The 124,934-nt window shown below is 39.0% G+C and overlaps 2 protein-coding genes across 2 annotated transcripts; one reads left to right on the top strand and one right to left on the bottom strand.

The window, feature by feature from the left end:
• Positions 1-6,930: 6,930 nt before the first annotated feature.
• Moxd2 (monooxygenase, DBH-like 2) lies at positions 6,931-15,426 on the top strand. Its single transcript, NM_001109229.1, has 13 exons — positions 6,931-7,218; positions 8,338-8,484; positions 8,963-9,124; positions 9,367-9,450; positions 10,297-10,464; positions 10,654-10,756; positions 10,929-11,095; positions 11,916-12,007; positions 12,253-12,349; positions 12,488-12,547; positions 13,893-14,023; positions 14,792-14,909; positions 15,184-15,426. The coding sequence occupies exons 1-13, from the start codon at positions 6,931-6,933 to the stop codon at positions 15,424-15,426; spliced, it is 1,860 nt and encodes a 619-aa protein (NP_001102699.1).
• Positions 15,427-24,336: 8,910 nt separating this feature from the next.
• Mgam2 (maltase-glucoamylase 2) lies at positions 24,337-116,093 on the bottom strand. The gene is made up of 47 exons (XM_039109052.1): positions 115,976-116,093; positions 110,256-110,332; positions 101,548-101,671; positions 101,330-101,439; positions 100,866-101,020; positions 99,921-100,092; positions 98,807-98,906; positions 96,725-96,837; positions 93,994-94,119; positions 91,916-92,047; positions 91,723-91,821; positions 88,846-88,959; positions 87,959-88,037; positions 85,469-85,586; positions 79,970-80,141; positions 79,330-79,446; positions 75,818-75,972; positions 75,599-75,683; positions 74,675-74,731; positions 73,492-73,616; positions 72,622-72,710; positions 71,845-71,894; positions 70,625-70,792; positions 69,435-69,590; positions 68,711-68,944; positions 67,690-67,844; positions 66,525-66,693; positions 65,608-65,704; positions 65,079-65,191; positions 64,334-64,459; positions 62,739-62,867; positions 60,982-61,089; positions 59,549-59,611; positions 58,731-58,865; positions 56,912-56,996; positions 56,381-56,519; positions 47,381-47,514; positions 47,102-47,136; positions 46,884-47,000; positions 46,158-46,306; positions 45,978-46,062; positions 45,212-45,268; positions 44,692-44,816; positions 43,420-43,508; positions 40,441-40,490; positions 28,664-28,837; positions 24,337-27,381 (listed from the first exon to the last, which is right to left on the bottom strand). The coding sequence occupies exons 1-47, from the start codon at positions 116,091-116,093 to the stop codon at positions 24,337-24,339; spliced, it is 8,424 nt and encodes a 2,807-aa protein (XP_038964980.1).
• Positions 116,094-124,934: the final 8,841 nt, after the last annotated feature.

The following is a 124,934-nucleotide window of genomic DNA, read 5'->3' as shown; positions in this document are numbered from 1 at the left end:
TTTGCACTCTTCTACATGCCGACCTCCAGTTGAACCAGCACCAATTGTTGAAAATGCTGTCTTTTTTTTCACTGAATGGTTTTAGCTTCTTTGTCAAAGATCAAGTGACCATAGGTATGTCGGTTCATTTCTGGGTCTTCAATTCTATTCCATTGATCTACCTGCCTGTTTCTACCATGCAGTTTTTATCACGATTGCTGTGTAATACAGCTTGAGGTCAGGGATGGTGATTTTCCCCAGAAAGTCTTTTATTGTTAAGAATAGTTTTGGCTATCCTGGGTATTTTGTTATTCCAAATGAATTTGCAAATTGCTCTTTTTAACTCTATTAAGAATTGAGTTGGAATTTTGATGGGGTTTGCATTGAATCTGTAGATTGCTTTCGGCAGGATATCCATTTTTACTACATTTATCCTGCCAATCCAAGAACATGGGAGATCTTTCCTGAGGTCTTTTTTGATTTCTTTCCTCAGAGACCTGAAGTTCTTGTCATACAGATCTTTCACTTGCTTGGTTAAAGTCACACCGAAGTATTTTATATTATTTGTGACTATTGTGAAGGGTGTCATTACCATAATTTCTTTCAGTATGTTTATCCTTTGAGTAGAGGAAAGCTACTGATATGTTTGAGTTAATTTTATATACAGCCACTTTGCTGAAGGTGTTTATGAGGTTTGGAGTGCTCTAGGTTTTGGGTCACTTAAGTATACTATCATATCATCTGCAAATGGTGATATGTTGATTTCTTCCTTCCAACTTATATCCCTTTGCCCTCGTTTTGTTGTCTAATTGCTCTGGCTGGGACTTCAAGTACAATATTGAATACATAGCAATGGAGTGGGCCACCTTGTCTAGTCCCTGATTTTAGTGGGATTCCTTCAAGTTTCTCTCCATTTAATTTGATGTTGGCTATTGGTTTGCTGTATATTGGTTATTAATATGTTTAGGTATGAGCCTTGAATACCTGATCTTTCCCAATTTTTATCATGAAGGGGTGTTGAATTTTGTCAAATGTTTTCTTAGCACCCAATGAGATGATCATGTATTGGGCTTTTTCCTTTGAGTTTGTTTATATAATAGATTACATTGATGGATTTCCATATATTCCCTGCATCCCTGGGATGCAGCCTACTTGATCATGGTGAATGATCCTTTTGATGTGTTTTTGGGTTCAGTTTTACTGAGTTTTTTGCATGGATATTCATGAGGGAAATTGGTCCGAAGTTTTCTTTCTTTGTTGGGTCTTTGTGTGGTTTAGGTATAAGTGTAATTGTGGCTTCATAGAAGGAATTGGGTATTGTTCATTCTGTTTTTGTTTTGTGGAATAATTTGGTATTTGAAGGTCTGATAGAATTCTGTACTAAACTCTTCTGGTCCTGGGCCTTTTTTTATTTTTATTTTTATTTTTTGGTTGGGAGAGTTTTAATGATGGTTTCTATTTCTTTAGTGGGTATGAGACTGTTTAGATGGTTTATCTGGTCCTGATTTAACTTCAGTACCTGATATCTGTCTAAAAAACTTATCCATTTCATCTGGATGTTCCAATTTTATTGAGTATAGGCTTTTGTAGTAGGATCTGATAGTGTTTTGAATTTCCTCAGTTTCTATTGTTATGTCTCCCTTTTCATTTCTGATTTTACTAATTTGGATACTGTCTATGTGCCCTCTGCTTAGTCTGGCTAAGGATTTATTTATCTTGTTGAGTTTCTCAAGGAACCAGCTCCTGGTTTTCTTGATTCTTTGCATAGTCCTTTCTGTTTCTACTTGGTTGATTTCAGCTCTGCGTTTGATGATTTCCTGCAATCTATTCTTCTTGGGTGTATTTGCTTCTTTATGATCTACAGCTTTCAGATGTGCTGTCAAGCTGCAAGTGTATGCTCTCTCCAGTTTCTTTTTGGAAGCACTCAAAGCTATTAGGTTTCCTCTTAGCACAGCTTTCACTGTGTCCCATAAGTTTGGGTAGTGCCTTCATTTTCATTAAATTCTAAAAAGTCTTTAATTTCTTTCTTTATTTCTTCTTTGACCAAGTTATCATTGAGTAGAGCATTGTTCAACTTACATGCGTATGTGGGCTTTCTGTCATTTTTGCTGTTATTGAAGATAAGCCTTAGTCTGTGGTGATCTGATAGGATGTATGGGATTATTTCAATCTCCTTGTATCTGTTGAGGCTTGCTTTGTGACTGATTATATGATCAGTTTTGGAGAAGCTACCATAAGGTGCTGAGAAGGTATATTCTTTTGTTTTAGGATAAAATGTTCTACAGTTATCTGTTAAATCCATTTGGTTCATAACTTCTGATAGTTTCACTGTGTCTCCATTTAGTTTCACTTTCTGTTATCTGTCCATTGATGATAGTAGAGTGATGAAGTCTCCCACTGTTATTGTGTATGGTGTAATATATGCTTTGAGCTTTAGTGAAGTTTCTTTTATGAATGTGGGTACTCTTGCATTTGGAGCATAGATGTTTATAATTGAGAGTTCATCTTGGTAGATTTTTCCTTTGATGAGTATGATGTGTCCTTCCTTATCTTTTCTTTTATAACTTTTGGTTGAAATTTGATTTTATTCAGTATTAAAATGGCTACTACAGCTTGTTTCTTGGGACCATTTGCTTGAAAATTTGTTTTCATCCTTTTACTCTGAGGCAGTGTCTGTCTTTGTCACCGAGTTGTATTTTCTTTAGGCAGCAAAATACTGGGTCCTCTTTCCATATCCATTCTGTTAGTCTATGTCTTTTTATTGGGGAATTGAGTCCATTGTTGTAAAGAGATATTAAGGAATAGTGATTATCTTTTTCTGTTATTTTTGTTGTTAAAGGTGGGATTATGTTTATGTGGCTATTTTCTTTGGATTCGTTGAAAGAAAATTAATTTCTTCCTTTTTTGAGGGTCTATTCCCCACCCCACGTGTTGGAGTTTTCCAACTATTTTCTTTTGTAAGACTGGATTTGTAGAAAGATATTGTGTGAATTTGGTTTTGTCCTGGAATATCTTTGTTTCTCCATCTATGTTAATAGAGAGTTTTGTTGGATAGTAGCCTAGGCTGGCATTTGTGTTCTTTTAGGGTTTTTATGACATCTGTCCGGTATCTTCTCACTTTCATAGTCTCTGTTGAGAAGGCTGGTATAATTTTGATTATTCTCCCTTTATATATTACTTGACCTTTTCCCTTTCTGCTTTTAATATTCTTTCTTTGTTTTGTGCACTTAGTGGTTTGACTATTATGTGATAGGAGAATTTCTTTTCTGATCCAATCTACTTGGAGTTCTATAGGCTCCTTGTATGTTCATGGGCATCTCTTTCTTTAGGTTAGGAAAGTTTTCTTCTATAATTTTGTTGAAGATATTTACTGGCCCTTTAATTTGGGGATCTTAGCTCTCTTCTATACCTATAATTTTATGGTTGGTCTTCTCATTGTGTCCTGGATTTCTGGGCTGTTTTGGGTTAGGAGCTTTTCGCATTTTGCATTTTCTTTGATGATTGTGTCAATGTTTTCTATGGTGTCTTCTGCCCCTGAGATTCTCTCTCTTATCTCTTGTATTCTTCTGGTGATTTTTGTATCTATGTCTTATGATCTCTTTTGTAAGTTTTATATCTCTAGGGTTGTCTCCGTTTGCAATTTCTTTATTGTTTCTATTTCCATTTTTAGATTCTGGATGGTTTTGTTCAATTCCTGATGTTAGTTGATCTTACTGTCTCCAACTGGAATTTGTCCCTCCTGTGGGCCTGTGAGCCTGTGATCTTAGGAGTGAGAGCAAGTACTCCTTGAAGACCAGTCCTCTCTGGGCAGGTTTCGGGTCTGGAGGGCTGTGGGACAACCTTATCTCTGGGCACAAATGTGTCTACTTTTTTATTATTGATTCCTTTGTTGTGTTTTCCTGTAACTCTTTAAATGATTTTTGTGTTTCCTCTTAAAAGGCTTCTACTTCTTTAGCTGTGTTCTCCTATATTTCTTTAAGTGAGTTATTTATACCCTTCTTAAAGTCCTCTATCATCATCATTAAATGTGATTTTAAATCCAAATCTTGCTTTTTCAGTGTGTTTCCAGTGTTATTTGCTTTGGTGAGAGAACTGGGCTCTTATGATGCCAAGTAGTCTTGGTCTCTGTTGCTTAGGTTCTTGTGCTTGCCTGCCTCTCACCATAAGGTTGTGTCTGGTGTTAGCTTGTCTTGCTGTTTCTGACAGTGGCTTGACCCTCCTGTAAGCCTGTGTGATAGCATTCCTGTAGACCTGTGTTGGGGTAACCAGTGCTTGCTGTGGTGGGAGACCTGGATTCTGATGATGCCAAGTATTCCTGTTTTCTGTTGCTTAGGTTATTGTGCTTTCCTCTGGTCATCTGGTTATCTCTGATGTTAGTTGATCTTACTGTCTCCGACTGGAATTTGTCCCTCCTGTGGGCCTGTGAGCCTGTGATCTTAGGAGTGAGAGCAAGTACTCCTTGAAGACCAGTCCTCTCTGGGCAGGTTTCGGGTCTGGAGGGCTGTGGGACAACCTTATCTCTGGGCACAAATGTGTCTACTTTTTTATTATTGATTTAGTTGTTTTAATTGGCTTATTGAGTACAAGTGACTTGGGCTACTGGCTTTTGTTAGGTCTCAGTCCTGAGACAAATGGCTAGCTGAGTTGCTTATTTAACATATCAAAGTGGACCTGGATGCCAGGTTCACCCAGCATTCCTTAGTCCCTACCTATTATAAGGCATGACCAGCATACTCACCCTCTACCCTTAACTTCTCCAACTCAGGGGCCGGGCTGCCTTTTCTCAGCTACCCTCCCCTATAAATCCAGCCATTTTGCTATGCTGTCCTTTTATCTACTTTTACCCTCCTGGCCGCTCCTGTCCCCTCTTTTTAGGGTCAAGTTCAAAACTTTTCCAGATGTCTCTGACTATGGTCTCCCTTATATGTACAATAAAAATCTTCTGCATATTTTGGGAATAGTCATGTCCTTCTTTTAATTGCTTTTTTCATTCAGCTACGACCCCCCCCAAGTTTGATAACACTTTCACCCTTCATTTTTTTTATGGTATTTATTTTTGAAAAGAACAAGTTCTTCCAGCCTCTATAAATCTCTTTAAAAAGCAAAATAAACTCTTTGAGCTTTAAGAGCCAGGAAGAAGAGGGTAGAGCAGAGATTCCCTGTGTCTGAAGTCAGTGGCTCCTAGCTCCTCCTTCAGAGCTCCTTTCCTAAGGACAGCACTCTGGCCAGCCAAGCAGACTCCAGGATAAGGGAACCTGGGCCCTTCTCAGTTTACTCAGCTGTCTGTCCTAGCTTCAGCTGACCCCTCTTCAGCCTAATCCTCTAAGAGATTGGGATCAGAATGTCTCTCACACTCTTGTTATCTCCCTTGCTAACCTTCCTGCCACCCAAGGTCACTCCAGGGATCTGCCTGTCCCCCTCTTATCTTGACCAGCTTGCAGTGCTGAGCCAGGTTAAGCCTCTTGTTTCTAGATCAGATGGCTAGCTAGCTCCTCAGCGTTGGAGGTCATGGCTACCTCCTTGGAACATTTCTCCACCCCCACCTGAAACTGCATCTTAATCACTACTCAAGTCCACACCACAGTAGCCAACAACTTTAGCAGCTTTTTGAGTTCAGTAAGCAATTCAGGTGAGGTCTTAAGGGTATGCGTCTTCTCTGTTGTCTAGAGAACTTCAGGACATGCAGTGGGGATCCAGTGAAAAAAAAGATTTATCTCCTCAAGTCAGGAGACAGGAGACATTAAATCTTGTATGGCACAGATTTCTTCCTCCCTGAGAATTAATCAGCAAATGACACTGATTCCTTCCACTATAATACACGATCGTGGCAAAGCACTCAGAGGACTGCTGTCCTAGGAGTGTCAGCGGCTTGAGGAAGTAATACAAAGTACGTAGATGAGACAGGCTTCCTCACAGTCTGCCATTCAACTCCATCACTGACAGACAGGGTACGCGACCATACCCTATTGATGCTACTCCTTCCTGCCCCACTTATCTAAAAATTAAATGAGCTGGAATTGTCATGCAATTAAACAAAGTTGTTTCATTATGACCTATTGTTCAAATATTATTTTTGGGGCTTTAATTGTTTACATAATACCAAGGCACTTGAAAGTACAAAACCTTGGCTAAACCTGTAGGGGGAGAATAATTGAACTCTGATTTCTTTGAAAAGTCACTCATTTTTGCAGTACAGAAGCACAAACTGTCCCACAGGCAAATTTACATGTTTCTCATTTTCCCCCCTTTCTTCTTCCCCTCACTTCTTACTCCTCTGTATGAATTGCTAAAAATCGATACTGCCCAGACTTGTCCAACTTTGTAGAAGTCTTTCAACTCTAAGTGTTCTTCCTATGATTAGAAACACAGGTTTCTGCAGGAGACTGAAATTATAGTCTTTCCTTTAACACCTCTCTCTCTCTCTCTCTCTCTCTCTCTCTCTCTCTCTCTCTCTCTCTCCCTCTCTTTCTCTCCTCCACTGTACCAGGAAGTTAAAAGGATATACTTCTGTTCCATGGCCTCCATTCTACACATCGACACAATGGTGAAAGACCACAAAACTGGGGTGGGGAAGGGTGTATAGGTTATTACAGAAGTAGGGTAGATATGGAGGAGCAGAGAGGTGGAGGAAAACTGAGAACCTCCCTGACTCTACAGGTTTCCATCAGGCATGACCCTATCATAAAGTTGTTATGGAAAACTGTATAACTCTTTCCAATTTCACATTAGGTCCCTGAATTCAAATAAGACAATCCTACTCTGTGTCCTCCCTGTACACTTCTGGCTCAAGTTATGTAAGTGGCACCACTCTGTACACAGCGGATAATCAGATCAGAAGAATACCAACCTGTTCCTCCCCCATGGCACTGTGCCAGGCACAAGTATAGATGCATATAAGTCCGGAGCTCTTGAGTGTCGTCTTTAAGAAGGCTGTTCCAGGCCCCATGAGCCATGGGCTATTTTCTCTTCTTCAGGCTTTTCTTACTTTGGGTCCTGGCAGCCTTTTCCCAAGGCAAGCGCCTTAGCCCTACATCTCCCCTTCGTTATTCCAGATTCCTAGATCCTTCCCATGCTGTTTTCCTGCGCTGGGACTTTGATTATGAGACTGAGATAATCACATTTGAACTGCAAGTCCAAACAACTGGCTGGGTTGGCCTGGGCATCACAGATCGCTACACGTTTGTGGGAAGTGATCTGGTAGTTGGAGGTGTCCTACCCAATGGCAATGTCTACTTTTCGGTAAGTCTAGGAATAAGCAACTTGTGTTGAGTTGAAGATGGCTTCATGTCCATAGTCTCCAACCTCTAACCCACAGAAGAGCTCCTTCCCTGGGTTGAGGATGGCTTTGTGTCTAGAAAAGAACTTTTCTGCAAACACAGCCAAGCACTGAACTCTAGTTGACTGCAGATTTCTCCCTACAATGATACTATAGCACTTCAGTCTGTGTCTTCTAGGCCACTTGTCTGCAGACTTTAAAGAGAGAAGATTTTATACTGTAAGAGTCTAATACAACTTACTTTCTAGGATCACAGTAAATGCAGGTCACCAAAAAATTTTCATTATTAGAACAGTCTTTCTCTCTCTCCAGTGCCCTTACAGTCACTCGGGTGGACCCCAGCATGAAATTGTCTAATAACATAATGATAGCAAAAGAAGCAAAAATGTTAAGCACTTTTGTTTTAAGTTCTTGTCATTTTAAACCCCATAGCATCACTGAGAGGGATTACTATAATCCATTGGTTCTCAACCTTTCTAATGCTATGACCCTTTGACATACTTCCCTATGTTGTAGAGACACCCAAACATAGAATTATTTTTGTTGCTATTTCTAACTGTAATTTTGTTATTGTTATAATTGTAATGCAAATATCTAAAATTCAGGATATCTGATATGTGATCGCTATGAAAGTGTCCTTTGATATCCCAAAGGGGTCACAACCCACAGGTTGAGAACCACTGCTATAATCTGCCTTTTACAAATGCAATATTAGTTCATTTTTCTCCCTAGATTCACATATTCAAAACTCACAATCACAGCTCTGAACTGTACTTATATAGTGTTATACTCATCACAGTACACAAAAATGTATAATCAAAGCATCACGAGAATATACAGATAATTCAGATAATAAGTTTTTCTAAAGATTTCAATGATTATTAGAATTTATGAATCTAACATTTGAAGTGAAAATAGTAAAGCCAGGTGGTAAAATCTCCAACAGACATGTCTTTCTTAGGAACATATCTATTTGTGCAATGTAGGTAGGTGGCTTCTGTGATTTTAGCATATACTTGCTGTCCCAAAGCTTAATTGTTTGGGATCCTGGTTCTTTCTTCTTAATTATCACTGGACCCCAGGATCAGCACCTTCTGGATGAAGACACTCTAGAACAGGATGGGAGTCAAGATGCTGAACTCCTAAAGCTCACAGAAGATTCTGTCTCGACCACTATGCGCTTTTCCCGGCCCTTCAGATCCTGTGATCCACATGATCATGACATTACGGTAAGATGTGAAAAAGGGGAAAAATTAGCCACAATCAGCATTTCCTAGAAAGATATAGTCACCAGAGAAATGCATCCAGTTATAATTCATAGGACTTTTATCCTTAGGTCTTCTTGGGTACTGTCTAGTTATATCACCTCTTAATATCTGCAATGATTTCTTGGAATGGTCTCACCCAATGACTAAGTGCCCCATTGTATTCTTCCGCTATTAAAGGACTCTGACCAATTCCACTGAATATCACTGTTTGGAGTTTGAGTTTGGTTCAACCTTCTTATTCTGCAGGTGTAGAGAGAAAGAATGGGAAAGAGTTAAGCACAACAAATGAGTTCAGCTCAGAGGTAGAACTAAAGCCACATTAATCTTGTCTCATTATTCTTATTCTACTGTGTAGATGAGTGTCACACATAAGAAACTGAATATAGATAAATCCAAAGTGCTGTTGAAGTTAGGCCTTCAATGTTTGTGGTACCCATAGAGTGATACCATGAGGGTCCTGGCTGCCTATGGCCTGGATGACATACCAAAGATGAATCGGGAGCGTACTTTTGTCAAGTCCATCTTCTTGCTTCAAATACTACAATATGATGATGAAGATGCCCCTGAAGACACTGTCATCTATGACTTGAAGATCAGTAATGTAAGACTCCACCATACCATATTATCTGCCTCTACCTTCCTCCATCTCCCCAGTCATCCTAAACCCTTCATCTTGCACCCAATATTGCACATTCCTTAGACTAAAATTACTATGAGTCCCATTGACCCTGTGAGAAATCCCAATCTAGCCCTAAGATGAACTCTGCTCCATAACTTGTCTATGTCCCTGCTTTTGGGGGACCCTCATTCCCACTCCACTCAGTATTTTGCATCTTTCCCCAGTTCCTCATTCCAGAGGAGGATACCACATATGCCTGCACCTTTCTCCCGCTCCCTATTGTCAGCAAAAAGCATCACATCTACAAGGTATGTGAACCAAAAGACAAAGTCCATCAAAGTAGAAAGGGCACTGTAGTGAAGCAATGGGAATGTTGGAGTCTAAAGATTGAAAAGGTTGCTGTGAGGAAATAACAGAGAAGGAATGTTGGGTAGGGCCAGGTAGAGTTTTATAGGATTGGAAGCCACATAATTTCCTGGGGACAGAACTATAACTACCAAAAGTATTTTATTCAAATGGACGATATTCTGACAGAAGATAGTAATTAGTATATTTTTGAAAATAGCAATTTCAAATCCTATCGTGATCCCAGAATTATTTTCTTTTAGCAACAGAGCTATTAAAAACAAGAAAGGGATGTGGCCATGCACTGTCAACCCATAAGAAAATCAAGTCAGAGTGAAATCAAAATCAGTCTTCTAGTTTTTTAACTGTTTTTAATTTAGGCCAAATACAAGAATATAATTTTACAAGTTCCAAGGTATTGGGGGCATTTAAAAAAATAGATTTCAAAGGAATGTGGATACATATATGCACTAAAAAATAGATTTCAAAGGAATGTGGATACATATATGCACACTGTGAACTGACTGAGGTCACTAAAAACAGAATCATCAGAAGGTCCCTGGTGACTGAGCACTGTGAGCTGTGTGCCCAAGAAATGGATTTAAAGAGGTGGGGGTTGAAATGTATTTAAGAGATAGTCTAGTAGAGTTTAGACAAGGTGATAGGTTCCAGGGAGAGAAACAGATGAGGACAAACCCGGAGTAGAGAATGGCATAGCTTTGGGAAGCAGGAAGGACTGAATAATAAGAATATGATGCATATTATGAATAAGAATCTTAACTATCATATACCCTCCTTTCTCTGTCCAGTTTGAACCTATATTGGTGGAACGCAATGAGACAATGGTGCATCATGTTCTCGTGTATGCATGCGGCAATTCTAGTGTACTCCCCACAGGCATCGGTGAATGTTACGGAGCAGACCCTGCCTTCTCCCTCTGCTCCCATGTCATCGCAGGCTGGGCTGTTGGGGGCCTTGTAAGTCCTGAGATGGAGGCATTTTGTGACAAAGGGGTGCATGCTGTTAGGCAATGGGCTAATGGAAGACCTGGGGGCATAGAAGTTCTGAAAGAAAGGTTAGAAAACTAGGGCATATCCAGAGCTTGGATCCAAGCATCTCGTCTCTAGCCTTTCGCACATCACTGCCGTGTTTTCCAATCACCACAGAGCTACCAGTTTCCAGATGATGTAGGCATCTCTATTGGAACCCCCTTTGACCCTCAATGGATCCGACTGGAAATTCACTACAGCAATTTTCAGAACCTTCCTGGTGAGTATCCAAAAGACTTGTGAGAAGGCAGCTGGTGGAAACAACTGGTTCCTCTGAATGTGGGAGACATGTAGCATGGATGCTGGAGTCTGTTTGTCATCACCCATTCCAGCTTTCCTGAACATTTTGACCCACTCCCACACTCTGAGGAGAGTATTTCTTTCTACTCTAGGTATCCGTGATACCTCAGGGATGCGGCTGTACTACACCTCGCACCTTCGCAAATATGACATGGGAGTCCTCCAGCTGGGCATCTCAGTTTTCCCTATTCACTTTATACCCCCGGGTGCTGAGGCTTTCTTGTCCTATGGGCTATGCAAGACAGACAAGTTTGAAGAGGTGAAACTGAGATGCATGTAGTCTCTGAGATTTCTTGTTCTCCATCAGAGTTCTGGTCTAATTTCGAAAGTCACAAGCCTGAGCCACAGATTTGAAAAATAGCTAAAGCCTGGTGCTCAGAAAAGTGGCAAGCACACATTCTGCAACAGAGAAAATGTGTCAGGGCTTTAGGGGCAAAGAACTTGGGTGAAAAGTGGGACAAGATGGTTCAGTGGAAATAGTGTGAGTGGTAACATCCACGTGGGAAAGTAAGGGTAGAAGGGCTAGAGATGTCGTCTTCTTGGTATGCTTTGACACAACCAATGCAATCGTGACTTCATAGCAGCTGTGGCTGCCTGCAGCAAGCCAACCCAAGACTGGTACCATCAACTCTCCGTCATGGGTCAAGAAGGGGCCTTTCCATGCTAAAGTACTGGCTATTGATGGGTTGTGGGAGAAAGGTAACCATTGTGCTTTCACCAATGATTCCAGAAGGATCCATCAGATAGTTCCAAACTCATGGTCAACAGAGGTGACCCAGTTTAAACTCAGTGGGCACCACACGACAAATCAAAACAAAATAATAGCAAAGTTGTGACTATGGGAAGGAGGCTAATGTGGGAAAAGGTGGGTAATAAGCTTAGCAGAGAGATTAGAGGGAGTGGGATAGTTTTCAGAATATACTTCATGCATGAAATTGTCAAAGAACAAACTCAATGGAATCGAAGCACAAAAAATTAGAACAACTCCTAATCAGACCAAGAAAAAGATGCTATCAAGCATCAACAGAGGAAAAATAAAGATGATTTCTTGACCAATCCAATATGACTTGCTGTTACAGATGAATGGGGCTCCAGTAGCTGACATATATGTATCAGCCTGCCTGCTCCATACCCACTTAGCTGGGCGGTCACTGCAAGCTCTGCAATACAGGTAATTAAAAGCTTGAACCTTTCCTTTCTGTGTATGGTGACAGCTGCTGCTTCTGCCTGATGTTATCCCTGGTTAAGAATAAAAAGAAGCTAAACTGGAGTGAGTGGAATAGACTATGAAAGAAGAATCCTTTATGTTTATTTCATTTGCTTTCCCTGAAAGAGGCCACTTACAGCATCTTTATTGGTCTGGCCTTCTCTGCTTAATCTTTTCATTTCTGTCTTTCTGCTCTTCTCTCCCTCTAGAAATGGAACCCAACTCCAAATAGTATGTAAAGATTTCTCCTATGATTTCAACCTGCAAGAATCTCGGGACCTACCTCATCCTGTAGTGATTAAGCCGGTAGGAACTTGAGGAGGGATAATGGCTGGAGCATGGGAGAGAGCAAGGAAACTAGCTCACTGTTAGCCCAGACGATTCTTAAGACTGTAGCAGTGCCTCTTTGACTTACTCTCTGCTCTCATGCTTCACTGTGAATAGGGGGATGAGCTGCTGATAGAATGCCATTATCAGACGCTGGATCGTGACTTCATGACTTTTGTAAGTGTCTTTGTCCACAGTAGTAGCAATGACTTTAGCCCTTGAAGAAAGCTGCATCCCAGAAAACTGTCTAATAAGTCTGATTGTTCCAGCTCTCTTCTGTATTTTCCTCTCTTCTGTGAGGCTTTTCATCCATCTAAGATAGAGATTCTGTATACTCCCCATTGGTGACCCACTAAGACCATAAGAGGATGTGTTATGGCATCTCTATCTCTTGTCTTCATCTTCTCAGCACAATTAATGAACTTGGAGTCATAACTACCCTGGGTTAGAATGCCAGCATAATCATTTAACAGCTTTATTACCTAGACAAAGTATTCAAAATCTTGGTTTCATTCTAAATTCATAAGGAAAAATAATAATACTATCTCATAAGATGATGGAAATAATTGGTTACAACATGTAGGACAATGGGAACATTACTTCCCTTAGAGTAGATGCTCACATAGAGCAAGCTATTGTTACCATGATTACAAAGAAGCCAACAACTCTATATAGGGACCAATTCAGTGCTTCAGAAAGGATAATGCATGTTCAAGGAAGGAAACACAGCCATACACGTTATTGTAAAATCAAGGTAGAAGACATCAGAATGGAGAAACAGGAATTACTGTTTAGTGTTACTTCATGAATCATAAGACAACACATGTATCATGTGAATCACTATGGTTCTAGACACATCGTCATGCTGAGTTCTGGTGAAGGACAGAAATGACAAAGCCATACATCAGCAAGGAAGGATTAAGGAATAAGGGAAGACATAGGAAATAATGGGATTAGGTTAAGAGATTTGTGGCTAGGAAGAGTTCTCAAAGCAGAGAAGATATTGTCCTACCTACAACTCTTAGACAGCAGGGTCTAACTTTCAAATTGTATTTGCCAGGTCAATAATGGAGGGGAATAGATAGACAGGGGCTTTTGTATGCAATCAAATAATTTGTCTCAGAATAAATTATCATACACACACACACACACACACACACACACACACTATATGTAAATGTACTAGCACATCTGTAGGGAGAAGAGAATGTAATAAAGCCAAGGGTCTGGCTGACACTGGCAAAGTAGTGAGTCTAACCCACACTAGAGGGTAGCACTGGAAATGTCAAAGATAAGAAAGATATGTACAATACACTAAAGACTAATTCTTTAGAAATACTATTAATAATTGTTCAATGGCTGGAAATAAGAAAGGAAGCCATCTGGTAAGGTGCGGTGAGCTAGACCCTATGGGAAGATAAAGAACTCTCTGGAAGAGTGACAACTTTCACAGTTTGTTGGTTGCCTTTTCCCTCTCTGCACACGTTTGTATACCTGTCTCTCCTTCTCTCACCTTCTCCAGGGAGGTGCCAGCACCATTAATGAGATGTGCCTCATCTTCTTCTTCTACTATCCCAGAATTAACATCTCCAGTTGCATGGGATACCCTGATATCATCTATGTGACCAATGAGCTGGGGGAAGAAGCATCAGAGTGAGTCAGTCTAGAAGCAAAAGCCTACAATTGCATGGGAAGGAATCTTGTCAGTAGGTGGCCTAATCACACTTTGCCATTCAACCTTGCTCCATTCAGTGTTGATTCAAAAAACTCTGAAAACAAGTTTGGCAAGAAAGTTTGCATATCTGTAAAGGCATTCAGAGATGCAGATGAAAACAGACCCTTGAAAGTCAGATCACATGTACATAAATTCCTATCTTTCAGGCTTCGCTCAAAAATGTGTTTACATTCATGTAACAACCTTTAAGTAAGTGTCCACTCTTGTGTGACTAATAAGAGGCTAGAAACATCTTTCTTAACAGTCACATATACAATTTTAGGGCAATTGCAGATTTCTTTCTTTCTATTTTCCTTTCTTTCTTTTAAGACAGAATTTCTCACTCTGGCTGTCCTGGAACTCACTCTGTAGATCAGGTTGACCTCAAACTCAGAGATCCATAGGCCTCTGCCTCCCGAGTGCTGGGATTAAAGGTGTGCAACACCACAGCTAATTGCAAATTTACAGAAGCTAATCCAACCACCTCTCAGACCTTATGACATCTATGTCCTTAAAGAGTATCTTTTTTTGATGTCTTAAGTTCTCTCTGATATGTTTTTCCTTATCAAATTCACTAAGAATTTCCATTTACTTAAACAACATCCCATGTAGCTTATGCTAGTGTGGAAGCTAGTGTGGTGTTTGTCGGCATGTTTTGTCTAAGCTGTAAGTCAACACTGTCTCTGCCTTGACCCTATTATCCACAGGAATCCCATGGAAAACCTCATGGTCCTGAATAATGTTGAGTGGACTCCAGAGAACATTAAGACAGCTGAGAAAGCCTGCAAGGAGTCCCAGCAGACAGTATTGATCAAGACGATTGATGTGCGTATCACAGGAGAAGCCACCCTACAAAGTTGAGGGATGGTACTGGGCAAGGCAAAGACAGACAAAGGATAATGGCAGCAGAGATGGGAAGTGTGAATTGGGAGAGGGAGTCACAGGAAGTGCAAAGGCAAGCTGTCACTCTCCTACTCTATAAACGTTGTTGCAGCCTTCCAGGTAGCTTATAAGGTTAGGGTGGCACAGTAATGTTTCAAGGAAGAGAAAGATGGTAGGAATATTTCTGAAACTACTCATTTTTTCTTATCTCCTTCAGGAAGAAGTAGAAAATACAACAGGTTGGATTCCCGATATTATACCAACTCCTCGAGGAGCATGCTTAGAGTCTTCTGGAGGCAAAGTGGAACCTCAGGACAAGACCCCTGCAGGCTTCAGGGCTGTACCAATGGCCCTCTCTGGCTCCAATACTGCTACTCTGAGGCACCTGCCCATGATTACTGTCTTGTTCCTGCAGGGTTGCCTCTCATGGCTCCTTGCAATGCTACAGACTGGAGTATGATTCTGTCTCCTCATAATACCTACTCCTTTATCATGAGCTATGCACACAGCTCCCTGACTTGACCCCTCTAAGTGTCCTTTGTAACATTTTCCATAAACGAAATCATGATACAGTAGGCTCTAGGATTTTGTCCACAATTCACTGTTCAAATCATTCTTAAGGTTTCAGGACTATTGATAAGATCCCATGTTTTATGAGAAATTCTTCCCCCCCAGTCTGAGTGTTAGATGGTGGATTCACTCTCGAAGAATTCCTGCTTTCTTTCAAACTGATGCTATGATTAGGATGAGACTTGAGGATGAAGATTGAGGCTTCTCATTTCTAATGGCAGTTTGTGTCCAGTCTTTTCAGAGGCAATGTGAGTAGGCTATATAGATAAATTAGAGAGAAAAGAGTAATTTTTGGTAAAAGAGGAGACTCTGTGCACATAGAAATAAAATTTCTAAGTATCACATTAAATAGAATTCAACTTGCTTCCTTTGGCATTCTCTTTCATTTGAGTCATTGGTCCAGGAAAAGCAACTTGGAAGCCTCTTGAATTGCCAGGTGAAAGCATCCAGAGGGTTTGGTGGCCCCAAATACAACATGCAACATGTCATCCTTGTCCTCTACCCTTGAGTCCCTTCTGTTGGATTGTCTTTGTTTATCCTACCCCAAGTTATATTGGCTTGTGTGAGTCTCTCACAATGAAGACTGTATCTGGAAACACAAGGTGAATTGAGCTCTGAGAATAAGTAAAAATCAAACTAGAGAAAAGTAAATTCTTATCCCTGCAGCACAGAGCTTGTCTAAGAATTCTATGGGGGAAAGAATAGAGACTACGAACAAACATTTTGTGGAGTATCAGTTGTTATTAAAAGCCCAGGATATTTACTATTTTCTGGCAGCCATGTCTATTAATTCTCAGCTAGATTTAACGTCACTTTGCCAATCTATGAATTGTCTTACTCATTATGTCTTCTAGAAGGCACCCCTACTTTGGGTGTACCAAGGTGTTTGACAGGATCTTAATCCCCTGATGATTAAGAATATGATTTCAGAAAACTCTATATCACAGCTTCAGAGACTGTGATCTAATGTCATAGCCCTGCTTCCTGATGGAGTGGTCCCTCTTCTAACAGTGGCGAGGTGTGCTGAGGACATGAGAAGTAATGAGCTCACCACTTCCTTGGATATGACAATAATTAAGGCTATTCATCCTCAGAAGCACAACACATTCAATTCCTGAACTGGTCAGCACCACTTCCAAGCCTCATAATATATAAACAGAGGTTTTGACCCTTTAATCAAAGAGGATTTTCCAAGTTCATGTCTCTTTAGGATGGCTTCCTAGACAACGTATATTACCCAACAATGTAGTAGGCAATCTCTTCAGAAAAGATTGAATTAGATGCTGATGATCTGGGAAATACGTTATAAGGAAACTTTTATGGTTCAGAAATTTTAAACCATGCGACCCTTAAAATTTATTTTTACTCTAGTATATTTTACCTAGGTATACTGAAAAGTCTTGGATTTGTGATTCAAGGAGGAGGAAATTGAGGCAGATTGACCTTTTTGAAAGATTATTAGAAGAATTAGTAATATTGTAAAATGGTAACAGCATAGAAAGGGTTGAGGCAAGCTCCTTCTTATATGTTTCTGAGGAGGGAGTTTATATCTCACAGTTCATGAACTTACTGCATACAGTCAGGCTATCTCTGATTCTAGGGGGCTGGGGGTGGTGGAAGGGTGATTCTGCATTTCCAGCAATGGTATAAGGGAATCTTGCTAACTTGTGTTTTAGAGGTTATAAGGGAAATAGGGGGAAATAGTACATTTATTTAAGGTAACTAGTTATGGATTTGGGGGTGTGCCATCAATAGTCTGGTGTCTTGAGTCTGGTAGCCTGGGCATGAAACTTCTTTGCATAAATTAGAGTTAAGATATCAGCTAGGATCCCAGACTTGAGGTGAGGGCACAGAGACTGCCAAAATCCTTGGGAATCAGTGGCCAGCAAGTCTACCTAATAGATGAGCTCCAGTTTTACTGAGTTCTTGTCTTAAAAATAAGATGGACTGTGACTAAGGAAGACTTAGTCCTTCCTTATTGACTGCTACCGTCCATACATGTGTAAGTATCCATACATGTACACAAGCATGTATATATTATATATATATACATATCATATACACGAAAGCAAATATTCAAACCCATAATTCACCCCTAAGTTTGTATTCCCAAAAATGCAGTATATTGGGGTTCTCTTCAGAAAAAGTACAAATAAGGGGATCCATGACATACTCTATAGAAATAATTATGAGTTCTGTTTTGGTTGGAATGATGAAACAAGAACAATGTATTCCCTAACATAAGAACTCAGCTTTGTTCAAATGGCTATAACTTGTGGGACAATTCCAAGAAACAAGTGTAACTGATGAACCTGTGTTCTTCATGTGGAGTACCATTGAATGATCCAAAACATAGTATTTCTATTGCGCCAGGTCAGAAAGTCAGGAAGATATTCACAGAAGGGGAAGAGATGTTCAAGTAAAGTAAATCAAAGATGCTGTGTTTGCTGTTGGTATAATTGACCAGTACAAGAGGTTGGGGACATATGGTGTAGATCTAAGGAACTGCCTTTCAAATTCTTTGGTTTTAGGATCTCTTTATATTCAAAACCTGTAGAAAGAATATCTTGTGTCTAAATGAATGTGGTACCTGTCATTAATACATTTGATGGCCTATGTCTTAGGCAGGAAGTATGAAATGGAACATCTGGGAGGCAGAAAAAATTCTGGGAGAGTGTCAGAGACAGGAGATTCACCCAGAAAGATGTGACTAGATAGAAGCATCATACCTGAGCACAGGTAACCAGTCATGTAACCGAATACAGATTAGAATAAATGGGTTGTTGTAAGTTATGATCTGGTCAGAGAAGAGCCTAGCTTTATGGAAAGGTATTTATTTATAAATGTGTTTTGAGTCTGGATCTTAATTCTGGGAGCATAGTGCTGGGATGAAGAAACAGCCCTAAGTTCAACAAATGGTGAACCAACACGATGTGAGAACTTACTTAGAACCCATGTTTGGATTATAAGACCCAGGTAATAAGCAGAGAAAAGTCAGGCTAGCAGCACAATAGGTATAATCTCAATAGATAGATAGATAGATAGATAGATAGATAGATAGATAGATAGATAGATAGATAGACAGACAGACAGACAGATAGATAGATATAGAGAGCAGAACAAAGTCAAAGCTTCCCAGAACAGCACTAGACCAGCAGCTGAGAAGGAGATTTTCTAGCCAAGGAGCAGGAACCTACAGAGATAGTATGGAAGGTGGCTTTTTTTTTAACAAAGTCTGTACTGAATTTAAAAGCAGAACACAGACACGAAGTTGGGGCTTCTCCCAAGGGCAGAGCACAGTGGTGGCAAATGGTAAGAAACAAACTGTGTGTAGCTCAGTTACACATAGGCTGAATACAGCCGGGTCCAGAGGTGGGTGGCAAAGCCCATGGAGACTTCCTGGAAACCGCAACCATAAGGAAAGTCACTTCGGGTTCTCTTAAGCTTGGCATGTCAGATCAGCCCAGTCCTGTCCTTGCATGGAGTAAAGAAATAGGCCCCTAGGTTAGCTGCTGTGGCCTAAGTCAGACTATTCCTGTAAAGAAAGGTACAGGGTCTGCTCCATCCCCTGTGCCTGCATTACTTGTAGACAGGATAAATTTTGGGTTTAAAGTTTTGGTTTTTTTTTGTTTTGCATGTTTTAAATTTTAATATTTGTTAGCTCTGATTTTAAGTAAGTTAAAATGTATATATAGTATTTAACAAGCAAAAGAATATATTAAGGAATTATTTAGAAAAAAAGGAAAAACATTTTAAGACTACGAGGAAGACTTAATATAACTGCATGAATGAATACAAAATGATTCTTGCAGTTCTATTTTTGAAAATTTCACTAGTCCTGAGAAGTACCCTATTACATGAATCACTTTCAACTCACAAAATAGAAAGTTTTGTAAGTGGGTTGGTGTCTCTATCACTCCACTGGGGTTCCTGTCTCAATACAGGAGATGATCTCTTCAGGTTCCAGTCCCCAATGTAATGAGTCACAGTTAATGTCACCCCATTGATTCTTGGGTACCTCCCTTATCCCAGGACCATGCCTCATCCTCATGCCCCCCACCTCTTCACCTCTGTCAGTTGCAGATTTCCATTCATTTTCATGGCCATCTAGCCATCTTCCTCATATCTGATCCTCAACACCCATTCCCTTTCTCATACCCCCTCTCAAGTTTCCACCTTCCATCTGCCTCTTATGACTAATTTATTCTTCCTTCTAAATGAGCTTCTTTGTTTGGGCCTTCCTTCTTGTTAAGGTTCTTTGAGTCTGTAGGGTGTAGCCTGCTACTTGTGTTTTATAAGTGAGTACATACCCATGCATGTCCTTTTGGGTCTGGGTTTCCTCACTCAGGATGATATTCTTGAGTTCCATCCATTTACCCATAAAATTCATGATGTCTTTGTTTTTAATAGCTGAGTAGTACTCCATTGTATAGATGTACCACATTTTCTTTATCCATTCTTCAGTTGAGGGACATCTAGTTATTTCCAGTTTCTGTCTATTAGGAATAAAGCTGCTTGAGACCTATCCCATAGGCAGTCACCAATCCCTAACTCTATCAATGATACTTTGTTATGCTTACAACCTCTGAGAGGGTCCACCCATCAACTAATCCAGGGAGATATAGACACCCATAGGCAAACAGTAGATGGAGCTTGAATATTCTTTTTTTTTAATTGACTTGAGTATTTCTTATATACATTTCGAGTGTTAGTCCCTTTCCCGGTTTCCGGGCAAACATACCCCTAATCCCTCCCCCTCCCCTTCTTAATGGGTGTTCCCCTCCCCATCCTCCCCCCACTGCCACCCTCCCCCCAACAATCTAGTTCACTGGGGGTTCAGTCTTAGCAGGACCCAGGGCTTCCCCTTCCACTGGTGCACTTACTAGGATATTCATTGCTACCTATGGGGTCAGAGTCCAGGGTCAGTCCATGTATAGTCTTTAGGTAGTGGCTTAGTCCCTGGAAGCTCTGGTTGCTTGGCATTGTTGTACATATGGGGTCTCGAGCCCCTTCAGAGCTTGAATATTCTTATGAAGGATTGTGGGCCCAAAAGGGGATAGGAACTCCACAGTAAGACTAACAGAGTCAACTAATCTGGACCTTTGGGGCTCTCAGAATCTGAATCACCAACCAAAGAACATACATGGGTTGGACCTAGACCTCCCCGCTCATATCTAGCTTAGTCTTTACATAAGACCTGAACAATTGGAACAGGGGCTATCCCAAAAGCTACTGCCTATGCAAGAGATATGTTCTACTAGCTGGGCTGCCTTGTTTGACCTCAGTAGGAGAGGAAGCGCCAAGTTTCTCAAAGACTTGAAGTGCCAGGCTTGGGGGGATACCCAAAGGGCCCCCTACCCACTTAGAGGAGAAGGGGAGAGGATGGGAGAAAGGATTGTGTGAGGGGGTGACCAAGGGGGCAGTGAGCAGGATGTAAATTGAATAGGTAAAAAAGTAAAATTAAAAGAAAGGAAGGAAGGAAGGAAGGAAGGAAGGAAGGAAGGAAGGAAGGAAGGAAGGAAGGAAGGAAGGAAGGAAGGAAAGCCAGGTGCTGCACAATATCTGAGCAAAAACATAACAGACACAGGAGACAGATAGACAGATCTCTCTGAATTCTAGACCAGCCTGGTCTATGTAATAAAGTCAGAGCAAGACACTCTGCTGATAGATACCGCCACTTATAAATTACAATCTTTGTTGTTGTTGTTGTTGTTGTTGTTGTTGGTTTTTAATATTATTATTACTTTTATTTGTTTTACAGTCCAGTCATTACCCAGTCCTGGTCTGCCCTTCCACAGTTCTACCTCCCATTCCTCCTCCCCCTGTCTCTAAGAGGATATCCCCACCCCTCCCCTCCCCCGCCACCCACTTCCCCACCCCCCATCTCCCAACTCCCTTCCACCCCATTCTCCCACCCCACCCTATCAGGCTACCCTATTCCTTGTGGCCTCAAGAATCTCAAAGGTTAGGTGCTTTTCTCACTGAAGCCAGACCAGGCAGCCCTCTGCTGTACATGTGTTGGGAGGGGGTGGGGTTGTACCAGCTATTGTATGCTGCCTGGTTGGTGGCTCAGTGTGTGAGAGATCTCAGGACTCTAGGTTAGTAGAGACAGCTGGTCTTCCTACTCTAAAATTCAAAATGACACTTCCTTTCCTTAAAGGTACTATGTTGGTTTTTAATAATAAGTAGGAATGTCCTTACTAATTAAAAAAAATATACAACAAGATTACATTTATATAAAGAGAAAGGAATGTAGGTATATTTATCCACACAAGGTACGTTTATAATTTCAAATTGAAAGATAATGCTTTTTCTTTTGGCAAAAAGCATTTTTCCCTAGGAAAGGTCTATTCTCCTAATCAATGTAAGGGCCCAAAGTTGGGGTTGTGCTGAGGTTGTTTGCTTTTATCTTTCTAGGAGAGGAAAAGCATCCAACTAAGGAATCCAGAGACCATTGCACAAGAGAAACATCTAAAGAAAAATAATGGATCATTAAAAAGAGATATTCCAAAAAAAGGAGTAAACCAGGACTGTGTAAAAAAAAATACCGTTAAGCTTATTAACTGTATTGCAATTAACTATCAGCTTCGCAATGAAGAATACAAATGCCTTTTGGAATGTCAGTTGTGTTGGAAGGTATTTGGATGGGGCAAACACGTGAGGAAGTATTTTCCTGAAGTGGACACAGGTGAAAGACTAAAGCAAACATGTGAAAGGACATGTGATGAGGGAGTCTTTGCTAACAGCACACATGCATTAGTTTGCCTTACATTGCAAAGTTGACCTGCATTTGGGTTATTTCAAGTTATGATCTACTCACAGAAGAGCCTATCTATGTAGCCAAGGTATTTGTAAATATTTGGAGTCTGACTCTTATTTCTAAGAGCATGGGACTGGGAGAAAGAACTAGTCCTAACTTCAACAAAAACCAGATAACACACCATGTTGCTTATGTGAGTGAGACCTGTTAACTATTACCTGTTAATAACTGCATACAAAACTTAAATTGAGTCACTTACAAAATATTTTAAATTTATTTTTGTTAATTGAAAATAACAATGTATCTACTACATTTTAACATAAATACCATCTTTGTGAAAAATAAGCATATTTTGAGGCAAAAACAGAGTAAGAAGAATGGTATTGTTTTACCTTTTGTAAGACTTTTTAACGACTTGCACCTTTTTTGCAGCTGTTTCTGTATTAATCTATTGCAATGTCATACAGAAAAGTCTCTGCCACTAATGTACCAGTAAGAGAAGAAGAGTAAAAGAGACAAATAATAACTTGGTATTATGGAAACACAGTTGATGCTATTGACTTTACAGAAAATCTGGGACACCCCACAGGTTTCAAACTACATTTTTGGAATACTTTTCTGGGGCTAAACCTTCAACAGTGCCCAACTGACTATATTTGGCAATATCCATGAGTTTATTGACAAGGATAGAGATTTAGCTAAGGAAGGAGTAGGTCAAAGATGAGAGGTAAATTTGAATATGAAAGATCAGGGCCATTCAGGGACCTCTGACACTCTACAGGAGAGACTTCACACATGAATAATAATAATTAAATACAGTAAAAGGCTAGGTGACCATGATTTTAAATTCCAGCACAACATAAACTGCTTCCTGGGGTTAAACCTTTACAGTCTCACCTCTGTTTAACTAAGTTCTAGTTTGTAGGCACATCAGAGTCCATAGTATGGGCCTAAAATTAGCTTGTAAGGTTGGTTTCAAAATTCTAGAGCAGTTTTGGATCAATAAATATAGATTGAGTATTCCTAATCTGAAAATATAACACATTTTGCATACCAATACAATCAATCAATACGTTTGTAGTATTAGTGGCACCATTGACTATAAGAGTAGGTAAATAATTGGTTGTAGCATTCTGTGTAACCAAGTAAGTTTCTGCAATTGTGAAAGCTATATCTGACATTATTATGCCATCTGGATTCACAAGGTATATATGTGCTGTTGCCTATGGCACTGCTGGATTTATTTCCAACAGTAATGTTTCCAACATGTCCTGCATTGTATATAGTATTGATGGTGAGAATACCTGTGGTTCTTGGAATGAAATTATTGGAAATGACCATGTAAGAAGTAATTAAATTGGTGTGGTTTATGTTAAATACTATATGTGACCATGGGGATAGTAGATGACGTTGTAAAGTTGTGAGTAGCTTCAACAATATTACTTGTGCTATTCATTTTATTCCCTGGGAAAGGTATGGTTATACTAAGACTCTGGGGTTAGGTACATCAGGAAGAGTAGAATTAATTGTATTATTTGAAAATATATTGAAGGTGTGTGTGACTGTGATAGAAAAAGTTAAATTAGTGCCATCAGGAATAGCACTCGCAAAAAAAATGTAATTTACCAAATATATGGTACTACTTGTGACATCAACAGTACTTGTTCTATAAGGTATAATCCCCATAGGTGTAGGATTACTAGGGCTATCAGTAACAGGAACTATAAAAAACACAGTACCTACATCTGGAAGAGGAAAGATGACTGTGGCATTAATTGTAGATACAGCAAAATAGTACTTTTCTCAGTAGCTGCCATTGTGACAGGAACAATAACACTAGTGCTAATAGTAACAGGACATGTAGAAAAGGGTGTAATTATGTCAAGAATGAGGAATTAGCTGTGTTGTCACCAGTTCTTGTCTTGGGACCTGAGGTTGTGAAAGCATCACACCACCAGTGTTAGGAGGAGGAGGACTTGTAGGGAAAGGTAAGATTATACCAGGAAATATAGTATTAGTTGTGTTGTCAACAGTACTTGTTTAAGGAGTTGTGTTTGTGACAGTAATCACATCACTAGAGTTAGCAATAGTACTACTTGTAGGGAAAGGTGTATTTATGCCAGGAAATGTGGTATTAGTTATATTGACAACAGGACTTGTCTCAGGGGTTGTAGTTGTTTCAGGAAATACATCACTAGTGTTAGTATGAGAAGAAGTTGTAGGGAAAGGTGTAGTTGTGCCAGAAAATGTGGTGTTAGTTTTGTTGTCAATAGTACTTGTTTGAGGAGTTGCAATTGTGACAGGAATCACATCACTAGTGTTAGCAGTAGTAGGACTTGTAGGGAAAGGTGTAATTATGCCAGGAAATGTGGTATTAGTTATATTGACAACAGGACTTGTCTCAGGGGCTGTAGTTGTTTCAGGAAATACATCACTAGTGTTAGTATGAGAAGAAGTTGTAGGGAAAGGTGTAGTTGTGCTAGGAAATGTGGTATTAGTTGTATTGACAACAGGACTTGTTGCAGGGGTTGGAGTTGTTTCAGGAAATACAGCACTAGTGTTAGCATGAGAAGAAGTTATAGGGAAAGGTGTAGTTGTGCCAAAAAATGTGGTGCTAGTTGTATTGTCAACAGTACTTGTTTGAGGAGTTGCGGTTGTGACAGGAATCACATCACTAGTGTTAGCAGTAGTAGGACTTGTAGGGAAAAGTGTAGTTATGCCAGGAAATATAGTACTAGTTGTATTGACAACAGGACTAGTCTCAGGGGATGTAGTTATTTCAGGAAATACATCACTAGTGTTAGCATGAGAAGAAGTTATAGGGAAAGGTGTAGTTGTGCTAGAAAATGCGGTATTAGTTGTATTGACAACAGGACTTGTTGCAGGGGTTGGAGTTGTTTCAGGAAATACAGCACTAGTGTTAGTATGAGAAGAAGTTGTAGGAAAAGGTGTAGTTGTGCCAGAAAATGTGGTGCTAGTTGTGTTGTCAATAGTACTTGTTTGAGGAGTTGCGGTTGTGACAGGAATCACATCACTAGTGTTAGCAGTAGTAGGACTTGTAGGGGAAGGTGTAGTTATGCCAGGAAATATAGTACTAGTTGTATTGACAACAGGACCTGTCTCAGGGGATGTAGTTGTTTCAGGAAATACATCACTAGTGTTAGCATGAGAAGAAGTTATAGGGAAAGGTGTAGTTGTGCTAGGAAATGCGGTATTAGTTGTATTGACAACAGGACTTGTTGCAGGGGTTGGAGTTGTTTCAGGAAATACAGCACTAGTGTTAGTATGAGAAGAAGTTGTAGGGAAAGGTGTAGTTGTGCCAGAAAATGTGGTGCTAGTTGTGTTGTCAATAGTACTTGTTTGAGGAGTTGCGGTTGTGACAGGAATCACATCACTAGTGTTAGCAGTAGTAGGACTTGTAGGGGAAGGTGTAGTTATGCCAGGAAATATAGTACTAGTTGTATTGACAACAGGACTTGTCTCAGGGGATGTAGTTGTTTCAGGAAATACATCACTAGTGTTAGCATGAGAAGAAGTTATAGGGAAAGGTGTAGTTGTGCTAGGAAATGTGGTATTAGTTGTATTGACAACAGGACTTGTTGCAGGGGTTGGAGTTGTTTCAGGAAATACAGCACTAGTGTTAGTATGAGAAGAAGTTGTAGGGAAAGGTGTAGTTGTGCCAGAAAATGTGGTGCTAGTTGTGTTTTCAATAGTACTTGTTTGAGGAGTTGCGGTTGTGACAGGAATCACATCACTAGTGTTAGCAGTAGTAGGACTTGTAGGGGAAGGTGTAATTATGCCAGGAAATATAGTACTAGTTGTACTGACAACAGGACTTGTCACAGGGGTTGGAGTTGTTTCAGGAAATACATCACTAGTGTTAGTATGAGAAGAAGTTGTAGGGAAAGGTGTAGTTATGTCAGGAAATGTGGTATTAGTTGTACTGACAACAGGACTTGTATCAGGGGTTGAAATTGTTTCAGGATATATATCACTAGTGTTAGTATAAGAAGTTGTAGTGAAAGGTGTAGTTGTGCCAGAAAATGTGGTGCTAGTTGTGTTGTCAATAGTACTTGTTTGAGGAGTTTCGGTTGTGACAGGAATCACATCACTAGTGTTAGCAGTAGTAGGACTTGTAGGGGAAGGTGTAGTTATGCCAGGAAATATAGTACTAGTTGTATTGACAACAGGACTTGTCACAGGGGTTGGAGTTGTTTCAGGAAATACATCACTAGTGTTAGTATGAGAAGAAGTTGTAGGGAAAGGTGTAGTTATGTCAGGAAATGTGGTATTAGTTGTACTGACAACAGGACTTGTATCAGGGGTTGAAATTGTTTCAGGATATATATCACTAGTGTTAGTATAAGACGTTGTAGGGAAAGGTGTAGTTGTACCAGAAAATGTTGTGCTAGTTGTGTTGTCAATAGTACTTGTTTGAGGAGTTGCGGTTGTGACAGGAATCACATCACTAGTGTTAGCAGTAGTAGGACTTGTAGGGGAAGGTGTAGTTATGCCAGGAAATATAGTACTGGTTGTATTGACAACAGGACTTGTTGCAGGGGTTGGAGTTGTTTCAGGAAATACATCACTAGTGTTAGTATGAGAAGAAGTTGTAGGAAAAGGTGTAGTTATGTCAGGAAATGTGGTATTAGTTGTACTGACAACAGGACTTGTATCAGGGGTTGAAATTGTTTCAGGATATATATCACTAGTGTTAGTATAAGAAGTTGTAGGGAAAAGTGTAGTTATGCCCGGAAATGTGGTGCTAGTTGTACTGGCAACAGGACTTGTCTCAGTAGATGTAGTTGTGACAGGCATCACATTGCTAGTGTTAGTGGAAGGAGGTTGTGTAGGGAGAGATGTAGTTGTATTAGGAAGTAGGGTTATGAAAGTAGTTGTTACTTCAGATGTGGTTGTGAGAGCAGGACTGGTCACAGTTTCAGTGCTAAATCCAGGTGGGAAAGAGCTTGCGGGAAATGCACTGGTTGCATTTGGTGTGGGAAGTGTAGGATGTCCATAAACCCAAATAACTTTACTCAGTTTTTCTAGGGTCATATTCCATGCATCCAATTGAATAAATAGTTCCTGCCAAAAAGAAATGATTACATTAATGTATTAGAAATTACCAAACATTATGTTAAAGACATTATTCAACTTTTACTTTAACAAAAGATAAAAATGTATTCATTATTTCCCCAAAGAGAAGATGACACCAATCTTTTCAGCTTATATTTGTCCCAGATCACCATGGTAAGGTGTTCTCTGTGTAACTGATTGCCAGAAATCTCTTTCACCACACTTTCATATGTCTAAGCCCTAATGTTGTCACATATTTACAATTGTGGTTAAAATTAACATCTATTTTAACTTTTCATTTTGTCATTGATATTTTTCTTTCTGGACAGCAACTGGGTTCCATGTCCTCATTACTGCAAATGTTAAGATAGTGCTTGGCCTATAATAGGTATTGAATATCCTATAGAGCTTCCCCAAATAGTACCTGGTGATTTTCTGTAACTATGTTAATTACTAACAATGCTTTTACAGTAATTTTGAATCCAGTAATCCAAGGAACATATTATTTTATCTAAGTATGTAACAAGGAAGACCACAGGGACACAAGATCTACATGGGTCCACAGAATGGTCAAATCCCAATGCTAGTAGGACACTCTTTTCTCCATTTGGAAGAAGAGAATATAGCTATTTTTTCCAGTTATCTAAACCATTCTGTTTGGGCTACTGTATCTAGTTATAATTAGTCCACAGTCTAAAGTTACTATTCAGACTCTAAAGTTACCATTACACTGGTTGCTATTCTGTCAGAAACCGCTCTTGAAAAATGTGGTTTCACTTGGTTCCAGAGCTGAGGCAAAGCTGTCACTTTAATAGTTTTAATAGTCTGATATCTATGGCACTCTGATCTGTTAAGCAAATAAACACATCACATTATGAGTGAATCATATTTAATAATAATAGTAAAAGTTGAGTGCCACCTTAAAAGAACCATTAACTTTTGCAGGGCTGGGCATACTACAGGAAGGAGAAAGGAATTTCACAGACATTCCTTGGCTTTAGCCTCTGAGGAAAAATAATGTTTCCATATTTTGTTGGTAGCCTAGGAAAACAATCTATTCAAATCTAAACCATTTCATGAATAAACACAACAGAGAGGATGTCATCAGGCTACAAATCATCAATATCAGACTACAAAGGGAAGACCATCAACGTTGTATTTTTTACAACAATCCTCACAGATTTTCAGAAACATGTGCGAACCCTTCTAACATGTATGACATATATAGTAGTAGAAGAAATAATGTAACAATAATAATCTGAATTCACGATAGTATTCCTTTTAGACATACCTGATTGTAGGGATCACTATAGAAATTATTCTCGATGAATTGCTGGTTGTTGTATGTACAAATAACTTGCACCACATAAGTATAATTTAAACCCAAGATTCTAATGAATCCGATTTTCAGTGGATTTGTGTCACTCAGATACTGATTATGCAGAATCTGGATTTTCAAGGTGTTCTATAAAAATCCATAAAGAGAAAACATATGTATCACACATATAGTAAACTATGTTCTATATTGCAAAGAGAAAACATTTTGAATTACTCCCATTGTAATTTTTTGTTTCTAATTTTTATTAAATATTTCATAGAGACAGAGTTCCTGAGTACCAGCCATGATAAATTTTATGATGATTGTGATGGCCAATCTTGATTTTCAACTATAACTGCAATTAACTAAAACTAGTTGGGCACACCTGTGAAGTGTGATTGTATTATTTGAAGTGACAAAACCCACCCTAAATCTGGGCCATATATCTCCTAATGACAGCCCATATAAAACGACAGAAGTAAACTGTTTTCTTTTTTTCTGATTGCCTTCACTCTCTAGCAATGCTACACATGAGGCATTCCTTTACTGGTTTTAGAGCCTAGTGTTGTGAGATTCCAATATAGACTGATGGCCAGTTGAGATATCTAGTCTCATGAACTGAACAATTTAAACATTCTTGGTTTTTCAGTCAGGAGACAACCATTACTGAACTAGGCTAGCCACAGCTCATAAGCCATTCTAAAAAATCTCCTCTATATGTGTTCTTGTGTGTGTGTGTGTGTGTGTGTGTGTGTGTGTGTGTGTGTGTGTGTGTGTGTTTATGTTATATCACTTCTGTCCCTCTGGAGAATCTTAATAAAAGTCAAAGACAGGTTTATAAACCATAAAAGGTTCTGCTAATTATTTTTGGTGTACTCATACTAATCCTTGTAATAAAGCATCATTGTTTATGTTTTTCAGATAAGAAAATTATGATTGTAGGAAATGAAGTCATCCATTTCCCTAGAGTTAAGTGACATAGATGGGGTGGAATGATGGCATGCTGGTATAATATAGTAGCATAGTAAACTGTCACTGAATTAAGAACATATTCAAGGAATATAGCAAATTGTCTAAATTATGATCAAGTATTTAAGCATAAGTATGATTGAAAATAAGATAAATTATGAGATATTATACAATGAAAGCAAAATGAAGATCATAGTAAAAAATACTTTGGGTGTTAAGGAAATGGAAGAAAAATCACTATGGAAATAGAGTAGCCATGAATGAAGACATGAAACTCCAGAAGTCCTAGAAGGACACCTGAGTGTTACAGGCAGCAAGCCCTAGACAAGTAATGAGGTGAGATGGACAAGGACCAACATAGCATGCGTTAAAGTAAACAGTGAAACAATACTGGTTAAAAGCAAGATTATTGCTGAGGCCTGCCCCTGCCACCACAGCATAACTGGAGCCATTTTCCCATGCCTGCCAGCTATTCTCTACTGTTTCTCTAATATGCTTGCCAGATACTTCATATTGTTGGCAGAAAAATAACTTGACTAAGAGCATGGTCAAGCAAACCACATACTCTGTTATGCTCTATATATTCTGAGGTTTGTTAATCTTAAGAAATTCCACATCCATAAGATCCACTTAGAAAAAAATCAGAATAAAGTTCAGTTAGGAGTGTTCTGTCTAGCTAGCCAAAATAGCTGATTCAGAGCTGACCCCCAGACAGCCCTTCCTGAACCTGCACGTGAACTCACTGCGGATTTTGTGGCGTTTTGTTCCTTTATATGCTGGCCCTGAAAAATGTTCATGGTTCAGGGTCTAGGCTGTGACCCTGATCGATTAATCAGTCTTGGTATATGGGTTCAACGAACTATTTTTGCTTAACTGAGACCAGAGTCTGAGTGGCTTATGTGGCAATTCCTGAACCCCAAGAGTTATGACAGTTCTATGGGAAAAAACAAACTGGGAGACAGAGACAACAGAGTAAAGCTGTATGTTGCTTGATTTGGATGATAACATTAGAAAGGGAAATAAAAATATTTCATTATGTTTCAAAAACCTACAAAGTCAAATGTAATGGCATATGACTATAATCTCAGCCAGGCAGAGGTTAAGGTACAGGTATCATGGATTAAAATCGTATTGGGTTATACAGCAAGTTAAAAATCATTCTGGGCAAGAGAAGATGGGGTTCCATGTCAAAATAAATAAACAAAGAGCTAGGGATATAACTCAGGGATGAAGAGAACTTGCTGTCCTTATAGAGGACACAGATTCAGTTTTCATCACCGAGTTAGACTTACAGCCACTTATAACCATAGCTCTGAGAGATCTGATGTCTTCTTCTAGCCTTCCCAAACACCTTCAAACATAAATATTTTTCATTAAAAAATATACAGTAGGACATTTTGTGACTGATTGGGCATACAGAACCAAGGAGAAAATTCAAGGAAAAATATATAGAAGAAAATAATTTGGCTTTAGACTTGTTGATTTAAGAGTGTATTGTCAAATTTATTTCAATTTTGAAAGCTACTTGAAAGAAAGCTTCACACGACCAAAATGAACAAATGCTACATATACCCCTCCCCACCCCAAGCTGATTTACCAGCCAAAATGACATCAATAGTAACCAACCAGACCCCAGAGAAAGATGGGAGTCTCTTATCTCAGTCTCATCTTTAGAGTAGGAAAATCTATCAAATATCATAAAAGAATTTGTGGTTATCACTTTAAAAATACAAGAAAATTGAACCTTAGAGTTGTGAGTTATTTAAATGAATGCTAGTGTTATAAGGAATAAAAACTAGACAGAAGCATCTCTCTTAAAATTAATAATGAAGCTTGGCAGTGGTACAGTACGCTTTTAATCCCAGCACTTGAGAGGGAGTGACAGGCAGATCACTAAGAGTGTAAGACCAATCTTGTCTACAAAGAGAGTTCCAGGACAGCCAAGGATACACACGTAAACAAGGGAACATTTAAAGGGGATATGTATCTTTAAAACCCACAAAATATCCCCACCAGAAGAAATAATAAGGTTTTTCTAAGAAGAGTTGTCAGGCTATCTGGCAATTCTTCTGCTATTGGAATATGATGTAAACCATGTTTTAAATTTTCTAGCAGCTACACTTTTTTAAAAGAGAAAAAGGAATCAGAAGAATTGTAAAATACCTAGCATTTTACCTCGTATTTCTAAGTTAGGTCAGGGTGTATTCAATTTAAAATTACTCATGCAATCTTTTAGTCTCTGTCTTTAAACTTAGCATTTGAATATTTCAAATTAGGCTTGTCACATTTTCAAGTATAGAACAGCCACAGATGGGCAGTGGGTACCATATTGTATAAATACAAGTATCAACCATGCTTTCAATCCTGGCCACCATATTTTAAGAGACATCTAGATTAACTTGTATTCAGATTGATCAGATCCAGGAACTAGCACAACATACAACACAACATGAAGAAAGTGTCAAATTTTAACACAGAAATATTTGTAATAAGAGAGGACAGGGGAGTTTTGAACAAATATCTAATATCTGAAAGCACTGCTACAATTAATTTGTGCTACAGAAGCTCGTGTTTTAAGTCAATGAGTAAGTGATAAGCAGATTCTGGACTTAGAATGATTTATGTAATTCTAGGAGAAGAAGACAGACAGTCTATGGGATCATCCAACATGCTGATATATATTAACAGCATTGTTGCCTCTAATTATTTATCGTTCTATAACTGTCAGTTTTCAGGTATTTCTTATAATGTTGCCTTTATGAAAGAGATATGATGAGGCCTCACCCCCACCCAACTTCTGGACTTGATTATGTACCCTTGGCTAGTGAGAAATTACTCTACTTGATACAGAATTTAATTTTAAAATAAGAGCTCAGTATTTCCACTTCTAAATTTCAAAGATATGATTATTGATCTATGTATATGTGTACATGAACCTGCATGAATTTATGTGTGCTATATACATGCAGATGTCTTCAGAGGCCAAAAGGCATTAGCTCTTCTGGAACTGGAGTTCCAGGTGGGTATGAGCTGCCTGAAGGGAGAGCTAAGAACCTAATACAGTTCCTCTGCAGAAGCATGAGTCATTTAACCACTGAGTCATCTCTCAAGCCCCTTATGTTACAGGATATTTGATTATCGCTCACAGAAATCCTATTTGTTAGCAAAGTGTAAAAGCTTAAATAGATATCGAGCTTGTCAGATGCAGTTGGCTGTGTCCTGAAAAGGAGCAGTTTGGATGTTCCTCTAAAAGCCTTCAGAGATAAGAATACTAAATAATAGAAAGTTTCTGCCTTTATTAAGGCAAGTGGAAGAGGTCTTGTGATCTTCGCTCTCTGACCTGAGGCAAAGTCATCTGGGTGCCCTCAAGGTACCCTAAAGATAGAAATTGCTGGGCTCCTACTTACTTGACTTAGAGCTCCCTAAACACCATGAAGGTGACAAGTCCACCAAGGGTTTAGGAGGAGGAGCTTAGAGACTTCTTTTATTAAGCAATTGGATTTTTGAAAAGCTCACTTTCTTTTGACTTGGAAGAACCTTTATAGAAGAATTTCTGGGTAAGAGAGATTTTCTCGTTGGGCTTTCAGGAACAACAAAGAAACAGATGGCAGGACACAGGTAAAACAGTATTCTAGGAAAGAGAGCTAAGAAACCCTCTTGGGTTTGGAGGAGTTCAAGAAAAAGCTAGACTAACTTGGTATTATGACACAGAGAAAAGGAGATTTCTAAAAAGCCAGCACCTTAGTTGTACAATCAGGTATATGAGTAGATATTTTGTATTTAGTTAAGAAAAAGTCATTCTCAGACATCCCACATAATGGGATGTCTTATATAGCTCATCTTTAGATCAGATGAACACTGGCTATGTAATTACAGTCAAACTCATCAGAGCTTAGCAATAGGCAGGTGGCTACTGAAGATACATATATGATCCAGTCAGTATAGCTCAGATCATCTGAACTCTGTAGATTCATGAACTCACTAAACTTTTGCTGTCAAATATTTTTCTGACAATGAAGCCATCAAGTAATCAACTATAAAACAGTATTACTCAATGGATCACTTATGTAACATTTGTATTTCAAATTTTTAGCAGCTAGAAAAATTCTTCTCCCTAGAAATAAGCTGTATTTGAAGAATCCATTCCCCTCCCTGAGGATAATATGAGCTCCAAACTTTTTTTGAAATAATGATGGTATGCTGGATAAGTATAAAATAAGGACTGCTTTCTTACTTAGTTTATTTTCTTTTTTTTTAATTTTTTTTTAAATTTATTTAATACGTAATAATAATTCTTTGGTTTCCCGGTAAACATCCCCCTCCCCCCTCCCCTTCCTTATGGGTGTTCCCCTCCCAACCATCCCCCCATTGCCGCCCTACCCCAACAGTCTAGTTCACTGGGGGTTCAGTCTTAGCAGGACCCAGGGCTTCCCCTTCCACTGGTGCTCTTACTAGGATATTCATTGCTACCTATGAGGTCAGAGTCCAGGGTCAGTCCATGTATAGTCTTTAGGTAGTGGCTTAGTCCCTGGAAGCTCTGGTTGCTTGGCATTGTTGTACTTTTGGGGTCTCGAGCCCCTTCAAACTCTTCCAGTTCTTTCTCTGATTCCTTCAACGGGGGTCCTGTTCTTAGTTCAGTGGTTTAATTATGGCATTCTCCTATTTATTTACTGTATTCTGGCTGTGTCTCTCAGGAGAGATCTACATCCGGCTCCTGTTGGTCTGCACTTCTTTGCTTCATCCATCTTGTCTAATTGGGTGGCTGTATATGTATGGGCCACATGTGGGGCAGGCTCTGAATGGGTGTTCCTTCAGTCTCTGTTTTAATCTTTGCCTCTCTCTTCCCTGCCAAGGGTATTCTTGTTCCCCTTTTAGAGAAGGAGTGAAGCATTCACATTTTGATCATCCGTCTCGAGTTTCATTTGTTCTAGGCATCTAGGGTAATTCAAGCATTTGGGCTAATAGCCACTTATCAGTGAGTGCATACCATGTATGTCTTTCTGTGATTGGGTTAGCTCACTCAGGATGATATTTTCCAGTTCCAACCATTTGCCTACGAATTTCATAAAGCCGTTGTTTTTGATAGCTGAGTAATATTCCATTGTGTAGATATACCATATTTTCTGTATCCATTCCTCTGTTGAAGGGCATCTGGGTTCTTTCCAGCTTCTGGCTATTATAAATAAGGCTGCGATGAACATAGTGGAGCACGTGCCTTTTGTATATGTTGGGGCATCTTTTGGGTATATGCCCAAGAGAGGTATAGCTGGATCCTCAGGCAGTTCAATGTCCAATTTTCTAAGGAACCTCCAGACTGATTTCCATAATGGTTGTACCAGTCTGCAATCCCACCAACAATGGAGGAGTGTTCCTCTTTCTCCGCATCCTCGCCAGCATCTGCTGTCATCTGAGTTTTTGATCTTAGCCATTCTCACTGGTGTGAGGTGAAATCTCAGGGTTGTTTTGATTTGCATTTCCCTTATGACTAAAGATGTTGAACATTTCTTTAGGTGTTTCTCAGCCATTCGGCATTCCTCAGCTGTGAATTCTTTGTTTAGCTCTGAACCCCATTTTTTAATAGGGTTATTTGTCTCCCTGCGGTCTAACTTCTTGAGTTCTTTGTATATTTTGGATATAAGGCCTCTATCTGTTGTAGGATTGGTAAAGATCTTTTCCCAATCTGTTGGTTGCCGATTTGTCCTAACCACAGTGTCCTTTGCCTTACAGAAGCTTTGCAGTTTTATGAGATCCCATTTGTCGATTCTTGATCTTAGAGCATAAGCCATTGGTGTTTTGTTCAGGAAATTTTTTCCAGTGCCCATGTGTTCCAGATGCTTCCCTAGTTTTTCTTCTATAACTTTGAGTGTATCTGGTTTGATGTGGAAGTCCTTGATCCACTTGGACTTAAGCTTTGTACAGGGTGATAAGCATGGATCGATCTGCATTCTTCTACATGTTGCCCTCCAGTTGAACCAGCACCATTTGCTGAAAATGCTATCTTTTTTCCATTGGATGGTTTTGGCTCCTTTGTCAAAAATCAAGTGACCATAGATGTGTGGGTTCATTTCTGGGTCTTCAATTCTATTCCATTGGTCTATCTGTCTGTCTCTGTACCAATACCATGCAGTTTTTATCACTATTGCTCTGTAATACTGCTTGAGTTCAGGGATAGTGATTCCCCCTGAAGTCCTTTTATTGTTGAGGATACTTTTAGCTATCCTGGGTTTTTTGTTATTCCAGATGAATTTGCAAATTGTTCTGTCTAACTCTTTGAAGAATTGGATTGGTATTTTGATGGGGATTGCATTGAATCTGTAGATCGCTTTTGGTAAAATGGGCATTTTTACTATATTAATCCTGCCAATCCATGAGCATGGGAGATCTTTCCATCTTCTGAGGTCTTCTTCAATTTCTTTCTTCAGTGTCTTGAAGTTCTTATTGTACAGATCTTTTACTTGCTTGGTTAAAGTCACACCGAGGTACTTTATATTATTTGGGTCTATTATGAAGGGTGTCGTTTCCCTAATTTCTTTCTCGGCTTGTTTCTCTTTTGTGTAGAGGAAGGCAACTGATTTATTTGAGTTAATTTTATACCCAGCCACTTTGCTGAAGTTGTTTATCAGCTTTAGTAGTTCTCTGGTGGAACTTTTGGGATCACTTTAATAAACTATCATATCATCTGCAAATAGTGATATTTTGACTTCTTCTTTTCCGATCTGTATCCCCTTGACCTCCTTTTGTTGTCTGATTGCTCTGGCTAGAACTTCAAGAACTATATTGAATAAGTAGGGAGAGAGTGGGCAGCCTTGTCTAGTCCCTGATTTTAGTAGGATTGCTTCAAGTTTCTCTCCATTTAGTTTAATGTTAGCAACTGGTTTGCTGTATATGGCTTTTACTATGTTTAGGTATGGGCCTTGAATTCCTATTCTTTCCAGGACTTTTATCATGAAGGGGTGTTGACTTTTGTCAAATGCTTTCTCAGCATCTAATGAAATGATCATGTGGTTTTGTTCTTTCAGTTTGTTTATATAATGGATCAGGTTGATGGTTTTCCATATATTAAACCATCCCTGCATGCCTGGGATGAAGCCTACTTGATCATGGTGGATGATTGTTTTGATGTGCTCTTGAATTCGGTTTGCCAGAATTTTGTTGAGTATTTTTGCGTCGATATTCATAAGGGAAATTGGTCTGAAGTTCTCTTTCTTTGTTGTGTCTTTGTGTGGTTTAGGTATAAGAGTAATTGTGGCTTCGTAGAAGGAATTCGGGAGTGATCCATCTGTTTCAATTTTGTGGAATAGTTTGGATAATATTGGTATGAGGTCTTCTATGAAGGTTTGATAGAATTCTGCACTAAACCCGTCTGGACCTGGGCTCTTTTTGGTTGGGAGACCTTTAATGACTGCTTCCATTTCCTTAGGAGTTATGGGGTTGTTTAACTGGTTTATCTGTTCCTGATTTAACTTCGGTACCTGATATTTGTCTAGGAACTTGTCCATTTCCTGTAGATTTTCAAGTTTTGTTGAATATAGGCTTTTATAGTAAGATCTGATGATTTTTTGAATTTCCTCTGAATCTGTAGTTATGTCTCCCTTTTCATTTCTGATTTTGTTTATTTGGACACACTCTCTGTGTCCTCTCGTTAGTCTGGCTAAGGGTTTATCTATCTTGTTGATTTTCTCAAAGAACCAACTTTTGGTTCTGTTGATTCTTTCTATAGTCCTTTTTGTTTCTACTTGGTTGAAGTCAGCTCTGAGTTTGATTATTTCCTGCCTTCTACTCCTCCTGGGTGTATTTGCTTCTTTTTGTTCTAGATCTTTTAGGTGTGCTGTCAAGCTGCTGACATATGCTCTTTCCTGTTTCTTTCTGCAGGCACTCAGCGCTATGAGTTTTCCTCTTAGCACAGCTTTCATTGTGTCCCATAAGTTTGGGTATGTTGTACCTTCATTTTCATTAAATTCTAAAAAGTTTTTAATTTCTTTCTTTATTTCTTCCTTGACTAGGTTATCATTGAGTAGAGCATTGTTCAATTTCCACGTATATGTGGGCATTCTTCCCTTATTGTTATTGAAGACCAGTTTTAGGCCATGGTGGTCTGATAGCACGCATGGGATTATTTCTATCTTTCTGTACCTGTTGAGGCCCGTTTTTTGACCAACTATATGGTCAGTTTTGGAGAAAGTACCATGAGGAGCCGAGAAGAAGGTATATCCTTTTGCTTTAGGATAGAATGTTCTATAAATATCTGTTAAGTCCATTTGGCTCATGACTTCTCTTAGTCTGTCTACGTCTCTGTGTAATTTCTGTTTCCATGATCTGTCCATTGATGAGAGTGGGGTGTTGAAATCTCCCACTATTATTGTGTGAGGTGCAATGTGTGTTTTGAGCTTTAGTAAGGTTTCTTTTACGTATGTAGGTGCCCTTGTATTTGGGGCATAGATATTTAGGATTGAGAGTTCATCTTGGTTGATTTTTCCTTTGATGAATACGAAGTGTCCTTCCTTATCTTTTTTGATGACTTTTAGTTGGAAATTGATTTTATTTGATATTAGAATGGCTACTCCAGCTTGCTTCTTCTGACCATTTGCTTGGAAAGTTGTTTTCCAGCCTTTCACCCTGAGGTAGTGTCTGTCTTTGTCTCTGAGGTGTGTTTCCTGTAGGCAGCAGAATGCAGGGTCCTCGTTGCGTATCCAGTTTGTTAATCTATGTCTTTTTATTGGGGAGTTGAGGCCATTGATGTTGAGAGATATTAAGGAATAGTGATTATTGCTTCCTGTTATATTCATATTTGGATGTGAGGTTATGTTTGTGTGCTTTTCTTCTCTTTGTTTTGTTGCCAAGACGATTAGTTGCTTCTTCTAGGGTATAGCTTGCCTCCTTATGTTGGGCTTTACCCTTTATTATCTTTTGTAGTGCTGGATTTGTAGAAAGATATTGTGTAAATTTGGTTTTGTCATGGAATATCTTGGTTTCTCCATCTATGTTAATTGAGAGTTTTGCAGGATACAGTAACCTGGGCTGGCACTTGTGTTCTCTTAGGGTCTGTATGACATCTGTCCAGGATCTTCTGGCCTTCATAGTTTCTGGCGAAAAGTCTGGTGTGATTCTGATAGGTCTGCCTTTATATGTTACTTGACCTTTTTCCCTTACTGCTTTTAATATTCTTTCTTTATTTTGTGTGTTTGGTGTTTTGACTATTATGTGACGGGAGGTGTTTCTTTTCTGGTCCAATCTATTTGGAGTTCTGTAGGCTTCTTGTATGCCTATGGGTATCTTTTTTTTTAGGTTAGGGAAGTTTTCTTCTATGATTTTGTTGAAGATATTTACTGGTCCTTTGAGCTGGGAGTCTTCACTCTCTTCTATACCTATTATCCTTAGGTTTGATCTTCTCATTGAGTCCTGGATTTCCTGTATGTTTTGGACCAGTAGCTTTTTTCGCTTTACATTATCTTTGACAGTTGAGTCAATGATTTCTAGGGAATCTTCTGCTCCCGAGATTCTCTCTTCCATCTCTTGTATTCTGTTGGTGAGGCTTCTATCTACAGCTCCTTGTCTCTTCTTTTGGTTTTCTATATCCAGGGTTGTTTCCATGTGTTCTTTCTTGATTGCTTCTATTTCCATTTTTAATTCCTTCAACTGTTTGATTGTGTTTTCCTGGAATTCTTTCAGGCATTTTTGTGATTCTTCTCTGTAGGCTTCTACTTGTTCTCTAAGGGAGTTCTTCACGTCTTTCTTGAAGGCCTCTAGCATCATGATCAAATATGATTTTGAAACTAGATCTTGCTTTTCTGGTGTGTTTGGATATTCCATGTTTATTTTGGTGGGAGAATTGGGCTCCGATGATGCCATGTAGTCTTGGTTTCTGTTGCTTGGGTTCCTGCGCTTGCCTCCTGCCATCAGATTATCTCTAGTGTTACTTTGTTCTGCTATTTCTGACAGTAGCTAGACTGTCCTATAAGCCTGTGTGTCAGGAGTGCTGTAGACCTGTTTTCCTGTTTTCTTTCAGCCAGTTATGGGGACAGAGTGTTCTGCTTTCGGGCTTGTCGTTTTTCCTCTCTACAGGTCTTTAGCTGTTCCTGTGGGCCTGTGTCTTGAGTTCACCAGGCAGGTCACTTGCAGGGGAAAAGTTGGTCCTACCTGAGGTTCCAAGGCTCAAGTGTGCTCGTGGGGTACTGCCTAAGTCCTCTCCGCGGCGGCAGCAACTGGGAAGATCTGCGCTGCTCTTTCCGGGAGCCTCCGTGCACCAGGGTTCCAGATGGCGTTTGGTGTTTTCCTCTGGCGTCTGGATGTGCACAGAGTGCAGTCTCTTCTGTTTTCCCAGGCGTGTCTGCCTCTCTGTAGGTTTAGCTCTCCCTCCCACGGGATTTGGGTGCAGAGAACTGTTTATCCGGTCTGTTTCCTTCAGGGTCCGGCGGTGTCTCAGGCGCAGGGGTCCTGCCGCTCCTGGGCCCTCCCCTACGGGAACCCAGAGGCCTTATACAGTTTCCTCTTGGGCCAGGGATGTGGGCAGGGGTGGGCAGTGTTGGTGGTCTCCTCCACTCTGCAGCCTCAGGAGTGCCCACCTGACCAGGCGGTGAGGTCTCTCTCCCACGGGGTTTGGGAGCAGAGAGCGTCTGCGGGCCGGGATCCGCGGGTGTCTAGTTTATTTTCAATAACATATATTAAGCATGTAAAGGCAGGAAGTACTTCTCCTTAAGATATTACATTTACACTGCTGGTGGATGATGTCTAATTTGCAGATAACTGGAAAAGCATTTATGAATTCAATAAGGAAGTCTTACCATTTCTGCTATAAAGGTAGCCAAGAAATAGTTTCCTTTTTCATATGTATCTGAAAGCAAGAAGAAAAGAATAAACAGTTATCTGCTTCAGTTCTAGCAAAGTCACTCATGTTGAGTCCAAAATATCTTAAATGGGATAACAATGACAAATGAGGTATGCTTCATTTTCCTAAGAAGCAATAAGGATAATAACCAAGCCCTTGCTGGGTTGGGCTCTGAAGACTAAAGTAAAATGGAGTATCCCTTTCCATTTCAGGTTCTTACCTGGCAGATGCTTTCATCCCAAGACTGCCTACCCAGTGATAGCATCATCTACTATGTGCTGAGCCTCCCACATCAAACATTATTTAAGAAAATATACCACAAACTTTCCCATAAGCCAGCCTCTTGGGATGTTTTCCTTAATTTAGGTTCCCTCTTCTAAAATGTCTATAGTTTGTGTCAACTTGACATAACCTACGAGCATGACTATTTGACAAAAATCAAAAACAAACAAAAAAACAACAAAGAACAATAACAACAAAAACCAGTACCAGTACCAGGCATGGAAAATGGACTGCTTGAGTTAGAGTAGTAAAACAGATTTCCCCAAAATAAAGACTATTATTGTACCCTTGGTTGCTTCTCAGAGGTTGAAGGTAAATCACTCTTGCTGAATATACCACATAGTTTGGACATAGGACTCAGATGATTTGAGCTGGATTACCTTCCTGTGTTCTAGCCTTCACAGTACTAGCAAGTACTCAATAAACTATCAAGGGAGGAGAGTAATCAAATAGTCCTTTCTAGCTGTGGCATTCATAACTAAAACCATAACTAGCATGGCAAGATATCCTTAAGGTACAATAATAACACTCACATCTTAGTGGCAACCAGCAGTTATCTAATCAGACTTCAGGTTCATTCAATAGGAGGGAAGTCATGCCTAGTACCAGAAACCTAGACAACTACCAGGGCCTAATGAATTCATAGATCATAGAAAAGAACCTACTTTCATGACTTTATTAGACCAGTGTAATTCATAACTGCATTTTAAAACTGATCCATATACCCACAGATACATGTAACTCATAACCTTCATCAAAGAAGCTTTATGTTTCAGCAAAGATACCATAACAAAATAAAAGAAGAAAATGAAGAAGACAAAGAGACAGAGAAACAGTAGGAAGAGCAGGAGGAAAAAAAGGAAGAAGAGGAAGAAAGGGGGGAGAAGAGCCAGAGGAGTAGGAGGAGGAAGAAGAGGAAGAGGAAGAGAAGGAAGCAAAAAGTGACCAATGGATCATGGGCAGCTCAAACTTAACAGATATATCTAAAATATAAATTCTCAGGGAACATCTGGAAGACAGAACAGAAAGATTATAGGATCCAGGAGAAAAAAATCTGCTGTGAGACTGTTTTTGTTAAAAAGAAGAAGAAACTACATTTATGATGCCTATAACATATGACTGCTAAACAAGACTTAAACAATAACACAATAGAGTTGCTAACACAGAAAGGGAAATCTTACGAGGTTCCACCCCTAGAAAAAGAAGCCCATGTTACTAGTACCTCCTGAGATAGGAAACATTAGATTTCCCTAGGGATGCAACCCCTAATTGGTTATATAATAGAAAGTAATCAGCCCTGAAATCATATAAACACAGGCCATGTAAAACAGATTCATTGGGTTGTGTTAATGTATTTATATTTTTGGTTGTGAGCCTAGCCTTTAACGGCTGAGCCATCTCTCCAGCCCGTTAATGTATTTATAAATGTGTGTGTGTGTGTGTGTGTGTGTAACAACAATAAAAAAAAGAGGTCATTAATTTGAGAAAGAGTAAGGGAAGCGACGTGGGAGGGATTAAAGGGAAGGAAAAAGGAGGAAAGTGATGTAATTGTATTTTAATTTAAAAGTTTTTTAAAAAGAACTGTATTCTTAAGATGAGTATACTCAGGCAAATTTCAAGTAAGGTCATATATTCTCAAAAATAACCTAAAATACAAACAAAGCTCAAATACAAAAAATACTCAAAATGTAATTTATAACAATGAAAAATAACATCATATGACAAGAACAATTATAGTTAGATAAAGTTTAGAGTATCTTCTTCATGGAATATGGTCATAGTAATGACACTCACAATGAGTACTTCTCTAATGTCCAGCTATGTGTCTGCTATTACATTGAGTAAAAATAAACAAGATTTATAAATTAAATTTTCTATTTTTTCAGCTAGATGAACATTTAGCACTTTCTTAGATATATAACAACAGAGAAGCAAAAGACAATATATTATTATAATTAAATATGCACTTTTTCTAATTTTCTACCATTAAAGCTTTTCTATTTCATACTTTTAATGAGAATGAAGAAAACTAGAATGAACAAAGCCTTATATTAGTGAAGAAAATAGGTTATGATTTCACAAAGTGTGGCATTTTGCAAGATCAAAATGTTCTAGTCTGGGATAATAGTAGGAAAGGTGAGAGCAGGTTAATGGTAGTACACCAGTATTCTTTAGAAATGCCTGAGTAAGAGGGTGCTCTGAGGATGATAGATGCCAGTTATCTACAATAGAATGAGTGAAAACTCAGTTTGAAGACACAAAGCATCCTCATGGCAAATCTTAATTTCTGTGTCACCAAAAGTTTGTGAGTATCCCTATATATGAGGAAAAAGACCTGAGTAGAACTCTAACCCACAAGGATGACTTCACGATCAGCCTGATATTTGCATGCACACTGTTCTATGAGAGTAGGATGGTTCTGTGAGGAAAGATCAGCCCTGAACCCATGAACTTACAAGACTGGGGAATCAATATCTACAATAACTTGCAGTAGAGTATATAAGAGCAAAGTTTCAGAAGTTCCCCAAACACCATTGACTTTTTGGCATCAGTCAAAACAAGGATGTGTTTTTGAGTCCCAGTGGTACATGCTGAGCCTCTGTGACAAAGTTGCTCTGAACAATATGCAGGCTCTTTGGGGGTTTGTACTCACCGATGCTTTGTCCATCATCCCAAAACAATTGACCTTCGGCCTTCCCATCATTATCCAAAGCAACAGTCAATCCCATAAAATTTCGCCGACTATAAAAAAAGAAGTCATTATTTTTCACTTGGTTGTAGGTTATAAGAACAAAGAATATCTGCTGAAAACATTCCTTATCCAGAAGTGAAATTCAATGTATTAATGTTCATAAAATGACAAAAATAGAGTGAGATAAAATATAAGATACAAGTCAGCAGAACATTTCAAGTTTAATGAAGCATTTGTCGACTTCAACTTTCTTTTTTTTTTACATTTCTTTTTTTTAAATTTATTTAATACTTAATAATAATTCTTTGGTTTCCAGGCAAACATCCCCCTCCCCTCTCCCCTTCCAATATTAAAATATGCATACCCTCTAACACAGCCACTACACTAGTAAAATAATATGATGTGACATTAATCACTTAGTAACGGAATCCCAGAAAACAGCTTTTAGGTACCAGGGAATAAAACCCAAGCTATTTAGGATGCAATTCACAGCCTTCCATGAGCTAACTCAATTGTTTCAATGTAACATACCCAACCTATATTTTACCTTTACTTCTTTAACTCCCAAAATCTCTCCTTGTCTTCACACAGACAAATCCTATTTATGATTTAAGAGCCATCTCAGAGGCTTGTTTCAGGAAAATCATGCTTTTCATCAAAGGCTGAAAATAGACTGCCCGTGTGTGTGTGTGTGTGTGTGTGTATGTGTGTGTGTATGTGTGTGTGTGTCTGTGTGTGTGTGTGTCTGTCTGTCTGTCTGCATGTTTTAATATGCGTCTTGACATGTTCTCTTAATGAGTACGTGTGTATGTGTCTCTCTGTGTATGTGTGTTTTAATATGCTTCTTGACATGTTTACTTAATGAGTGAGTATGTGTTTGAAAGCTTTTTTTGAATTCACCAATGTAAGCCTAGAAATGGGTATTAAATTCCTGTGCAACCGCTACAAGTGAAGGTGCTCTTTTATATTCCCACTTTCTATAATGTGGGGAGGAAAATAGGTTTGTATTCTCAAGAGAATTTCACTCTGAAAAATTGTGCTCTCGACACAAGAGCACAAATAAAAAGATCACCCAAGGATTGGACTCAATGAACTTGCCTTCTATATCCTATCAGAAGGTACCCATAGATTCCAATCCGTGAAACTCCTCTGTAATTTGGTTTCTATGTATTTCGATTATGTCTTCATACACCCTGGTAAAGAGCCAAGTCATCAAACACTGCTTCATCATACCTGAAGTAAGTGTTCATTCCAGGCACTTGCCAAGGCAGGATGTAGCCTCCTCTGATGTGAAGATTGATGTGGTCCAGAGGAGCCTCAAGTGTTTTCCACTCACCTGCTGAATTGTTGCCAGATCCCTAGAAGAAAGAATATAGATAAGAAATGGTGAAAAATAAATCAATTAAATGAGTTACATATTTTACTAAAAATTCTTCCTAAGAGTGCATATTGGTTGGAAGATCAGAAAACTCCTGTAAATATGAGAAACAAATCTATTTTCAATTTTTCTTACACTTTTGAAAACCTAACGTTTTCTCTATTTGTCTGGAAAAGGTATAAGTTAGACAACAGGAGATATAGATGCCCACATGTTTCCAATGTCTTTATGTAGATCCCCATTTATACAGATCTGGCTATAGCTAGAAAGATTGGAAATTATTCCCTTCTGGTTTGAGAAGTTAGGAAAAAGTTTTAGCTACCTTTCTAGCCTATACAGGGCCATTTGGTTCTTCCTAAGAACAATCCAACTTACCGTAAGAAGTTTATACCAACGGGCTCTAGGGAAATAAGCACGGATCTCAAATGTATCCTGAAACATAAAACCAGTGTGTTACTGTGAAAATCCAACTATGAAGCAATATTAACATTTAAAACACTTCTTATGGGTTGGGGATTTAGCTCAGTGGTAGAGCGCTTGCCTACCAAGCGCAAGGCCCTGGGTTCGGTCCCCAGCTCCGAAAAATAGAAAAGAAAAAAAAAAACACTTCTTATAGAATTAGAACTACGATGGAATGTTATTAGTGATGTCATGAGTTTGAAAAATCTTAGTGATATGCTTTGAAATTTCCTCTTTAAATATACAGAAAATATTTTAATTAAGTAATTTATAAAATGATATTAGATCACAGGATTCTAAAATAAAAAAATCAGTGTTGAAAGGTTTTTATTAGTAAATGTCTTGAGGGTATATATCTCCCTTTGACGTTCTAGAATGTTATTTGAAAATAATAAGGTAAGCAAGACATGAAAATACATAAAATGTTTTTTCTCTGAAGGTAGTGAGATGTCTCACTGTGTAAGAGACATAGGCCAGCAACCTGGAAAACTTAAGTTTGATCTCTGGAGGGCACATGGTAGAAGGAAAATGTTGATTCCTAAAAATTGTCTTCTAGTATCTGTACATGTGCTCACACAAAGAAGCTCAATATTTTTTTAAATTCTTAAGTAAAATAATGTTTTTCTCCTGTGGCTTTGGATCAGGTGACTGGAAGGTATATGGCTTATGCTGAGAAACTCACACTTTCCAGAACAGGGCTGATCAGGATGGCTGGGCCCAGCATGAACTGGTGGTCTATATCCCATGTTGTATTGTCGTCTGTGAACCTGAAAAACCCAATATAATACAGCTCATCCCTGTAACACAAACTGTTATTTACAAATGTGCCCAGATCCACTTCTTGAAGAGAGGCAACACTCACTCATAGAGAAGTGGTCGGATGACAGTGCTGCCCTCTGTGTGAGCTTTGTGCATCAGAGTATACAGATATGGCAGCAGGGCATATCTGATAAGCAACACGTTTCTTGCGTAGCCTTCAAAAGTTGAATTCCAGGACACAGGGTCTTGTCTCTAAAGAGGGAATGGGCATGTAACAACAGGTAAGATCTTCACTGCATCCCAAAGACCTCAAAAGAGGATGCCTGGACACTTACTCCATGTATAAGCTATGTCTCACTTCTCTTGGCATTTCTAGCCTACTCTCTTCTGCTCTTTTGGACACCTATAAAGCTAACAAGGATGCTGTTCCTCTTTTTCACTGATTCTGAGGTGATTAAGACAATGTAGCTTTGGATTTGTGCATACATGAAGTCTTATAAATAGGCCCCATATGTACTACCAATTTATTTATTGTTTGAGTAAAATACCAACTCTGTATTCTTTCAGGCAGGGGAACACATTATATTGTAGTTCAATGTTGGAGCTAGAAAATATCTTTTCTTAGCAACAATGCCTCCAAGAAGTAAGGGAAAGAATCCTACTAAGAGTTATTCATAACCTTGGAGCTCTGAATTTTGTGTATATTCCAAAACATGAATATCCTGGTGGCCTTCATGATTTGTTGGGAAATAAGAACGACACACTTGTAAATTCAAAATCAGCTGTGATTTGATTTTTGTATAATACATCTACAGCACAACTGCCTCACCCTAGTTCCAGCTGTGTTGTGGTTCCTGGAAAATGGATAAAAGGCTCCCAGTTGCATCCAGCGGATACACATCTCATACTCAGCATCTCCAAAGAACCCACAAATATCTGCTCCTGTCTGAAAAGAATCAAAATCAGAGTAACAACTGGGGATTCTTCCAAGACAGGTACATATACACTGAAATCCCAGAAAGATGCGACGGTCCAAGTATGACTTACATAAGGTATTCCAAACAGACTGAACTCCATCATACCTACAATAAAGTACAGTAGCCATGTTAAATGAAGACAACCTTTGGATAAGAGAGAAAAAGTTCAACCTGACTTTTTCTTTACTTTATTAACAGCTCCGGGCAATTCCTGATAAACGCACACTGACAGAGCCCTCAAGTTCTATTGCCTTTACTGCCAATCTAAACATACAAGGCATATTCAAATCATACACAGGATAGTTCCATTTCCACCACCAGCAAAGGCCCCTGGGTACAAGCCACACACCAATGATGGATTTCCGCAGCTGGTCCCAGGCAGCTGTGTTGTCTCCCAGCCAGTGTCCTCCCCAGCGTCCAGAAGAGGGGAATGTGGAGCGGGTGATGACGATCCCTCTCTCTCCTGTCACCTCCTGCATAGCTCTGGTTGGGGAAACAAGAAGGTGGGTTTGAAGACACAGCCATGGAATTTCAATGCAGAGCGTGCTGTGTGCGTGAGGCAGTAGAGCTTTTTCCAGAAGTGAGGATGGATACCACAAGGAACCTCTCAGCAGGGCGCTCGGATCTCATTCTTTGTTTTCTGATTTGTTCATAAAAATGTCATTTTCATCTCATGTCATTTAATTTGACAAGCACAGTCACTGCACACATTAGTTCCTTTGCTTCTATTGGCTTCCTGCAAAAGTCTTGAGAGAAAGATTTAGGAGATGGATGGATTCAGTTTCTCCTGATCCTTTACTCACCATTGAGAGCCCTACGCTAGTGCCCACAGTAGACAGTTGGAGATTCAGTGCCACAGATGGTACATCTCCATAGCAACAACTGTAAATTTCTTTTTTTTTCTTTTTCTTTTTGCATTTTTATTGGTTATTCTATTTATTAACAGGCCCGACTAACTGGTTTTAGGTAGAGGTCAGAGGAGGGGATGGAGTGAGTGGTAAAGGAAGTGTCTAGAGAACAAATCCTATACTCCAGGAACACATTAATCAATCCACATCTATCACTGCAAAATTCCCATGAAGAAGTTTTTCTTGAGTTCTTATTACTGTTAGGAAACCCAGCACAGGAAGCTCCCAAGGATCATTTAAGGAGTACAAACATAGGCTTGGGATCTAAATGATAGCATATATGCTTCTGAGTATCATTAACATATTCTGTTATATATTGAAAATAAAAGTACGTTTTGCACCCACAGAAAAACATATATCAAATATCTTTAGATACTTATGTAAATATGTTTTTTATAGGTAACCATAGTCAGGTTAAGAAGAAATAAGTGAGAGAAAAATCAATAGAACAAAGAAGCACCCTAGTATGTTTTCAGTACAAATGTTTACTAAAGAAAGCATGGAGATCAGTGGACACAGATGAATGTTCCCTACTGAAATCTCTGTGGTTCACAAATCCACTGAGAGAATGAAAAAGGGAGGTAGGTTCACAAAACGAATGAAAGTCTACGGGCACATCGTGGCATATGCATGCCTGCATTCTTTGTTTCTCTGTCTCTCTGTCTCTGTCTCTCTCTCCCTGCGTGTATGTTTCCTCTCTCCCTCTCAAACACACACACACACACACACACACACACACACACACACACACACACACAGCAATTAATTTAGGTTTTTAAAAACAAGTAAAACATGATTCTTGCCTCTAGCAGAGGATATGAAGGAGAGAATCACCAAACTGTATGTCATTCTATAAAGAAACCAGGTAAGAGAATGGAGTAGAGAGAAAAGATGGGTCAGTCTAAAATATAGAGTAGATTTAAGCTGGCTTCACTGTACTTTTCAAGAGGTCATTCCAGTCAGAGTCATGAAAGTAAGGATGAATGACTGATAAAGCAGGGACCATCAAAGTGTATGGGAAGCATGAAAGTTTAAGAGTATAGTTCTTTTAAGCTATTAAAAGGTGATATATATGTATATATCCATAAATATCCATATAAATATGTGAATTCGACAGTTTGAAGGGGGAGGGGCGTGACTCTGAGTGAACAGGAGCAGTTCAAGTTCAAGTACTGATGAAGGGTCAGTTGGAAGAGTCAAACAACTAGAAGGAAAAGCAACCAACTGAGCCAAGCCAGAGGAAGGGCTCCTCAGCAAGAGAGATTACCTCTTCTTCTTTTTTTTTTTTATTAACTTGAGTATTTCTTATATACATTTCGAGTGTTATTCCCTTTCCCGGTTTCCTGGCAAACATCCCCCTCCCCCCTCCCCTTCCTTATGGGTGTTCCCCTCCCAACCCTCCCCCCATTGCCGCCCTCCCCCCAACAGTCTAGTTCACTGGGGGTTCAGTCTTAGCAGGACCCAGGGCTTCCCCTTCCACTGGTGCTCTTACTAGGATATTCATTGCTACCTATGAGGTCAGAGTCCAGGGTCAGTCCATGTATAGTCTTTAGGTAGTGGCTTAGTCCCTGGAAGCTCTGGTTGCTTGGCATTGTTGTTCATATGGGGTCTTGAGCCCCTTCAAGCTCTTCCAGTTCTTTCTCTGATTCCTTCAACGGGGGTCCTATTCTCAGTTCAGTGGTTTGCTGCTGGCATTCGCCTCTGTATTTGCTGTATTCTGGCTGTGTCTCTCAGGAGCGATCTACATCCGGCTCCTGTCGGTCTGCACTTCTTTGCTTCATCCATCTTGTCTAATTGGGTGGCTGTATATGTATGGGCCACATGTGGGGCAGGCTCTGAATGGGTGTTCCTTCAGTCTCTGTTTTAATCTTTGCCTCTCTCTTCCCTGCCAAGGGTATTCTTGTTCCCCTTTTAAAGAAGGAGTGAAGCATTCACATTTTGATCATCCGTCTTGAGTTTCGTTTGTTCTAGGGATCTAGGGTAATTCAAGCATTTGGGCTAATAGCCACTTATCAGTGAGTGCATACCATGTATGTCTTTCTGTGATTGGGTTAGCTCACTCAGGATAATATTTTCCAGTTCCAACCACTTGCCTACGAATTTCATAAAGCCGTTGTTTTTGATAGCTGAGTAATATTCCATTGTGTAGATGTACCACATTTTCTGTATCCATTCCTCTGTTGAAGGGCCTCTGGGTTCTCTCCAGCTTCTGGCTATTATAAATAAGGCTGCAATGAACATAGTGGAGCACGTGTCTTTTTTATATGTTGGGGCATCTTTTGGGTATATGCCCAAGAGAGGTATAGCTGGTGCTCAGGCAGTTCAAAGTCCAATTTTCTGAGGAACCTCCAGACTGATTTCCAGAATGGTTTTACCAGTCTGCAATCCCACCAACAATGGAGGAGTGTTCCTCTTTCTCCACATCCTCGCCAGCATCTGCTGTCACCTGAGTTTTTGATCTTAGCCATTCTCACTGGTGTGAGGTGAAATCTCAGGGTTGTTTTGATTTGCATTTCCCTTATGACTAAAGATGTTGAACATTTCTTTAGGTGTTTCTCAGCCATTCGGCATTCCTCAGCTGTGAATTCTTTGTTTAGCTCTGAACCCCATTTTTTAATAGGGTTATTTGTCTCCCTGCGGTCTAACTTCTTGAGTTCTTTGTATATTTTGGATATAAGGCCTCTATCTGTTGTAGGATTGGTAAAGATCTTTTCCCAATCTGTTGGTTGCCGATTTGTCCTAACCACAGTGTCCTTTGCCTTACAGAAGCTTTGCAGTTTTATGAGATCCCATTTGTCGATTCTTGATCTTAGAGCATAAGCCATTGGTGTTTTGTTCAGGAAATTTTTTCCAGTGCCCATGTGTTCCAGATGCTTCCCTAGTTTTTCTTCTATTAGTTTGAGTGTGTCTGGTTTGATGTGGAGGTCCTTGATCCACTTGGACTTAAGCTTTGTACAGGGTGATAAGCATGGATCAATCTGCATTCTTCTACATGTTGACCTCCAGTTGAACCAGCACCATTTGCTGAAAATGCTATCTTTTTTCCATTGGATGGTTTTGGCTCCTTTGTCAAAAATCAAGTGACCATAGATGTGTGGGTTCATTTCTGGGTCTTCAATTCTATTCCATTGGTCTATCTGTCTGTCTCTGTACCAATACCATGCAGTTTTTATCACTATTGCTCTGTAATACTGCTTGAGTTCAGGGATAGTGAGTCCCCATCTCCCATGCTCATGGATTGGCAGGATTAATATAGTAAAAATGGCCATTTTACCAAAAGCGATCTACAGATTCAATGCAATCCCCATCAAAATACCAATCCAATTCTTCAAAGAGTTAGACAGAACAATTTGTAAATTCATCTGGAATAACAAAAAACCCAGGATAGCTAAAACTATCTTCTTTTTTTAATCGTGCTTCATTTTCTTTTTTTATTTATACTATTTTTTTATCTTTATTAACTTGAGTATTTCTTATTTACATTTCAGTTGTTATTCCCCTTCCCAGTTTCTGGGCCAACATCCCCCTAACCCCTCCCCCTTCCCTTCTATATGGGCTTCCCCTCCCCATCCTCCCCCCATTACCGACCTCCCCCCAACAATCCCATTCACTGGGGGTTCAGTCTTGGCAGGACCAAGGGCTTCCCTTCCACTGGTGCCCTTACTAGGCTATTCATTGCTACCTATGAGGTCAGAGTCCAGGGTCAATCCATGTATAGTCTTTGGGTAGTGGCTTAGTCCCTGGAAGCTCTGGTTGGTTGGCATTGTTGTTCATATGGGGTCTCAATCCCCTTCAAGCTCTTCCAGTCCTCTCTCTGATTCCCTCTCATTCTTCCTCACAAATAGTCTGAGGTAAGATTACACTGGAGGATGTAGTAAAACATTTGTCTTCTTAGGAAGAGCTCTTTTCTTGAAGAACCAGTTTTTACTTGGTCAGAGTGCGAGAAACATTAAATGCTTTGCTATAGAACACTGTAAACTTGGAGTTTACAGTAAAAAATTCAACTTCCTGACCCTGTAAACCTTTTATGCAAAAGTTTGATTCCCCACCCCCAACCTAGTAAAACTTTTGTTTACACAGAGACTAAACTGCATTCTTGGGATTTAATGACAAGGTAGAGCACCTCCTTCCTATTTCCTTCATTTCCTTTGGGCTATTTTTTTTAATTGGCCAATCATGAAAGACTGAGATTAGACCACAACCAATGAGGGAAACACCTGAGTCAGAATAAAAAACCACGTGTACTTCCTGCTTGTCAGTTCCCTAGGAAACTCCAAATGGCAGTCCAACTATCCAGAAATGAGTTCAGCGTAGACTATAGGAGAATTTCTGGCAGTTAGATAAAAGCCAGAATTCCTCAGGAACTTGTGAACGTGTTCCCCTTCTATCAAAACCAGTCATTTCCATACCTCTGGTAAAGAGACATATAGCTCTCCCATCAGACCCCCCCAAAGCTCCCAGGGATTAAACCACCAACCAAAGAGTCCATAGGGCGACCCATGACTCCAGCTGGATATATAGCAAAGGATGGCCTTATCTGGCATCACTGGGGGGAGGGGGAAGGGAGTCCCTTGGTCCTGTGGAGGCTCTGATGACCAAGGATAGGGGAACAATAGGCCACTGAGACAGGAGTGGATGGTAGAGTAGGTGGGTGAGGGAGCACCATCATAGAGGCAGGGGGAGGGAGAAGGGGATAGGGGGCTTGTGGAGGGGAAACTGGGAAGGGGGATAACATTTGAAATGTAAATAAATAAAATAAACAATAAAAACCTCCAAATAGTAAAAACAAAAAAAACAAAAAAAAAAAAACAACAAAAAAAAGAAAATAAAAAATAAACCCAAACACCTGTAGTGCCTATCAGCATACCAAGGTTCATGGTTCCCTTAGTCAACACTCACACATGTGTTATATAATTCAAACCCCCCCATACCTATCTCCTGCTGACCAGCTGCTACTCATCCTTCTAGTAACCTAGCTTTTCTCACTATTCTCTTACTTTCTCATCTCTTAGGTTGTGTCCTATTATCCCAACTATTCTCCCCCACCTCTCTAGCCCTGGCCATATCCAGTGTGCTTTTCTCTCTGCTCTGTACACTTCCAGATGCCTCTGGTTGTTCTCTCTCATATCTACAAACAAACAAGCAAACAAACACCCCTTCTCCTAACCATATTATGGAGCAGTCATCTGGTAAGTCTCTACCATCCCAGGGTTCTCGCTCTACTGAGCACACCCTCTGGAGTAAAGAGTAAAGTTTTGCCATGACCAAACTCTTCAGTTGAAGGGATAGTGTGGTCTTTTGTTGTGACCCCAAGCTTAGATCTGACAAGAGGAAACTAGACCCATGTAAATGGGGTGACATCATGAAAGAGCCACTGAAAAATAAAAAAGAAAGTAGAGAAATTAGCAAGAATGTTGCTAGGAACCATGATATTGTTTAGTGTGCATTTCCTTGCCTGTGGATAGCTCATGGCAAAACACCCTAGATTCTTCTAAGTCCAAAAAATAGAAAGAGAGGGCAGAGGACACAGAGGCACTGAGTGAAAATGAGCGGAGGAATGGAAAATATTTCCTGTCTTGTCAAACAAAAACAAACACAAACCCTGAACAATCTGGATTATGACTCTGGAGGTGGGATTCTGCTGCCATTGTTGCATTTATTGCTGGGGCAGTTTCCTGCAGAAAAGAAATTTCTAGTTTTTATTTTTTGTTTTTTTGATAAGAGAATATTTACAGAGAAGTTTGCCTTAAACAATAGTCAAAAGCCCACAGAGGGCATCTGTGAGCTTTTTCCTCCAAATAAAATAAACTATATAGACAGAACAGTTGAAAGAAACCATTTCAGAACTCAGAAGCCTCCAGCCAATAAAATAATAAAAATCATCATCCCAAGAGAAACTATTAACTCTTGTCCAGACGTTGAGGCTTGTAACCCTCTCTCTTAAGGCTGCTCTCACCTCAGCCCATTCCCCTGTAACACCCCAGAAACCCAAAGCTAACATCTGTCAATTTCACTGAGCGAGAATAAGACCACTACCAAAATTTTGAGTTAAATTTGGAGCACCCTTTAATTAAATACCAGCCAGGATGATAGACTTTGGCCAGGTCCACTTTGGATTTCCCCCAATATGGTCACCAGCTATGTTGGCCAGATGCTTACAAGGCAAACTCAGAAGGTTAGCACTTCCAGCCGTTAGCCAATAATGGCAAGCATACATCCTGACATATTTCCTGTCTACCTACCTCCTGCCTAAGTGAGAGATCAATCATCTCCAGTGTTGTTGGGTAACCAAACATCTTTAGTGACATGAGAGCAGGTGGCTTATATCTTTTTAACATTTTTCATCGGTTATTTTATTTATTTATATTTCAATTGTTATCCCCCTTCCTGGTTTCCCCTCCACAAACTCTCTATCCTGAGAGGCTTATATTTAATATGAACAACAGCCTCCAGCATCTCAGGGAGTAGTTGTCCCTGGGCTCAAGGTTTGGAGGCATTTTTATTTTATTGATCTCTTAGATATAGTAACTAAAACTTCAAACACAACTTTGATCCTCACACATATACACAGTAAATTCGGAAATGTGAACTCCCTTTCACCTTTTTAAAAGTATTTTCCCCAAAACCATTAAATAGTCTATTCTAACTTCAGTTCTCCAGAAAATGTCTATTCTGAGGGTTCCTTGTTGACATGTTTTGACTCAGACCGCAGGTCAGGACTGAGAAAACATTCTCACCTGTAGGGAATTAGTTTCCACAACTTTAGCAGTATGCTGGCAACACCATGGGTCCTAAGATTGTGATTTCATTTAGCTCAGATTTTAAAAGTAATTCCTGGAGCATTAGAACCATAGAAATCTTTGTAAAAGGAAAGCATATCCCAGGGCATCTAAAACACTGCCCATGACCAGGCTCCAGTACATTCCCAGAGAAGAGCATGCACAAAGACCCAGAAGCTTTGTCAGAGTGCAGACAGAAGCCAGAAATGAAGGTAAGGCTGTCATTTAGTCTCCTAAATTTGCATTTGCTTCACCTTGGTAAAGGTAAAAAACTTAGGGGCCAGGCATTCAATGTGGCTGAAGCAGGTTTAAGAGAGGCATCTCTCACACTTTAGGCCTTTGAACTGACTTTTCTTAATGTGTTCTCCATTTTAGAAGCTGACATTAGGAATTCTTGATTTGTCCCTTTTGAGATGTAAAACTGATTAAAAAAAAAAAAGCTGTTGTTGTGAGATTTAGAATCAGGAATGTCTTCCCCCAAGGCCTGAAGAGTATCTCTTTGAAGTGCAATCATTAGAGAACATAGTGGGCCCCACCCACTCAGGTTCTAAAGGGGAATGTGAGGCAGCCTTAAAGGAACCTACAAAGACCAGAGAAAGTACTTCTTTCCCTTAAAGTAAGGCCAACTAGCAAACACAGGTAGCCTACACACACACACACACACACACACACACACACACACACACACACACACACACACCTCACCCCCACACAGCTCTCAAACCCTCCCCAGACATTAGTTTCATGTTCCTAGTAGAGTTTGGTCTCTTCTGTTGCAGGATCTTTCAATATGTTTCCCTTTTTCCATCACCATTGCTTGGTGAGAATTTAATTGAGAAACTCTCTGATCAGTGATTGGTTAAACACTGATTGATTCTGTTAGCCTGTAGGTATCTAAGTCACCAAAGAAGGGGGTGGCGGTGGTGGGAATATGAGGAGACAGAAGAAAGAAAAGGAAAAGAAAATAGGAGGGGAGGGGAGGGGAGGGGAAGGGAGGGGAGGGGAGGGGAGGGGAGGGGAGGGGAGGGAAACTGATGGCTGCAGAGAAAAGTTGTTAATCAAATAACAAAACAGCTAATTCTATGGACAGCAGAAGAGATATTATTTATTACTAGAAATGTCCAATTTTCAGCACTGACAATAACAGCAAAAACATTTAAAAAAAGAAAACAAAAATGCAATATACAACAAAAAAATGTCAGTAGAAATTTTGCTGAAGGGACTTGGTAGGAAAGGGGATTAAACAAGGTATTATAAATATGGTCAATATAAACTAAAAGAAAGCATGTCTTATTAAATTAAATTTGATCCATCCTATTATTAAATGAATGAGGCAGGATTGAAAAATGGAAAATTCAGAAGGACAGTGGAAGAGACTTGGATGAAAGTAAATACTTGCAGCCCAAAATTTGCTATTATAGTGGCCTCTATTGAGACGATATTCCTTTTACATAGAGGCATTTTAATAAAAATGTAACATAGCAATGGGCCATGCTTAAGATCTAAACACATTCAACCTCCAAAAACAACCTTATTGTTTCCCCTTATGTGAATGTAAGATATCTAGGAATCTCACAAACAAGATTATAAACTATGCTTACAGTGAAAATATATTCCTGTGCCAACCTTCATCTTTGCCAATAGTAGCAACAGCATACTCACTCGTAGGTGGGTCTGGTCTGAGACCACCCATATAGACTGTGCACATCATAGTGCTGCACCCGGGAGCCATCTGGAAGGATCTGCTCGCTTTCCATGCATAAAGTCTTGCTGCTCAAGCCCACATTCCTGGCTTCCAAATCTGAGGGGCAAATAATGAGTTATTTCCCCACACATCTTGATTTTTATGTTGGCATGTCTAGCATAATAGGTCTAATAACTTGAGTATTTTTTTAATGTAGAAAAGCAGCATCCTGTGATTTCATAATTAACCAAGGCTAAGGAGAACATGTAGACTGGATAAAGTATCCTCTTGGTCTAAATGAAAATGTGCCCGCTCACTCTCACCATGACAAACTCCTTTGATGTTAAGACATTTTCTTCCACTAGATGGTAATGTTCTCAAGGGAATAAATAGATCTTGTTTACATTAATTCTGTATTGATGTTTCCAAGTTTTTCTGGCTTGTGAGCATTTGCCTGATAAACATAAATTTAAGAGAGGAAGAAGTAGATGGGTGGAAAGAAATCATACCGGGCATGTAGGGTGGATTATTGAGAATCTCACTGCGGCAGCCCCCAACAGCTCCATCCACAAAGTTTGAAGGCTCATTCATATCCTGCAGCAAGCAAGCAAAGAGAGATTCTGTCATGTCAGGGACAGCATGTTCTATTTCTAAATAGAACACTAACCTCAAAGAAATGACTAACTTGTATAATCCTGGTCTTTAAGCTTGCCGTGAATCAAATTGAAATTTAAAAAGCCCACATCAGCTTAGTTGACTGGAGCAGTAAACTTTCCAGTTTGCCATTTCGATTCTAGGACGATCATGTCATAGCAAAAACATTGATATAATATTGGACCCTGAACCTAATAAAATATCTTCATCTATCTCCCTACACAACAAGCCTGGCTTTATTTTTCTATTCATAGATGATTTACTTTGTATCTAAAGCCAGTGGTCATGATAACATTAATCTACCTTTTCTTATAGCCCTAGCCTCACTGTGATTCTGCTGTTGGCATAGGCTGGAAAATACTCCGAGTAGTTGTAATAACTCAGAGGCATAATGTTTGAAATGAAACCTTTCATTGGAGAATGTATAGCTCAATTGCAAGGAGTGGAGGTCCTTAAGGAATAGTCATTGTTAGTAGAATAAAAATAAAATCCGCCTATCTTAAATAAGATAGCTTTCAATAAGAATACAGGCAACAGCCAGCATTTGGAACTATGCATTGCTTTGGGTTGCCAACAACAGTTTTCTTTCTTCTAGAACAGTAGTTCTCAACCTGGGGTTTGAACAACTCTTTCCCAGAGGTCACCTAAGACCATTGGAAAACACAGATATTTGCATTATAATTCACAGTGGTAGCAAAATTACAGCAATAAAGTAGCTATGAAAATAATTTTATTGTTTGGGTCACCACAACATGAGAAACTGTATTAAAGGATCACATTATTAGGAAGGTGAAGAACCATTGTGTTAGAGCAAACATCTCCTAATTTTCTGAATCTCTTCTTCAAAACTGCTTACATTTCTTCACATTCTGACTTATCTCTTTGGATTAATTTGTGTTCTTCCACAAGTTTACAGTATGCTTGTCTGTTCTGAAAGTTCAGTAGGCAGTGAGGCCACAAAGCAGCCACAGGACCCAAATTGTCTTTGTGTGAACTGTGAGCTGCTTCTACTCTGCCCTAGCATCCAACAGCAACTCAGAGCTGGCTTAGAATTTGCTCAGGGTTTCAGGGGTCTAGAAGTGAGATGGGAAAGCATGACAAGAATGAATGAATTTCCACCCCTAGAAAGATGCAAATGGAGGAGCCCTTATAGACATCACCCAGAGACATCCCAAGAATCCCTGCTCTGAAAACAGGTGTAATGTGTAGAATAACAAGCTTCTTAATACATCTCCTTGGGGTAGTTTCTACTAGTCCAATGGTGAATGTCTTTTACCTCCCAGATTGATGCCTTATCCATTCCCAGATCTGCCCTGTCTTGCAGGATGCACTTGCAGGCTTTGGAGTGGTGTGTCAACCAGGAAGCAAAGTCAATCGACTGACCAATTGGAAATAGAGATGCCAGGATGTCCCTTCCTGTTGCCCATGCATTGGCATTCCTGTCACCCATGTATTAGTATCTTGAGCATCTGACACACCTCCACCAGAGGAGGTGGACTCCTCTACCAGACATGTCCTTGGGCAGGACCCCAATAATCTCTGCTATTCCTGGTCCTAAAATCTAAATTACCTTCCTTTCAGTAATTCAGTCCTAGCTGCCTACTACTCTGCTAGGTTATAAAGTGCCTCCCTGACTTATGATTTACGTGTTCAAAGAATTAAAGGTGCACTTACAATCCGCAGCCCATCAAACTTCAAACTCTTCTGTGGCTCCCGAGGATTTGAATAGAGCTCTTCTATCTCCTTCTTCCACCATGAGGCTGTGCTGCTACGCAGGAAGTCAGGAAAAGCAACATAGGCCCTGTATAGCTGAAAGAGCAACACATGCTTTCATGGGAAAGCTCTCCCATTATCCTGAAGACGAAAGAGGAAATGCGCAAGCATTTTTGCCTGTCCAGTCTCTGATCTAGCCTTAGTTTTTCTGCTGCTATAGCTGCAGAGATTGGAATGGGCACAAAGTTGGAGAAAGAGAGAAAAGTCCTCTAAAAGCACCTTTAAAGCATAAGATTTGTTTTAGGATTTGACATTAACCATGGACAATAGAAAACTAATAGTATCTAAACAGTTGAATTGTAAAGATGCATGGGATTCTTGCAGATCAGCCAAACTAAGGAGGACCTGCCTCAGGAAAAATGAGCTGCATGGTAACTAAGTGCATAGGTTTGGTAGGACAGAAGGCATGAAACCGAGGACTTTCCTCCTTCCAGTCAGATAGTACTGCATCTGGTCCTCAAGGAATTCATCAAAAAGCATCTGCTCGTGATAGTTTAGTTCTTGGGAGTATATTCTAGACTTTGGTTCATCACTTTCAAGCAACATTATATCTGAATCACAAATTATTGAACACATAGTAATTCATGAGGTTTCATGAGATTTTTCCTTCAGATTTTCATTCATGCACTGCCTTCTGTTAAAACTGACCATCAGGCAATCAGACTCAAGTTAGAGCTACTTAACCAAAACAGAGAATCTACACATACATTCAACTTTACCTTAAGTTGAGTCTCGAGGTCAAGGGATCCATCCACATTTACATTGGGCAACTCTGGCCACACCTAGACAAATAAAAAATCAAAACCTTTCAATCATTGCACACAGACCATGAGGTGTTTTGCATGGCAAGCTCTAAAGGGAGGCAACTCTACACATGTCTCGATTTTCATCATAAAATAAACTATAAAATCTGAAAGTACAGAATTCACCCAGATGACAATGCCCAGCATGTCCTGAATTATTCCATACATTTTCATCTTTTAAATTTTGAACTCTAAGTAACTAAATTTGTTTTAAGTATATCTTCTACATAATCATATTTTAAATTATTACTTGGCTCTTGTCTTATTTTATTTTTACCTATAAAATCTTTTCTTTACAAATAAATGTGAAATATGATACTAAAGAAATGACTGATTGGCATTCTGTCTTGATTCCTAACCAAGGCTAGGCCCCTCATAAATTCCTATCTCATCACATACTCTTCCATATAAGCTTCTTAATCCTTCAGACTTATTCTCAATATTTTCAAGCTGTATCAATACTTGTTGAGTAGTATATGTAGCATTAACAACCTGAAGTATCAATGCTATTTGTAATTAGTGGTACATTAACTATATACATGGGTAGGTCACCAGAGAATACTTATTGAGCACTTAACGCCTGGCCCTCTTCCAGGATTTATAGATATTCTGAGATTTCAACAGAAAATATTGCTTGCTTCCTTAGTGTTCACAGAATTCTTAGGTAATTTGTATACAATACCTTCTGGGGTCAATGGCACTTCCTATAACACAGCTAAACCAGTTACTGAGAGCTTTATAAAAGGGCAGAAGTGATGGCTCATGTACTGAAGTTCAAGTTCCAATGTGTGAGGTGATAAGGCATCATAAAAAATGATAGCACATGCCTAGGGTGATAGACTGAAGTGTGATAGAAAAGAGTTTGAGTCTAAGAGCTACTATCATCTGGGTTCCAGGAATCAGCATAAATTGCCTTTGATATCATACAGCTGGGTTGAGGATTGAAGCCATAGGAAAAAAATCCAAAGCAACAAGATAAAGAGTTTCTTGTTTTGTTTTGTTTTGTTTTGTTTTTTAAGTTGAGTATTATTGGTCAAAAGGGAATGTTAATTTTAAATTTATGTGGTAGAGACATAGATCTCAGAGCCCTAATGTATTATTAATTTTGGTTTTAAAAACATTCATGTCAAATATGAATGGAGGAAATATCAGATTATTTGCAAGCAGTGACAACATTCCATGTTTTAGAAAATTTCACCTGTAACTTTGGGTCTAATGCTTGCTGTGCAAGGTAGCATCAGAAAGATTCCTTCTTGTTTTGTAATGTATTCATTATCAAGTATATATTTATAGGTTCTATAGAAACTTATAGTGAGGGAGAGAATATAGGTATCTTTCTCAAGTCTTACCTTGCCCCAGACGATGTCATTGGAATCAGGCCATTTGATGAACACATTGTTTTCCTGTCCTCGAGTGAATGTGAGATAGTGTGTCTCATTGCCAGAAATAGCTGGATCCTGTGGTAAGAGTTTTGAAATAAACAATATAAATGAAACATCTCCAGGAAACTTCCAAACCAAACTGACATAGTACAGAAAGAATTAGTGACCTAAGATGTAATGTTAAAAAAATTTTTTAAGTAGATGTCTTTACTGAGTACATTTCCAAAATCAGTGAAGTATAATATTACTATAGGTACCCAAAGGAAAATGTATAATTCCTAAGAACAACCTCTTTCAAAGAGAATAAAAATCTAGTCAATAAATGAAACATTCTTTACTATAAAAATTGCGTACCCAGAGCTGTAGCTTATTAAATGGGAAGAATATTTTCAGAAACTAATATAAAAAGTGACAAGAGTGATTTTTTCCCAATCACACATAAATCCATTCAAAAAAGGAAGAGGGGAAGAAAAAAAGAAGAATTAAAAAACATTGATGGTAAGTCATAAATTTTGTATGGTTATATTTGGAAAAGAGCTTCCAAAGGTAAGCCTGATTAGTAAGACATTGCCCTCAAGAGTAGGAGACATGTATGACATTACCATGGTATAATAGCAATACCCCTTAAGAAAGCAAAAAAATTCTATTCTGTGACCCAAGGTACAACTAAAGTAGCTACCCACACCTACTGTATCTCATACTGATCCAGCTCATCTCTATGTTATGCTGATTTATAATTGTCAAGAAAAACATCACTGTCTGAAATTGTATGTTAATACTTATTTCTTGATCGTTTTACTCTACTAGAATAAGTTATTTCTTAAGAAAAGAATACTGTCTTATTTAATAATCCATCCTCTCTCTACAACTCTACAATAATGAACTTCAGATGCCAACGTTCAACAAATACATCAATTAACAAATGAACAAAACCCATATTCTAATTCGGGAGGCTAAAAGATTCATTTGCTGATAATTAAGCACACTTGCATTCTGGATCTGTGAGTTCAGTGAAATTGAGATTCATAACTTCTAAGGATGATTCCAATGTGGATATTTGGAGGAGGGAATGATCAAGTTAATTATATTTCTTCCTTCCCATTTCTCCCTCCAAACCCTCCCTAGGGAACACTGACAAAATGCTCCCACACCCGAGCCTCAGGGAACATTGTAGAAGAGTGGGTGGAAAGACTATAAGAGCTAGAGGATCCTGAGCTGTGAGATTCTGTCTCCTAGTAACACCATAGGCTACACCCATAAAATCTCACCAATATAACCACCCAAATAGGAACTGAACAAGGAGGAGACCAAGGAATGTGCCAACCTGCACAGGGACAAGCCCAAGACAGTTTTTAACATTCCTTCTTCCCTGGGAAGAGATGAGACTGAGGCACAGCAGGCTCCCTGAGGCATAAGCAGTGCAGAATTCTGTTTGCTATATTCAGTGTTTCCACAATTCTTATTTTAGCAAGAGCAAAATGTCAATAAGTGGCATTCCAGAGACACAAAGATATATACTAAAAACAAAGCAAAAATAGTTTACCTCTTTAAGGTAACTTTGACTTTCCTTCTTTATTTGCTTAAAAAATTTAAAAATAAGTATTTGAGGAGTTACAGGAAATTTCCAAAATATACAGATTTTCTGTACGAATCATGCACTTTCTCCCAGTGGAATTATTTTGGAACCATAAACACAGGAACCAAAAGTCTGCCACAATACTCACCAGAACGAGAATAAATCTCATGCCATTTGTCTTCATTTGATTAATCAGGACACTGAGATTTTGAAAGTTGGGGCTGAGGGTGAAGTCCAACTTCCGGTCCATGTAATCAATGTCTACATGCTGCACATCCTACAGGAAGCAACAGGCAAGATGCTAAGGGTGCTGCAGCAGATACTCTGCAGGTACAGGTGCTCTGCAGGCTCTGCCCCCGCTTCCTGACCCAGCCTGGGTTCCTTGTAAATCCCATCTTCTAATATACTGCTTTGCATCAACTTTTAAATTCCACATGCTGAAATTGCTCTCTGATTCCTGCTCACATATCATGTCCACATTTATCATCTGCTTCTTTGACTCCTGTTTCCTCTTGCCTTTCCCTCCCACCATCCCTCTCCTCCCAAACCTTCTAATCTGAAACCTGGTGAGCCCATCAAAGTTCTGACCAGGTAAGCCTATCAAAATTCTGACTGAAATGTTCAAGGATAGGTAGTAAAAACCACCAAACAACAGATTGCAGATACGATTGTTTTGTTAGTGTGTGTGTGTGTGTGTGTGTGTGTGTGTGTGTGTGTGTGTGTGTGTGTACAGTAAAGCTCACTGAATTTATCCACTATAGAAGTGTCTTATTTTATAGCCACCTCTATACAACCTCCTAAGGGGTTTCTACACTTGAAACTCACTCACACTTGGGTATTGAACAATAGGTAAAGTACTTAATATTCAGATAAAAAAAAGAAAGAAAGCTATTTCATTTTAGCCTGAAGTGATAATCACCTGCATAACTCTAGATGAAATTCATTTGGAAAAGCATAGACGTGTAGAAAAGCCAAAACTAAGATAAGAATGAACCAGTGAATTAATAACATTGACGGTATGGGTAAGTTAAATGTATGAATTTTGTTCATCATGCAATTTCCTTGTATTTTTCTCATCTCTGTTTAACAAATATATCATAAAACATATATAAGAAGAGAAAAATGGAGCTTGCACTTACGAATCAAATTATCTTTAGTGAAAAGGTCACCTAATTCTCATTTCCCTTAATTTCCCTCTAAAGTCCTAGCAAGTATCTAAAAGCCAAGAAAGAGTGCTAGAAAACTGATTAGTGTACAAGGAGAAAGGGATTTCATGTGTGTTTGCTTGTTTATTGATAGCACCTAACTACTTTCTTAGGATTTAATTGGGGAATTAGATTATAGGATATGCACATATGTTTCAAAGAGAGCAAAGTCTAGATCTGTAACTGCTTCCTTCATAGCATCACCTCTCCAAAATGTCCTTTTCTGAGTTTCTATTCTCATGGCCTGAATAACCCACAGCTATTTAAATATTTCCAATGGCACACAATGAGTACTAGTATCCTGCATCCATCCCAATGCCTCCTAAATGATACATATATAACTCTTCATGAATCTTGCAAATCAAGGTTTATCATGCAAAATGGTAGCATACAATATATACAATTGTAAAGCATTCTATAAAAGGCTATCTCCACAATGACTTTTCATACACTAAAGTAACTATAGCTTTAATTTATATGAACCTATTTTCATTATACAATTAAAATAAAAACCAGAAGCAGAGGCATTGGTTCATACATAAGGAATTCTTGCTGCAACCATTGCAGAATACAAATTGCCAATTTCAGCATCACTCTGGTATCCATAGCGACTCAGCTGGAAACCTAAGGCCCAGTATGGAGGCATGGCTGGCCGACCAATCAACTGGAATAAAAATAAAACACCAATTACTAAAATTTCTTCCTTACATGCTGTGCACTTTCATTTAATCACTGTGCCACACCCCACAATTATTTTTAAAAGTTTCTATTAGTTTAAAAGATTCTAAGTGAAATAGATAGATTCTATTAGATTTCGTAAGGAAGAAACTTGATCAATCCTACTGAGTTCTGAGAACTCTCGCTCAAGATAAATAAGGAAGTCAAGTGTAGAACAGTCAAGGAGGTGAAACACTATAGTTGAGGTTTCCTCACATTGCTAAGCCATTACTCCAGGAACCTGAGACCTCATTCTTTATTACAGTTTCTGCAATAGAATACTGAGTGAGTGGTCAAGAGAGAGGGAGGTTCTTAGTATGGTGTCAGTACTTCATAGCACTAAAGACTGGTTTCTCAACTTGAATAAACTTAAGAATAAGATCTACAAAGCCACTGTCCAGAAAACTCTTTGAAAAACTGTTTTAGAATTCAAGAAATATACCAATCCTTGCATGGGAGCACCCGTGAGTATAATGAACAAAGGGATCTTAAGTTAGTGTTAAGAACATGGTATCAATATGCAGCAAATGCATGATGGTTTGCCAGTGGATAGACATGTTTCCAACCTGGGTGTACTGCTGAGTTACAAGTTCAGGTGTTGGCCCCAAAACCATATAGAAGTCCAGAATCCCTCCTATGGTGCGGTATGTCAGGGCAGGGGTGGGCTGGAGTGTAACATCTATAAAGATTGAAAAAAGTCAAATTGGTAATGAGCTATAAATCATGCAGATAGAGAATTATACTAAAATTGGCCATTTCATCTTCACTACTTTATATCCACCTCCTCTGGAAAGTCTTCTCTTAGATAATAGGACTGAGGCAGATTCCATGTGCCTAAAATAAAATATACAATATCAAACAGTATATCCCCCCCGCCCCGCGAAAAGAAGCTAAAGTCTCACAAAAAATAAGGGGCTATGGATAGCCAAAATTTTACATTTACTATATGGTCTGGATCTCGGATTAATGGATGAATAAATGAAAGCTAGTGTATTTTCCTTGCCTTTGAATATCCTTATTTCTAGTAACATCCTTGACTCTAATAGTGTGGCACAGTTGTATATGGTGGCATATGAAGGCGTATCTTTTTCTTACCCATGGCATTGCTGTTCAACAGGAGCACTCCATGAGCATTACTATTATCTTCCAATGCCATATAATAAGGGTGAACACCATAGGAATTTTTCTTGTACTGCAAGAAAGAACAATGGTGTAGCGAGAATATCTTGTGTATTGTACGGATTCATCATTTGTCAATTAAAAAAAATCTATGGCCTATAAGAAAGGATAGAATAGAAAGTGGAACATCAGGGAGGCAGAAAGAATTCTGGGATAGAGCCAGGTGCAGAAGATGCTCCCTGGGAAGATATGACAAGATGGACCCATTGTACCTTAGCACAGGTAACCAGCAACATGCCTTGTTATGTAGGTTAAAATAAATGAGCTATTTTAAATGATGATCTAGTCAGAGAAGAGCCTATCTATATGACCAATGTATTTTGAGTCTGAGTCTTATTTCTGGGATCATGGAGCTGGGAGGAAAAACCAGACATTACTTCTACACAATAGAAACTCCTATAGATTATATCCATATCACAAAGCAAACAGTGAACTCATATTGACTGAACTCACCTGTCACGATCTTCCCAAAGCCTTGTTTGACCTTGTCTTCTATCCTGAGCAAAAATGTGTGAGGTCTATACTCTGTGCCCCTTTTGCTATTACATAAATCTATCTTAGCTTTGATTACAGAAATAGACACGGTCTCTTTAAATTTTTAGTTGAGCACTTACTGAAATTTTTTGTAAAATAAATGAAACTTGTGTTCCACAGAAGTAGAGAGATTAAATGTTTTGAACGCAAAAGAACATGACCCACACCCTCATGCATTTGAGAGCATCGTTGTTTAGTGCAAGGAGAAGCTGATGAATATAGAATCTTTATGAACTTGAATAAGAAGCTGAGCAAGTTTAGATAGAGTACATGTCTGATAATTGTATTCATGTCCTTACCAATGGTGGCTCATCCCGAGCAAACATTCCCCATGTGTTCCAACTCATATTTCTTCTCAAAGATGTATGGTCTGTTTCCCCAAAGCCATAGATGTAATGAGAGGGAAGACGAGTTGAAATGGAAAGGAACATCTCACTGAAGGTGAAGCCAGGGAGCTGAGTATCCCAACTGCAATGCAAAAGCAGACTTTAATTGAAAGCTAAGGATCACAGGCCACAGAAAACACAATACACACTTGGAAGCCTCTAATTATCTGGATCCAGGTTCAAATGCTGTGAATTGACTATAACATAACAATGGCCATAATTAAGCTTCAAGTTTCTACAGCTGCATTTATATTCTGTGATTTGCAAGAGTCCCTTTTCTGGGTCCTGGGTTCACTGAGATGAAAGACCATGTCTCATTTATCCTTCTATGACCAGTTCTTAAAGCCTGGTACATCAGCTGTGAGAACCTATGAATGAGGTCTATGTGTGATAGAAAAAACTGAAACTCTTAAATCAACTATTTGAGATTACAAGAAATTTCCTGAAGACGGAAATAGATTTCCCGGCAAACAGTCAAATCCACAAAAGCCCCACACAGGAAAATACACACATGCCCATGAAAGTGACAATCTCTAATGGGGCAGGGAACTTCTTCTCAGGCAAAACTCAGACTTTCAACAGTAGGGCAAGACCTGGTAGATGACATGATTGATGACTAACAACCCTTGCATACTTAACAGTACGGAAGAAATTGTCTGTGTTAATAGGAACAAAAATTCTAAGAAGCCATTCCTCTCTTGCTATGAACCTCTGTTCCTCTCTTGCTTCCTCAGTTGTTCTTAATGATGCTTAAGTGAGAGCAGATTCATGACTTATGAAATCTGTTGAGCTTACTAAGTAGTTTTCTGCTGTCATTAGCAATTACAATAGACAGTATATTTCTTTTGCTGAAGTCAATTAACATCGTTTTTTAAAATATCTTTCACTAAGTTTTCTGAGTTAATGACTGATAGAAAAATAAATTTCCTAGAGAATCAAGAGAAATTCATAATCACTTTGATGAACATGCTCATAATTATATTTTGTCTCTAGGGTTTGGGGTTTTCCTGCAGTAATTAAAATCATTGTAATCAGATGCTACAGTTGCTTTGATGAGAAACAAATAAACAGAGCTTACATCACAGTACCGGAGCTTTTACGTTGAATTTGGAGTCCAAATGGGTTGGTCTTAACACTTACATCATACAGGCAGTTCTCAGAGTAGCCCAGTGGTGAAGAAGGAATGTTCAGAGGTACTGGGACTTCATACCTTTTGTTACTGGTACTGTAAATCTGGGAAGGTGGGGGGAAAAAGGAGTTTTAACCGAATCTTTCAGTGATGCTAATACATGTTAACAGCGCCCACTACAGAAACTACTAAAACTATTGGAAGTGAATTAGAGTCTTTTCTGTGTGTTTCCCACAAAGCAGACTCATGCTTCTCGGGCAGATGGGATGGAGTTTTAATGACGTGTGTGATGTGGAATACTGATCACAACAGAAGATGCAAAACTGTGGTGGATCTGAGTTCATATCCTGACCACCTGTTCTTTCTGACCTTTTCTTCTGAATGCTTCTGCTTCTGCATCTGTAACATAGGGATTTGTTACATGAGTCTCAATGTACCTTTGGCTGTCTTGAAACTTGCTATTCAGACCAATAAACCAATCTCCATAGAGATCCACCTATCTCTGCCTCTTGAGTATTGGACTTAAAGGCATGTATTTCCATGCTGAGCCATTAACAGTATATCAGATGACTTCATCTGCACAGAGCCTTGAATCAAAAGCATCCATGTTAAGAACATGATGTTCTTGTGGTATTCCTAACAGTGGGGGTAATGATTGTCTTTGACTCTTTAGCCTGCTTTGGGACATTTCCCCTCCATATCCAGCCTTGATATGAGGATATGTTCCTAGACTTGTTATGCCATATTTGGTTGATATCCCTGGGAGGCCTGCTCTCTTTTGAAGAAAAAAGGAAGATGAGGATGAGGAAGAGGAGGAAGAGGAAGAGGAGGAGGAGGAGTGTATATGGAGGAGACAGGAGGTAGGAGGGACTGAGAAGGTAAGAGGGCAGGGAAACTATAGTTAGGAGCTATAGTACGTAAGAGAAGGATTACAAAAAGAAAGAGTCAGCAACTATAATGTGAGAATTACCTTGACCTGCAGCATATTTTCTGTATGGTAAGTCACACTCAGTCTAAGAGAGTTGATCTTTCCAGAAAGAGGATCAGAGACAACTCTTGGAGCTGCTGCTGCCTGGGCAGATGTTGAGTTTTCCAGGAGGGTCAGGTCCATGGTAATGCCTGTGGGCTGGTACTGAATATTACTGGCAGCATACTGGGGAATGGTGTCATAGAAACAGATAGGCACTCCAGGAGCAGTTGTTTGCTGGAACAGTAGAAGAATTCTTAGTGAACTTCTACACTACAAACTTAAGACTCTACTGAAGAAGCCAAGTAGCACAGAGTAAACTTCAAAAAAGTGGGTTGAATTGCTCCCCACAAAAAAAGATGTTTTAAGCTCTAGTAGTGTGCATTTGACATATTAGAGATATGCAGATGATCAAGCTAATATGAAGTCATTAACACGTGCTTTAATTCAATATGATTAGTGTATTTATTAGGAGAGAGAATTCAGACACATGCAAACACACACTCAGGAGAATGGCACAGTTAAAGCAGTGATTAGAATGGCAATGAGTTTGTAGAAACGATGATCTGAGAGAAATACATATTCATTACCTATCACATGGAGTTCACATAATGCATATCAGCACAGCCTTAGAGTGACCATCGAGTCCCCAACCTCCTCAAAGTACTTCCAGATGTCCAAGTACCTGCTGTAATTTTTACAGCTTTCTGGTCATTGTGGTCATTACCTCCCAGAGGCACCCTCGCTGCTTGCACCTTTCCTCTGATACGGCAGGATCCTCAGGGAAGCAGTTAAATTTCTCCAGGTCATTGACTACAAGCTTCCACTCAATGGAAAATTCCTGTCCCAGTTTCAGTCCCGTGAGGTTACTAATGATCAACACCTAGGGAGAGAGAAGACTCCAGTGACAAACCAGGTTACTCAGAGTTATGGAGACATTGTCTTGGCTGATGGTGGAGAAGTCAGGACTGGGCTCTTTCTCCAGTATCACCTGAGAATACTTGGAACTTGCTTGATTCATAACCCTTTGGAGCCACCATGAATGTACGTACTGCGGAGCAGTTTAGGAGAGTGAATCACAGCATAGCTGCCATTTTTAGGCTTGTTATCCTATTATCATGATGCTTGTAAACAAGACTAATGACAGTAATCAATGCCCAGAAGCCAAGCAGTGTGACAATCCTATTACACACTACGTGTGTTGGTTCTGTAGAATGACCCAGTGCTATGAGTATTGTGGTTGTCTCCATGATATGGATTTAATAGGGTGCCTAAGATCTTACAATGTGGAGGAATTAACCAGTATCAGTACCTCCTTGTGCTTAGTCCTAGAAGTTTTGTTCCTATCCTACACTATATGTATTTTCTGGTAGAAGACATCTTACCAAAGAAATAATGAACTTCTCAGGAAGTAAATGAGTAAGCCAATAACTATAATCCTCTATATGAGTTCATCAAGTATGGGAATAACACCATGATAGCTAAGTCAGAGTACAGCTTATGTTTTTCTCCAACTTACATCTCATGTGAGAGCAGATAAAACAAGCTTATAGCAACTGCCACTAGGAAAATTATCAACTGCCTTTCAAGGATGGTTATGACTTCAACAAAAGACAAACTGCAAATACCCCAGAACCTCATTTTTACCATTCAATTGGAGGCCATGTCATCTGGTTTTAAATTAGCAGAAAAGAACTTCTCTTTGGGCACTAATGCTTGCTATCTTCTTTAAATTCCCAACAATAAGAAGAAGGATTTATACATGCATGCACACATTTCTCCTATAATATGCTGGCTGTCCCAAGAAGGAAAATGTCTCTGTGACTATCAAAACTCACAATAGCAAAGAAGGGAAAATTCTCAGAATCTCAGGACAAGGCTTTCAGCCAAAGCCCTGTAGATAGAATGATCTCTCACCTTTGCGGAAGCATTGTAGTTGCAGGTTGAAGTAGAGATCTTATTGCCATTAAATAAAACATTACAATCAGTTGGTTCTTTGTCCATCCCTAAGATTCTGATGTCTGTGAACATGATGTTATTGGGATCCACATAGTTACCATTTATAATTTTTGCCTGTAAATGATTCTAGAGAGGAAGGAGAAAGTCATTTTAAACATTGGATATATACATTCAGCATCTCCCGAAATCCACAATTTCTCATTCTTCTCTATTTTTGTCCTCCAAGCTGATTTTCTTTTCTAAGTTGATCAATGACTACCCCAGAGCAGGTATGGACTCAGAAGGCAGCACTCTCCTCTTTTGGTTAAGTGGATCTTTTCTGATATTATTTGCTCAGAAAATAGAATTTCAACTTACAGAAAGAAATATAGTGGAGGAGGGAGCTGTTTCAAAAAGGTGCTGGGGTGTCTGGACCTACATAGGCAAAAAGTTGAACTTTGGCCTAAGTCTGACATATACGAATTAGTCTAAAAGCAATCATAAATAACAAAATAGATAGTAAAACTTCAGAAAATGTTGAAAAAATTAAACATCAGAGAACACCAAGCTTCTAAAGCCAGGTAGAGTTCTTAGATATAGCAAAAAAAAAAAAAAAGGCATGGTGCAGCAGAGAAAATGATAATAAATTAGGCATACCCAAATTTAATTATTTGCTTTGTGAAAGTCTTTAAGAGGAAGAAAAGACTACATGTAGAAAAAAGTGTTTCCAAACCATATATTTAATGAAGGATAGGTATTACAGATATTTAAAGACCATTAAAACTAAGCTGTTAACCAATGCCAAAAAATATCTAGTCAGAACATAAACAAAGATGGGATATTTCACCTAACATAATATAAAAAAGATAGATAGACATATGCAAAGATTTCATGATTAAACATCAAAGAAATAATAAAACAAGTTAAACGAGCCACACAAGAATGGCTAAAATAAAAAAACACTGACAGCTTCAATGTATGACAACTATGTAGAAAAGCAGCATTACTTATATATTAGTGGCACAACTATAAAATAGACAGCCACTCAGGAAAATAGTCTGGATGCTTCATACATTCTAGCAAATGTACCAATTTAAGACTTAGGCCTGAATTTTAATGAAATAAAAACACATATAGGTACTCAAAACAAAATCACACTAAGAAACATGAAATATATGTTTTATGAGCACAGTACTTACAGATGTAACAGAAAAATCATAGAGAAGGTAATTCTTTTCAGACACTGTGCCTGAAAGATAGGAAGTGATATGTATATACTGTTACTATGGGAAATAGTAAAACCATGGAGTCACATCCTTCTTATTTGAATTCTTCTGTATACAGTTCTGCTCAACCAAAAGGCCACTTTTGTCAATCTCTGTAGAACGTCAGCAGACTATTTTCTCTGAAGTCTCATGGAATTCTATGACTCCACTTGCTAACATTTAAAATATTTTAATGTTCCTTATCTTCTTTAACTGTGATCTTGTCAAGGTCAATGTTTATAGCACACTCATCTCTATGTGCTTTGCATGCAGTATAATAATAGGTATTAAATATTTATAAACTCTAATTCTATTCACCCTAACAGCTTGTCTGTTGTAGTCATATTTTATAACACAAAACAAAAGACCTACAGCATGCATATCTTTCTCAATGGTAAGTGAAACAGTGCCTTGCTAAGCTAATAACAAAAAGGCATTGCTTGATGTTGATGATGAGATGCAGTAAGGAATCAAATGCAATACTATTTATTGCTTTGGCTGTGTCAATAACACATAAGGTTTATATGTGAAGTCTATTTTAACTCCTTGTTCTTAGATGATGCAACTTTTAGAATGAATTTTAATTTTCCAAGCTATTAAAATTTTCTATACTGAAATACACAACAGTGATAATGGATTTGGTGCCTCACTGAAGCATTTGGTGAAGAATTTTTACTAGGAATCATCTCTATGGCCAATGGGAAAATATACCTTTAGACACACCATCATCCCAGTACAGTTGGCCCTTTGCTTCTCGCTTATAATCCAAGGCAACGATGAGTCCCAAGGGATTCTTCCGGCTGAAGAAATAATTTCAAGTTCAGACAATGAACAAAGGCAGAAACAAATGAATGTGTCCCTTGATGAATCTACCCCTTGATACCTAGGGTTGTATCCTCTAGAGTGTATCTCAGAAATTGAGTCGATGTTAGCATTTTGGGAAAAGACAGGTGTGAAAAAGTAGCAGAATGTAGAAAAGAGAGACTATAACAACAACAGTGTGGTGAGGTGGGTTTGTGATCATTTTAACAATGCTTATTGGACCCTGTGACAGGTACTCTTGTGAGTGTACTCCAGATTCTGGCCTTTATATTAATTCATTTAACCCTCCCAAAGGTGCTAAAAGGTCAGGCCATCATCCTCTCCAGTTTATCAATAACAAATATGAACACAGAGACACTGTCCAACATTAACACATGTAGGATATTGTTAGGCAAGAGTCTGAATTGAAATTCTTCAGAATCTGAGCCCTGAAACTCCAAACAATATTGACCTCTGTCTCCTACTAAATTCTTCTCATGTATTGGGGGATACACTTTAAGATAATGTCTGTCCCTAGGGAAATTCTCATGAAGATTATTTTGACTATTCCTATCATCTGATTTAATCCAAATAGATAGGATGCAAAAATGAGAAGGAAAGTGAGAATATGTTTATCCCCCTGAATACAATTTGGGGCCAACCTTGAAAGATTGCTGACAGTAATCGTATTTCATTTGGCCCATGAACTCTTGGTCCTTGCTTGTCTCACCCATGAAGCCTCACTGAGCTTCAAAGTAGTAAGAAGACACTGGAGCTTACCTGGCCTCTGTGGTTATGTTTGGTTCTTGAATGGGAAATATGTAGCCACCTCGAAGGTGAAGTCCTATCCTGTCACGTGGTAGTGGCATGTCTATAAATTGTTTTCTCCATTGGACAGCCAGTCCCTAAGCAACAGAAAGAAAACAGACCAGATTGGAGATTGCAGCCAGGAAAAACCCTACAGATACTATAGTCCAATCAATTTACTTTAAAGACAAGAAGATGGAGATCTCCAAAGTGAGGTGATTTCCCCCAAGGTATATGTATAGTAGAGAGAAGAGCTGAGATACCAACCAATCCACATTGTCTACCTCACCACACTGTGTGCTATAGTTCATCTTGGCTATCTCCCACAGTCTTAAGTGTTAAAGGCTGGGTCCCTGACTCAGTGCTATTGAGTGCTATTATAAACTTCAAGCTTAACATGGGCTTTTAAGTTATTAGAAGTGTGTGTTTAGTAGAAATTGTAAGGCCCTGATCTCTTCCTTTTACTGTCTGTCACGGTCTTGCCATGAGATTTTATTTCTTCTCATGCTTTTATCAAATAGACTGCCACTAGCCAAAAGAAATAGAACCAAAGACTAGAGCTTTGGAAATTGAAAGCAAAAATATAGACAACATTTCTCCTTATAACCTTGTTATCTTGTATATTTGTTATAATAACCAAAAGTTGACTGACTTATTGTGATTTCAACACTGAACTTGAATTGTCTGCTTAAACAGACAACGGTAAATGAAGTGATAGTCCCAATTATCAGCATAGCAGTTGGGTTGAGGCAGTGAGATGATATAAACATATTGCAGATAATTAGAAATGGTTTCTGCTGTGACATGAGTATTAATGTCCTTCTAAAGTTCATATGTTGGAACATAATACTGTATGTGATACTATTAAGAAATGATTCCTCCAGACAAGTGATTGAATCATGAAATCTCAATGAGAAGCTATCATTGGTAAAGTTGAAAAGACCTTGATCTTGGATTTTATACCTTCCAAGGACTGCAGACAATAAAGTTCTGTTGTTTATAAATTGTGAAATGTGAAGGATTTTATTATACCAACTTGAATGGACTAAGAAACTTTACCCACAGTCACCTGATTGTAAAGCCTTGTGTTATCCTATGATGAACTCCCAATACTTCTGTTTTAGAATTGTTCTCTGCTAGAAACCACTTCACTTACCGTCTCATAGTCATACCAGATGGCATCTGGGATATAGGCTTTCGCTTCCTCCTTGCCCTAAGAAAATAAAGTCAGTAAGCAAGTTTAGTGCGCATGCGCGCGCGCGCGCGCGCGCGCGCACACACACACACACACACACACACACACACACACACAAACACACACACACCTTTATAATTTAAAGATTGCATCCACATTGTTGCCGATGGCTATCTGAATAATATTAAGAACCATTTTGCAATCCTCCTGTTATACCAGTAAAACACATGAACTCAGAAAGGCCACAAAAGCTTATTCAAAGTCATGCTGTACCTAGAAATTATGTTCATTTTGTTTCTATTTTCACGCATTTTCTAGAAGCAGCGAGTTTCATTCTCAGAGTTAGGCTGTCCATGAGTTCAGAGAAGACTAAGTGAACCACATCCACAGGGGAGCAAAGTTACTTGTTGATTAGATGTAATTGAGACACCACCAGCTCAAAGAGCCTTTGTTATCTATCTTTTCTTCTGGCTTGCTATCTTAGAAAAATTTTAACAAGATAATGAGTATAATAATAATCTTTCCCCAACACCTTACTTCTCACCCTTGCCCATGGTGGCATCTTCCTGCACTCCACTTTCCCCATTACTCCTTTGCATACCTATTCTGTCTTCTCAACCCAATCTCTCAGAATGAGAAGATATCTAGATGCCCAGCACACATACACAGACCTACATACACCAAAGAGCATAGATGTAAAGGTAATTTTACAACATAGAAACTGTTTTCATCGATGCATCATTGGAACTAAGAACATTCCTAACATTCATAATTGTTCTCATTTATATTTCGACTTAAGTACAATCGTATATACTCAGCATGTAGATTTTCAGCAATGAGGACAACTGTAACACTTGCATCCCATTATTCAAGTTACAAACATACTTCATACAACACAGGAGTGATGAGGAGTCCGGGCCCCCATAAGAACTGCTCATGTACAGCCCATGTGGCTGGGTCCTGATAGAATCTATAAAACATGGAGCACACACAGAGTCAAGTGAGTGGAATTTCTAAAAGGAAGCGGCCACCCATCACATGTCTTAATGGACCTTGTCAAGGTGATTTGTGATCTGACAGGGAGGTCTTGGTCTAGAAACTCACTCATGTACCAGGGGTCTTGCTACGGTCTCTCCCAGAGTATGAGCTCGGTAGAAGAGAGTGTAGAGATACGGCAGTAAGGTATAGCGGATGTTCAAATAATGTCTCGATGATTGCAATAGCAGAGAGTTAGGGCCAAAGGCAGCAGGGTCCTGGTCCTAGGAGAAAATGGAAGCAATTAGTGAATATTTCTATTGTGATACAGAGTTTTCGCATATGAACATAGTCATGTTCTTTGGTTTGGAGAAGGATGAAATATTTTTAGAATGTTGTAGTTGTTTACTTTTTTATGGCTAAAAAATATCAAAGATAACATGACTTCTCCAATGATGTGCAAGCAAGAAGCACTTTTCACTTCACCTCGTCTTCTGAGGCCAGACTATAGCAGTCCTGGGTGACAAGAAGATACCTACGGGTTTCAGTGGATGTAAAAGAGCCAAAGGGGATTTACTCTCTTCAAAGACATTCCAATATATATCTGAGTCATTTTATATTCCACTTTGGAGATAACAATAATCATTTGATTTAAACTTAGTTTTACAATTTTTAGAAATTCATTTACTTTGGTTGCATTACCTAACTGTGATCTTCATTCTAAACCTTTTCTTTTCTCTACATTTTTGTGAATTTGCAATATTTAAGCTGTACTTTCCTCTGGAATTTTTTTAAACAATACAGTTAGTTTCATTTTTCACATCCCAAGGACAATGACCTTTGTATGTACCTTGGAATATTAATACAACATGTAAAAAGTTAATAAGGATGGATTTGTGCAAATTTTATCAAAAAACACTTCAGCAGAGATATTTTTCTACAGCCTACAAGCAGACATTTGCATCAGTAGTAAGCACTCATTTTGTTCACTCTCTATGTAGTTTGGAAGATATGATATATATATATATATATATATATATTTCAAATTCTGTATCACATGATAAAACTGAATTTTGGAAAAAAGGGTATAAATCTATTTCTTTGCTATTCTTTATAAGAGGCCCAACTACTCCCCAAACATAGTCATTTTGTGACCCTAATACAGGGTTCATAAAAACACTGAGGATAAACACAGCAGAAAATTGTGGGGCTGAGCATCCATCAACTGGTTTCCAGCTGAGAAAATCTAGAGCTCTACTGGATGCCTGGAACACTGAGATATATTCTGTAAGCCTGAAGAGTCCTGCTCAACTTAATTGATTAGTAATTAACTTAAGTACAAGTCGTAAGACCAAATAGATGTAAAATCTTGTTTCTATAAGTTATTTCATTTGTTTTATGAACATATATATACATACATATATATTAAAATTTTAACACACAACTTTAAGTGTGCCAACAAAATAAGCTGAGTTTTGATGGCTTGGTAGAAAGAATGGGATATAAACAGTTTCACCACCCGTTCCTTACACTGAGCGCTAGCTAAACAATGATGCTATGAATATATTGAATCACACAAAATATAAGTTAAGTGATCCCTACTTGTTTCACCTTCAAATTTGTTTAAAATGGCATAAATAGTTCTTTGTCATAACTAGCTCTTTACCCTAGTCACCTGATGAGCTGAGTATTTTTATCTACACAAACCTTGACAAGCCAGGCTTGGTGAACACTGTCTACATTCCCTATCCTGACTCATCTTCAGAAATGGTCATATCTTTCCAGACCACAAAGGAATAAAAAAAACCAAGAATAAAATACTTTGAAGATTGACTCTGCATCCTCCCAGAAAGACATTTTATTGCACAAAGGCAAGAACTAAAATCAAAATGATCATGAACTTACTTAAATGAGCTGTGTTTTTTAAATTTTTGGTATATGTTTATGTTTGAGAAATGAATGTGTGTATATACTGTATACATGTTCTCATGTATGTGGATATATTTATTGTCTGAGTTGCTGTTTTTAACTTCAATGATAAAACATAATGACCATAAGCAACTTGGGGAGCAAAGGGTTTATTTTGAGTACACTTCTCTGCCATTATCATGGTCTATCATCAAAAGAAGTCAAGGCAGGAACTCAGGGCAGGAACTCAAATCAAGAACTTTGAAGTAGGAATTGATGCCTCAAGGAAGAGAAATTAAGGATAAATCCCTCTTATTTGCTCCTCATGGCTCACTCAACTGCATTTCTTATAGCTTCTAGGACCCATGGGGAGTAGCACCCCAAGTGTTCTAGGTCTTCTTGTACCTTATATCAATTATCAATCAAAAGATGCACCAATATAGGCCAATCTGGTGGTGGTAGTTTTTTTCTCAATTGAGGTCTCTAACTTATGTGAAGTTGGCATAAAACTAGCCAAAATACATACACACACACACACACACACACACACACACACACACACACACACACTTGTTTGGGTGTGAGTTTGGAGCTACGAAGTTGATATTGAGTGTCTTCCTTGATACACCTATTATTGAGGCAGTATCTCTTGCTGAGGTAGAACTCAATAATTAAAGATAGTCGATCTAGCCTGTTTACTTTGAGAATTCCCTCTCGCTGCCTCTAGAATGTTTTAATCATAGGCCACTGCCACATCTGCGAGCTTTAACCAGGGTCCTGGGCATCTTAAGTCTGCTTGTCACATTTGTGCAGCAAGCATTTTACCCATTAGTTATCTCGAAGGCCGCTTTAATGAGTTTATTAAAACCAACGCTGTCCAGTTTAAAATACTTTAATTGCAGCTTATTTTATTAAAAGGGAAGACAATCACTTTATTTGTTACTGTTGCATTATAAAAACCTTAAGGACTTTAAACTACTTCTGTAGACTTATCCATTAAAATATTATCTTATATAAAAAGGGTCATGGTAGAATGAATCATTGGAAGCAACAGAGGGATGATCTTCCAAACTATTCATAAAAAGAAATGTTATAACAAGATAAAAAAATCATTTGATATCACTGACATACCCTTCCATAATCTTTCTCCCTTTCTCTATGAGTGACCTTCTTTATATTAAGCATATTAATAGTTGTATTGATATATAGATAATATATTAATATTATTAAGTCATATTAATAATTTTATATTAGTATAAAATTGATCTCACAGTGTCCCATCTTCTACAAAGTTATGACAAGTGATTGGAGCAGTGTACATTTTGTTGATTGTGGTGGTAGCATTGAATCTAGGGCCTCACATGTGCTAATTTAGTTAGTTTTAAAACAGGTCTTCATATGCAAACCAGGCTGGCCTAAAACTTGCAGCTATCTTCCCACCTCTGTTAGTTGAGTGCTACGATTTACAGGCCTGTGTCACATGCCCCGCTACCAGCATAGAAGATATGCCAAAAGTTCTTACACCTTTGTGGATGCCTTTTGACTCAACATATAAATATCTCAACATATAAATATCTATCCCTCTCAACTTTTCATTTGTATACTTTGCCGTTTGACAAATTTACCTACTCTTATGAAGAAAGGTCCAGTATATAGGAGTTTTCTATAACCCTTCTTTGAAACAAGTCGATATTATCCAAAAGTGCCCTACCACTTCTCTTGGAGGAACTCACTCTGTACTCAGGACCATTGTGATTCCTGGATAGTGGGTAAAATGCTCCAAGTTGCATCCACCTTGTGCAAAGTTCTTCTGTGACATTGTTTTCATAGCCACAGATGTTGGCTCCTACCTGAAGAATTAACACAGATACAAACAAATAATTACTAGGAAGGCAAAATCATTGGCTGTATTATTATATAGAGAAGGAAAGAGAACTCTTACTAATATTACTTAATGCTTAAAGGATGCCAAAGTCCCAGAGCAAGCCCCATTTAAATCAGAGAAACAAGAAGTTCATTATAGAATGTACTAGGAAAATGGATTAGATAGGGTGCCTATACTGAGGTCCCTTCCTCGTCATTCAGTCTCTGATCTCATACTTATCCATTCACTGATCGTCTCCTGACCAGATTTTTTTTTCTTATACTCATACATTTGATTCATAGTAATTCTCTCCTAGCAACCGAGACTATATGGAAGATACACTACTGTTAACATTTATATCATTCTGTCTTCAGAACCATCTTATGGCACACACAGAAATTGATTTTACTAAAGCATAGACAATGAGACAAGTTCCTTATCCTTTCAGACACCTGAAAGAATGATAAGAGAAAGAGTAAGGAAGGAGCAAGTTTGTGAATGAGGCTTACCAGGGGGATGCCAAATAGATTAAACTCAAGGATACTGGGGATAGACCATCTGAGATCATCCCAGCTGGCTGCATTGTTTCCCAGCCAATGACCAGCAAACTTGCCAGACCCAGCAAAAGTAGAACGTGATAAAAGGAAGTTCCTCTTGGAAGAGAAGACAGCATCCAGGGCCCTGAAATAAAAGTTTCAGCCAGTTGTATTTGAGGCAATCTGTGACTATCTAGAATTCAGCTTATGGCAGAGGCAGCAATGGGTTTTTCAATCAAATGGAAAACAGCAAGAATGAAAACTAGATTTGCTAAGAAGTTTGCCATTTTCAAGAGTTTCTTCTCACTTCTGTGTGAGGATTACCATCTTGTATAAGATAATATGGGTCAGTTCCAGTCTGTGAAGATATTTTTCTGTATTCTTGATTAAAGGTTTGTTGTTTGGTTGTTTGTTGTTGTTGTTGTTGCTTTTAATAATTTCTACATCAAGTTGGATTCTGGCTCTTTTGGAGTCCAATGTATATTGTCTGCTACAGGAAGTTAGATTCTGACCCCATCTACTATAACCGCAAGGTGTTGAGGTTTTTTGTTTTGCTTTGTTTCTTGTACCCTTTCATTCAGGCCTTGTGGCCTGGTTTATAATCCTGCTTCACATACTAACCCTGGCTCGGGTTCAGGTTCTGCCTTAGTGTGGACTACATGACAGTTTACCCTCATTATCTTTATTGCACCATGAATCATCATTAAGAGGAAGATGGGTTCAGCCTACTCAAAGTGAAACTGAAACAGGATTGGGCATGCAGCTGAGAGCTAACAGGACAAAGAAGGCATTTATGTAGCATGGATTAGAGAACTTACATCTTAGAAGAAAAATTTTGTTTCAGAGATCTTTCTATTTTTCTTTCTCCCCTGTCTAATTTATCATTTAATTATCATTTCTTGAGCTCTGAGAAAATCTGCCTCTTTTCATCTCAGAGAGAGATAAGTTTTACTCAGTCTAGCCCACTGTTGCTTGTCCCCAAACTCTTCTTCCAAATAAGACTGAGCTAAGCCTTCAGTAGATCCAAGACTCTAGTTCCCCCCATGCTGGCCTCATTGAATGAAAAATTTTGACTTTCAGGCAGCAAAAGTAAGTTGTAAGGAAGTAACTAAGGTTGGCCCAAAGATTTACTTTTTAAATCCAACACTACCTCATGCCCAAAGGCCAAGGTCCATTTATTTCTACTGTTTTCTAGAAATTTAACTTGTTCTTCCAAGCCCAGGCATGTCAGAAAGACACTTTGGTCTTATTGAGTCACAATTTCCTTTAAAAAATTAACCACAGCTTTTAGAATATACTAGAATATATTAACCAAACCAATTATGCTTTTATAGTACTTTTATCACACAAAGACTCTGTCAGTGAATCAATATTAAACTCTTTTCCTTCTCAACATTCCCCTGACGCATGTGACTTAGCCAGTCTCTGTTTCAACCCTCATTGTTAGACACAAGCATCTACGAGGAAAAGCATATATATTTTGAGATGATGGTAAAAGTCTGTTTTCCTTCTCAGGGTTCAGACTGAGGCTCAGGATGCTGAACTTTATGTCTTTTCCGGAGATGCTGGTGTTGCCTGTCCTTGAACCCCACTTTGAATTGGTAGAGAATACATTAGTTAGAGATAGTTTAAAGCCAGAGAGGTAAGTAAATGAGGAGTCATTAATGAGAAAAATGGTGAGGACTTTAATTAAAAGGTGATTATGAAAGAGGAAGAGGTAATACTAATAAAATTTCAAAAGTAGAAATGAAATGAACAAAGGCTGATTTCTAAATTTCCAGTAAAAATATCAAAGATGACGTGAAGATTATCATTTGAGAGTCTGCGAGTTAACGATGGCATTGCTACTAACTGAGACACAGGATTTAAATTGATCAGTCAGAGTGTGGTGGTTAGTTTGAAAAACGAAGTAGTGTTATGTTATTGGTGCTTACTACAGTGTGAGACATTGCGAAGGGAGAAGGTGATGAAGAAGATACTTAATGATATATACATATGCATTACATTACATGGGTGTGTCTGTGCATGTCTGTCTCTTTGTCTCTGTGTCTCATATTCTCATCCTCCCCACCCATGTTCACTTGTACATGTGTGTGGGTAAAAGTGTCCCTGGAGGCCAGAATCCCCAAGAATTGAAGTTACAGTTAACTATGAGCTGTTTAGCATGGGTGCATGAAACACAGTGCTCTGCAAGGAGTGTGCACTCTTAACCACTGACTCATTTCCACAGCTCCAGGTCTAGATATCTGTGTTCAGAAAATCAAGGTGAGGCACAGGTAGAAATGTATACTTTTAAAATCAACAAATTATAATAACATCCATGGTATGGAATAATTGGCCTAAATGTTGGCCTAGAGTGCAAAGACAGAAGTACAAAGATAACTAGTATGTCTTATCAGTAGAAGAGCAGCTGGAAAGATTTTTAAAAATTCTCATATAGGGAAGGGGTGTGGGAGTGGGAGCCCTAGCAAGCTGCCCTGAGTGAGCACTCCAGGTGCTTCAAGTTGCACCTCCATCCATTCTTTTCATCCCGTACAAAGCTCAAGTCCAAGTGGATCAAGGACCTCCACATAAAACCAGATGCACTCAGACTAATAGAAGAAAAAGTGGGGAAGAGCCTCAAGCAAGTGGGTACTAGGGAAAATTTCCTGAACAGAACACCAATGGCTTATTCTCTAAAATCAAGAATTGACAAATGGGGGGCTGGGGATTTAGCTCAGTGGTAGAGCGCTTACCTAGGAAGCGCAAGGCCCTGGGTTCGATCCCTAGCTCCGGAAAAAAAAAAAGAATTGACAAATGGGACCTCATAAAACTGCAAAGCTTCTGTAAGGCAAAGGACACTGTTATTAGGACCAAACGGCAACCAACCTGAAAGGATTGAAAAGATCCTTATCAATCCTATATCTGACAGAGGGTTAATATCCAATATATACAAAGAGATCAAGGAGTTAGACTCCAGAGAATCAAATAACCCTATTAAAAATGTAGTACAGAGTTAAACAAAATTTCTCAGCTGAGGAATATCGAATGGCTGAGATGTACCGAAAGAAAAAGGAAAAAAATTCAACATCCTTAGTCATCAGGGAAATGCAAATCAAAACAACCCTGAGATTTCACCTCACACCAATGAGAATGGCTAAGATCAAAAACTCAGGTGACAACAGATGCTGGCAAGGATGTGGAGAAAGAGGAACACTCCTCCATTGTTGGTGGGATGGTACGCTGGTACAATCAGTCTGGCAGTTCCTCAGAAAATTGGACATTGTACTACCTGAAGATGCAGCTATACCACTCCTGGGCATATACCCAAAAGATGCCCCAACATATAACAAAGACACGTGCTCCACTATGTTCATAGCAGCCTTCAACAGAGGAATGGACACAGAAAATATATGGTACATTTACATAATGGAATACTACTCAGGTATTAAAAACAATGACTTCTTGAAATTCATAGGCAAATGGATGAAACTTGAAAATATCATCCTGAGTGAGGTAAACCAATCACAAACACACACACACACACACACACACACACACACACACGCACGCACACGCACACACGCACGCACACGCACACACGCACGGTATGCACTCACTGAGAAGTGGATATTAACCCAAAAGCTTGAATTACCCAAGATACAATCCACAGACCACACAAAGCTCAAGAAGAAGGACAACCAAAATGCAGAAGCTTCAGTCCTTCTTAAAAGGACAAAAATATTCATAGGAGGAAATACAGAGACAAAGTTTGAAGCAGAGACCATCCAGAGACTGCCCCACCTGGGGATCCAGCCCATATACATACAGCCACCAAACCCCTTGCTGATGCCAAGAGGTGCATGCTCACAGGAACCTGATGTAGCTATCTTCCTGAGAGGCTCTGCCACAGCATGACAAATACAGAGGCAAATGCTAGTAGCCAACCATTGAACTGAGAATGGGGTCTCCATTGGAGGAGTTAGAGAAAGGAGCTGAAGGGGTTTGCAACCCTATAAGAACAACAATACCAACCAACCAGAGTTCCCAGGGACTAGACCACCATCCAAAGAGTACACATGGACAGACCAATGCTCCAGCTACATATGTAGCAGAGGATAGCCTTGCTTGGCACCAATAGGAGGAAAAGGTCCTGCCAAGTCTCAACTCCTCATTGTAGGGGAATGTCAGGGCAGGGAGGCAAGAAGGGGTGGGTGGGGAAACACCTTCATAGAAGAACGGGGAGGGTTGATGGGATAGGGGGTTTCTGGACCAGAAACCAGGAAAGACGATAATATTTAAAATGGAAATAAAAATATCCAATTTACGAAAAAGATCAGAATTCTAAAAAACAATCCTCATATATTAATGGACATGCAGGCAAGAAAGTGGTGCTACACTGAGTACAGGGTACTATGTAGAGACATCTCTCAAGGGCTAAGGGACCATGGTTTAAGGGTGGTCATGAGATACAGAGAAGTCAAGTGAGAACAGAATGAAGATTGTCCAGAAAAGCCCCTTGTCCTCCCCAAGTCACAGAGTTCACACCAGAAATGAAGAAAACAGCCCAGGAAGACTCAAATGAGCCTTTTCCTAAACATCTGGAATGTTCTCAATAGCTATTCACAGCATTTTAGTTCCCCCATATCTATTGCAAACATAAGGTTTAGAATCTTTAGTTAAGCCTCAAATTTTTCTCTCTTAGGCGTAATTTTATTTTACTATAATCTAAGAGAGGAGGTGAGTGGAGTGGAGGTCAAGCCGATTTTCTATTCACAGAATCCATCACTAAAATCTTTGTCGCAAAGTGGGAAAAGGCTGGGATATTTTATCGTACATGTCTGTTTCCTTAGAAGGGATGGTTCTAGTGGTTTGACAAGTGTGTGTGTGTGTGTGTGTGTGTGTGTGTGTGTGTGTGTGTGTGTGTATGTGTGAGTGTGTGAGTGTGTGTGTGTGTGTGTGTGTGTGTACATGCAAAGAAGAGAATTAAAAAGACAGGATATGGAATTAAAGAGATAAGAGAGGAGAGCAGGCTGATATATAGCATATTGTCAGATGAAAGGAAGACATGCAATTAAACTTGAATTTGAAAAACAATAAATAATTTTTAGCAAAAGTATGATCCATGAAAATTTAACTTAGCATCTTGTATTTTTTTTTAACTTGCTAAACTCCGTGGTGACCTTCAGTAATGGGACCATGGCTGTTTTTCCGTTGGGGCTTCCAACTGCCTTACCTTTTATTGGCCATGAGTATCACTGAAATGACAGTTTACCTTAATCATAAAACAATCAAAATTAAACTTACACAGAAAACCAAATATTATACATCTTAAGTACTACTATATGCCAATATCTGTATTCTTATCATTACAAACAATATTTGAACAACCTATTTATGGACAAGAACACCATCTACTTCTTATCTCCCACATCCCACCTCCCACCTCCCACCTCCCCAAATCTAGAACCGGGTAGACAACCAAAGCCTTACAAGTTTGTGGCTTTTGCCATGGTGTAGCCATATAGGCTATGGACATCGTAGTGAAGGCCTGAGTAAAATTCTGTGTCCATGCAGAGGGTTCCTACCGACAGAGAGCCATCCAGGACGCCTGGAGAAAACACATAGCAGTGGGGATAATTCTCCCATCAAACAACTGTAACCAAGTACACATCTAATCCTTTTCCTCGTTATTATACCTTTACCAATCCTCTGACAAAACTCTTTCCATATTTTAAATGTTGTTCTTCACTGTTTCTATATTGTCTACATTGAACCAGCTATGATTCTTTGGAACTCACAAAGGATGGGGGAAAGTGAAGGCATCTAAGTAACCTTCTGGAAGCACTGTGCTTCCTGTGTGACAAGGAACAAATTAAGATTAAAACTTCCCCACGTCCATGCTGATAAAAGACTTGAAGAAGGAACTTAACTGGATGATAAGCTGTGGGGAAAATTCTATTTATTGCAGTTTGTGAGAGTCGCAACTATGCTAATTGTGAGCAGAATATTAAAATTTTCCTAAGGCCAGAGGTAGTCACATCTGTATCATTGTCATGCTAACATGTAGTGTGTGGCCATAAAATCATCAGAAGTGGCTCAGTTAGGAGGCAATGTGACTAGTCCCATGTGAATGAACAAATGACTGTGGGGACAGAATGAAGTGTGTCTGAGTAACCAGACAGTGATTTGATGGGACTTTATGGAGAAAAACAAAAACAAAAGACTCACCGAGAATAATCTTAGGAGATTTAGAAACAAAAATGGTAAATAGATGTAGAATGGCAATAACAGGGGTAGGAGACACAGACCAAGTAGAGAAGAATGAAGCTGTTAGGTAAGCATGCTGAAGAGTTTGCAAACATTTAAATTGCTTACACACACACACACACACACACACACACACACACACACACACACTTCAGCACCAGTAATCAAAGGGGACCTGAGAAGCAAGTAAACCTTAGTTTCAGGGATTTATAAAAGATAGATATAAAGAAGAACATTGTTAGAGACTGTCCAGATGCCCATCTACTCCATAGTATTCTAGAAGCTCAAGTCCTTGTTACGAAGATTAACTTCCCTAGAAGTCAATGTGTGCCTATGAGACAAGATTCTGGCAAGGAAATATGAGCAATGTAAGGAAGAAAAATACTCCATCTGATTAGATCCTCTTTGCCTTCTCCCCCTTCACTGATAAAACTAGACCTAAAAGCTCTCATCAGGGGAGAATGAGACAATGCAAGAAACAAGATCTTTGATCCTCAGCTTGGATTCACACCACCCACCCCTCACTACAGGATGACTTAAGCGAAACACACACTTCTATAGAGTCAATCCACTGAGCCCGTGGGGGTTCCCTCTTCTCATACCATAGACTGGTCTATGTTGTCTATCAATGATTGTTGATCTTCATTGTCAACGTGACTGAATTTACAACAGATCCAGTGCATTCAGGGTAGTATGGCTCCAGACTTGACTGGATTTAGAATCCAAAATGTAGGAGAAACACAGGTTTGTCTGTGAGGATGCTTCTGGGGAGATTGAACTGGAAGTGCCGACCTGAGGGTGGATAGTTAAGTACCCGGAAGCTTGCCAAGTACCAACATTCATCTCTCTCTGCTTTCTGTTCATTCATGAATAGCTACCATAATACACTATATTCCTCTTATCTGTTAGCCAGAATAAACCCTTTACTCCTGAAATGATCTTTGCCAGGAATTTTGCCACAGAAATAAAAAAATCTAATGAACACACTACCTTAGTCCTACGTAAACACACATTTTTCAAGAGACAAGAAAACCAGTCTTGACTTGAAATAGAACCAAAAAATAAGACATTGAAGGAGCAATTGCGGTCAACACATACTACTAATGAGAAAAGAGAGAAGGGAAAAGGAAAAAAAGGAAAGAAAAATTACAAATCTACTTTAATTCAATGAACTCTTCTGGAGTATTATAAAATTCTCATATGATTTTTAAAAAAATCAAGCCACTTTAATGCCAGTCTCCATGAAATATGGGAGTGTTTGGTGATTCAAACTATGGTTAATAAAAAAGGAAAGGAGGAGGGAAAAGCAGAGAAAGACAGAGGGATAGAGGGAAAAAGAAAGAGAGAGGAGATATACATTTTAGATACGTAGTTTGTGCCTTAGAGTGTTTAAAAGTTCTCACACAACTCAAAACACAGTCTCCTGAGAGCTTTGGATGCAGTGAGCTGGATAAAAGAATTTAGAACTCTTGTGTTCAGAGCCACGGAGTGATGCAAAGGCAAGGGCTCAGATGAATTCTTTAACCACAAGTTGCCCTTTGACATAAAGAGAAATCTGAGGCCAACAGGTTCCATGTAGAATTAGTGAGAAAGTGGTTCAGATGTCTGGGGACTCATTAGGTAGGGAAGCTAACTCTGTTCCTGGCCAGGCTGAGTAGCACTGAAGTCACTTCAGTGTGTCTAGTCCCTGCATCGAGGGCTAACAGAACTTACTGGGAGTGAAGGGAGGGTGGTTCAAGTTATTTAACTCGCACTTGGGAGCTGGGGGGAGCGTGGCTAGTTCATCCATTTCCTTCAAAAACAAAACACACAAGATGGTAAATGCATTGAGATAAAGCAAGCTGGACAGGAAGTGCTTATAATTAGAAGCCAGGATATCTGGATCTCCTCTTTCAAGGATTTTAAATAACCTCTGCAGCTTTCCTTGGCCTCTGTTTAATTTTTATAAAAATAAGTTACTAAATAATAAAAATAAGTTACTAACCTAAAGTTGCATTGAAGTATTATACATACAGTTCCAAGTGACATTGAATATATTTTAAGTTTTAAAAGTTTATTTAATTTACTAATTAAGAAAAATAATTTCAAGAGCTGACCTTTGCCTTGAAAACTATAAGATTTTACTGCTGATGTTGATGCTTGAATGTATCCTAAAAACAAAGGACGGGCTAATTTTTTTTCTCCTTTTATTTTCTCTGTCTTATATTTCACAGGAGAACAATTATAGAACATAACTGAAGTTTTCCAAGAAACCTTCCCAGTTTTCCACAATAAAAACCACAAAGCCCCTATGATTATATCTTAATGAACCAATGCTATAAATACACCAATCATCACCTTTAATGAAGCTATATTTAAATTGAAATGGAGTTAATAAAGAAAAAGTGGAATTCTTTGAGAAAGCAAAGGACTTTGTCAAACAAAACAACCAGTTGGTGGCAAACATGGAGTAAGAACATGGGTTGTAGGAGCCTAATTTTCCAGGTATATCCTTGGCATGGAGTAAAAGAATCATACTGTTATAGATCAGGGTCAACCTCTATATGAAATTTTGGCATGTTTACTTCCAAAGGGTATTTGCATCTGAAATGATAACTTACAATCCACACACCATCAAACTCCAGACGGTTGTAAAATTCAGTGACCTGCTGGGTCCACCATGGAAGAGAGGCTGGATTGGTAAAGTCGGGAAAGACTGACTCTCCTGCATAACCCTGTAGACCAAAGAGAAATGTGGTGGCAGTACATGCAATGGTTCCGTTGGTCATTGATTTGACACCACTAATTTTTTTTTACCAGAAACCTCATATTATTATTTAGAGTCAGGTCTGTCATTCTGCCAGCAAACTCCAAATAATCAGTAAAATACATGCAAGGATCCAAATGAAGAAAAGAAGAAGAAAGGCCAACTGGTCAACTGAAGATCTACTATCCATGCCTTTCTATTTAAAAAGGTAAACTTTCAGTATGTCAGGCCAATTACAAGATTTGTGTGATAATATCTTCTCTATATGACTAGGAAGCTGACCTCATGAAAGCCAAACAATGTGGTTACCTAAATAAGACTGGAGCACTGGCAACAACAATTGACATATGAGTATAGAGTAATTTCTCAAAGCCCCACTCCTAGATGAAGGGTTATGACAATTAATCAATGGTTGATGGGAAGGTAAGAATCAGACTTTCACCATGGTGACCCCTTTGATAGACCATCCAATCCCAAGAGGTCCTCTCTAAACACATATATATGGGGGTAAAAAGCAAATCAACTCAGCAGGTTGTATTATAATTTTATATGAATACATTGGTAACAATAATAATTAAAGAGAAGGCCATGAATTTGAGGAGTAAGGAAGGACATGGGACATGTTGGAGTTTGAAAGAGAAGGTAGAGAATAATGTAAATATAGTCACTTATTCACATGAAAATTCTCAAATAATAAATTTTTAAAAATTAAAATAAAATTCTGTAAAGTCCAAATGTTAAATAGTTCAAGAGGATGGATAAGTATGTTTAATATATTGCTAATTTAATAAGTTGATTTTGGTGTGTAAATAATATTTTGGAAATGCTTGAATAAAGTTACCCTTATTCCTATAAAAAGTTTTTAATATCATCTCTCTGTTTTCTTCTGCATCTGTAGAGTAGCTATATTCTCCACAAATTGCAAAAAGCTATGTACATAGACAAATTATTAAAATTTTGATTTACAGGAATATAAACTTTAGTACAACAATCTTGATAAATTTCTCAATACATTTAGAGATGGGGATTTGGTATGATGTCATACTCATATAATTTAATGATTATATTTATTAAGGTGCAAGGAATTCTTTTTCAAAATGTGTTCCTTGACATTTTCATTCCTGTAAAAGAAGCATTCTCATCACTTCTGATCCCTCTCCTCCCTCATCTCCTTCCCATCCCTATCAACCCCCTCTCTTCCTTACAAATCTATTTTCCATATTCATATATAATTATTTTGTTTTGAGATCCAACAGCTTTAATGAGAACCACTATAAAAAGCAAACAATTCTCAAAACAGAAGATATGTGCTTACAATTCCTGTTTTAAATATGTTAGGCTTTTGATTCTGTTTTAGTTGATGGGTACCAAGTAGTAACTAGAGGCAATTTTTACATCCTGGGGAATAAGTGGTTGTGAAACAGAATGCCCAACAGCATCATAAGCTGAGAGGAAGCCAACCTATTCTTACACAATGCATTTGCAACATCCTCCATCTTGCCTCTACTGCTATTACCTCTGTCAGTGTCTGGTTTTTTTTTATTATATGTTTTTATTTACATTTCAAATATTATCCCCTTTCCCAGTTTCCTGTCCATAAACCCTTATCCCATCCCCCTCCCCCTTCTTCTATAAGGGTGTTCTCCCACCCACCCACCCGTTTCCTGCTTCCCCACCCTTACATTCCCCTACACTGGGGGATTTGAGCCTTGGCAGACCAAGGGCTTCTCCTCTTATTGGTGCCCTACAAGTCTGCCAGTGTCTTAGTAAAAATGAATACCCTTATTCACTGGTCAATGGAATCAATCATCTCATCATTTATTTTAGTTATAAAAATACCATATTGTACTAAAATGGCTCACCCAGTGGGAATGAATTTTAGATAATAACATTTTTTATTTGACAATAGATAGCCATGATATTTACTAATCCATGAAAATTAGTCTGTCTGGTGGTTTAGAGATTCATAGCCATAAAATAAACAGTGAAAGAAGAGGCTTGGTTTGGAAGAAGAACTTTGCGTGGCTTCATAGAAAATAAAAGCAACAATAAAAAGTAATTAGAGTGAACAAAGTGAGCAAAGCTAAGCGAGATGAGTGAAGGGCAGGCTATTTACAAGCCCCAAAAGATAGTTTTACAAAGTAAACAATCCAAGAACTCTAAATACTGCAAAATGACATACATTTCAGAGATTAACTACAACTTTTATAAATTTCACATAAGTCAGTCATCTGAATTCACCTTATGTGTAATTGGAATAGAAGGTTAGCTACACGATTCATTTGAAAGTACCCAGTCTTACAAATACCTCTGTCCTAAAAAGCAGTTCCTTGATATCCAGAGTCTAAAGCTGATACTATAGATTCAAGCCTGGCTATGAGTCTTGTATAAATTAAGAAGTATATTAACTGAACTAGACTCTAAATGCATCACCAACTTCTTACTACAGGACTAAAGTCGAATTTAATATCTCAGGGAAGAGAAACTGAAAGTAAGTCACTCTTAAAGTAATTTTCTACTAATAGTATGTTTCTGTTATCTGAAATATTAGTGAGTCTGGGGCTAGCTTTTTATATCCCTAAGAATTTTAATAACTCTACTGTCATATCTATTTGTTTAAAATAGAAAAACTACCAAAGTCATAAAAGTAGCAGTATTACGACTTGCCTATCATATAAAAAGTAAACCTTTACTCCAACTGTTATATAATCTGAAGTTTTTGAGAAATTACCTCCCCAGTAGCAAAGCCTCTGGAGCTCATGATCCAGACTCTGTTCTTGCTTCCATTGAAGTAGACCTCGTCATTAGTATTGCTGATGATGCCAGGATTCTAATAAATAAGAAGGGTATAAATATTGCTCTGTTAAGTGTCTTTTGCAACTTGAGAGCAAAAATAAGGCACCAAGATAAGTGTTTGAACATACCAGAATAATTACATATTTCTGTCCATTATCATGTAGGTCCTTTGCAAAATCTGAGAGCTGGGGGTAAGCCTGTTCATCAATAGTGAAATCTCTACTTCCATTCATGTAGTCTATGTCCGAGTATTGCACATCCTGAAAGACAGTTCTGGGCAGTGAGAACTTAGGAAATATTACTTTGTTAATTGAAGAGGTTACAACTCTGATTCCTACCCATTAAAAAGAGAAGCCACAGAGCTCCATAATCTTGGGATTTTTGAAGCTTCTGTGGCTCCTAGAAATGAATAAGCTGTCCTCAAAAGATGCATCTACTCTCAGTCTGTAGCTGACAGAAGGATATCAGGAGATACCCTGAAGAACTTAGGATAGAAAGTATATCTTGTTTACCCTTGTAATTTAAGGACTTGGATGCTGGTCATATATCAGGTACTTATTAAGTGTATATTTCAATGAACATGTGAGGCAACTTATAACCACAAAACTTTAGATCTCAAACATCAAGTCAAAACATGTTTATAAGAAGAGAAAAGGGTATTTTGCTCTATTAAACCAAGGAATGACTAATAATGTTGAGTTACACAGAGATATAGAGATTTAACTAACTAAATTATCATATTGTATTGTTTGTTTGCACACCATGTTAGCACAGGATGCTGTTTTTAATGAGACTGGACTATTAAGAAGTTAAATGCTATTTCCCAGTCACTTGAATAGAGAGGTAAAGGCTAACTGGGGTTTGATGTAGGCACTTGAATCTGGATATTCTTTGTTTTCCAATATTCCTTTTACCTCATGATCATGTGAAAGTCTATCATATGTTCTTCATATGGCTTGAGGCTTGTCGCCCAATGTGGTATCATCTGCTCTGATCAAAAGCTGTTAAGTAGGTCCTAGGTGCCACACATCGTCACAGAGAGGGAGTTCCCAATCAGTAAAGAAGTGCTTATTTGTTCCTGATCTGATAGTACCAGCAGACACATGGGAAGACAGACCAGAAAGACCACTACAAGTAGAGTCACAAGACTATGCATATAAATTGGCCCTTCTGCTTAGTAGTGTGATCCTGGAAAAGGAACCTTACATTTTCTCATTCATAAGAGTGATAAATAAAAGTTAGCCAAGACTGTGAATGCCATTCTTCACTAATATAAGTATATAAAACTTTGCTTCAATTCTTTCTGGAATTGAGTGATTTCAGATTGTATACATGCAGAATGTAGAATCAAACACAAATATTTTCCCCTTCTTACAAAACAATATGGTGGAAATATTTCTCCTAGGAAAACTTGATGGCTGTATCTGCCATCTTGGGTTCTCTGAGATCAAACTAGTCATTTCTACCCATGTAGTCTCTCTCTATATATATATCTATATATATATATATATCTATATATAGAGAGTATATATATATATATATTTATATATATATATATCTGCACTAGTTCTGAATCATAAAGTTAGTCCTGAAGGAATTCTGACAACTTCACTGGCCATGTGATGAGTTTATTAGACATTTAGACACTTGGCGTTATCTTTTGATTTAAAGGAGAACTTTGAACACCATAAATACTTTGCAACCATGGAGATTCAGAGTTAATCTGGAAAGAGAGTTTTCAAGGTCAGTGTGAAATTAGCTTACTGCAAATCATTGTTGTTATCTTCAGTTCTTGCTTACCACATTACCATGTGTTGATTTCACTCATAAAATTACTGCTAAATTTGATGATGTCTGTGCTGAGAGATAGATGCCTCCCGTGCCTTATGTAAAGCATTTCTCACCCCAAACTCCCCAAGGTAAAGTGTTAAATTCTTATTATTTAAAGATAGAAACCACAATATTAACTAACCCAACATTGCAGGGAGATATGAAGAGATGAGACTAAAATTCAAATCCTTTGGCTCTATGAACACTGCCATTTACCTGGGCATATGAACAATTCAGTATGTGTGTAATAATAAGGGCTGTGTGTACTTCTATCAATCTATCATTTTACTTACTTTTTTTTTATTAGAATGGAATGTAAAGAAAAAGGAAGAAACGAGATCAAATCTAAACCCTGATAAGAAAAGCCTCAGCTTACATATGGGATCTCAGCATCACGGTTTCGCTGTACAACCTGTCTCAGCCCATCAATGCCACCATAATCCCTGCGGCTGAGCTGAAAACCAAGGCTCCAATAAGAAGGCAAGAATGGTCGACCAACAACCTGGGAAGACAGATAAAATAGCATCTGAGCTCTTACAGCAAATGCTAATGTACATTGCAGCATCGAGTCCATCTGAATCACTTATTCCTTTTTGTTTCTATAAAGTCCTCAGGTCTAAAATTGCCTGAAACTAAAGGAAACTCCAAAGCCCAAGTCTGTCATCCCTTAAAATATCTATCGAAATGTACCCCAACAGCAGCAACAACGGTAAACAATAGGACTTTTCAGAGTATTTTGAGCTAATAATGTCATCCTGTGGCAGTAGATTGTAGTCCCTTTGTGGGGTTGAATATCAGACATCCTGTATATCAGATGTTTACATTATGATTCATAACAGGAGCAAAATTTACAATTATGAAGTAGCCATGAAATAATGTTATGGCCACCACAACATGAGGAATTATGTTAAAATATCACAGCATTAGGAAGATTGAGAATGACTGTCCTAGGGAAAGGAAATGTGCTAGAGATGTAGTTCAGTTGGTAGAGTGTTTGCCTAGCATCCAAAAGAATGTGGGTTGAACATTAAAAATAATTGGAGGAAAGGGGAAAATAGCCATTGTTCTGTCTGGCTGCAAGGTGGTGTCTTAATTTTTTTTTCTTGTTGCTTTAATGAAATATCCCAATGAAAGCAACTTAAGGGGAAAAGTTTTTATCCTGTCTCATTACAGTCCATCGTGGCAGGGAAGTGAAGGTAGCAGAAGGTTGAAGCTGCTGGTCATGCTGCATCCACAGGTGAGAGAGACAGAGTGGGAGGCATGGAGGAAGCAATGAATGCTTTCATTGCTCTCTCCATTTTATAACCTGCCCAAGAAATACCCTCATCCGTTCTCAAGATAAGTCTTAGGATATAATTAATGTAATCAAATAGTTCTCTATAGGCCCATCTCCTAGATAATTCTAGGTTGTCAAGTTGATCATTAATACTAATCAACTAACAGTTGGTATTTTGTTTGGTTGTTTAGTAGTGGTGCTGAGAATAGAGACAAGAGTCTCATGTACGGCAGACACCCACTCTACCACTGGGCTGTAACTCTGGACTTGATAAGCAGTAATATTCATTCATTTAATATTATCTCAGTATTTGCAGTCACACTGAGACTATGACACAAAGCAAACAGTATTCCTGTATTCATGGACCTTGAATAAATACAGCTCATGGAGTTGCAGATGGTCGTGTTTGACAGTGGGGGAAGAGTAAGAACTGATGAGGCACGTGGATGATAGGTGGAGAAATGCTATGTGCTTGAAATATTAAAAAATTCCAAGTGCTTCAAGCCAACACTGTGAGAAGACTAGAATCCTGTCCCACATTTTTCTAAGAGTCCCTGTCCTCCTAATCAGAAGCTTTCTCCCATGCGACTTAATCCTATACAGTTTATTTGGACCTCATCTGCAGCCTTTAATACAGAATGCTTCTGGTTATCATCAACTAGGACTATATTTTGTTTTATTTTATTATAGATTTATAAGGATTTAGAAGCGTCTTTAATAACCTTATATGTCGCCTTGAAGGTGTCACTTCACAATTCTTTGTGGATTATTCTTTGAAGTAAGATTAGACTAAAAGTTGTCTAGTTTCCTTCTATCCTGCATTTTGAATAAAATAAAGGTAGGATTTATCTTGTGTAATTCTTTCTTGCTCTTTTATTTATTTGCTGCTTAAATGAACTTTGCTGATTTGTGGCCTTGGGTCTTTGAAATGGTTGATTTTTAACCAGGGGCACACTAGGAAATGGAAAATTATTTTAAAAAGGCAGAGCCTTTTATCCTGTGCTAGCACCAGCACCTGTAGGGTCATGTGGCATTGTGGGGTACTTTGATCTTAGCAGTTCCAGGTTGCCCCAAGTACTTTCAGACCCAGTCGATCCACGAGCTGTTCCAGGATGGCAAGTCCTCAGAGTTACTTTCAGCACCCATGGGGCCATTTATTAGTTATCATTTATCATTTACATTTATCTCCGATTAGTATCTCTCCCAGCAGCTCTCTACTAGCTGTGAACTTTCTGGTTCCAGCTACCTGGTAAAAATCAAGACTCAACAAACTACAACCCAACAATCAGATTTATATGTTAAATTCACAAATTCATAACCAATTGATAAATATATAAACTACCCACCTAGATAAGATAAATTGATCTATAAAAATCCATCCCTTAAGAAATATTCACAACAACCAGTATCTATGTAGAGATGCATGGTGAGGATCATTTACGTCTGCCTCCATGTTGTCTCTCCTCCTTTCTGCCTCTCCCTCTCCTTCTAAAAACACTGTTCCTGCCTCCCTTCCTTCTCTTCCAATGGCAGGCCTCATTTTATCTTGTGTCTGCCTTCACCTACATAATGACATCAACTTATAGACAATGGGCATGTGTGGGAAGCAGAATTAAACTTCTTTTTGCAATTCTCAAGGGTTGCTGGATAGTGTGCCCAGTGATGCAGAAACCATCCAGTTAATTCATTAAAGAAAAAATGATAAAATCCTTGAAAGCTCAGCATTTGCACCCGTCTTGTCCACTACTGCTTTAACTTTTGTCTTGCTAACCCTAAACAATATATATGAGAAAATAGCAACAAACCCACAGAAAGGAGGGTAGAGCCATACCTCCAGGTACTCCTGAACGACTTGCTCTGGCGTGTTTCCCAAGAAGATGTAAAAGTCAAGAATTCCCCCAGTTGTGCGGTAAGTAATGGCAGGAGCAGGCTGAAGTGTGACCTCTGGGAGGATTAGAAAGAACGATTAGAAGAATGGAGAAGTTAGAGAAAGAATGGAGGAGTTAGAGAATGAATAGAGGAGTTAGAGAAAGGACTGAAGAAGCTGAAGGGGTTTGCAACCCATAAGAAGAGCAACAATATCAATCAAGCAGGACCCCACCTCTCGCCACTGATCTCCCAGGGAGTAAACCACCAACAAAAGAACACATACGGAGGGACCCATGACACCAGTCACATATGTAGCAAAGGATAGCCTTTTTGGCCATCAATGGGAGGAGAAGCCCTTGGTCCTGCAAAGGCTTGATGCCTAGTGTGGGAAAATGTCAGGACAGGGAGACAGAAGTGGGTGGGTGGGAGGGGGAGCACCCTCATAGAACTAGAGGGAGGGAGGATAGGATAGAGGGTTTCCAGAGGGGAAACCATAAAAGGGGATAACATTTAAAATGCAAATAAATAAAATATCCAATAAAAAAAGAATGATTAGAGTCATTTGGAAATGCACCTCTCTGAAACATGAGTAGCTGAGGTGTTCTAAACATTTTCAAAGGAAAATGAATCATATGCATTTGTTTTATCTAAACTCTGTTAATTTGAAGAAGATACCCATCCAAAGTGGAATTTTACCTTGTTTCATGTTGCTTATGAGGAAAAAAGAGAAAATTTTGTTATTTCTGGCTCCATTAAAATAAATTTCTATGATATATGAGTGGTTTAAAGCAACAGAAAAAATTGGGAAACTTATTAGATGAATTTGATTACAGTGTACATACACACACACCTACACACATGGGGGGGAAAGGAAGGAAAAAGAGGGAGAGGGGAGAGGGAGAGGGAAGAGGGAGAGAAGAGAGAGAGACAGAGACAAAGAAAGACAGCACAGGGAGAGAGACAGACAGACAATCAGACCGAGTTATATTTTAAAATAAATAATGCTTCTTGGCACACCATTAATTATAAGCTTCAGCAAGATGACTACAGAAAGGTGCTATGAGATAGTGTACCAACCCGGCCTGCTGCCTACAGGCAGACAGTATGATGCATGTAGGAGTCTACAGCCATTTTTGCACACCAAGAAATCTTATTATCCACAATATATTAGGAGAAACATTCCATCAGAGAAAGTCCCTGAAGTAGTTTTCTAAGTGTTTCTAAGCCTGAGCTGGTCTTCTGAACAGGTTAAACTGATACCAGGTTCCAGTTTCAGTGGAAGCCCTTCCACGCGACCCCTGCTGTTAAGTGAAGTCTCACAACAGGAGCCGGATGTAGATCACTCCTGAGAGACACAGCCAGAATACAGCAAATACAGAGGCGAATGCCAGCAGCAAACCATTGAACTGAGAATAAGTCCCCCGTTGAAGGAATCAGAGAAAGAACTGGAAGAGCTTGAAGGGGCTCGAGACCCCATATGTACAACAATGCCAAGCAACCAGAGCTTCCAGGGACTAAGCCACTACCTAAAGACTATACATGGACTGACCCTGGACTCTGACCTCATAGGTAGCAATGAATATCCTGGTAAGAGCACCAGTGGAAGGGGAAGCCCTGGGTCCTGCTAAGTCTGAACCCCTAGTGAACTAGACTATGGGGGGAGGGCGGCAATGGGGGGAGGGTGGGGAGGGGAACACCCATAAGGAAGGGGAGGGGGGAGGGGGATGTTTGCCCGGAAACCGGGAAAGGGAATAACACTTGAAATGTATATAAGAAATACTCAAGTTAATAATAAAAAAAAAAGTAATTCTGGCTGTTCTCTCTTGGAATCTGCTGTTTTCAGAAGAGAAAACAGAGGGTGAGTGCATCTGGGAGAGAGGTGATGTGAGGTGAGGTGGGTGGTAGGAGGAGTGGAGGAGGGGACTATGTTTGGGATGTACTATAGGAGAAAAGAATCTATTTTCAGGAAGAAAGGAATTATAAAAAATAAAACATCATACCTAAAGCTAGTCCTATCCACAGAAGATAAAAAGATGCTTCCTACCCATGGCATTGCTGTTCATCAGAAATACTCCAAAAGAAGCCCCACTGGTATCTTCCAGGCACAAGAAGAATGTGTGTGCTCCATAAAGATTAATCATGCCCTGCCAACAACAAAGGAAATACAGAAGTAACAGGATTATATGCTAAAATATTTATCCTGCAAATTGTGGGGGGATGCACCTTGAATTCCAGCACTCAAAAGACAATGCCAAGATGATCGCTATTTTTAGGACAGTCAATGCTACGTAATGAGTTCCCTGCTAGCTTGATTGACACGGGGCTCTGTCTCTCATTAGCAAACAAATGTGATTCACAGAACAACAAGAAAGTCATACATATACTGTTCAACATTTAATCGAGTGTTATACCAAAATGGCATTGTCATAATGAATGGAGAAACACAATATGGTAATACTATTCAGAAAGGAATACTGCAATAAGACAGCTCAAAATGTTACATGAAATGGAAGAAAAAGCCAATGCTACTGTCTTTGGAATGTTCTGATACTACTACAAGAGAAGTAAAAGAGGAACTTTATACCTATACACTCCAATGAGAATGACCCCAGACTGATAGTCTTCTCTAAATATTAATTCTCTGAATTGGTAAAGTCAGAAAGCATCATTTAATAAGACTTTTTCTTCTTGTGGCACTGATGTGGGATCCAGAACCTCATGTACACTAAGCAATGCAAACTTTCTACTACCGTCCTCAGTCCTTTTGTGTTTTCATTTTGAGACAGGGTCTTACTAATTAGCCCAGACTGGCCTTGAACTTACTCTGTAGACCAGGGAAGCATTTGCATTGCAATGCTTTTGTCCAGTCTCATGAGTAACTGTGATTATTGGCATGTGCTAAGAGGACTGGCTGTTTTTCAAATAGTATTTTATTTATCTCATGTAATCGTTAAATTATATCTTCCAAGAAAATTGTTTTTAATTTTTAAATGTCTAATTTGTAATCTAGTATACTCAATAACAAACATTCATCAAAACAGATGCAGGTAAATTAAACAAAATAAGACATAGCTGTGTTTTGTCAGCTACCTTTAGAAATGGAGGGTGAGCATCCCCGGCTTTGAACTATAAACATCAGTGGAGTAAGGAAACCTCACCTGCCTGGGAGTGGTGTCTCTGGTAAAGATGGGCCAGGTGTTCCAGCTCATGTTATGGAGGTATTGCTGATGCACGTGTTCCCCGAGTCCATACACGTTAGAGCTGGGCAGTCGGAAAGAGAGCTGCAGGTACTGCTGGTCGAATTGGAGCGGCCCAATGCCAGTATCCAGCCTGGACAATGAGGACAGAGTAACTGCCACAGAAACACTCTGACTCTTCAGAAAGTCATGCCTGCCTCCCAACATGCATTCAGAGTTGAGGGATCTCAGATTTTTAGTAACAATTTTTATGCTATTTCCAGAGTTGTTCCCATTGTATGTATCACCAATTCTTTGAATTTAGAGGAACATCATAGGATAGAATTCTATTATCAAAGTTCCATGACTGGGGGAAGAACAAAAGTGCCACTTTACATCTCTAGTGGATGCTAAGAATTATTAGCACAGCTCCCTCTGGAAAAATGGCAAGGTATACTGCCTTATAGCACACAGGTGATTAGAGACTTGCTAGTACCAGGATGGTTTTACTGACATTTGTATTCTTGTTTTATACCATGCAATTTGTGATGTAGGCTCAAATTGGTGTTAGGTACTTAATGGTAACACTCTGAGGTAATGATACTTTGAAATGGTAAACAGTAAAGTTTGTGTTTGAGTATGAATGATAACTCAATACAACAAAATTCCCTAACCCATAATATATGAGAACCATAAGTATGTGTGCATATTTACTAAAAATGTATGAAGGAAACTTACTAAGTGGGTTCACTATAGTTTCATGCAGGGCTTTAGAGTCATAGCAGATTGCATTTGTTCATTAGGCATGGTAAGTAATTTTACATGTTTTTCTGAAGTTCAACCCCATTTCCAAGTCACCCAGAGCACATCAGGATGTGTTAGATAGCTCTCTGTATTCAAAGATGGGCAGAGTATAGAGGAGCTTACAAGACTCTTTGGTTGCTCTTCCGTAGTACTCGGATGCTGAATGGCTTCTTGATGACCTCTATGTCATAGCTCAAACTGGAATTCTCAGCAGTCCCATTTACGAGGTTGATGTTTTCATAAGGGACTTCATATCGTATCTCATTGAAATCAGTGATCTGTAAGAAGAAAAGTAGAGAATACAGGACCATTCCTTGTAGATCTATGGATGGAAAATGTTGCTTTTGTATCAGTGGGCAATAAGAGTGCTTCCAAATCTTGGCCCTGTAGATTTTGATTCATGAGGTGAAATTACAAAATCACATGTGTCAAATGTCAAGTAAAGTAACCCTGACCACCTCCTCCAGAGATGTTTGCAGAAAGAAATGGAGGAGCTTTTTGCCTATGTGCTGTGCTTTGCAAAGAGAAGAAGAAGGTAGGGCACCACTACTTCCAGAATTGTATCCAGTGGTAACCCCCTCACTGACCTTAAAATGAAAACGACTGGATGTTTGGTATTCAGCTGTCAATAAGGCATCAGCAATATCATTTCCAAAAAGAGATGGGGATGACAATTTCTTCAACTTGGCAGTTAACCCTAAAGTAAAGGAACGAGAACAAGAGAGAGTGTTAGCCTGCATTTCACAGCTACTATAGCTGGACCACAAACAGTGGCTCCCTGAGACAACATTAGAGCAGAGCTCACCTGTGCTCGTATTTGTAGGGACACTGGTGACTTCATAACCCCAGTTCCTAGGGAAGAAGCATGCAGGGACTTTGGGATCTGCCACTGGCTTCCAGCAGCATTTACGCTGCCATCGACAGGCGTCCTGTAACAATAGAGGAGAGCTGCAATTACATAAAGTGTTACTTGCCTACTAATTTACAAGGCATGTTATTCCAAGGAAGACTAGAGATGGCTCATAATTAAGCTCACTCATGTCTTTGCCCTCAACTTATTCCTACAGTTATTTAGCACAACACACATTCTGTACTTACCAGATAAGAAAGTGGTAGCACAGATAAATAAGACTTAGTTTATGTTTCTGTAAACTGTTTAGTTGTAAACCAAGATAATCAAAGTAGTAATGATGGCATGATAGGTTGAAGGTCCCAGTACAGTGTTCCCAGAGCACACATATCAACCATTTCTCCCTGGCTAGTAATTTAGGTAAGAGCATTTGATAAAATTCAACACTCCTTCTTGTTAAAAGTCTTGGAAAAATCATGAATTCAAGGCCAATACTTAAACACAGTAAAAGCAATATTTAGGAAACCAGTAGCCAACATCAAACTAAATGGAGAGAAACTTGAAGCAATTCCACTAAATTCAGGGACTAGACAAGGCTGCCCACTATTTCAGTATCTAGTCAATATGGTACTCAAAATCCTAGCCAGAGAAATTAGACAACAAAAGGAGGTCAAAGGGATACAAATTGGAAAGGAAGAAGTCAAAATAACACTATTTGCAGATGACATGATAGTATACTTAAGTGACCCCAAAAACTCCACCAGAGAACTAAATCTGATAATCAACTTCAACAAAGTAGTTGGTTATAAAATTAACTCAAACAAACCAGTAGCCTTCTTCTACTCAAAGGATAAACATGCTAATAAAGAAATTAGGGAAAGGACACCCTTTACAATAGCCACAAATAATATAAAATACCTTGGTGTGACTTTAACCAAGCAAGTGAAAGATCTGTATGACAAGAACTTCAAGTCTCTGAAGAAAGAAACTGAAGAAGATCTCAGATGGAAAGACCTCCCATGTTCATGTATTGACAGGATTAATATAATAAAAATGGCCATTTTGCCAACAGCAATCTATAGAGTCAATGCAATCCCCATCAAAATTCCAACTCAATTCTTCACAGACTTAGAAAGAGCAGTTTGCAAATTCATTTGGAATAAGAGAAAACACAAGATAGTGTAGGATGATGTTATTATGCAGCAAGGCGGGTTCAGGATAAGGTGAAGCCTCTCATTGGATGAGAAGAAAGAGTAGGCGGAGAAAAAAGTCTAGGAAGGAGAGAGGAGGAGGAGGGTGAGAAAAGGAAGATAAAAACAGAGGAGGAGGAGGATTCTGATCCAGGTGGTCTAGGACAATATTTTCTTGTCTAGGTGCATGGTTTCTGTATTAATTGGCAGTGTATTTATTCTGCAAATGTATTGTAGATTGAGAATTTAACATATAAATATAATTGTTAAGCTACAATTTCTAGAGCTTTGATTTTAGTGGGCTACAGGGTATGTGAACAAAGTTCCCGGCAGGCAGAGAGACAACTTATCTCAATTCTGGAAGCCATGCTAGGCTATAGAATGCCTTGAGATAGAGTGGTATGGTGCCACACTAGAGTGGTCCACAGAATGTGATGTGTGTGTCAGGCATGGTAACAATTCATCAAAAGGACAGTGAAAGCAGCTGGCAGAGAAACAGCTGGATCACAAGGCTCCTGCAGATTCACGAAGAGTAAGAATGTGCAGGAACCAGATCCGCCTATTTTTTATTTTTTACAGCAATAGGATAGCAAAAACTATTCTCATCAATAAACGAACTTCAGGGGGAATCACCTTCCCTGACCTCAAGCACTATTACAAAGCAATCGTGATAAAACTGCATGGTATTGGTACAGAGACAGGCAGGTAGAACAATGGAATAGAGCTGAAGACCTAGAAATGAACTCACACACCTATGGTCACTTAATCTTTGACAAAGGAGCTAAAACCATCCAGTGGAAAAAAGACAGCATTTTCAACAAATGGTGCTGGTTCAACTGGCAGTCAGCATATAGAAGAATGCAAATTGATCCATTCTTATTGCCTTGCACAAAGCTAAAATCCAAGTGGATCAAGGACCTCCACATAAAATCAGATACACTGAAACTAATACAAGGGAAAATGGGGAAGAGCCTGGAACACATGGGGACAAGGGAAGACTTCCTGAACAGAACACCAATGGCTTATGCTCTAAGATCAACAATAGACAAATGAAACCTCATAAAATTGAAAAGTTTCTGTATCAAAGGACACTGTCAATAGGACAAAATGGCAACCAACAGATTGGGAAAAGATCTTTACCAATCCTACATTTGATAGAGGGCTAATATCCAATACATACAAAGAAATCAAGAAGTTAGACTCCAGAGAGACAAATAACCCTATTAAAAATGGGGTACAGCACTAAACAAAGAAATTTCAACTGAGGTATATCAAATGACTGAGAAGCACCGAAAGAAATGTTCAATATCCTTAGTCATCAGGAAATGCAAATCAAAACAACCCTGAAATTCTACCTCACACCAATCAGAATGACTAAGATCCAAAACTCAGGTGACAACAGATGCTGTCAAGGATATGGAGATTGCTGGTGGGATTGCAAACTGGTACAACCACTCTAGAAATCAGTCTAGAAGTTCCTCAGAAAATTCGACATAGTACTATCTGAGGGCCCAGCTATACCACACCTGGCCATATACCCAAATGATGTTCCAATATAAAACAAAAGATACATGCTCCACTATGTTTGTAGCAGTCTTATTTATAATAGCCAGAAGCTGGAAGAGCCTAGATGTCCCTCAACAGAGGAATGGACACAGAAAATGTGGTACATTTACACAATGGAGTGCTACATAGTGTAAAAACAATAACTATGTAAAATTCCTAGGCAAATAGATGGAACTAGAAAATATGATCCTGAGTGAGGTAATCTAGTCACAAAAAAGCACACATAGTATGTATTCACTGATAAGTGGTTATTAGGCAAAAAGCTTGGAATATCCATGATACAACTCACAGATCATATGAAGTTCAAGAAGAAAGGTGACCAAAATGTGGATGCTTCAAATACTCACAGAAAGTAGAGGGTGGGAAGGACTTGGGAGGAAGAAAGGAGGGGGAAGGGAAAAAGAGAAGCAGGGTCATGGGAGGTGATGACTGGGATTATACACAAAGGGTCAGGAAATTGAACAGAGGTGTTTAGCAATAGGGGATGGGGAATGGGGTTAGACACCAGAAAGTCCCAAATGCCAGGAAAGCAAGAGACTCTCAGGACCCAATGCAGATGAGATTAGCTGTAATTTCCAACAAAGAAGAGGGAGAACCTGTAGAGACCATATCCAGAGGTTAGGCAAGGCCCCCGGTTGGGGAATGGGGCCACCCACTCATCTCAAAAGTTTTAACCCAGAAATGCTCTTGTCTAAAGGAAATACAGGAACAAAGTTTGAAGCAGATATTGAAGCCATCCAGAGACTGCCCTACCTAGGGATCCATCCTATATACAAACACCAAACCCAGACATGATGGTGGATGCCAAGAAGTACTTGCTAACAAGAGACTGATAGAGCTGTCTCCTGAGATGTTCTGCCCCAGACTGACAAATACAGATGTGGGTGCTTATAGCCAACAATTAGACTGAACACAGGGACCCCAATGGAGGAGTTATGTTAAGGACTGAAAGAGCTGATGGGGTTTGCAACCCCATAGGAAGAACAACAATATCAACCAACCAGACCTCCCCACCGCAGAGTTCCCAGGGACTAAACCACCAACCAAAGAGTATACACAGGGGCAACCCATTTATATGGGTCCAGCTGCATATGTAGCAGAGGATGGCCTTATCTGGCATCAATGGGTGGAGAGGCCTTTGGTTTTTTAAAGGCTCATTTCCCATTTGTAGGGGAATGCCAGGACAGTAAGGTTGGAGTGGGTAGGTAGGTGGGGGAGCACCTTCATAGAAGCAGGGGGAAGGGGAAAACGAGATAACATTTGAAATGTAAATATATAAAATATCCAAAAAAAGAAAGCATTTTAGATAGGTGAAAGGTAAGTATGTTCTTAAGGCACCAGGGAGAGTTAGACAGGTAAGCACCAGAGTGATATTCTGGACAGAAAGCAATGGTGTATGGCATATAGGCAAAACCATTGTTGTGCCATTGAGGAAGAGCAATGAGCAAAGTAGGATTAAGAAAAGGACACATGTTAAGCTGTTACCTTTATTCTAGGGAGGAAATTTAGAAGGAAAAGCAAAATATGAATGGGAATTCCCCATTTTGTTCTATATATACCCTGAATGTCTGATTCTTCTTAAAATAATGCATCTGGTATAGGATCTACTGTAAAGATTAAGATGATGGCATACCCTTGCTTATTTACATGTATTATTGACAAGAGTTAGAGATAGCAATAATTGCTCTAAAAAGACAGAATGACTTTTATGACTTAAATATTTATGAAGAAAATCCTAGCATTAAAACTCTACAGTCTTTTAAAATTTGTGTTTATAACCACATTCCAAACAGTCCCTGCCTTGTTCTTTTCACTGAACAAAAAATGTGCTATTAGAAGAGAACTTTGGGGGGTCCCACTGCTTCTGTGGCAGACCTTGAGAACCTTGGCTACCTCTGAAACTGAGGAATATGAAGCCCCAAAGGTCAGTTTCACTGCTGTAAACTGGGTCAGAGTCTACAGACCTCTATAAAGAACAATCAATACCGAGATAAACATCATCTCTGTGTGTACAATCTGCTCTAACACTTTGTTTCAGTCCCCAAAACCAAAGGTCAAACCCTGGGACGATTACCAGCTTCAAACACTGCATCTCGTTCATTCATTCTGCATCTTTCTTCCCCATATTGCTCCTATTTTCCCATCTTAGTTCTCACTTTCCCGGTACAGGTGTTCTAAACTCATGTCTGAACTATTGGAGTTGACCCCTATCAAAGCTCCCTGTTTTGTTCCCCTATAATACCATACAACCCTATAGTGTCCTTAAGTTATCTCCCATATAAATTTTGTGCTATTTGTCAATTGGATAAAAAGAATTTAAGAATAGACAGATGATCATTAAATCATCTAGGTCATCTTTGTGTGTCACAAGCATTATGGCAACAAAGTCTCTGAGAGATGCCTAAATTCTATTAACAATGTGTACAACTTGTTCCACAGTTAGGAAATCTTGCTTTTACATCTATTATTTTACCACAATATTTCTTAAGCTTAGATGAAAATTTGACTTTAGATAGTTTAATATTCTAAAATCTACTGTGGTTGATTATTGGCTTTTAGAAAAATGATTTCAAATTTTACTGAGATTTCAAAGAGGAAAAACCCTTATTTTCTTTGTATGTGCATGAAATGAGAAAGAAATGAAATATACATATTTGTGATAACTTTAGATTATCACTATTTAGTTGGAACATTATTATATTACAAAACTCCAAAAATATCTTCACTAATGGACAATTAATAAATACATTTAAGGAAATTTCTGGTTGCAAAATCAATATTCAAAGATAAAAATCAAATCTATATTAATAATACAATAGAAACTTTCTATTTAAAACTAATATTTAAATGTATTAAAACATTGAATGATTTTCTTAAAACTAACATCAATGTATATAATGCGTACACCAAAGATAAGGTTTTGAGGACTTACAGGACCTGTTCCAGAGGTGTAACTACTGCAGTATGAAAGAACAAATCAGCCATTGGAAAATCAGACACCAGAAATAAATTCATAGTTATAAAATATTTTTCTGTTAAGGCACCACAACAATTCAGAAATAAAAGGGCATTTCTCACATCTTATACTGGCTTCAGAGGGCAGGAGCTGTTGTAGTATCAGAGTGGGGCCCAATCTGACACTACAGAAGGGAGAATTAAAACAACGTATGGTGGTTTCAAAAGAAGCTGTCGACTCAGAACATAGACCAGATATGATGAGGGTAACTTCCACAGACATGCCAGGCATTCTATAACCCACAAAGGATGCAGAGAAAGCTGTTGGCCTGAATTTGGGGCCAGATGGAAACCAGTTTAAGGCCTACAGGGTCACAAGGAGTTCCACATCTCTTAGAGCAGCTACAGAGCCAGGCAGGAGGCCTGAGCTGACCAGGACAATCCCTTTAACTCTCAGAGGAAAACTCTGACCCTAAATACCAATTCCAAAGAAGAAAATAATGCTTCAGTCCTAGTACTGTTCAGTCCTGAACACTGTAAATTGCTCCACTGATAAAAGAATGGAGACTCACATTTAAGAACAAAAGAAGTGTTCAAAAAAACCCATGCAACATGGTATGTACTCACTTATAAATGAATATTAGCCACAAAATATAGGACACCCAAGCTGCACTCCAGAGACCCAAAGAAACTAAACAAAAAGGAAGGCGTAAGTGAGGAGGCTTGAATCTCACTGAGAAGGAGGAATAAAATAGTGATGAGGTAGATGGAGGGAGGGAAGTGGGATGGCACAGGGATGAAGGCGGGGTTCAGGAATCAGGTGTGAGGAAGAACAGAAGAGATGGCTAGATGGCCATGAGATTGAATGGAAATCTGAAACTGATAGGGTGAGGAGGCATGAGGCATCTGCAGAATGAGACAAAGACCTGGGATAAGGGAGTCACACAAGAATCAATGGAGTTGAGCTTAGCAGTGACTCACGGGGATATGGAACCTGAAGAGATCACCTCCTATGGCCAGGCAGAAGGAACACCAGTGGAATGATCAAGATACCAACACACCCACAAAACTTTCAATCCAAAATATATTCTATCTAACAAGAAATTCAGGCATGGGGCATGGAGCAGAGACTGTGGGAATGGTCAAGCAATAAACCAATAACCAGCCCAACTTGAGACCCATCCCATGGGCAAGCACCAATCCCTTACACTCTTAATAGCATTCTGTTATGCTTGCAGACAGGAGCCTAGCATGGATGTTCTCTGAGAGGCTACACCCAGTAGCTGATTCAGACTCATGTAATCACCCACAGCCGAACAGTGAATGGAGCTTGGGGACTCTTATGGAAGAATAGGGTAAAGGATTGGGAGACCCTGAGTGGGATAGAAACTCCACAAGGAGACCAACAGAGTCAACTAGTTTGGACCCTTGGGGCTCCCAGAGAGTGAAAAATTAACCAAATAACATACATGAGCCAGCCTAGGTCTCCCCACACATATATAGCAGATGGGGCAGCCTGGTCTTTATGTCAGTCTGGAACAACTGGAGCAGGGGCTATCCCAAAAGCTAGTGCCTGTACATGGGATGTGTTTGTCTATCTGGGCTTGTTTTGTCTGGCCTCCGTGGGAGAAGCAGCAGCTAGCCTCACAAAGACCTGAAGTTCCAGGGTCAGGGGACACCCAGGGAACCCCCACCCACTCTGAGGAGAACGGCAGAGGGAGAGAGGAAAGATTGTGAAAGGGGTAACCAGGAGGGGGACAGTGAGCAGGATTTAAAATGAATAAGTAAAAAATAAAATAGCAAATAACAAACTTCAGAATAAATAACTGCCTTTATTTCCCCTCAAAAATATTCATGCAAAGACAGGGTCTCCAAACGTCATCACTTTATATGAATACTGCCAGAAGAACTGCAAAGTGCAACAGAACCAATGGATGAATGATAAATATTAAAACAGAGCAGAATCATCATCTATTTGTGCAGAACATAACTATAAACAATATCTCGAAGGAAAAATTTGTTGGAAGCTTTTTGAAAAATGATAGGAAGTTTGAGCTGACCAACAATTATATAAGTAATTATAATTTAAGTGAAAGTAAGGCATATAAAATAATGATTAGTAAGAGAAATCATTATAATCAAAATAAGCAACAGTGAGGAAATATTGTATTTGCAATACAAAGAATTGTATTTGCAATAAAAAATAAGATATAAAATGCCCAGAAAGAACTTTACATACAATAGAACTTTAAATAAAACACATATTAAGAACAACACAAAAATGTATTACTTAGAAGAGAATCTTTCTATGTTTTACAGTAAGAAAATATACTAAGGTATCAACTCTTGAAACCTAAAATTTAATACAGTCCCAATTCCTACTAAAATGTAACAATACTGGATATAGAATGCCGAATATAGGGCACAAAAATGAGATCAAAATACATGCCACTATTATGACACAAGTCACTTGAGTCACAATATGACAAGGTTCAAATATTTGATATTTTCATAAACATCACGCCAGGAGTTGGGAGGATCTATTCTTTCCCATGTGTCTGTTTGGACCACATTTGCTAGTTATTCAACTTCAGAAGACTCTTCTTACAAGAACTAATATAAATTCAAGTGACTTAGTCATCTACCCTTCTTGATGGCTCACTCCTAGAGTAGTAGGCTAGTCCACAGGCATTTAATTCTCTAAGGTTAACACACACCTAGAAATGGCTCCAGTATTGCTAACTTCCTTCTACTCTGCCCTTTGGAACTTGACTGCTACTATACCTCATTTTCTAGACAGTTTTCTGTGCTTCCTTAGTACAGTTGATTATTGTATTTATGATCAAGCCAAGAAATTTACAGAACCATAAGGCATTCCACCACTTCTCCCTTCCCAAATAACATACTCATTTATTTGATATAAAACCCAGAAGGCAGGACCCCATAGCTGACCTCTGTCACCACCTGGCCAGGTGCACAGTCTATCCTTTCTGACTCAGAGATGTCTGGACATTCAGGAGTAAACGCACCTGTAAAGAGAGAAAAGGCCAGAGCTGGTACTTGTGTCATCATAGCTACAGACTCTAGGTCTGTTCTTCAAACAAGTCACGGCTGCTGGTGCCAATATTTGTGTATGATGTTTTCTACTTCTTCAAATGTTTAATCACATTTTTAAAAATGTATTCTTAAGACCCATTTATTCCTAGCGTACTACATCATTCAGACTTAATAGGAGAGGGAGTCTCTAGCTAGTCTTATTACAACTTGATATGCCATGCTTGATTGATATCTCTGGGTAACCTGCCCTTTCCTGAAGGATAGATAGATAGATAGATAGATAGATAGATAGATAGATAGATAGGAGATAGATAGATAGATAGATAGATAGATAGATAGATAGATAGACTCATAGCAAAAAATGTGCTTGGCATGGAATTCTTTATTTTTCTTTTTCTTTTCTTTTTTTATTAAGTTGAGTATTTCTTATTTACATTTCGAATGTTATTCCCTTTCCCGGTTTCTGGGCCAACATCCCCCTAACCCCTCCCCTCATTACCGCTCTCCCCCCAACAGTCTAGTTCACTGAGGGTTCAGTCTTAGCAGGACCCAGGGCTTCCCCTTCCACTGGTGCTCTTACTAGGATATTCATTGCTACCCATGAGGTTAGAGTCCAGGGTCAGTCCATGTATAGTCTTTAGGTAGTGGCTTAGTCCCTGGAAGCTCTGGTTGCTTGGCATTGTTGTACATATGGGGTCTCGAGCCCCTTCAAGCTCTTCCAGTTCTTTCTCTGATTCCTTCAACGGGGGTCCTATTCCCAGTTCAGTGGTTTGCTGCTGGCATTCGCCTCTGTATTTGCTGTATTCTGGCTGTGTCTCTCAGGAGCGATCTACATCCGGTTCCTGTCGGCCTGCACTTCTTTGCTTCATCCATCTTGTCTAATTGGGTGGCTGTATATGTATGGGCCACATGTGGGGCAGGCTCTGAATGGGTGTTCCTTCTGTGTCTGTTTTAATCGTTGCCTCCCTATTCTTGGCATGGAATTCTTAATGATCTTCCTTGTACACTGTTTCATTCCCTTCTCTGGCTAAATCCTGTTCCGTTATGCAAGCACAGTGAAGTGGATGGATATTTAAGTTGATTCTATCACATGACTGCTACATGTAATTCTCTCCTGCAGCAGTTTCTGTGTGAATGTTTGTTTTCAGTTCTCTTGAGTACAGGTCTGAAAACATAATTGCTGAGTCATCCTTGAATATTGTCTCCAAACTGCAAACATGGCTGCAGCATTTTCCTTTCCTCTTGTAACTATATGAAGACCCCCATTCCTCTGTGAACTAAAGACCCCGAGCTACATGGTTTTATGTAGCCAATTATTTATCATAAGTTTGTTTTCTCCAAATAATTACCGAAGATGAATATGCTTTCTACTCTAATGGTCATTTTTAGCTCTCTTACCAAGAAAGGTTTAATTGCATACTTTGTTCATTGATAATTGGGTTTTCTTGTTTCTGTGTTATATTTTTTACATTAGTATTATTCTTTGAGAATTTCATATAATGGATTTGGGCCTTTTACCTCCCAAACTCCTCCCATAACTACCATTTCCACTCTCTCTTCCCTGCCAACCCAACTTTGAGGGTTTTTTTTTCCTTTTTTGCCCCTTTGCATTAAGTTCATTTTTGTTGCCCAACTACTCTTGTACCAGGGGCTGCCCTAGAGTGGAGCCAACCTATTAAAGGTACCTCCCTTCCCCATCATCTATCAGATGCCAACATCTCTGCATCTAGTGGCGAGATTTTTTACCAATGCCCCCACTTTATGCTGGAATTTCTGTCTAGCATAAGTGTACATGAGTCTTATGCATTCTGTCACAAGCACTGTGCGTTCACATGTGGGTCCACCATGATATATCCTGAACAGACTGTGTCTTTGATGTTCTTCCACCCCTGAATCTTATCATCTTTCTACCTCTTCCTCAAAGCTCTCTAAGATTTGATAAGTGAGATGTCTATCCAATTTAGCGCTGAGTACTCCTCGTGTTCTCTGTCCACTGACCAGTTGAGGTTTTCTGTGTTAAGTGCCATCAGGAGGAAGAGGCTTCCTAGATGAAAGTTGAATAATGCACTGATCTATATGTATAACAATTAGTTGTTAGCAGTCATGTTAATAAATATGTCCACTTAGAAGAATAACAGTATTTGGTGAGTTACTGCATTTTCTAATGTATTTTAGATGTTAACATACCGTATGTGTCATTTGGAAATGTTAGGGCATTTCCTTGACCTCCGTTTTTCTCTATTTGATAATATCATTTAAAGGCCAACAAATTTCAATTTTATTTAACTTCAATCTGGCTATTTTCCCCCTTGGGTTTCTGTACTTGAGTTTTGGTTAATAAACTGTTGCCTAACCCATGGTTGTGAATGTTACTATCCGTCTTTTATTAAAGGCTCACACTTTGAATACTTTCATTTAGGTCTGAATTTATTTTTAACTAATATACATATATATTGCTTGGTAGAAATCCATTTTTCTATTACATGTGTATATCCAGTTGAACTAGCCATTTGATTTTTGATTTATTTTTTATGCTTGGGTTATTTATCTGTCTGTTTCAGATTCTCACTTTGTAGTCCAGGTTGATCCAGAACTCATTATGACCTGAAACTCATCTGGCCTTGAATTCATGGGAACCTCTCGCCTCATCCTCCCAGGCATGGAATTATAAGAATGAGTCACCATATTGTGCTTTAGCTTTAATTTTATCCCACTCATTTCAACAAAGTGTGAGAGAAAATGGAAAAATGTTTCTGATATTACTTTAAATGTACAATTTCACTCAAATTTAGCATTCTCACTTTAGCCTTTATCAACTTAATTGAAACTTCTCCTACATATCAGTGACAGAAGCATGGCAGAGTCAGGAGTTTCATGAGTTCTCCAAGCCAGAATCTCACACAGTTCCAGGTAGCAGTTACTGTGCATATAACAGGGACTCCTCAATGACTTTGTTCATTTTTTTTAAAGACCCCATATATCTCTCTGTCTTCTCTCTGCTCTGTCTCTGTCTCTCTGTCTCTCTCTCCCTCCCTCCCCCCTCATGTGTGTGTGTGTGTGTGTGTGTGAGAGAGAGAGAGTCAGAGAGAGAGAGAGAGAGTCAGAGAGAGAGAGAGTCAGAGAGAGAGAGAGTCAGAGAGAGAGAGTCAGAGAGAGAGAGAGAGTCAGAGAGAGAGAGTCAGAGAGAGAGAGAGTCAGAGAGAGAGAGTCAGAGAGAGAGAGAGAGTCAGAGAGAGAGAGTCAGAGAGAGAGAGTCAGAGAGAGAGAGAGAGTCAGAGAGAGAGAGAGAGAGTCAGAGAGAGAGAGAGAGAGAGAGAGAGAGAGAGAGAGCAGGTAAAACAGTTAAAACTGGATTGATGATTTATTTAAATATGGAATCTGAAACTAAGAAAGTCTTGGAAGAAAATATGGCAATGACATCATATTTGACTTTTCAGAGAGCACAGACTACAAAAACAAAATTAAACAAATGGGACTATACAAAAATTAAAAATCTTCTAAGTAGTGGAAACATCAACTAAGAGAAACAGTAACATATTGAAAGCAAGAGTCTTCGTGTATATGTGAGTCATATACCTGATAAGAGATTAGTTTCCAAAGTGTATAAGGAAACCCCCAAAATGACTAACATGCTTTAAAATTAGGCTAAAGATACTGACAGGTTTTTCTCCAAAGAAAACCCACTAATAGCCTACAGGTGCGAAGAGATGCTGAACATCACTGATCACCAGGGACTTGAAAATCAAAACCATTGTATCATCAAATCATCTCACATCCATTCAGATGGCAATGGCTAAAGAAAAGATAACTGTTGGTGAAAATTGAAAATTTTGGATCCCTGTGTTCTACTGAAAAAGAATTAAAAACAAAACTACCACATGACTCTTTAATGCCATTTCTGAGTAGTTAGAAATCTAGATCTTGAAGAAATATTGCACTTGCATGATGGCTCTGACACTATGGACATTGACCAAGATGATTAAGCATCTTAAATGTCCACTGAAGGCTGAGTGGACAAAGAATATGTGTATTATAAACAACAAAATGTGTGCAGTAAGACACAGAAAGAATGAAGTCCTGTAACAAGCAACAATCTGTTTTTCAAACTATGGGTACACAGCTTTGAAAAATACCAGAAAAGCCAATTTCATAAAAGCAGATAAAGCAATAACAAGGATGGATCAGATAGCTCAGAGTGTATTTTAACATGAAGCACATGAAACTTCATTTTATGCTAAATAAAAAAGAGACACATACAACTAGGTGGGAATCTCTTTTGTTGTTTAAAAATGTCATAGGGAAGAATGTCATAGGAATGGGCTCAAAATGTACTCCACAAGGACCTTCTAACTCCCTTTGAAAATTACATTTTTCCTAGAAGAGGATGTCATGGTCACTATTGAGAGAGAAGAAATAAGACAATGTACATGCAGGATCCTGCTATCAGCGCAGCTCATCTTCATCATATGTCAACTCTGTAGTACTGAAGAACATTAGTGAGCAGATCCCCAAATTCAAATTTAATTAACATAGATTTTTATTTATGTTATTATCATTGCTTTTTTTTGGACATGGATATTATAACCCAGACTAGGCTGCAACTTACTACTGTGTAACCAGGGTAGCAAAATGTTATGCCACTTCACCTACCTCAGCTTCCCAAGAAAAATTTTTATATCATATATGATATAATTTATGTTATTTTACTATTTTAAAAAATGACATTTCTATTGATAAGAAGTTACTCTGGTGCCCCTCTATGTAGATGCAGATGCATGCAAGAATATGTGGGCAGGGAAGAGAGAGAAAGAGAAAGTGAGAAGGACAGTTTCAAAGGCATATGTGAAAAAAAATCACAGTTGTTCCAGTCTGGAGATAGAGTAGAGGCTAATATTACTTCATCCACAAAGGCTGGCTTCATTAGCACTCCAGTTCCTGAGTTAATGTCCATCTTTGTAGAGAGCTGCAACGTGCCGCACCTCAAAGATGGTGCTGGTTTCCATCTTCCACCCTCCCAATGGTGAGCACTCCTTGCAGTAAACAAGTCCTTATTTGGCTATGTCTGCCTGGCCTGCTAGCTTCTGCATAGTGACAGCCTATCTACATGACCCACGTGGCTTGCTAGGACTGGCCAGTCCTAGCTATTTAAGTGTGGTGCAGGGCGTTCCCCGGGGAGAGAGACTCAGAAGAGATAGAGGTCAGAAGATTGTATCAAGGTTCCTGAGTAAAACTGCTTGAAGAAGATCTCCTGTGATCTTGTCTTCCTTGCTGGTCGAGGTTGGGCGCAGCACATCTTCATAATGATAGAGTTGTCATTGTTGCTGTAACTGCTCTTTCTCATCAAGAGCTCCATTACTTACGACTCTATAAAGCTAAGCAGGATCTAGTAAGACTAATTATTCATTTTATTAAAACTGCATCAGATGAGGCTGGGAGTGATCCAAATAGCATTTACATCCAAACTTTAGTTGCAGAAAAAAAAGTTATCTTGGGAAATGACTAATTAATCATGGAGACAGATTTTGAACAGCTTGATGTAGTGGATGAATGAATAAAATGCTATCTCTGGAATCCAGAGGGAAATTCCTTTGCCTATCCTCCAAGCAAACACCCACCATCACCCTTACCTGGTGGGCTCTCCAGCAAGAGAAGCAGCAAAAGTATATCTACTGCCAGTACAATCACATTAAAAATGATCAGGAGGACTTCCAAAACACTGAGCTTCCTCGCCATCTAGATGGAAACAGAAAACCAGATGAAAGTGAACCACAGAGCCCCACAAGTCAGGGAGATGGGCACTGTAATTGAATAGTCAGCATGCAAGCCTGGAGACATGACTTAGTCAATAAAGTGTTTGGTTCAAAACACAAGGCTCTAAGTTTTGAATCCCAGTTCACCATGCTAGGGATGCAGACACAAAGAGGTCCTGAGAACTGAGATCTGGCCAGTCTACCCAATTCTTGAGCTCTGGGTTTGATAAAAGACCATCTATTTAAAAAATAAATTGACAGCTAGTGTTGGTTTCCTGCCTCTACATACACATGTTCACACATGTATGTATATCTGCACTCATATATTCACATACACTACACAGTTGCCCACACATACACACCTTATCTACAGAACAGATTTGATCACCAATTTTACTCTTTACATAAGCCAGAAAAATTTGCTTGTATAAACAAATATCTTCCTGTGCATATGTAGAAGTCAAAAGATGACTTATAGTAATCAGTTCTCTGTATTAAGTACTAAAATGATACATAGTTACCTTGATCTTCATACTCAGCATGCATAGAAGGAAAAAAGGTTACAACTCGAGAGGAAAAAAAATCAAGAAAGAATGATTCCAAGTCTCTGTCCAATGCCTGCAGTGTGGTGCTCAGGTGCACAACTGCTGAGAATCATTGAGCCTGCAAGGATCTGATAACATAACTAAACATGATCCTGATCTCAGCAGAATGCTTCTGTTCATGTTTGTAGCATGCAAACACATGTACATTTAATGGCTCTCCATAAGCCTGAGGACCATGATTTGGCCTAAGTGTCAAAACATTAGCAGCGCTGGATAATGTATAAATTGGGAATTGAAGAGCATGAGTTATTTTCATGATTTTCTAATCAGGGAATGGTTTCTTTTATTGGATCTGTGTCTCTTCACCTACAAAATACAAAGCAGACTGTTTTTGTTGTATCTCACATATCCTAACTGTAGCAATTTCAACATCACTATTCATGGTTAACTACCACACCTGAGTCTACCTCAGAATTTAGGAGTGTCTTGAATTGTTCCACTTTGGAAGTCCTAAACACTATTATTATTAGTAAGCTTATAACATTTTCTTCTTTTGTAATATTTTTGAATTATGTAACTAAAATATAATTATTAATTTACCCCTTCCCCCCTCTCTCTCTCTGTGTGTGTGTGTGTGTGTGTGTGTGTGTGTGTGTGTGTGTGTATGTGTGTGTGTGAGATGTACTACATTCTGGTTAGATGTCTACTGACACCCATCAGGGATGTGGCTACAGATAGTCATAAACATTCCATCCCAGCTTTTATGTTTGTGCTAGGGTTCAAAACTTAGGTCTTCATGATTGTGCAGCAAGCAATTTGTTCAGTGAGACATCTCCTCGGTTCTTTCTTATTACCTTACTTAAATCTTCTTCTTTCACTGCTGTTTGCTTTGTATGTTTCATAGAATGTTTTTTCATGTATAGCCATGTATAGTCTTTTAGTCCAATGTTATTGCTACAATTATTCTGTTCTAAATGCCAAGATTCGATATAGCCCCTGCATACATGATAAATAAAAACACATACACACACAGTAGTTCTCTAGAACAGGAGCACTGTCATTCTCATACCCCACACCCAACAAAGGGCTCAGTAGAGACACTTCCACAATGAAAGTTCTCAAATAGCATTTCCATTGCCCTCATGTGCTTGTGATATGCCCCAGAGGCATTCATACAAATTATCAGTAACAAGAGACAGAACAGCATATGAGACCATGGTCCTTAGTGCCATGGGTAGGAAATGTTACCTGAATCTCTGGAACCTCAGTGAGATTACTGACCACAGTGTCTTCAGGGCCAGACAAATGACCAGATCCAACAATGTCCTGGTTGTGCCTGGGGCCTAAGAGTCTCTGAGAAAACTGTAAGGTAAGGAAGTGAAAAAAAACAAACAAACAAACAAAAAAAAAAACAAAAAAACCCAAAAAACAGGCGAAACAGACTTTCCCTTCATTCTGAGAATAAGCCTATGTACTTTACATGAGCAAAATGTAACAACAGCAATATTTTGTTTTAAGGGTAAAGGAGGTAACAATTCAAGGCAATTATCTCCTTTAAGAGGACTTTGGACAAGTCAGGATCTGGGGACAGGAAGAGAGGCCTTTGGATTTCCTCAAACTCTACTCAGGGAAGCAGTACTGGTTTTAATGACCTTGTTAAAGTATGCGGAACCAATGTAAGCTTTGCAGAGCCTACCTACTCTTTGTTTCTAACCAAGGCTTCTGGAAAAAGCAGCAGTCAGGGTCTGCAGTGCTCAGTATAATAAAGGCACAGGGAAGTTCAGAACCAACCATCAGCTCAAGGTCTGGTATCCACAGAACACTTCTATCTGCCATAAAAATATGGTTCAGCTCTGGCACTAGGCAGGCAAATCTTAGTACTTAGTCCTCGCAAGTGGCACTTGGCAAGTCACAAGATGATAGTTGCCCATCTTACCCCTGAAACCAGGCAGCTATACATCTCCAGAAGAAGTGAATTTATTCATGACACTCCCTCAGGAGAGCTTCAAGGGATATGGGCCCCTGCTAAAACCTTGAAAAGGGAATGGTAGGCTTCTGTCAGCAGATTCTTAGGAAGAATTAAGATGCATATTTAGCTGAACCTTTTTTATCTCAAATATAAAGGCCCAATCATGCTGGAGAATAAGCCTGTTTGACCATGAGTGTCACAGACAAGTTTTAGGAAATGTAGAAAAGAGATTGAAAAGGGGAAATGGAGGAAGAATAGGAAAGAGGGAGGGAGGAAGGGGAGGAGGGAGAGAAGAAGGGAAGGAAGGAAGGAGGAAGAAGAGCAGCAGGACTTAGGAAGGGAAAGGACCAGTATTGTAGGGTGGATCAGAGAGTGTAGTGCAAAAACTACTGGGAGGCAGGCCCTGACTTAACAGAGGTGACCATCATCGGGGAGGTGCTGAAGAATGAATGGTAAACTACCTGGCTCCTTTGCTTACAAGTCCACAGCCTAGGGACCTGAGGGGCACTGCCAGGAAGCTGAGGTTCCCTCACCCTATCTGGAGGACAGAGAGTCCTGCCAGTATTCTGAGACTGTCTCCCAGATCCCTGACCCAGAGTCCTTGCAGGAAAATACAGACTGGAAAGCCTTGTCCTCTGTGAGGAGCCAAGAAGCGATTTCTCTCTTTCTAAAACCTGCCTTACCAGCCACAATCAGAGGTCCATTTGTGGCCACAAAAGCATATTATATTTTCCCCTAAAAGTGCTCAATTCCTTTACTCTAACAGTTTCAGGTTTTCACAGCATGCCCAGAAAAATCAATTGTTGTGACTTAACAGTAAACAGCTACTCAAATTTATAACAATCTAAAATTGAGCTAAGGTATAATTAGAGCTCAATTCATTCTTTAAAACACTATGCATTGCTTCTTAAAGGTAATCTTTGTATTTGGGAATTAAATAGTCCCCTGGAAAAACACCACTACAGATAAGAACATGCAGGTTACTGCACAGTCAAAAACATTTAGTGGTGCACAGCTCTGACGTTTGGGGGTGACAACTGAATAGGAAATATATCCCAGGGTAGGGTACCTTTGAGAACTTTGAGCCTGGCCTCACTCCCATTCACCCTGCTTTGTGCTTCCAATTACAGATGTGGCCTCTCAACTTCCTGTTTTGGTCATCAACCTGCTTGCTGCCATGTCTCACACCCATGATGGACTCTTAGACTCCTTTTAGAATCATAAACTCAAATAAATTCTCCTTTCTTTCTGTTTCTTTGGTCATGCTATTTTATGACAGCAAAAGAAAAGTAACTAGAACATGTCCCATATTCTTCATTCCTTAAGGCCACAGACTTCTATTCTTTGTTCCATTTCTCCTGTCCTCCTGGAAAATGTTATCTCTTACCGGAGACTGGCCTATGTCCCAATGTTTGTTCTATAATTTGTCTTTTCTGCTTATCTCTATACCATAAAGCAAAGGAGCCAAATTTTCCTTTCTGTGATGATATTTTGCCTGAACATAGAGACTAGATGGCTTTACCACCTCCTCTCATTTTCAGGATATCAGTTAAAACTCAAGTTCTTAAGTTTAATCATGGTTAAATATACTTAAATGATATCATCTCCACACAGGAAAAGTAACTGTTTTATGGAAATTACCTCATCTCCTACCTCTCAATGCAAACAAGCTATTCTTTAAAAATTATGCCCAGTGAGTGAACTCTATCGTCCTGTGTGGAAGATGAATTTCTCTTGTCAAACCCTAATTCTTGCTGTTATTTTCTACCTCTTAGCAAAACTGAGCTTCTCAAATACCCTTATTCTGTCCATCTGTTCCTTCTTTTGTTGCATTGTCAAGCTCTTCTTCCAAAGCTGCTTATTCCATTGATGGTGTAGAGAAAACCATCCTAATGTGTCAAAAATTCTGCTCTATCATAGCTTTCTTTTTCATTTGTGAGCTATCCTTCCAAAAAGGTAAATTCTGTGCTGTGGATGTAATACACTTAGCATGCTCAAGGCTCTGAGTTTGAGTTCCCTGCACACAAATCCCATGGGGAAGAGAGCAGACCACCAAGGAGTGCAGACATCTTGAAACCACAGGACAGACTGCCACCTCTGCACACCTTGGTCCACATTCCTGGTCCAAGAGGAAACTGCACAGTCAGCTGCTGATACCCGCAGTTCTGGTCTGCACCAGGACCAAACTGAACTGGCCAAACAGCGCCTTGCACCCAAATCCTGTGGGGGAGAGAGCTGGCCTTCAGAAGTGTGGATACTCCTGAGAAGCCAGAGGAGAATATCCTCTGCCCACAGTCCAGACCAAAGAGAGAATTGCATAGTGCCAACTGTGCCTACAGTATGCAAGGACCTACATGAGCAATCAGGGGCAGGACCCTTTGATTCCTGCCTGCAACTAGAGCAGAAGACATTTTTCCAGGAGCACAGACACACCTTAAATCAGAGCACCTGTTCTCAGGCAAGGCTGAAAGAAAACACGGAAACAGTTCTAAAGGAGTGCTGATACAGAGGCCTACAGCAGGGTCAAGTCACTTTCAGAAACAGCAAGACAAGCAAACACCAGAGACAACCCAATGGCTAGAGGCAAGCACAGGAACTGAAGCAACAGAAACCAAGACTACGTGTCATCTTCAGAGCCCAGTTCTCCCACCAAAGAAAACACTGTATATCCAAACACCCCAGAAAAGCAAGACTTAGATTTAAAATGACATTTTTTGATAATGATGGAGGATTTTAAGAAAGACAAAAAGAACTCCCTTAGAGAAATACAGGAAAACACAAGTAAACAAGTAGAAGCCCTAGGAGAGGAAACACAAAAATCCCTGAAAGAATTACAGGAAAACATAATCAAATAGGTGAAGGAATTGAAAATGGAAATAGAAACAATAAAGAAAGCAAAAAGGGAGACAACTCTGGATATAGAAAAACAAAGGAAGAGACAAGAAGCCGTAGATACAAGCATCACCAACAGAATACGAAATAGAAGAGAGAATCTCAGGGGCAGAAGATACCATAGAAAACATCGACACAACTGTCAAAGATAATGTAAAACGCAAAAAGCGCCTAGCCCAAAACACAGGAAATTCAAGACACAATGAGAAAATCAGCACCTCATGGAAACTTCTCCAAAATTGACCATATAATTGGTCACAAAACAGGCCTCAACAGATACAGGAAGATAGAAATAATCCCATGCATCCTATCAGATCACCATGGACTAAGACTGGTCTTCAATAACAACAATAATGACAGAAATTCCACATCTATATGGAAGTTGAACAATGCTCTACTCAATGACAACTTGGTCAAGGAAGAAATAAAGAAAGAAATTAAAGACTTCTTAGAATTTAATGAAAATGAAGATACAACATTCCGAACTTATGGGACACAATGAAAGCACTACTAAGAGGAAAACTCATAGCTCTGAGTGCCTGCAAAAAGAAACAGGAGAGAGCATATGTCAGCAGCTTGACAGCACACCTACAAGCTCTAGAACAAAAAGAAATAAATAAACCCAAGAGGAGTAGAAGGAAGGAAATAATCAAACTCAGAGCTGAAATCAACCAAGTAGAAACAAAAAGGACTGTACAAAGAATCAACAAAACCAGGAGATGGTTCTTTGAGAAAATAAACAAGATAGATTATCCTTTAGCCAGACTAACTGGAGGTCACAAAGAGTGTATCCAAATTAACAAAATCAGAAATGAAAAGGGAGACATAACAGCCGAATCTGAAGAAATTCAAAAAATCATCAGATCCTACTACAAACGCCTATATTCAACAAAACTGGAAAATCTGGAGGAAATGGACAGTTTTCTAGACAGATATTTGGTACCAAAGTTAAATCAGGAATAAATAAACCATCTAAACAACCCCATAACTCCTAAAAAATAGAAGCAGTCATTAAAAGTCTCCCAACCAAAAAAGAGCCCAGGTCCAGATGGGTTCAGTGGAGAATTCTATCAGACCTTCATAGAAGACCTAATACCAATTCTGTCCAAACTATTCCACAAATTGAAACAGATGGAGCACTACCAAATTCCTCTATGAAGCCACAATTACTGTTATACTGAAACCACACAAAGACCTAACAAAGAAAAAGAACTTCAGACCAATTTCCCTTATGAATATTGACACAAAAATACTCAATAAAATTCTTGCAAACCAGATTCAAGAATACATCAAAACGATCACCCATCATGATCAAGTAGGCTTCATCCCAGGGATGCAGGGATGGTTTAATATATGAAAATCCATCAATGTAATCCACTATATAAACAAACTCAGAGATAAAACCACATGATCATTTCATTAGATGCTGAGAAAGCATTTGACAAAATTCAACACCCCTTCATGATAAAAGTCCTGGAAAGATCAGGAGTTCAAGGCCCATATCTAAACATAGTAAAAGCAATACACAGCAAACCAGTAGCTAACATCAAACTTGAAGAAAACTTGGAGAAAACTTGGAGAAAAACTTGAAGCAATACCATTAAAATCAGAGACCAGACAAGGCTGCCCTCTCTCTCCCTACTTATTCAATATAGTACTTGAAATCCTATCCAGAGCAATCATACAGTGAAAGAAGGTCAAAGGGACATAAATTGGAAGGGAAGAAATCAAAATATCACTATTTGCAGATGATAGGCTAGTGTACTTAACTGATCCCAAAAGTTCCACCAGAGAACTACTTAACCTGATAAACAACTTCAGCAAAGTGTCAGGGTATAAAATTAACTCAAACAAATCAGTAGCCTTCCTCTACTCAAAGGATAAACGGGCTGAGAAAGAAAGCAAGAAAATGACACTCTTCACAATAGTCCCAAACAATATAAAATATCTTGGTGTGACTTTAACCAAGCAAGTGAAAGATCTGTATGACAAGAACTTCATGTCTCTGAAGAAAGAAATTGAGGAAGATCTCAGAGGTTGGAAAGATCTTCCATGCTCATGGATTGGCAGGATTAATATAGTAAAGATGGCCATTTTGCCAAAAACAATCTACAGATTCAATGCAATCCCCATCAAAATTCCTACTCAATTCTTTATAGAGATAGAAATGGAAATGGGCAAATTCATTTGGAACAACAAGAAACCCAGGATAGCAAAAACTATTCTCAACAATAAAAGAACTTCTGGATGAATCACCATATCTGACTTCAAGCAGTATTACAAAGCAATAATCATAATAAGTGTATGTTATTGATACAGAGACAGGCAGATAGATGAGGGTAAGAGAATTGAAGACCCAGAAATGAACCCACACACCTATAGTCACTTGATCTTTGACGAAGGAGCTAAAACCATCCAGTGAAAGAAAGATACTGGTACTGGTTCAACTGTAGGTCATCATGTAGAAGAATGCAGATCAATCCATTCTAATCACCATGTACAAAGCTTAAGTCCAAGTGGATCAAGAACCTCCACATCAAACCAGATACACTCAAACTAAAAGAAGAAAAAGTGGAGAAGAGTCTTGAACAGATGGGCACTGCGGAAAATTGCCTGAACAAAACACCAATGGCTCATGCTCTAAGATTAAGAATCGACAAATGGAACTTCAGAAAACTACAAAGTTTTGTAAAGCAAAAGACACTGTCATCAGGACAACCAACAGATTGGAAAAAGATCGTTACTGTTCTTACATCTGAGAGAGGGCTAATATCCAAAATATACAAAGAACTCAAGAAGTTAGACTCCAGAGCCAAATAACCCTATTAAAAATGGGGTACAGAGCTAAACAAAACATTCTCAGCTGAGGATTATCGAATAGCCAAAAAGCACCTATAGAAATGTTCAACATCCTTAGACATCATGGAAATGCAAATCAAAACAAACCTGAGATTCTACCTCACACCAGTCAGAATGGCTAATATCAAAAACTCAGGTGACAGCAGATGCTGGAGAGGATGTGGAGAAAGAGGAACACTCTTCCATTGTTGGTGAGATTGCAAACTGGTACACCCACTCTGGAAATCATGCTGGAGGTTCTTCAGAAAATTGGACATTCCACTACCTGAGAATCCAGCTATATCTCTCTTGGGCATATACCCAAAAGATGCTCCAACATACAACAAAGACACATGCTCCACTATGTTCATAGCAGCCTTATTTATAATAGCCAAAAGCTGGAAAGAACCCAGATGCCCTTCAACAGAGGAATGGATTTTAAAAATATGGTACATCTATACAACGGAGTACTATTCAGCTATCAAAAAAATGACTTCATGAAATTCATAGGCAAATGTGATGAACTAGAAAATATCATCCTGAGTGAGGTTACTCAATCACACAAAACCACACTTGGTAT

This window comes from Rattus norvegicus, chromosome 4 (assembly GCF_036323735.1).
Source record: "Rattus norvegicus strain BN/NHsdMcwi chromosome 4, GRCr8, whole genome shotgun sequence".
Taxonomy (NCBI): Eukaryota; Metazoa; Chordata; class Mammalia; order Rodentia; family Muridae; genus Rattus; species Rattus norvegicus.
This window is presented reverse-complemented; position numbering and strand designations above follow the sequence as displayed.

Bases quoted from the DNA above. Each gene is read 5' to 3' on its own strand.
- Moxd2 (NM_001109229.1), top strand. From the start codon at position 6,931: ATGGGCTATTTTCTCTTCTTCAGGCTTTTCTTACTTTGGGTCCTGGCA. The intron at 8,485-8,962 runs GTAAGATGTGAA...TGGTACCCATAG, and splicing joins CACATGATCATGACATTACG to AGTGATACCATGAGGGTCCT. The intron at 14,024-14,791 runs GTGAGTCAGTCT...TATTATCCACAG, and splicing joins CTGGGGGAAGAAGCATCAGA to GAATCCCATGGAAAACCTCA.
- Mgam2 (XM_039109052.1), bottom strand. From the start codon at position 116,093: ATGGCGAGGAAGCTCAGTGTTTTGGAAGTCCTCCTGATCATTTTTAAT. The intron at 64,460-65,078 runs GTTGGAAACATG...TTTTTATTCCAG, and splicing joins TAACTCAGCAGTACACCCAG to TTGATTGGTCGGCCAGCCAT. The intron at 43,509-44,691 runs GTATGATGAAGC...CTTTTTTTATAG, and splicing joins GGAATGAACACTTACTTCAG to TCGGCGAAATTTTATGGGAT.